The 144,179-nt window shown below is 40.1% G+C and overlaps 1 protein-coding gene across 2 annotated transcripts; it reads left to right on the top strand.

Moving 5' to 3' along the window:
• Positions 1–51,676: 51,676 nt before the first annotated feature.
• On the top strand, positions 51,677–117,673 carry UBE2W (ubiquitin conjugating enzyme E2 W). 2 transcript variants are annotated; one of them, XM_053715132.1, is made up of 6 exons: positions 51,677–51,730; positions 86,368–86,456; positions 87,924–88,026; positions 92,663–92,818; positions 101,191–101,266; positions 116,517–117,673. In XM_053715132.1, the coding sequence occupies exons 1-6, from the start codon at positions 51,716–51,718 to the stop codon at positions 116,528–116,530; spliced, it is 453 nt and encodes a 150-aa protein (XP_053571107.1). In that variant the 5' UTR covers positions 51,677–51,715; the 3' UTR covers positions 116,531–117,673. The 2 variants fall into 2 exon arrangements, with proteins under 2 accessions (XP_053571107.1, XP_053571106.1); XM_053715131.1 differs by having other exon boundaries at positions 51,684–51,730; positions 86,365–86,456.
• The last annotated feature ends 26,506 nt before the right edge of the window (positions 117,674–144,179 follow it).

Here is a 144,179-nt window from a genome sequence, read left to right as displayed (position 1 = left end):
TCTTCATATTTAGCAGAATCTCATACGAATCGACTTGTATTGTTTCTTCGAGAACATGGTTGGAGGATCAATTTACCAAAAAGTTCATTGATTCCTCAGACAAGGGTAACCTTTTTAGGTTTCCAGATAGATTCAGTGTCCATGACTATGTCTCTGACAGACAAGCGACGTCTAAAATTGGTTTCAGCTTGTCGAAACCTTCAGTCTCAATTATTCCCTTCGGTAGCCTTATGCATGGAAATTCTAGGTCTTATGACTGCTGCATCGGACGCGATCCCCTTTGCTCATTTTCACATGTGACCTCTTCAGCTTTGTATGCTGAACCAGTGGTGCAGGGATTATACAAAGATATCTCAATTAATATCTTTAAAACCGATTGTACGACACTCTCTGACGTGGTGGACAGACCACCATCGTTTAGTTCAGGGGGCTTCTTTTGTTCTTCCAACCTGGACTGTGATTTCAACAGATGCAAGTCTGACAGGTTTGGGAGCTGTTTGGGGGTCTCTGACAGCACAAGGGGTTTGGGAATCTCAGGAGGTGAGATTACCGATCAATATTTTGGAACTCCGTGCAATTTTCAGAGCTCTTCAGTCATGGCCTCTTCTAAAGAGAGAGTCGTTCATTTGCTTTCAGACGGACAATGTCACAACTGTGGCATATGCCAATCGTCAAGGAGGGACTCACAGTCCTCTGGCTATGAAAGAAGTATCTCGAATACTGGTATGGGCGGAATCCAGCTCCTGTCTAATTTCTGCGGTTCATATCCCAGGTATAGACAATTGGGAAGCGGATTATCTCAGTCGCCAAACGTTACATCCGGGCGAATGGTCTCTTCACCCAGAGGTATTTCTTCAGATTGTTCAAATGTGGGGACTTCCAGAAATAGATCTGATGGCTTCTCATCTAAACAAGAAACTTCCCAGGTATCTGTCCAGATACAGGGATCCTCAGGCGGAGGCACTGGATGCATTGTCACTTCCTTGAAAGTATCATCCTGCCTATATCTTTCCGCCTCTAGTTCTTCTTCCAAGAGTAATTTCCAAGATTCTAAAGGAGTGCTCGTTTGTTCTGCTGGTGGCTCCAGCATGGCCTCACAGGTTTTGGTATGCGGATCTTGTCCGGATGGCCACTTGCCAACCGTGGACTCCGTTAAGACCAGACCTTCTATCGCAAGGTCCTTTTTTCCATCAGGATCTCAAATCCTTAAATTGAAGGTATGGAGATTGAACGCTTGATTCTCAGTCATAGAGGTTTCTCTGACTCTGTGATTAATACTATGTTACAGGCTCGTAAATCTGTATCTAGGAAAATATATTATCGAGTCTGGAAGATTTACATTTCTTGGTGTCTTTCTCATCATTTTTCTTGGCATTCTTTTAGAATTCCTAGAATTTTACAGTTTCTTCAGGATGGTTTGGATAAAGGTTTGTCTGCAAGTTCCTTGAAAGGACAAATCTCTGCTCTTTCTGTTCTTTTTCACAGAAAGATTGCTAGTCTTCCTGATATTCATTGTTTTGTACAAGCTTTGGTTCGTATAAAACCTGTTATTAAGTCAATTTCTCCTCCTTGGAGTTTGAATTTGGTTCTGGGGGCTCTTTAAGCTCCTCCATTTGAACCTATGCATTCGCTGGACATTAAATTACTTTCTTGGAAAGTTTTGTTTCTTCTGGCCATCTCTTCTGCTAGAAGAGTTTCTGAATTATCTGCTCTTTCTTGTGAGTCTCCTTTTCTGATTTTTCATTAGGATAAGGCGGTGTTGCGAACTTCTTTTAAATTTTTACCTAAGGTTGTGAATTCTAACAACATTAGTAGAGAAATTGTGGTTCCTTCATTGTGTCCTAATCCTAAGAATTCTAAGGAAAGATCGTTGCATTCTCTGGATGTAGTTAGAGCTTTGAAATATTATGTTGAAGCTACTAAAAATTTCCGAAAGACTTCCAGTCTATTTGTTATCTTTTCCGGTTCTAGGAAAGGTCAGAAGGCCTCTGCCATTTCTTTGGCGTCTTGGTTAAAGTCTTTGATTCATCATGCTTATGTCGAGTTGGGTAAAACTCCGCCTCAAAGGATTACAGCTCATTCTACTAGGTCAGTTTCTACTTCCTGGGCGTTTAGGAATGAAGCTTCGGTTGATCAGATTTGCAAAGCAGCAACTTGGTCTTCTTTGCATACTTTTACTAAATTCTACCATTTTGATGTGTTTTCTTCTTCTGAAGCAGTTTTTGGTAGAAAAGTACTTCAGGCAGCTGTTTCAGTTTGATTCTTCTGCTTATAATTTCAGTTTTTTTCATTATAAGATTTAAACTTTATTTTGGGTGTGGATTATTTTCAGCGGAATTGGCTGTCTTTATTTTATCCCTCCCTCTCTAGTGACTCTTGCGTGGAAGATCCACATCTTGGGTATTCATTATCCCATACGTCACTAGCTCATGGACTCTTGCTAATTACATGAAAGAAAACATAATTTATGTAAGAACTTACCTGATAAATTCATTTCTTTCATATTAGCAAGAGTCCATGAGTCCCACCCTTTTTTTGTGGTGGTTATGATTTTTTTGTATAAAGCACAATTATTCCAATTCCTTATTTTTTAAGCTTTCGCACTTTTGTCTTATCACCCCACTTCTTGGCTATGCGTTAAACTGATTTGTGGGTGTGGTGAGGGGTGTATTTATAGGCATTTTGAGGTTTGGGAAACTTTGCCCCTCCTGGTAGGAATGTATATCCCATACGTCACTAGCTCATGGACTCTTGCTAATATGAAAGAAATGAATTTATCAGGTAAGTTCTTACATAAATTATGTTTTTCAGTCTTTTATGCTGAATTATGGTGCAGGGATTCTAGGATTTCGCATTTTAAATCTTCGAATCCTAATATTTATCTCTCTTGATTTGGTGGTTAAGATCACCATCATTTAGTTCTACAGGTCTCTTCGTTTCTTTCAACCTGGACCATGATCTCTACAGATGCGAGTCTTTTTGGTTGGGAGGCTGTCTGAGGATCTCTGTCAGCACAAGGGGTTTGGAGGCGAGATTACCATTTGATATTTTAGAACTCCGTGCTTTCTCAGAGTTTTTTCAGTTTGTTTCTTTTTGAAGAAGAGACGTTTAATGTTTTTCAAACAATATCACTACTATGGTGTATGTCAATCATCAGAGTAGGACTATCAGTCCTTAGGTTGTGACAGAAGTGTCTCGGATATTAGCTTGGGCTAAATCCAGCTCCTATCTAAATTCTGTGGTTTTTATCCCAGGTATAGATATTTGGGAAGCGGATTATCTCTGTTAATCAAGCTTTTCTTCCGGGAGAATGGTCTCTCTTACCCAGATATGTTTTTCATCTCATCTGAATAGAGAACTTCCCAGGGGCCTATTAAGGTCCGGGAATCTTCAGGCGGAAGTAGTGTATGCATTGACATTTCTTTGGAATTATCTTTTTGCCTATTTCTTTCCGCCTCTAGTTCTTCTTCCAAAATTCTTATGGAGTATTTGTTTGTTATGCTGGTAGCTCCAGCATGGCCTCTCAGGTTTTGGTATACGAATCTCATTCGGATGGCCAGTTGCCAACGTTGGACACCTCCGTTTAAACCAGACCTTTTCTTTCTCAAGGCCATTTTTTCCATCAGGATCTCAAATCATTAAATTTGAAGGGATGGAGATTGAACGCTTGGTTTTTAGTCATAGAGGTTTTTCTGACTCATTTATTAATACTATGTTTCAGGCTCATAAATCTGTCTCTAGAAAGATTTATATTGAGTCTGGAAGACCTACTTTTCTTGGCATTCTTTTAAAATTCATAGAATTTTATTATTTTTTCAGGTTGGTTTGGATAAGGTTTTGTCTTCAGTTCTTTGTTAGGACAAATCTCTACTCTTTCTGTTCTTTTTTTCACAGAAAGATTGCTAATCATCCTGATATTCATTGTGTTGTACAGGCTTTGGTCCATATCAAGCCTGTCATTAATTCAATCTCTCCTCTTTGGAGTCTCAATTTGGTGCTGAGGGCTTTACAGGCTCCTCCGTTTGAAACTATGCATTTTCTGAACATTAAATTACTTTCTTGGAAAAGTATTGTTCCTTTTGGTTATTTCTTCTACTAGAAGAGTTTTTGTGTTATCTGCTCTTTTTTGTGAATATCCTTTTCTGATTTTTCATCAGGATAAGGCAGTGTTACTTCCTGATATTCATCATTTTTTTCAGGTTTTGATTGGTATCAAACCTGTCATTAAGCCAATTTCTCCTCCTTGGAGTCTTAATTGGGTTCTGAAGGTTTTTCAGGCTCTTCTATTTTGAGCATATGCTTGCTCTGGACATTCATTACTTTCATGGAAAGTATTGTTCTTTTTGGACATCTCTTCAGTTAGAACAGTTTTTGAATTATCTGTTCTTTCTTGTGAATCTCCTTGTCCTGTTTTTTTATCAGGATAAGGTGTTTTTTTGCTGTCCTCATTTAAATTTTCACCTAAGTTGTGAATTCTAACAACATTAATGGAGGAATTATTGTCTTTTCCTTGTGTCCTAATCCTAAGAATTATTTGGTAAGATTCTTACATTCTTTAGGATGTGGTAGGAGTTTTGAAATATTATGTTGAAACTACTCAGATTTCAGACAGACTTCTAGTCTATTTGTTATCTTTTCTGGTTTTAGGAAGGTCAGAAGGCTTCTGCCATTTCTTTGGCATCTTGGTTAAGCTTTTGATTCATTATGCTTATTTGGAGTCGGATTATTCCCCATCTCAGAGGATTACGGCTCATTCTACTAGGTCAGTTTCTACTTCCTGGGCTTTTTAAGAATGAAGCTTCTGTTGATCAAATTTGCAAAGCAATGACTTGGTCTTCTTTGCATACTTTTACTAAATTCTACCATTTTGATGTTTTCTCTTCTTTAAAAGCAGTTTTTTGGTAGAATAGTACTTCAGGCAGCTGTTTCAGTTTGATTCTTCTGCTTATAATTATTAAAATTGAAACTTTTTATTTGGGTAGTGGATTATTTTTTCAGCGGAATTGGCTGTCTTTATTTTATCCCTCCCTCTCTAGTGACTCTTGCGTGGAAGTTCCACATCTTGGGTATTTATATCCCATACGTCACTAGCTCATGGACTCTTGCTAATTACATGAAAGAAAACATAATTTATGTAAGAACTTACCTGATAAATTCATTTCTTTCATATTAGCAAGAGTCCATGAGGCCCACCTTTTTTTTTGTGGTGGTTATGATTTTTTTGTATAAAGCACAATTATTCCAATTCCTTATTTTTTTTATGCTTTCGCTCTTTTCTTATCACCCCACTTCTTGGCTATTCATTAAACTGAATTGTGGGTGTGGTGAGGGGTGTATTTATAGGCATTTTAAGGTTTGGGAAACTTTGCCCCTCCTGGTAGGAATGTATATCCCATACGTCACTAGCTCATGGACTCTTACTAATATGAAAGAAATTAATTTATCAGGTAAGTTCTTACATAAATTATGTTTTTCCCTGTTTATTATGCAAAACTATTCTAGTGGACCAAATTAACCAGTTATGTGCTAATTGTGTCCCACATCTCCAATTCGCATGTCATAATCATGACACTTGGCAGACAATTAGTGCCCATGTCTGTTTTTGTGGCCCAGAGGGATTTCACTCACTTTTCTCCAGAGTTTAAATCCAGTCTTCAAAAGACTATGACAGAAATTTTTGTTTCCAGCTATCCTCAAAACAAGTAATCATATGCGAAAATCAGGAGATTTACCTCATACTGTAATACGCAGGGTTCTATTCCTTAGGCTCAGTTACCACCAACCTTACAAAACTCTGACTTGGCTTAATCTCTTTCAGAGGGTTCTAAAGGTGAAGTCTCCTCTGAAGACCTTGATCCTATGCCTTAGCCTGAAACTGATTCCACGTTAGAAAAGTGTACCATATCCGCTTCCTACATCAGGAAGTTTTGAATACCTTGCAACTATCAAAACCAAATCCAGAGGATTTCAAACCTGTAAATAAGTTGAATCAAGTTTTTAAAGCACCTCCTAAAGTGCCTGAGGCTTCTGAAGCACCAGACTTGGTTACAGTCTATATAGCCAAAGAATGGAAGAAACCAGGCATTCCTTTTGCCCCAAACAGGTTAAAAAATAATTATCCACTTCCAGAGAATAATTTAACAGCCAGGGAAGTAGTTCCTAAGCCTTAGCTAGACGCACTACTATTCCTATAGAGTATAGTTCTTCATTTAGGAATTCAATGGATCACAAGTCCTTGCTTAAGAAATTATTCTCCCAATTGACACTTCAGCTTAGACCTGCAGTTGCAATCCCCGGAGTAGCCGCTGCAGTGTCTGTCTGGTGGGATTCTCTTTCTCAGATGGTTTCTGATCAATCTGAGGATATTAACAACATCATTAAAGTCCTTAAAATGGCTAATGATTTCATTTATGGTGCAGCCTTTGACATCATCAAAATTGATGTAAAAAAATATGGCTTAAAACTTGGTCAGTGGACATGGTTTCTAAGAATAGGCTATTCAGAATTGGATTCTATTATCAAAACTGTCTTTGGGGGAAAAGGGTTTTTTTCTTCCTTAGGACAAGAAATCTTAGGAGAAGTACAAACAAACAATTGTTTTTGTTCCTTTCACTCCCCTAGAGATCAAAAGTCCCCCTCCAACCAGAAGTCTTTTGGTATAAAAACAAATAGATCAAAAAGCCCATCTCAAATCAAAAATCTGCATGAACATCAGACCTCCATGGGAACGGTTTTATCTTACTCACGTTCCATAGGATCCTGTAAAGGTGGCTGTCTTTGTTCAATATGTTCAAGACTTAGAGAATATGGGAGGGATTCAACCTGTTCCAATATCTCAACAGGGTCAAGGTTTCTACTCCAGCCTCTTCATTGTCCCAAAGAAGGAAGGCAATTATCGTTGTATTCTGGACTTAAAAATTCTGAACAAATGTGTTTGGATACTATCTTTCAAAATGGAAACGATCCGTACCACTTTGCCTCCAATTCAGGAGGGTCAATTTATGACAACAATAGATTTAAAGGATGCATATTTGCATATTCCAATTCACAAGGACCATTTCCAGTTTCTAAGGTTTGCTTTTCTCAACAAGCATTACCAATTTGTGGTCCTCCACTTCATTCTTGCCACCGCCCCTCGTGTCTTCACAAAGGTTTTAGGGACTTTCTTAGCAGTGATCAGAGCTCAGGGAATCTCTGTTACTCCTTATTTGGACAATATCTTGGCCCAAGCCCCATCTCTTTCTCTGGCTACTGTTCATATCCACAGAATGGTATCTTTCCTTTAGGAACATGGATGAGAAATCAATGTCCCCAAAAGTTGTTATCACCAGCCACAAGGGTGGTCTTTCTGACTTGGTTCAAATGCACTTATTTTTCACAGAACTTCGCAGAACCAACCTTCAAACTGTCTGTCTTTTCGTACAGACACTCATTCTCCATCTGTATCACAATGTATGGAAGTAGTGAGTATTATGGTAGCAGTGTCAGACGCTGTACCTTTTGCTTGTCCATACTTCAACAGAGGTCAAAGGATTGTTTCCATTTGGAACAGCACATAAAGCTCAATTCTTCAGTCAAACAATCTCTCTCATTGTGGAGGGAAAGTCCCTATTTGACACTTGGTGCTTCTTTTCTTCGGCCTATCTGGACCGTAGTTTGGGAGTCTTGAAGGGTGCATGAAGAATGGTCCCCTCTGGAGGCAAGGTTACCTGTCAACATCCTAGAACTTAGTGCTATTCTTTGGGACCTTCAATCTTCGACCCTTCTCAAACAGGAAAAATAAATTTGATTCCAGTCAGACAACATCACTGTTGTGGTGTACATCAATCATCAGGGAGGGACTCAAAGTCCCATAGCTATGCGAGAGGTATCACACATTCTGTCTTGGGCAGAGGAAAACCACTCACATTCACATTCTGGGAGTGAATAATTGTGAAGCAGAATACTTAAGTCGTCAAATCATCCATCCAGGGGAATGGTTTCTTCTAAAGGACGTGTTCGATCAATTAGTCCTGAGGTGGGGATCTTACAAAAATAGATCTCATAGCGTCCATATTGAACCGCTAATTCTGGTTTATTGCTCCAGGTCAAGAGATCCTAGGGCTCACATGATAGATGCTCTAGTCTGCCCTTAGAACTTTTATATTGCTTATCTATTTCCTCTGTTTGTTTTCTAAGTGTCATTTTAGATATCAACAGCAATTGACTTTGTAATTCTCATAGCTCCGGCAATAGGCCCCGCAGAACTTGGGATGTGCACCTAATACAGATGTCATCTCTTTCTCCATGGGCTCTACCCCAACGGAAAGATCTGCTGTCCGAAGGACCCTCATATCATCTGGATCTCAAATTTCTGAATTAGATGTTATGGAGGTAAACGACTAGTTCTCAAAAACAGAGGTTTCTTAGATTCTGTTACCTCTACTTTACTGCCAGCCAGAAAGCCTGTTACGCCGCAAATGTATGATACAATTTGGAAAGATTACTTACATTGGTGTTCTTCTAGAGGTTTCTTTTGGAAATCTTTTAGAATCCCTAAAATTCTTCAGTTCTTTCAAGATGGACTAGATAAGGGACTTCTAACCCTAAGGAACACCTACTTCACAATTTGGATGTAGTCAGAGCCTTAACATTCTATCTTCAGGCTACTAAATACTTTAGTCAGTCTTCTAGTTTGTCAGTTTGTACACTTTTCAGGTCCCAGAAAGGGTTAAAAGACTACAGCAGTGGTTTTGGCATCATGGCTAAAACAGACTATTCATAAGGCTTACTTGGTTGCGGGAAAAACGCCTCCAAAAAGAGTAACTGCTCATTCTACTAGATCTGTATCTATTACTTGGACCTTCAAAAATGTCGCATTTTTGGAACAGATTTGCAAGGCGGCAACTTGGTCTTCTCTTCATACCTTTTCTAAATTTTTTCTTTTTGATATTTATGCTTCTTCTAAAGCTGCTTTTGGCAGGAAAGTCCTTCAGGCTGCAGTTTTTCGGAAAAATAGAAACCGCCATAATTTTCTCCCACCCGTCCTTAACATGGACTCTCAGTTAGGGTATTGTATCCCACATGTTATGGACACCTATGGACTCCCCTCATCTTACGAAAGAAAACAGAATTTATACTTACCAATAAATTTCTTTCAGGATGAGGAGAGTCCATTGGACCCAAATTTTTACTAGATGGTCGATAGTTCTTATTTGCACCTCTTAACCCTGCTTTCTGTCTTTCCTACCTTTTCTATCTCTCTCCTCTGCTCGGCTATATGTAAACTTAGTGGGGAGAGGCGATGGGACGAATTAAAGCTCTTGTGAGGGATCTTGACCTCCTCCTAGTGGCAGGAAATGTATCCCACATGTTATGGACACCTATGGACTCTCCTCAATCAAAAAGAAAGAAATTTATAGGTAAGTATAAATTCTGTTTTAGTATATATTACTTTTCTGTTAGTTAAAATACCTGGATTTGCTCTTTGAAACAACAGCCCATCTAAACAGGATTGGTTTGCTGACAGATCAGATCTCGTTATCTTATGACTCAAATGCTTCCCTTTCTTATCGCTGTCTCTGTACAATACTTAGAAAGAACAATTGAAAATTAACATTTTAGAGCTTTATCTCTTCCACCTCGCACTGTGAGTGTTATTTCTTATGCTGGCTGTGTTTACATAGTTTTTCAATAGCCTATACCTAGGTATAGAAACTTTCAGTATAGGTAGGGATACTACAGGCTAAATCAGCTATTTCAAATGCCAATATAAAGGCTACGGAGCTAATTGTAAAACATGTAATACACTCCAGCAGGTAAAATGGATCATTTAGAACATATTAAAAGAAAGAAAGTTTTTGGGTAAACTGTCCCTTGAAGATAACTGGAGAACCCCCAGGGTTGATATAAAGGCTCTGTTTCCATCAATTCCACATTAAACCGAAATGTTTTCACTGCAATCTAACTTGCTTTTGTCTAAATTTTAGTATATATTACTTTCTTTCCTAAGATATGGTGAGTCCACGGAATCATCAATTACTAGTGGGCATATCACTCCTGGCCAGCAGGAGGAGGCAAAGAGCACTACAGCAAAGCTGCTATATATGTCACTTCCCTTACCCATAACCTCCAGTCATTCTCTTTGCCTGCGGTGCAAGGAGGAGGTAAAGTTTTGGTGTTTGATCTACAATCAAGATTTTTTTTATTTTAAAGCAGAGTAGGTTTGCTCTGATCTTTCTAAAGGGTCTAGCCTTAGCCCATGTCAGTCTCTTCAGTAGGGCAGTGGTGGCTTTTAAGCAATTGGGAACTTGTGGGGTATAATCCTCACTGCGTTTTCCCAAAACATTTTGCTGCCCTATTTAAATAGCCTGAGTAAGTTTACTCAGTCTTTCTGTATTTCCACAGGTCCATGTGAGGGATGGCATCCTCTCAAACCAGGTGAGCTGTCCTGCTGCCGGACAGATGAATATTAGGGTAAGTGCCAATTTTATTTTTCTATGTAGCAGGGAAAAATTTGGCAGTTATTCAGCTGAAACGCTGCAGGGGGACGTTTTTTATTATTCCTGTCTGGGTGCAGTTTTTTTTGGCAGTTTTTGCAGGCTCAGTAAGGATCCGTTTTTAGTAACGTATTATGTACTTTTTGGGGGTTTCTATTGTTTGTTTTTAAGTCTGTTTTCAAGAAAGTTTTTTTTTAAATGGCTTTTTTGTTTGCTGTAGGACCGCCCCTTTTGGGGAGGTTCTGATTCTTTGATGTAAGAGTTTTTTTGGCATTAGATTTTTTTATTTTACCCTTTTGTTCTTCATTAATTGAAAGAACATTAGATTATAAAAATAGATTTATTGATTCTGAGCCATCATTCGCTAAGGCGGATGCTGTTCAGGATCCTCCTGTTTCAAATGTGCCGCAGCTTTCTCCTCAAGCATCCCAATCCTATTCATCTGCACATGCAGTGCCCTGCGTTTCCTCTCATGCTCCATCTGGAGTTACTTTGCAAGATATTGCTGCCCAGGTATCTTCTGCTGTATCTGAGGCGCTGTCTGCTTTTCCCATGCTGCAGGGAAAACGCAAAAGGAATTTTAAAGAAACAGTAAGGTTTCTGATCCTAAGGTGGTTAATCAAAGTCTTTCCTCTCAGAAGTCTGATTTTTGTGCATCTGAGGGTGAAATTTCTGATTCAGGCAGTACAATTCTTTCTACTGATGCTGAAGTTGTGTCCTTCAGATTTAAGCTGGAACACCTCCGCTTGTTACTTAAGGAGGTTTTGTCTACCTTGGATGACTCTGATACTACTATTGTTGTTAACCCTAAGAACTCTAGTAGGCTGAACAAGTATTTTGATCCCTCTGCGGTGGAGGTTTTTCCGGTTCCAGACCGTGCTTCTGAGATTATTGCACGGGAGTGGGAGAGACCTGGTATTCCTTTTTCTCCATCTCCTATTATTAAATAAAATGTATGCTTAACAAAGGTCTTCAATGGCAGCCTGTGGTGTGTATTGCTACTGTTACCAGCGCTGCAGCTTACTGGTTTGATGTTTTGTCTGATTCTATTCAGACAGATACTCCACTTGAAGAGATCCAGGACAGGATTAAGGCTCTTAAGGTTAGCCAATTCCTTTATTTTGGATGCTTCCTTACAAGTCATTAAACTGGGAGCAAAAATGTCTGGTTTTGCGGTTCTAGCTCGCAGAGCCCTTTGGTTAAAATCCTGGTCTGCGGATGTTTCTTCTAAATAAAAAGTTATTAGCTATTCCCTACAAGGGTAAGACCTTGTTTGGGCCTGGTTTGTCTGAATTTTTTTCAGATATCACAGGAGGAAAGGGATCTTTTCTTCCTCAGGATAAGAAGAATAAGCAGGAAGGGTGTCAGAGTTGTTTTCATTCCTTTCATAACTTAAGAGGTAAACCCTTCGCTTCCTCTTCCAAGCAGGAAACTATCCAAGTCTTCCTGGATGTCTAGTCAGTCTTTGAACAAGGGTAAACAGTCTAAGAAGCCTGCGGCTGACTCCAAGTCAGCATTAAGGTTCGGCCCCCGATCCAGGAACGGATCTAGTAGGGGGCAGGCTTTCTCAATTTCAGGCTTGGATACAAGAAGTCCCAGACCTGTGGGCCGTTGAAATTGTATCTCAGGGGTACAAGATAGAATTCAAGACTTTTCCTCCCAGAGGTAGGTTTCTTCTCTCAAGATTATCTGTAAACCAGATAAAGAGAGAGCTGTTCTTAAATTGTATCAAGGAACTTTTTTCCCTGGGAGTTATAGTTCCAGTTCCTCCGCAGGAACAGGGTCTGGGATTTTATTCAAATCTGTTTGTGGTTTCCAAGAAAGAGGGGACTTTCAGACCTATTTTAGACCTAAAGTGTTTAAACAAGTTCATTAGTGTACCGTCCTTCAAGATGGAGACTATACGTTCCATTCATCTTTTGATTCAAGGGGGTCAGTTTATGACAACCATAGACTTAAAGAATGCGTACCTTCATGTTCCCATTCACCGGGATCATCACAAGTTTCTAAGGTTTGCTTTCTTAGACAATCATTTCCAGTTTGTGGCTCTTCCTTTCGGCCTTGCCACAGCTCCCAGAATTTTCACAAAGGTCCTCGGGGCTCTTTTGGCAGTGACCCAGTCTCGGGGCATTGCTGTTGTGCCTTATCTGGACAACATTCTGGTTCAGGCGCCATCTTTTCAACAAGCAAACTCTCATACGGAGATCTTGTTGTCTTTTCTTCGCTCCCACGGTTGGAAGGTAAATGTGGGAAAGAGTTCTCTGATTCCAGCCATAAGAGTAGTGTTTTTAGGGACCATAATAGACTCCCCACTAATGAAGATATTTCTAACAGAGGTCAGAAAAAACAAAGATCTTCGACTCTTGTCTTGTCCTTCAGTCCTCTCCTTGGCCGTCCATGCCTCTATGTATGGAGGTAATTGGTCTGATGGTAGCTTCCATGAACATCATTCCATTTGCTCGGTTCAATCTCAGACCTCTGCAGTTATGCATGTTAAGGCAATGGAACGGAGACTATGCAGATCAGTCACTGCAAATAGTTCTGGATCAGACGACAAGAGACTCTCTTCTGTGGTGGTTGTCTCAGGATCACCTCTCCCAGGGAACTTGCTTTCGCAGACCTTCTTGGGTGATCGTGACCACGGATGCCAGCCTTCTAGGTTGAGGAGCAATTTGGGGGTCATTGAAGACTCAGGGTCTTTGGACTCGGGAGAAATCAGTTCTCTCTATAAACATTCTAGAACTGAGAGCGATTTTCAATGCTCCACTGGCCTGGCCTCAGCTAGCCTTAGCCCGGTTTATCAGGTTCCAGTCGGACAACTTAACTTCTGAGGCGTACATCAACCACCAGGGGGGAACTCTGAGTTCCTTGGCCATGTCAGAGGTGGCCCAGTTAATCCAGTGGGGGGAGTCTTACAACTTGTCTTTCTGTGATCTACATCCCAGGAGTGGACAATTGGGAGGCGGATTTCCTGAGCCGACAGACCTTTCATCCGGGGGTATTTTTCAGTTTAATCCTCAATTGGGGGCAGCCAGAACTGGATCTCATGGCTTCTCAGCATAATGCTAAGCTTCTGAGGTACGGCTCGAGGTCAAGGGATCCACAGGCTTTCTTGATAGATGCTCTGGCGGTTCCTTGGAATTTCAGTCTAGCATACATATTTCCTCCTTTCGCTCTCCTGCCAAGAGTTATTGCTCGGATCAAGCAGGAGACGGCGTTGGTGATTCTCATAGCACCGGCGTGGCCTCGCAGGATCTGGTATGCAGATCTAGTGGAAATGTCATCTCTACCTCCGTGGAGACTCCCTCTGAGGAAGGACCTTCTACTTCAGAGTCTTTTTCTTCATCCAAATCTTGTTTCTCTGAAGCTGACAGCTTGGAGATTAAATGCTTGAAGTGTGGGTTTTCAGAGTCGGTCATTGAGACCATGATTCAGGCTCGTAAGCCTGTGACAAGAAAGATTTACTATAAGATATGGCGTAAATATCTGTATTGGTGTGAATCCAGAGGCTACTCTTGGAGTAGAGTCAGGATTCCTAGGATTTTGTCTTTTCTCCAGGAGGGTCTGGAGAAGGGTTTGTCAGCTAGTACTCTGAAAGGTCAGATTTCTGCATTGTCTATTTTGTTGCATAAGCGTTTGGCTGATGCGCCAGACGTACAATCTTTTTGTCAGGCTTTGGTTAGGATTAGGCCTGTGTTTAAGCCCGTTACTCCTCCCTGGAGTCTTAACCTTGTTCTTAGAGTTTTACAGCGGGCTCTGTTTGAACCTATGCATTCCTTAGATATCAAGATGTTATCTTTGAAGGTTTTGTTTCTTGTTGCTATTTCTTCTGCTCTGAAAGTTTCGGAACTCTCTGCTCTGCAGTTTGATTCTCCTTATCTTATTTGTAATTCTGATAAGGTGGTTTTACATACTAAATTAGGTTTCCTACCTAAGGTTGTTTCAAACAAGAATATTTATCAGGAGATTGTGGTTCCTTCTTTGTGTCCTAATTCTTCTTCTAAGGAGTGTTTATTGCACAACCTAGATGTTGAGCGTGCATTGAAGTTCTATCTTCAGACGACTAAGGACTTTCGTCAGTCTTCTGCTTTGTTTGTTTTTCTGGGAAGCGCAAGGGTCAGAAAGCTACGGCTACTTCTCTTTGGCTAAGGAGTATTATTCATTTGGCCTATGAGACTGCTGGACAGCAACCTCCTGAGAGAATCACTGCTCATTCTACGAGGGCTGTTTCTTCTTCCTGGGCATTTAAAAATTAAGCTTCTGTAGAACAGATTTGCAAGGCTGCAATTTGGTCCTCTTTGCATACTTTTTCAAAGTTTTATAAATTTGATATTTTTGCCTCAGCTGAGGCTTCTTTTGGGAGAAGGGTTCTTCAAGCGGTGGTGCCTTCTGTTTAGGTCTACCTGTCTTGTCCCTCCCTTATAATCTGTGTCCTCCAGCTTGGGTATTGATTCCCACTAGTAATTAATGATTCCGTGGACTCACCATATCTTAGGAAAGAAAACATAATTTATGCTTACCTGATAAATTTATTTATTTCCGGATATGGTGAGTCCACGGCCCACCCTTTATTTAAGACAGTTATTTTTTCTAAAACCTCAGGCACCTCTACACTTTTTGTGTTTTCTTTTTCCATTTTTCCTTCGGCCGAATGACTGGAGGTTATGGGTAAAGGAAGTGAAATATATAGCAACTTTGCTTTAGTGCTCTTTGCCTCCATCTGCTGGCCAGGAGTGATATTCCCACTAGCAATTGATGATTCCGTGGACTCACCATATCTGGAAATAAATACATTTATCAGGTAAGCATAAGTTATGTTTTTGTGTTAGATAAAATAAGTGTAGTGTGAATTTTGAGCAAACCACCAGAATACAGCTGGTGAAACAAATCAGTGAGAACAGCTTGTTTAAAATGCTTACAACATTTCACAAGACTTGTGAGAGGACTTCAGACATACCCTGGGAACTCCCCTGTTCAGTCCAATGAACTGCCCTGCCCCTCCAACTTTCTAAAAGTGTCAGTTTTAGTTTGAAATGCAGCAAATTAAAGGTGCAATATAATACAAAGTATTATTCTAAGTTATTAAAGTAACAAACTTTTAAAGCATAATCAGAATGTGTAAAATCACTGCTAGATCAAAATTTAAATGTATTCAAATATAAATAAGAAAGTGCAAAGCTTTAATGCAATAATATTGAAAGGACCCGATCTGAAATGTATAGTAATATAAAATACAATACACCAAGTGTAATGTAACAAAATTCTCATATCATGCAGTGCTTTACTGCACTGGGCTTGTCTCTCTCCTTCACATACATAAATGAGAAATCTCGCAGTGCTGGAGAGTTCCACCCTTTATCTTTAAACAGTTGCTTTTCCCTGTGGTATCCCCACCAATACTGAAAATATTAATACATAACTGCTTAATACCGTTAGGATGTTTCATGCCATCCTAACAGCGCTGGGTTTTAACGCCATTAGGAAGGCATGAAACGTCCTACCTTTTTTGGCATCCTGCAGCCTCCTACTTTTATTAAATGGAAAATCGGACTAAAGGGGGGGGCGTGCCTAGCATCAAAGGCAGTCCCTCATGATCCGATCCCAAGAACAACCCAGGTTGAAAAGAATCTCAAAGCAGTGGTCAATCTTTTGTTAGTAGAGGGTATATGGTCACTGTATTCAACGCGTTTCACTCTCTGCAAGAGCTTTATCAAGATTCTTGATAAAGCTCTTGCAGAGAACGTGTTGAATACAGTGACCATATACCCTCTACTAACAAAGGATTGACCACTGCTGTGAGATTCTTTTCAACCCGGGTTGTTCTATTTACTACTGAATTTGCAATTTCCTCTGTATTTGCAACAACATACAGCCTGCGTGCATAGCACTAAGGGCAGGCGAATATCACACAGTATTATCTTGAAAGTTTCCGTCACAACAAGGAGTGGAGGAGCGGATCCCTTTCCCCTACGAAAATCTGACAATCAGATTTGGTTGGTTGGGCTAGGACGAGCCCCCGTAGTGTCATCCGTGACATCAGACGCCGAAGTCATGAGGGGTGAACTCACGGGTAACCAGACTACAACACACACGGGATATCTCCCCTCCAAGATCATGGAAGATTAAGGTACTAATTTTATACTGTTCAACCGGATTAATACTCTATATGAGAGTTATGTGAAAGCAGTCAGTGACTGAAACTTTAACCTAACATTGCCTTATGAAAAGCTTTGTACTCCTTTATGAACTATAACCTCATATGAAGTTCAAAACAAGTTTTAAAAAAAAACTTTCCTACATCGTTCTTAATATTTGCTATTTATTACATTTGTTTTTAGGTAAATTGAAAAACCGGTACCATTATAACTATAACAACAATTATTGTGTTTAATGCTGTGCAGACAATTTTCTGTGTTATTATAACAATTTTCTGTGTTATTATCACTTTGTGGAATTTATCTATACATCTTTATACTTTTAGATTTTAACTTTAATGAGTTTATAAAATAATACATTGAGAGAGACATCCCTAATTTTAGTATAATTTCTTTCTTAGGCAATAAATATTTTAATACATATAACTCACATTTGTACTTTTTAGTAACAGTTTTTTATAAATTTTATATACATGTGGATATCCCATTTATATAACCTTTAGAGATATCTTAAGCTTTGAGTGCCCTTACTACCAACCCCCCTTTTTTTCAAAACTTTTGAATACAACGAATGATCTATTCTATTGTAAGGAGTCTGATATCTCATTACCAAGCGCACTATTAGACTCCTTTATCTCCTATAACCTTTCTTTTGCTGAACATATGCATGTCCACTTCAGTAAACTCAAAGGATTTCCCTTTTTATAAAAATTAAATTAAGTACCATGAAAAGTATTTGTCAAAGAAGGACCAAGGCTGCACTCAGGATAAAACTGTGCTTTATTACACAAAAAGTGTGCTTGTTAAGAGCAAGAGGGAGTTCAACCCCCACCAAACGAACATACTAATGACTATAAAACATAAAGAATACCAACATCAAACTGTGTGGATACGCTTAGGTCTCAATACACAATAAGGCCAACACTTAGGAAATACAGTATATGATCTCAATATAATGCAGCCGGCCGGCTGGTAAAGGTATAAGTCCTATTGCAATCTTAAGTAGATGAGTAGGTAATGGAGGGGCCCCAGAAGCAATGATGATTGCAGAGAGTCCGTAATCAATCAAAGACCAGGCACTCAAGTGTCATACGACACGCACTGGTATACGGTCACAGTTCTCCCTAAATTCCAATCAAAGCAAGAATGTTTCGTGATAGTATTAAATCACTTGTACAAATCTCTGAGGTACCGCAAGACTTCCCATATCATCAGATGGTAAGCGGAGACAGTTGACTATGTTGTTAAACATCCAGACAGGGGTGCAAGACTTATTCTAACCGTACCTGACCTTCAAAGCACTTCATCCGCCAACTAAGATGGAACCTCCAGTACCTCTTCCTTAGTGCGGTCACTTTGCATAGTTAGGTCTGTGTCTTCGCTTGCAAATTCAAAAACCCTGCTTCTTGGATTAGCGTAAGAACACACAGCTTGTGTGACCGCACAACAGTGGCCTGAAAGTCTTGCAGTTAACCCAGTCCAGCAAAGCAAATAGATTGCATCTGATCAATAAAAGTTACTGAAGCCTGTTTTATATGTTCAGCAAACTCTGGTGAATATATAAAACAGGCTTCAGTAACCTGGAAAAAAATACAAAGTCCCCCCAACAGTAAAACCCACCACCCAACCAACCCCCCCAAAATAAAAAACCTCTCTGAAAAAAGCCTAAGCTACCCATTGCCCCTAAAGGGGCATATCTATGGGCATTGCAATTGAAAAGGGCATTCAGCTCTTTTACTGCCCTTAAAAGGGCATTCAGCTCTTTAACAATTGCCCAAAGCCCTAATCTAAAAAAAAAACACCCCAAAAAATTACAAAATAATCTACTCACGGTTCCCGAAGTCTGGACATCCATCTTCATCCATGCGACGAGAAGTCTTCATGCAGGCGGCGACACCTTTATCCATCTCGGGGACGTCTTCTATCTTCATCCCGGCGGAGCGGAGCTATCCTGGAAGCCGATGCCATCCTGTCCGGAGTGTCCTCTTCATACAGTCACCGCCGTACACTAAAGCTTAAATGCAAGGTAGCCATTTCAAAATGGCGTACCTTGCATTACTATTGGCTGATTTGTTTCTTCAAATTCAAATCAGCCAATAGGATGAGAGCTTCTGAAATCCTATTGGCTGGTTAAAACAGCCAATAGGATGAGAGCTACTGAAATCCTATTGGCTGTTTAAATCAGCCAATATAATTTTTTTACAGGTAAAAGAGCTGTTTAACTTGGGCAATGCCCTACAAAAGGCTCTTTTAAGGGCTATTGGTAGTTTATTGTAGGCTAGGGGGTGTTTTTTTTTTTAGGACTATTAGATTAGGTGTAATTGTTTTTAATTTTGATAATTTCGCTTATTATTTTTTGTAATTTTACTGTTTTTTTTTGTTTTTTTAATATACACAACAAAACAATTAAGCTGTGCACAGGCACACGTACAAGTAATAGATATTGACCAAATTAAAACTTTATCTTGTCAGTTGTACTGATTAAATTTAAAGTTTTGGTGAGGGAGTTTAGGGGAGAGGGGTTATCTTCTTTTTCCCTTTTTTTTTTTATCTATGTTTATAGCGGTAGCTATTTAAGAAAAGTCAAATGTATAATACAGAATAAGACATTGCACTGATCAAGTTATGTTCAGAAGTTATTTATTTTTATTTCGGAGCTGCGTCTCCATGACAATGATAGAACGAACTGGAGCTGCGTCTCCACAATATATATCTATTTCACTATCTATTTATTTATTTTTTGGGTATTTTCTTGGTGCATTTTTCTTTTTTGTAAGTATCGATTGAAAATGTGAAAAATAATTATATTTAAAAAAAAAAGAATATCAACAATTTCACTAATATTCGGCTAGATTACGAGTTGTGCGTTAGGCTGAAAAAGCAGGGTTAAGAGGTCCTAACGCTGCTTTTTTATGCCCGCTGGTATTACGAGTCTTGAAGGTTTAGGGTCACCTCACACTTCTTTGGCCTTACCGCAAAACGAGTTACGTAAACTTTCAAGACTCGTCTTTTTTCTATGGGAATTACGAGTCTGTCCTGGGAGGCCAAAAAGTGAGCAGTACACCCTACCCCGTCAAGATTCCTAACGCATTTTAAAGTCCGTAGTTAAGAGTTTTATGGTACAACGCCGTCACATAAAACTCATAACTAAAGTGCTAAAAAGTACACTAACACCAATAAACTACCTATTAACCCCTACACAGAGGTCCTCCCGCATCGCAAAAACACTAAAATAAAATTCGCTCCGGACACCACCGCCACCTACATTATATTTATGAACCCCTAATCTGCTGCCCCCAACATTGCCGACACCTACATTATATTTATTAACCCCTAATCTGCCGCCCCCAATGTCGCTGCCACCTACCTACACTTATTAACCCCTAATCTGCCGCCTCAACGTCGCCGCCACTATATTAAATGTATTAACCCCTAAACCTAAGTCTAACCCTAACACCCCCTAATTTAAATATAATTACAATAAATCTAAAGAAAACTTACTATTAATAACTAAATAATTCCTATTTAAAACTAAATACTTACCTATAAAATAAACCCTAAACTAGCTACAATATAACTAATAGTTACATTGTAGCTAGCTTAGGGTTTATTTTTATTTTACAGGCAAGTTTGTATTTATTTTAACTAGGTAGAATAGTTACTAAATAGTTATTAACTATTTAATAACTACCTAGCTAAAATAAATACAAATTGACCTGTAAAATAAAACCTAACCTAAGTTACACTAACACCTAACACTACACTATAATTAAATAAATTAACTAAATTAACAGCAATTAAATAAATTAAATTAAATTAGCTAAAGTACAAAAAACAAATAAACACTAAATTACAGAAAATAATAAACAAATTACAAGATTTTTAAACTAATTACACCTAATCTAATAGCCCTATCAAAATAAAAAAGCCCACCCAAAAAAAAAACCTAGCCTAAACTAAACTATCAATAGCCCTTAAAAGGGCCTTTTGCGGGGCATTGCCCCAAAGAAATCAGCTCTTTTACCTGTAAAAAAAAATACAAACAACACCCCCAACAGTAAAGCCCACCACCCACACAACCAACCCCCCAAATAAAATACTAACTAAAAAAACCAAAGCTCCCCATTGCCCTGAAAAGGGCATTTGGATGGGCATTGCCCTTAAAAGGGCAGTTAGCTCTATTGCGGCCCAAACCCCTAATCTAAAAATAAAACCCACCCAATTAATTTAGTTAATTTATTTAATTGTATTTAATGTAGGGAATTAATTTAATTATAGTGTAGTGTAAGGTGTTATTGTAACTTAGGTTAGGTTTTATTTTACAGGGCAATTTGTATTTATTTTAGCTAGGTAGTTATTTAATAGTTAATAACTATTTAGTAACTATTCTACCTAGTTAAAATAAGTACTAACTTGCCTGTAAAATAAAAATAAACCCTAAGCTAGATACAATGTAACTATTAGTTATATTGTAGCTAGCTTATGGTTTATTTTATAGGTAAGTATTTAGTTTTAAATAGGAATTAATAGTTTGATTTAGTTTTTTGCGATGTGGGGGGCCAGACGTTTAGGGGTTAATGGGTTTATTTAGTGGTGGTGATGTGGGAGGCCAGATGTTTAGGGTTTAATAGGTTTTTTTAGTGGCGGCGACGGAGCGGTGGTTTAGGGGTTAATATATTTAAATAGTGCTGGCAATGTGGGTGGGCGGCAAATTAGAGGTTAATAAGTTTTAAATAGTGTTTGCGATGCGTGAGGATGGCGGTTTAGGGGTTAATAGGTAGTTTATGGGTGTTAGTGTACTTTGTAACAGTTTAGTTATGAGTTTTTGTGAAACATTTTTGTTTCGTAAAATCCTTTACTACTGGTCTCAGATGGCGGTATGGATCGGTATAGGCTGTAAGGCAACCATTTTACCCGGACCGCACAACCTGTTATACCGGCGCTATGAAAATCCTACACTCAAACGTCATTTTTTTGAGTGCAGAATGGACATTGCGTTACAGACTAAAATGCTTGTGTTATAGCTTTCATTCTCCTAAACTGACTGCTGCAAACACTGATCAGCACATCCTTCCATTCACTTAACCCTTTAGAATACATACCCTCTCTCCCTACAAATAGCTATATATCCCACATCTATAGAGTATATATATATATATATATATATATTTATTTTTTATATTGTACTATTTTTGTTTTATTTTCATCTACACACCGCAAAGCACTAACATGAATCCAAATATGACCATACTGATATTCGTGACAACCCTTTTCTCACGCCAGTTAACATTCCTATAGTTGACAGTCAGCTACCATTCTCTGGCTGTGTGTTTAATATTAGTTTTTTTACTTGGAAAGGTAATGGCTATTTACTACACCCTGTACTGAATGTTTACAAACATACGGCTAGATTTAGAGTTCTGCGTTAGCCGTCAAAAGCAGCGTTAAGGGGTCCTAACGCTGGTTTTGGCCGGCCGCTGGTATTTAGAGTCAGGCAGGAAAGGGTCTAACGCTCACTTTCAAGCCGCAACTTTTCTATACCGCAGATCCCCTTACGCCAATTGCGTATCCTATCTTTTCAATGGGATCTGCCTAATGCTGGTATTTAGAGTCTTGGCTGAAGTGAGCGGTAGACCCTCTACCGACAAGACTCCAGCCGCAGAAAAAAGTCAGTAGTTAAGAGCTTTATGGGATAACGCCGGTTTATAAAGCTCTTAACTACTGTGCTCTAAAGTACACTAACACCCATAAACTACCTATGTACCCCTAAACCGAGGCCCCCCCACATCGCCGCCACTATAATAAATATTTTTAACCCCTAATCTGCCGACCGCACACCGCCGCCACCTACATTATCCCTATGAACCCCTAATTTGCTGCCCCTAACATCGCCGACACCTACATAATATTTATTAACCCCTAATCTGCCGACCGGACCTCGCTGCTACTCTAATAAAGTTATTAACCCCTAAAGCTAAGTCTAACCCCCCCCAAGTTAAATATAATTTTAATCTAACAAAATAAATTAAATATTATTAACTAAAGTATTCCTATTTAAAACTAAATACTTACCTGTAAAATAAACCCTAATATAGCTACAATATAACAAATAATTATATTGTAGCTATTTTAGGATTTATATTTATTTTACAGGCAACTTTGTAATTATTTTAACTAGGTACAATAGCTATTAAATAGTTATTAACTATTTAATAGCTACCTAGTTAAAATAAGTACAATTTTACCTGTAAAATAAATCCTAACCTAAGTTACAATTAAACCTAACACTACACTATCAATAAATGAATTAAATAAATTAACTACAAGTACCTACAATTAAATACAATTAAATAAACTAAACTAAATTACAAAAAAAAAAAAAAAACACTAAATTACAAAAAATAAAAAAAATTACAAGAATATTAGGCTAATTAAACCTACTCTAAGCCCCCTAATAAAATAAAAGCCCCCCAAAATAATAAAAGGTCCCTACCCTATTCTAAATTAAAAAGTAACCAGCTCTTTTACCAGCCCTTAACCCCTTAAGGACCAGCGACGTACCCTGTATGTCACTGGTCTTTTTTTGCGACTTGATTGTTTTATAGCACGGTCTTGCCACCAGCATTGAGACTGCTCTATTCCACAAATCCTGCTGGAGGGAGGGCATTAATAGTGTGTTCTTGCTAGACTTGTGCTATTATGTCCTGAAAAAAACATTAACGACCAGTGACATACAGAGTACATTGTGGTCATTAAGGGGTTAAAAGGGCTTTTTGCGGGGCATGCCCCAAAGTAATCAGCTCTTTTGCCTGAAAAAAAACACAATATCACCCCCCAACATTATAACCCACCACCCACATACCCCTACTCTAACCCAAACCCCCCTTAAATAAACCTAACACTACCCCCCTGAAGATCTCCCTACCTTGAGTCGTGTTCACCCAGCCGGGCACCGATGGACCAAAAGAGGACATCCGGAGCTGCAGAAGTCATCATCCTATCCGGGCAGAAGAGGACATCCGGACCGGCAGACATTTTCATCCGGAGCCATCTTCTTCCAGCCGACGCGGATCCATCCTCTTCAACTGACGCCTACTTGCCGAATGAAGGTTCCTTTAAATGACGTCATCCAAGATGGCGTCCCTCGAATTCCGATTGGCTGATTGGCTGATTGGCTGATAGAATCCTATCGGAATTAAGGTAGGAAAAATCTGATTGGCTGATTTAATCAGCCAATCAAATTTTTCCTACCTTAATTCCGATTGGCTGATAGAATCCTATCAGCCAATCGGAATTCGAGGGACGCTATCTTGGATGACATCATTTAAAGGAACCTTCATTCGGCGAGTAGGCGTCGGTTGAAGAGGATGGATCCGCGTCGGCTGGAAGAAGATGGCTCCGCTCAGCTCTGCTCCGCTCCGCTCCGGATGGATGAAGATAGAAGATGCCGCTTGGATGAAGATGTCTGCCGGTCCGGATGTCCTCTTCTGCCCGGATAGGATGATGACTTCTGCCGCTCCGGATGTCCTCTTTTGGTACATCGGTGCCCGGCTGGGTGAACACGACTCAAGGTAGGGAGATCTTCAGGGGGGTAGTGTTAGGTTTATTTAAGGGGGGTTTGGGTTAGAGTAGGGGTATGTGGGTGGTGGGTTTTAATGTTGGGGGGGGTTGTATTTTTTTTTACAGGCAAAAGAGCTGATTACTTAGGGGCATGCCCTGCAAAAAGCCCTTTTAAGGGCTGGTAAAAGAGCTAGTTACTTTTTAATTTAGAATAGGGTAGGGACCTTTATTATTTTGGGGGGCTTTTTTATTTTATTAGGGGGCTTAGAGTAGGTGTAATTAGCCTAATATTCTTGTAATCATTTTTTATTTTTTGTAATTTAGTGTTTGTTTGTTTTTGCAATTTAGTTTAGTTGATTTAATTGTATTTAATTGTAGGTACTTGTAGTTAATTTATTTAATTAATTTATTGATAGTGTAGTGTTAGGTTTAATTGTAACTTAGGTTAGGATTTATTTTACAGGTAATTTTGTACTTACTTAAACTAGGTAGCTATTAAATAGTTAATAACTATTTAATAGCTATTGTACCTAGTTAAAATAATTACAAAGTTGCCTGTAAAATATATATAAATCCTAAAATAGCTACAATATAATTATTCGTTATATTTTAGCTATATTAGGGTTTATTTTTCAGGTAAGTGTTTATTTTTAAATAGGAATACTTTAGTTAATAATATTTAATTTATTTCGTTAGATTAAAATTATATTTAATTAGGGGGGTGTTAGGGTTAGACTTAGCTTTAGGGGTTAATAACTTTATTTAGCGGTGAGGTCCAGTCGGCAGATTAGGGGTTAATACTTGAAGTTAGGTGGCAGCGATGTTAGGGAGGGCAGATTAGGGGTTAATACTATTTATTATAGAGTTTGCGAGGCGGGAGTGCGGCAGATTAGGGGTTAATACTTGAAGTTAGGTGGTGGCGATGTTAGGGAGGGCAGATTAGGGGTTAATACTATTTATTATAGGGTTTACGAGGCGGGAGTGCAGCGGTTTAGGGGTTAATAACTTTATTAGTGTAGCGGCGAGGTCTGGTCGGCAGATATGGGGTTAATAAGTGTAGGTAAGGTAGCGGCGATGTTGGGGGGGCAGATTAGGAGTTAATAAATATAATATAGGGTCGGCGATGTTAGGGGCAGCAGATTAGGGGTACATAGGTATAATGTACGGAGCGGCAGATTAGGGGTTAATAATATAATGCAGGTGTCAGCGATGTCGGGGGCAGAAGATTAGGGGTTAATAAGTGTAAGGTTAGGGGTGTTTATACTCGGGGTTCATGTTAGGGTGTTAGGTGTAGACTTAGAAAGTGTTTCCCCATAGGAAGCAATGGGGCTGCGTTGGGATCTTAACGCTGCTTTTCTGCAGATGTTAGGTTTTTTTTCATCCCAAACTGCCCCATTGTTTCCTATGGGGGAATCGTGCACGAGCATGTTTTGCCAGCTTACCGCTACCTTAAGCAACGCTGGTATTGAGGGTTGAAGTGGCGGTACATTAGGCTCAACGCACCCTTTTTGGAGCCTAACGCAGCCCTTCAGACAACTTTAAATACCAGCGTTGTTTAAAGGGTGTTTGGGGAAAAAAGCGGCGTTAGTTACGCGGGTCTTTACCGACAAAACTCTAAATCTAGCCGATACATTCTTTATACCACATGACCTACCTATTTCTTCATACCAATTACCCTCCACTACCATTCTACAATTAATGCTAGGGCAGAGAGAATTATTCAATACATTACAACAACATGCAAAAGCTATTTCTCATGGGGAGATACAACAACATTTTGTTAAGGACAAGTTGTTATCTGTTTCTTCAAAAATACAAAATGATCTTACACATCATTGGTATGATTCGCTGACTGGTCGGTCTACAACGGGTAAACAAATATTTCAAATGTCATTTTACCCACTCATCGTCATTGCATTGATATTAATACTGTTAACACTATGGAATCTTTACCTCACGTGTACTCTTCGCAGAAAAATTAAGGCCACTATTAAGAGGCATACTGAACATGAATATGAAAATATGTTACGAGGCATACCTTCTCCATATGAAACATATGAAATCCCCAATGCAACATATGAAAATCCAAACACAAACAACACTCAAGTATAAAGCTTAATGTATCATGTTGTGATCACGTTGTGATCAAAGAGGGGAATGTAGGGCTGTATATTCTTTAGGCCCTATACTGTGCCTTATGTCTATGCTATATTACTGTATGCTGTTATATGGTTCATATTTCTGCAAACTCCATATTGTCTTATTTTCACTATAACTGTAATTTTCCAGTATCATAACCTTTGTGCTGCTTTTCATGTTTATTGCTTAAATAAGCTGTTCTGCTGACAACCACAAATTACTGGCAATATGTCAGGTGCTGATGAAAATGTATTACTGATGAGAAGAATATTATTTACTGCTGACAAGGATATTATATGTTTACTGACAAACTCACATGATATATCCAGATTTGATACAACCATATATGGCAGAATCATAAGTAACTTCTGCTATTTTGTAGAAACTATAAAACCATTGCATTGTTATAAATAAATCAGAATTGCCAAGAATCCATTTTGTGTCTGTGTCAGTTTCTTGGGATTTCTCCAGAGCTCTGTGAAAGAAGGTGTCGGCCACTCTCGGTCAGGGATTCTCTCCGGCCGGAGACCCCTGAAAGACCCCTACAGTTCCTATCATTACCGCCATAAGCACACACCTCAAACTGGAAAACAAATTATCAAACACCATGGCCTGCTCTGTTGCTTTAACTTATCTGCTGAGTGCTGGTGGAGAGTTGTAAAAAAATAACCCTCCTACCCCCACCTCACAAAATTATAAAGTATCCCATTAACTATATCGCCAAACAAAAACTATGTCCAAATTCCTACTCCTTATGTTACTTGACCTTGCAAATGATGTAGAGTCTAACCCTGGTCCCCCAGCAAATTCCATTCCTAGCCTTCCAGCTAAAAAAAGCCTCTCCTTTGTGCACTGTAATATCCGCAGCTTACTACCAAAAATCAATGCACTGCAAGCTTGGTGTTTACAATACAAGCCCAAAATCATTGTGATCTCTGAATCGTGGCTAACTGCAAAAATACCTGACTCTGCCATTGCAATACATGGGTATTCATGCCATAGAATTGACAGAGCAAAGAGAGGAGGCGGCATTGTAGTTTATGTTGACAATTCCACAAAGTTCAGCCCCTTACAAAAATCTAGCTCTCCTGCCACCTTTGATTTCCTTTCTGGCACAATTGAGATCCCGTGCAGTAAATCAATCATTGTTGCAGGAATCTACCGCCCACCTAGCTCCCCTGTGCATTCCATTTCTGACATAGCACATCTCCTTAGTGAATCCATAGCTCAAAACCCCAAAAGTGAAATTTAGTTTTTTGTAGATTTTAATACTGATATAATACTGCCATAATCATACCCTGCTCGACTGGATTCTCTCCACCTTTCCCGACCGAATCCAGGAGGCAGGTGTTCTCCCTAACAATTTCAGTGACCACTGCTTAGTGTACTGTGGGCGCAAAATAAAGGCAGCTAAATCCTCTACCAAGGTTAAAATCACTAGGTCCTTCAAAATATTTAACCTTCAATCATTTCTAAATGACATCAAGAACCTACCCTAGCACAGATTAAACTTAATCCCTGATCTAGACTCTGCAGTTGAATTCTTTCAGTCTGAACTCCTACAAGTTTGGAATTTACATGCCCCGCTGTGTAAGGTGAGAGTAAAAGAAGCACACTTGAATTGGATCACAGTTGACCTCATTCAATTGTACCAGTTTCGGGATTCATTGTGGTCAAGGTTCAAGCATACTGGCTCTATGAACGATCACTGTGTATATAGACAATGGCGAAATATATGCACTAAACAAACAAAATTGGCCAAGGCCCAATATTTCTGTGAAAATCTGAACAATAACATATCTAACCCTAGAAAGTTTTGGAAACTCATAAATAACTTACAAAATCCACCAATCCACTCCCAACCCTCCACTGTCAATGTGGATAACCAAACCCTGCAACTCCCCTTAGAAGTAGCAAATGCCTGTAACAATTATTTTGTCGGATGCTCCACCACCCTGATTGACAAACTAATAAATGGCACGCATCCTGAAACTACAAATGTGGATCAGGCCTTACTAAAACAGCAAAGACCTAATATAGAGAAGTTCAATTTTAGACCTGTACCCATCAATGTCATTAAGAACTTAGCACCATAATAATTTAAAAATGAAATACCAGTCTGTACCTGATCAAATCCCAGCAATGCTGTTGAAGCTCGCTGCACCAGCAATTGCTAAGCCTGTCACAACTCTAATTAATGAATTATTGATATCTGGATACATACCCAAACTCTGGAAAACTGCAAGAGTAGTGCCTATTCATAAAAGTGGGGCGTTAACCTTGGTTTCTAACTATCGCCCTATGTAATTGCTCCCAGTATTGTCGAAAATCTTCGTCCATATGCAATTATGCGAGTATTACCAACTTTCTAACTATCTGACCCCTGATCAATCAAATTTTCGCCCAAATCACTCCACAACAACTGCCCTCCTAAAAACTAAAAAACTCTGGTATTGCTGATTAACCTGGTTTCGATCATATGTATTGGATCGATCACAATATGTCTTCATTTCTGACAGTGACTTCTTCCCTCTCCCAGTCACGTGTGGTGTTCTCCAAGGTTCCATTCTCGGCCCCCTACTATTCACATTATTTATAAATGATCTGCCTAATGTCTACAAATCCTCAACTGTACACATGTATGCAGATGACACGGTAATCTATGCAAACAATTCCGATCTGCCGCAGCTTGAAGCAGTGCTCCAAGACCAGTTCACAGAGGTAGAAAAGTGGATCTCAAAAAACAAACTCTTCCTAAACACTGACAAAACTGTCACAATGATCTTTGGAACGGGACCTAAATTACACAAATAACAAAATTCCCATCTACGCATCAAAACAAAATCCAATTGTACACTGATCGCAGTCCACTCTTTCAAATACTTGGGTATGTTGTTAGACCCTAATCTATCTTTTGGCCTCTACATAGAAAAACTTGCATCTAAACTTTATCTAAAACTAGGTGCCCTGTACAGAAACAAATCTTGCCTCAGCCCTACAGTAAAGGAAAAGATTGTACAGCAAATGCTGATGCCTATCATGGATTATGGGGACGTAGTATACGCACCTGCACCACAAACTCACCTTAATAAACTTAATACATTGTATAACTTGTTCTGCCGCTTTGTGCTACAATGTAACTACAGGACCCACCATTGTAACATGCTAAAAGAACTAAACTGGCTGACGCTGGAATCCAGACGCACCCTCCATCTTTCCTGCCTTGTGTTTAAGAGCCTTTCTGGGAAGCTCCCACGCTACCTGAGCAAAATGCTCTCCCCGGCTATTCCCACCTCCTATAACCTCCGATCCAGTACCAGCACATTATTTAGCTTGCCTCAATACAAAAAGAAAGCAGCTCGATCCTCCTTTTCCTACAGAGCACCACAGTTATGGAATGACCTCCCACACATTTCCCCAAGCCTAATATCCTTTAAGAGATCCCTCTCTACATATCTCAAAACAGAATGCACCTGTCATGGTTGATTATATATTTTCTACCTGTTCTATGTTACATTTTTGCATATATTGTGTATTATTATTGTTTTTGAATTTTATTGTACCCTATTGTATCAATGCAATGTTTTGTGGACCCAGGACATACTTAAAAACGAGAGAAATCTCAATGTATCCTTCCTGGTAAAATATTTTATAAATAATAGCTATACTGACACGACTCGTAATATGCGTTCCTGGCCATTCCAGCGTAATGGACAATTTTTCAGCGTTAGAAGCCGTAACACAAAACTCGTAATCTAGGTGAATGATAACTAATGAGAATAAACTATTAATCACATTTATTAAAATGATATGATTAAAGATATTCAAACAATGTTTAAAGGGACACTGAACCCAAAAAAAATTATTTTGTGATTCAGGTAGAGTATGCAATTTTAAGCGACTTTCTAATTTACTCCTATTATCAAATTTTCCTCATTCTCTTGGTATCTTTATTTAAAAAGCAAGAATGTAAGTTTAGATGCCGGCCCATTTTTTGGTGAACAAACTGGGTTGTTCTTGCTGATTGGTGGATAATTTCACCCACCAATAAACAAGTGCTATCCAGGGTCTGAACCAAAAGATAGCTTAGATGCCTTCTTTTTCAAATAAAGATAGCAAAAGAATGAAGAAAATTGATAATAGGAGTAAATTAGAAAGTTGCTTAAAATTGCATGCACTATCTGAATCACAAAAGAAAACATTTGGGTTCAGAGTCCCTTTAAGGCATATTGTGCTTCCACAGTTAACATGCAATTCGGCCTTTATTGCAATTTTTGGCGCAGCAGAATTCACTGTTTTTTTAATAAATACTTGCACAGTGGTGCACTTTTATGGCACCGGTTTGCCCCGAATTGAGTTGACCCCTTTTTTGGTGTAAATATACACACCATGATAAATTTTCTACCATGTTTTTTTTTTTACACATCATGAAAAAAGTTGTAAAAGATATGTGAATTAATCATTCTGAAGCACAAATGCAGTCATATTTAAAATGAAAGTTCGACCGATATGAAGGGTGTAACTACAATATAATTGACAGTATTGTATTTCTAATCACAGTGAACACATTAGCACATTCATCATGATGTGGTCCTATGAACGCTCACTCTCAGTAGTCTCTCATTGTCCTCTGGATGGTCCTAGGTGGATCTTACTGTGCATGTGCAAGGGATCACACACTCATATTCTTATATGAGTGTGTGACTGACTGGATAGAGGTCCCCACGTGGTTTTGGGGTCAGGGAAAAAAAGAAAAACTTTTAAAAGCAAAAGACTTTCAGCAGATAAAGTGTTTATTTATCATCTAACAACAAATTATGAAACTAGCTTCATGTATTTAATGGTCCTTTAAAAATAAAAAGTGTGACGTGGTGTCATCGCTTTATTGCGGTTTTGAGCATTTTAATACACAGCTCACTATAGTACTGGATTTTGCAAGACAGTCACAGGTTGCGCGCTATGTCCCACTGTCCCTCCCACCATTTCGTACTTTATTTAGAATAGCTCCTACCCAAACACCCAACAACCACACCCTTGGACCCCTAGACACTGCTCCAGGGACCACCCAATCCCACCTTGTAAACATCCAACACTACCCCTCTACAACCTACACACCACTCCTATATTGCCAAGTTGCAGGCTTGAGCCAACCTGAGCCTCTTGGACCTAAGATTAGAGGCACTTATTGTTGGGGTATGCTAACACCTTTGTTTTTAGTGTTCCTGCTATTACCTTTGGTACACCTCTTTGTTTCCAATCCGTCTCTTCTAAAGAAGGGCTATTGGGTTCTCTGACAACATTTTCCCATTTCTCTCCTAGTGAAGTGACCCGGTCATCAGCCTTGTCTTTAACACTTCACTCTTTCTCCCATCTCTCTTTTTATAAGCTAAACATATTGTCCATATGCTTTTCTGCTTCTAAAATGTCCATCTCTCTCTAAGCAGTACCTTTGTACTATTACTTTATAACTCTAAAATCTCAATTTCCTTCCCAAGGCAAGAAGAGTCCATGACTTCATTCCTAACTGTTGGGAATATCAACACCTGGCCACCAGGAGGAGGCAAAGACTCCCCAGCCAAAGGCTATAAATATCCCTCCCACTTCCCCAATCCCCCCAGTCTTTTTTTTCTTTTCTTCACTAGAGAAGGATGGCAGAGAAAGTATTAGAAGAAAGAAAATAGTCCTTTAATGGGTATTTTCCCTTCAAGAGAAGACTGAGGTATTGGAGTAACCATTTAAATTTCTCAGTGAGAGTAGTGGTGATTGTTGGATCCAGATGTGTCAGGGAACGTTCTCTGTAAAGACATCTGGATTTTTGTGCTTACCCCTTTATCCAGCCAGGTCCCTGTCAGAGGAAGGAGAGGTCTGTCACACCTTGAGATGCTGTGTGTGTGCTCTACAGTGGGGATCCAGAGGGGTAAGTCCCTTTATTTGTCATCATAGGGGATGTGCTAACACTCCTAGGGGGACATGTATATAGAGTCACAGTGTGATGACCCTTCATCCTCTAAGGGATCTGAGGACAAGACCTCCGTAGTTGGGGTCAATAGTTAGAGCATTTGGGGACATGTGCTGTTTAGCTCCTTAACGAAGCACTTGTGAAGGGTTTTTTATATTGGGTTCAGGGATCCCTCATGGCAGATGGAAGCAGAACGGTTCTTTTTATTATCGCTATGCAGTTAATCTTTTTCACGCACTGGGACCGGTAGTGGAGGCGGGCATAACTTGTGCCCCATGTGACCGGCTTAATTTCATTCTTACTAGTGATCGCGGAGCCATTCGCTTGCCTCTGTCGTGGTCTCAGATTGGAAGAATACACTCTACTTCTGCTTCCACTAGACTGAGCTACTGGGAGGTGGTGAGTAACCCAGCCTAGGGCGGGTAGAGGTGCCTTTATTTTTTTGTGGACCTAATTTTGTTCCATAACTGTGTGGAGAACGTTACTTGCTATATAGGACTTTGATGTTTACCCTTCTGAGGGTTCTTATTTCAAATAATTGTCTTTATTGCGAGGAGACCATGGTTTTCCCTCCTGCCCAATTTAGTTTCATCTGCCTAGGGGTCGTTTTAACAGCTAAAAAGGGGGATAGAAATGTTATGCCTCCTGTTAAGTTAACCGCATCTGAGCCTTCCAGCTCTCAGGACTCTGTTGTCCAGGAGATGCCTTTCCTCACTCCAAAACCTAGATTTAACCCTAAATCACAAGCAGTTCCCGGTGGCTCGCCCTTGCCTCCTCCTGGAGGGTTTTTTTCCCCAGCAGATTTTTCCTCACAATTCCTTTATCTGTGACACTAATATGCAGATTGTTCTCTTGAATGCCAAAGTTTCAGGGTTTGCGGTCCTAGCACGCAGGGCCCTCTGGTTGAAGTCTTGGTCAGCTGATATTGTCTTTAAATCCAGGCTTCTTTCCTTACCTTTTAAGGGGAAGGTTTTATTATTGGTCCCTGGACTGGATTCCATCATTTCCACCACTACAGGGGGGAAGGGTTCTTTCCTCCCCCAGGATAAGATGGCGAGACTCAAGGGTCATCAGTCAGCTAATTTTCGTTCCTTTTGGTCTGACCTGGTCGATATCTTGGTTCAGGCTCCATCTTTTCCTTTGCCAAGAGATAATTCAGACTCACTACTGAGTCTCATTCGGACTCATGGATGGAAGATAAATCTCGAATGAGTTCTCTGGTTCCCTCTACCAGGGTGGTTTTTCTCAGTTTTATCATCGACTCCGTTTCCATGAGGATCTTTCTGACAGATCAGAGACATTCCAAGCTAGCTATCGCTTGCCTTTCCCTCGATTCCACCTCACTCATTCCATTCTCACCTTTGGTGGCTCAGTGTATGGAAGTGATCAGTCTAATGGTGTCTTCTATGGACATTATTCCATTTGCTCACTTCCATCTCAGACCTCTACAACTATGCATGCTGAGACAATGGAATGGAGATCACTTGAACATGTCTCAACAGATTGTCCTAGACAGCCAGACAAGAGGCTCTCTCTCTTGGTGGCTCTGTCAGGATCACCTGTCTCTAGGCACGTGCTTCTTGTTTTGGCAGATTGTGACTACGGATGCCAGCCTTTCAGGCTGTCTGGGGTCCCAGGATGGTTCAGGGGACATAGTCCAGAGAAGAATCTTCTTTTCCGATCAATATTCTAGAGCTCCAGGGTGATTCTCAATGCTCTAAGGGAATGGCCCCAGCTCAGTTCTGCCCGGTATATCAGATTTCAGTCGGACAATATAACTTTGGATGCTTACATCAACCATCAGCTAGGAACAAGAAGTTCCTTAGCCATGAGAAAAGTGTCCCAAATCCTTCAATGGGCAGAAGTCCACGACTGCTGTCTCTCAGCAATCCACATTCCAGGGGTGGAGAACTGGGAAGCGACTTCCTCAGCAGACAATCCTTTTACCTGGGAGAGTGGTTTCTCAATCCCGAGATGTTTTCAGAAATAATCCTCAGATGGGGCTTCCGGAGATAGATCTCATGGCCTCTCGTCTCAATGCCAAGCTACCCAGGTACGGGTGGAGATCGAGGGATCCTCAGGCAGAGTTAGTAGACACGTTAGTGGTTCCATGGAGGTTCAGACTTGTATATCTTTTTCCTCCATTGGCTCTTCTATCTCATGTAGTGGCTCACATCAAACAGGAGCGGGCCAGAGTGAATCTAATAGCTACTTCATGGCCTCAAAGGACCTGGTTTGTAGATCTAGTGAGGATGTCCTCCTTTCCTCCCTGGAGGTTATCTTATCTAATGCAGGGCCCATTCCTACATCAGAATCTAGATTCTCTACGTTTGACTGCGTTTAACTTAAACGCTTAGTCTTAGCCAAGAGAGGCTTCTCTGATAGAGTCATAGATACTTTAATCCAGGCTCGGAAGCCAGTTACTAGGTGCATTTACTATAAGGTTTGGCAGACTTATCTCCATTGGTGTGAGGAATGGGGTGTTGCATGGCACAAGGTGAAGGTTTCTGTTCTTTTGTCTTTTCTCCAGGATGGTCTGGAGAAGGGCTTATCCGCCAGTTCTCTGAAGGGTCAGATCTCGGCCCTATCGGTTTTGTTACATAGGAGATTAGCAGATCTCCCGAATGTTCAGTCTTTTGTTAAGGCCCTGGTCAGAATCAGACCAGTGTTCAGACCTGTTCCTCCTCCTTGGAGCCTCAACCTTGTTCTCTGTTTGAGCCCATGTATAATGTTGATCTCAAACTTTTGTCCTGGAAGGTTAGGTTTTTGTTGACTATCGCTTTAGCTCGCAGAGTCTCTGAGATTTCTGCATTACAATGTGATCCCTCTTACCTTGTGTTGCATGCTGATAAGGCTGTTTTACGTACTAAGTTAGGTTTTCTAGCCAAGGTGGTCTCAGATTGCAACATCAATCAAAAGATTGTGGTTCCTTCCTTTTGTCCTAAACCTTCCTCATCTAAGGAACGTTTACTCCACAATTTGGATTTGGTTTGTGCTTTAAAATTCTACCTTCAAGCTACTAAGGATTTCAGACAATCCTCATCCTTGTTCATTCTCTATGCTGGCAAGCGCAAGGGCCAGAAGGCCAGCGCAACTTCATTGTTTTTGTGGTTGAGGAGTATCATCCACTTAGCTTATGAGACAGCTGGGCTGCAGCCTCCTGAGAGAATTACGGCTAATTCCACTAGAGCAGTTGCTTCCTCCTGGGCTTTTAAGGACGAAGCCTCTATGGATCAGATTTGTAAGGCGGCTGCCTGGTCATCCTTGCATACTTTTTCTAAATTCTATAAATTTTAATGTTTTTGCTTCTGCTGATGTATCTTTTTATACATCAGTGTCCTCTGGAGCTTGGATATTGGTTCTGAACAGTTATGAATGAAGTTGTGGACTCTCCCTGCCTTGGGAAGGAAAACAAAATTTATGCTTACCTGATAAATTCCTTTCCTTCCTGGCAGGGAGAGTCCGCACGTCTTATATTTTAGGCGACTTCCTTATTATTTTTTCTTCTGGCACCTCTATACTCTAATGTTTCTCCTGCTTTTCCTCGTTCCCTCGGCCGAATGACTGGGGGGATGGGGAAGTGGGAGGGATAGTTAAAGCCTTTGGCTGGGGTGTCTTTGCCTCTTCCTTGTGGCCAGGTGTTGATATTCCCAACAGTTATGAATGAAGTCATGGACTCTCCCTGCCAGGAAGGAAAGGAATGTATCTGGTAAGCATAAATTCAGTTTTTTCTCAGCAGAAGGCTCTATACTTTCTCTACATTTTGATTTTGGAATTCTCCTCTTTTCTGAGGTGTTACATAGCTCCTATACACTACATTTCCTTGCAATATATCCAAATTACACATGGCAGAGCAGTGCAACTCAGATGGGGAGTTGGTGGGAGTTTAAAGGGATATGAAACCCCAAAAGAATATTTTGTGATTCAGACAGACCATACCATTTTTTTAAAAAATGGGCTGGCTCCTCAACATACATCCCTGCTTTTTAACAAAAGATACCAAGAGAAGAAAGAAAAATTGATAATAAAAGTAAATTAGAAAGCTGTTTAAAATTGCATGCTCTATCTGAATCACTAAAGAAAAAAATGTTGGGTTTCATATCCCTTTAAGTAAAATTATAATTTCTTAAAAATAGTACTATTCCTATTTTACATCATCTAACATAAATGTGTTTATGATTTTTCCCCAATGTTTTCCATCTCCCTAAAAAAGTGACCCTTGTCAACCAATTGTAACACTGTCCATCTAGATATATTATGATCAAGCAGTGCAACTCACACACATGCAATAGGAGATAAATAGAAGCCTTTACATTGCAAAGCATGGTATGTCCCTCTTACCTTAAGGAGAATAAGCACTTATTTTCTGCTTATTACAATGTCTTTGCTCTACATGACGTGTATCAGGTAAAAGGGTCCATAAAAACTGTTTCTCAACTCCAGTCCTTAACTTCTTTTTAACAAATACCTAACATTAGCATGTTAGGGGTATATAAGGACTGAAGTTGAGAACCACTAAATTAAAGTATGGGAAATTACTAGTTTCAAATCCTTTTTATGACATGCATTATATAAATGTAAAAGTTCTATTAGGTGTATTAGAATTATATTTGTAATTTGGAACTGGGTGGCATTTATTCCTACGCTTCTGTACACTTCCATTTAAACACTGCAACTGCTTAGAGAGTTGGTGGTCATTTTTATGATTCAAAATGAGTCATTGACTTTAAATATGACACCATTGGTGTAGAGACGGGAAGTCCAATTAAACTTGAATCCATACATATTGCTCCCATACTACTAGTATTAACTCCACTTTATATTAGCATTCCATGTGTGGTTTCTATATAATGGGTGTGACTTAGTCTGTGATCTTGCAGTCTCTTAGTGACCGACTGTTTGTTCATGCACTGGGGAGGGGTTGTGTCAGAGTTCGGGCTGGTGATGTTCGTTGCCTAGGAGACAGGATAAAATATGGCGAACTGACAGCTGTCTGTGGTCGATAGGATATCGCTTAAAGGGACCCTAAACACCATCTTTTTTTCTGTGATTAACTTTTTTTTTAAACGTTTTTCTATTGTTTTAAACGTTGTTGCTTACTTTGTTTTTTTACCTAGCCTCTGCTCAATTATTTTTAGTCTCAATATTACCCCTAAACCACCGCCTACTGAATGCGGTGCTAGCCACCATGTTGTAACGCGCGTTGTCTATATAGACTGGATGCGCACTCCCTTGCAAATCCTTTTTGTTTTCAAAAACCGGAAGTCTGCTTATTGCTGTGAGCGTGCACACATATAGACATTGCGCTCACAGCATAACTAAAAAACTACTGCTGCCATAAAGTTTGCAGCTATTACCTTCACTGCTAAAGCATATCTTTTCAACCGGCCTCAGGGATCCCCCAACACGCTGCTACTACTTTAAAATAAAGAGAAATAGTTCTTAATTATATTGCACAAATGCGTTTCGGCCGTTACACCGGCTAGTGAGTAATGAAGGTTTATTACGAGTATGACACAATAACTGTAATTTTTTTCTTTCCTATGTCTTTCAGAGTTTGTTTAGATCGGACCCTATTTTCAAAGGTCTGATCTAAACAAACTCTGAAAGACATAGGAAAGAAAAAAATTACAGTTATTGTGTCATACTCGTAATAAACCTTCATTACTCACTAGCCGATCAATGTTATACATAATATACGTAACCCCTTAGAAGCAGTATGGATTCAAAACTGCAAATAATAACAAAAAGTCAGTATGAAGGCATGTTTTACCGAGTAAGTTTGATTGGCTACAAAGGACCATTACGTGGTCCAATCACTCAATACTCATGTTGAATTAAACGTCAGTGGAGAATAATAGCTATCACCGGCTGATTTAGTGGCGTGCACAGAAAATGACACTTCAGTGGGTCAATATCGGCAAAGATGAGTTTAAAAGGAGGCGAGTCTCTGGCATTCGGCTTGTCAAAAAAAACTTTTCAGTCACATTGAGAAAGGCAGAGGTGTAACAGCCGTAACGCATTTGTGCAATATAATTAAGAACTATTTCTCTTTATTTTAAAGTAGTAGCAGCGTGTTGGGGGATCCCTGAGGCCGGTTGAAAAGATATGCTTTAGCAGTGAAGGTAATAGCTGCAAACTTTATGGCAGCAGTAGTTTTTTAGTTATGCTGTGAGCGCAATGTCTATATGTGTGCACGCTCACAGCAATAAGCAGACTTCCGGTTTTGGCAACATCACTTTCACCCATATCTGCACAGAGCGGTCAGAAAGTCACATAAATGTAAAAAAAAAAAAAAAAATAGAGCACCTATAATAAAAAAAAAAAGGGATTTGCATTTTAAAAACTGAAAAAAACATTATGAATAAAAAAAACACAAAACCCTAATGACAAGTGTTTAAGGTCCCTTTAAGTCGAAGTGAGCAATCCCGCAGCTCAGTATGTGAGAGGGACTCACCATCATATTGCAGTGATAATTTGTGAGGGAGATGCATTATAACGAGAGTGAAGAAAGTAAAAGGAAATAAACGAGGAGGAAGACTATAATACTGCACCATATAAACGGAAGTAAGCAAGAAGGCAGAGCTTAAGTCAGAGCATTAGAGGGCAGGGATGGAGCTGCATTAGTAGAACTGGGAGGTTCCAGCACAGAAGGGGGAGCTGCCAGCAGCGAGGAGGTGTTAGTTCAGTTCATAAAATAGAGGTGTATATGTGTGCTACAAAGCTAAGGGATTGAAAATGCTCTTATCAAAATGGTGTATTACCTAGAACTATTATCTAGAACTATTAACTAGAACCCATTGGTCGTTGTAATAATTCTAAAAATTGGATATGATTAAATACAAAAATGTAGTTTTTTATTGCTATGCAAAAATAGTTAAAAAATAGTTTAAAAATACACTAAAAGATACCCTAATATGTTAGCGCGATAAGTAAACATGCGTTATATCCAACATATGACCAGCCATATATCTAAGTACATTTGTATTAAAACATTTTATATTAAAACATTTACCACCTTAAACAATTGGCCACCTTGTACATCACAAATTATATATTTGATTGTACTTATAAAGTCCTTTTAATAAAAGGCGTGTGTATAGTTCCTGATCCGTTTACACTCAATAGTTCTTCTTATGAATAAGAATGTCGTGAAAAAAACATAGGTGTGTTAAAGTCTATTATAGAATTATGCTGATTTGTTAGTTGAGGACTTTCAGAGCTCTGTCCGATTTGTCGTTTTTTAGATTCAGACGTTCCAACAAAGTACCACACTTTAAAAGGCTACTACACCTCTACGTGCCTACCTTACTCCAGTATTAAACACTTGCCGTTTGTTCCGCCGGGCACAGGTGTCTGGCTAGCTCCGTTTAGTTGGTTATTCCGGGTTGGTGATGTCACTGTCTCTGTGTACTATTATGGAAAGTAGTTCCGTGGCGGTGCTTATAGCCCTACTCTGCGCAGAGTTAATGGGTTTCTTTTTGGAGAAAAAAGTCCCTTTGTAAATCCTTGAAATTGATTGTGTGACTTCAATATCAGCAATCTATATTAGTACCGTCAACACGTTTCGCCGTTAGACACAGCTTTTTCAAGATCAGTTCATAGTTGTGTAGCTGAGAAGCAGGGACAGAAACAGACTGGGATAAGGGACCCTGGAGAAGCTAGGAGGAGTGCAGCTGTGCAGACGCTGCTCTCTGGTCATCACTGTGACTGTGTAGGTCAGCTGCAGCCCCATAACATGCCAGGATGAACAGTAAGTGCAATGGGTATTCCCGCCATCGGCCAGTTACATATGCATGGACTTTCTAAAATCAAAAGAAACAGCTTTAACATTTTAAATAGTGCTCTTTCATCATGAGCATGATATTAGTGCAAAGTCCCTTTAAATGTTTCCTTACTGATTCTGTTACACAATTCAGTTTGCACTCACACACACATTTTAAAACCTTATCTGTTCAGTCAAAATACATTTGTAATATCTTTATACTTTAATCCATTTACTTTATAAATGTATAAAACACTGGTTGCAATGTATATAAGTTAGCTAGTTTGCTTAGCATTTACAGAGTTGTGTGAGTGATATAGTTACACATAGATTAGATTTATCATTTATCCAATGCTTCTTACAGCATAAATACTTGATGTGTCACCTCACATTTAAAACAAAAATCACTCTTTCCAGCCTGGAATATGGAAAACTTTCTTCTTACAACTACTGTCTTTAATAGGGCAAATAAGTAAGAGGAACTGCTTGGCCAGGGATCTTACCTAATCATACGCCCACCTACCTCTATGCACCATCACCCTCTAATCCATTTAATACAATTACTGATAATAAAGGCAGAGAAAACAGTTGTGGGGGACTAATTAAGGACAATAGTACAAACAGTGATTAAATTATGACATTTGAAATAAATAACAGCTGTGTGAAGTTGTAAGAAGAAAGTTTTCCATGTTAGAATTAGAATCTCAAATTGAGTCTATTACAAAATAACTCTTCAGATATGATCATTTAATATTGTGTAGTGTGTGCTAATATGCATGTCATGTCCAACTAGTCCACATAAAGTTATGGTGGGTATCTTGGAGAAGACTCTGAATAATGTGTCACACTGTCCGAGCATTAAATGTGCATTTTTTTTTTTTTATGATTATGTTTGGTCATATTTAGTTCAAATGTACATGCTGCCTTGTATTTAAAACACAATTTAAATAAAGTTATTTGAAATCTTTTCACAATGAGATTTGTTTTGTATGGTCTCTCTTTGTGGCTCCACCCTTTTATAACTCCGCCCTTTTGTGACCCCATCCTTTTGTGGCTCCGCCCTCACCCATGGCTGGTATTTTTTTTGAGGAAAAAGTGGCAACCCTAGACGGATTATGATGAATTTCTCTACATGAAAAAAAGCAAGTTCTCCTGACATCATTTCAAACCTATGTTTTATAGGTTGCATTTTTTTGCCCTCTTCAAGTAAACTATTAGATTTGCGTTTTATATGGGGCAAATTTGCACATTATTTTTGGTGCCTTACCACAATACATTTTTACTTTAACTTTGTTATAATAATGACCCTATATAACCGTAACACATTCAAATTATTAATACAAATAATGATCTTTGTGGGGCAATTTTACATTCTATGTTTGGCATATGTATGTAGCCAAAGATAGACCTGCTAGAATCAGAAATGACTCCATCAGAAATAGATGTGAACATGACACAAGCTCAAAAACATAATGATTTCAAATGCTGTTCTCCACGGTACTTATGGAGAACTATAATGCTCATATTTGTAGGAGAACTTTGCGTTCTCCAAAGGTGCAAAAAAAAAAAAGATAACGCAACTGAAACTAGAAAATGTAAACCTTTGGTGAACATGAACGAAGTGAGAGGAATGTATAGTCGGACTTTGCATTAATAAATCATAAGTTTCATGGGCGCAATTTTAGGAGAATTGCTTTGATAAATCCTGCTCAAGAAGTGAACTGTTTTCAAACAAATCAGTTCAGTCTGGTGAGCTGATTCATATAGTTCTTTGAAAAGAACCAGTTCAAAAGAACGATTTGTTCACAAACTGGACTCCAGTTCTCAGGACACTTAACAGGTCAGATATTTATTATATCTTAACTAGAGCACAGGTGAAATAATCAGCTGATGGGTGAGCGCAGGTTAGTAACCATGGTTACTGATGAGCTGATTATTTCACCTGTGCTCTAGTTAAGATAAAATGAATTTCCATCTAAAGGGGAGGAGAGTCCACGGCTTCATTCATTACATAGTAACATAGTAACATAGTAGATAAGGTTGAAAAAAGACTGAAGTCCATCGAGTTCAACCTATACAAATCTAAAATACTTTCAAAAAGCTCCAGTTAAGCTTAAATAACCTCATTAAAATGTGACCCATTTAATACTAGCAATCATATCCATTAATTTTGTTTATATACAGAAATTTATCCAGACTATTTTTAGATGTATTTATGGTATTGGCATTCACTACCTCCTTTGGTAATGAGTTCCACAATTTTATTGCTCTTACAGTGAAAAAACGTTTCCGTTGCAGGAGATTAAATCTCCTTTCCTCCAACCTTAAATTATGACCTCTTGTCAGAAACAATTTTCTTGGAATAAACAGAGCTTCTGCCATCTCTGTATATGGGCCTTGAATATATTTATATAAAGTAGTACCGTCAACACTTAAAGGCTTAAATACCTCCCCCACTTCCCTCATCCGCCAGTCATTCTTTGCCTTTCGCCACAGGAGGACGGCAGAGAAGTGCCGAAGATTGGAGTAGTCTCTTATGGAGGGTAGTACTCTTCGCATTGGGACTGGAGTTTTAAGTAGTCCTGTCAGCCTCTCAGTGAGAGCCTGGGCGAAAGTTAGAGGATGGAGATCCAGGGAGAGTCTTTCTGCAAAACCATCCCGACAAGCAATTAGCATTGACGAGTTTCGCTGTCTGCTTTTTCACTCAAGTCCATGTCAGGAGCTAGGCTACTAACCTGCCACACTTGAAGGGCTGTGTTCCTGTTCCACGGCGTAGATTCTGGTAAGATTGTTTCGTTTTTTATTACATAAATGATAACATGGAAGACAGGGTCACAGTGTGACGCCTTTGTCTTAAAGAATCAAGGGTTAATATTCCTGGAAAGGGGATTATTGAACAGGGGGTGGTTTATACATGATATTGTTTATTGTGTCATTGCTGCGTTATGTGTGAGATGAGGCTCTGGCAATGTGTGGAAATTTCAGGTGACTTATGGGAGTATTGCGCAGCCATTTTTTGGTACGTTTTCTCCTTAGGCAGGGGCGGTCCTGTCAGGCATTCCATGTGACCGGGTGTGGCTATCTCTCTTTCTCTGTTGATCAGCGGCGCAGGAGACGGAAAGGTTTCTGTAGCCCGGGTCATAGGAGGTGGTGAGTGCCCCGGCCATTGGAGGTATAAAGGTGCCTAATTATTAAGTTAAATCTAGTCCGTAATAACAGCGCAAGCTATGGAGGACTCTGATGCGTTGGAGGGTTCTCCCTCTTTAACAAAGTCTCATTCCTGTGTTTATTGTGAGGTGGTTCTGGTAGATCAGCCTACTCAACTGATCCACATGCCTTAATAAAGTTACGACATCTAAAAGCAAATGGATGTCTAGTACTACTGAGCCGTCCACCTCTGAGGGTTCCCCGTCCCGTGAGGTGCGTTCCCTGCATCCATCTCCAATTGCACATGCAGCGCCCCAGGGTCCAACCATTACTCCTGTGGGAGAGATTCCTTGGATGTCAGATTTTGCGGATCAACTGCAAACGGCAGTATCGAAAGTGATCCATGCCTTACCACGTTCTGCTAATCGCAAGCGTAGGGCGTATCATGGCGGCCCGGCCCAGGGGTTTTCTATGCCTGAGGAAATATCAGAGACGTTATACGATGACAAGGCCCACTCTGACTCTTTAAAGAAGGCCCCTTCTGGGTTGGAGTCCATGTCATCTAAACCACCGGCTGCGGAGGAGCCTGACTTTAGGTTTAGGATGGAAAATTTGAGCTTTTTGCTGAAACAAGTGCTTGCTACTCTGGAAGTTCCGGAACCAAAACTTCCAGAAGAACCTGTGATTCCTAAGCGTGATAAGGTATATGAGGACAGGGTGGTGCCTCAGGCCTTCCCGGTTTCTGTTAAGATGGCGAATATTATTAAGAATGAATGGGAGCGATAAGGTTCTTCCTTTTCCCCTTCTTCTTCCTTTAAGAAACTGTTCCCCGTTCCGGACTCTCAGCTTGAGCTACTGTCCCTAAGGTGGATGGTGCTATCTCCACGCTCGTGAAGCGGACAACTATTCCCCTCGAGGATAGTTCGTCGTTTAAAGAGCCCATGGATAAAAAGTTGGAAAACATGTTAAGGAAAATGTTTCAACACACAGGGTTTGTTTTTCAGCCGGCAGCAGCCGTAGTCACGGTCGCCGGAGCTGCAGCATATTGGTGTGAATCCCTGTGTAAAATGGTCAAGGGGGAGACTTTCATCGACGAGATACAGGATACGATTAAGGTGCTGAAGATCGCCAATTCTTTCATATGTGATGCCAATATACAAATTATTCGCCTGAATACTGAGGTGTCAGGTTTTTCCGTTTTAGCTCGCAGGGCTCTGTGGCTAATGTCTTGGTCTGCGGACATGACCTCTAAGTCGAGTCTGTTGTCCCTGCTTTTTCAAGGAAAGATTCTGTTCGGTCCAGGATTGGATTCAATCATATCCATGGTTATGGGAGGCAAGGCAGCTTTCCTACTGCAGGATAAGAAGGCTAAGTCTAAAGGATCTACTTTTCGTTCCTTTTCGTGCGGACAAGGCCCAGCACCAGCAGCCTGCCGGGAAAGCGAACAAGTCCAAGGGAACTTGGAAACCGGCTCATTCTTGGAACAAGTCTAAGCAGAGCAAGAAGCCCGCCGAGACAAAATTGACATGAAGGGGTGGCCCCCGACCGGTCTCCGGACCAAGTAGGGGGCAGATTATTTCTCTTCTCAGAAGCCTGGTTGCAGGACGTTCAGGATCCTTGGGTTCTGGACGTTGTCGCCCAGGGTTACAGGATAGGGTTCAGATCCGATCCACCCAGAGGCAGATTCCTCCTATCAAACCTGTCTTCAAGACCGGAAAAGAGAGAAGCCTTTCTAGAATGTGAGAGGGATCTCTGCTCTCTAGGTGTTATTGTACCAGTACCCCAAGCAGAAAAGGGTCTAGGGTACTTTTCAAATCTTTTTGTGGTTCCAAAGAAGGAGGGGACGTTCCGCCTGATTCTGGACCTAAAGTGTTTAAACAAGTTTCTGAGTGTTCCATCGTTCAAAATGGAAACGATCAGATCTATTCTGCCCCTAGTTCAAGAGGGACAGTTCATGATAGGGTTGCACCGATACCAAGTACTTGCATGAGTACTTGTACTCGTGCAAATGCACCGATACTTAAACCGATACCTCCACTTACTACCCATATGCTATCTTGTGGTGTTTTTTTCAAACTGCATGTTCCCATTTCATTGAAAGCTGGAGTGGAGAATAAACTAAAAATTGTTTACTACTGTTCTGCCAATACAAATTGCTCGTATTTGTATTATTGTAGGAGAGATCACTCAGACAAACCCCTGAAGTACTGGGCATTTAATAAACTGAGATTTCCAGCTCTGGCTAAAATGGCCCAAAAATATCTTTCTGCCCCATGCAGTAGTGTGGAAAGTTGAACCTCCTTACTGATAGCAAAAACAGACTTATAGCTGAACATGCAGAGATGCTTCTGTTCTGTTCCTTAAAAAGAACTTGCCACTAACTTTTGAAAAATTATTCTAATTGCTAGATTGCCTTTTATACTGCTAGTTCTCATCTTGCACAATTATGTTCAAAACATACTGTACTCTGAGGAACATCTTAGCTTATATAATTGCAGGAATAGTACTCATAGGAAAAATTAAGTTAATCCCAATGAACACTCATCCTGCAAAAATACTACTAGATTTAGATTACATTTGATTGGTAAGCTTTACCAATGCTCTGTTCACATTTCCAACTCCATAGCCTTTAATGGAGTAGGACGTGTAATGAGAGCATTGGTAAAGCTTACCAGTCAAATGTAATCTAGCCCATAGTGTTGTTCACCATGATTAAACAGTATTCTGTTCTATTTTTTACTGTATGGCACTTTTGTTTGGTTGCAATTTTATATTTGTTATTTATTGTTGTTGTTAATATATTTTATTGTAATATTTTTATTTCTAAACATGTTCTGTGAACTTTGTGACAAATAAAACTGTTTTATTATTTCATAATGTCTTTTGAGCTACAGTCCTTCATAATTATAAAGAAGGAATCTTAAATAATTAGTCTGTATTGTGCTTGGTAAACTGTCACATGACATAAAAAAGTATCGGTAATTGGTATCGGCGAGTATTTGAAAACAAGTATCTGTACTTGGTACTCGGTCTTAAAAAAATGGTATCGGTGCAACCCTAGTTCATGACAACAATAGACTTGAAGGACGCTTACCTTCATGTGCCAATTCACAGGGACCACTTCCAGTTCCTAAGATTTGCGTTTCTGGACCAACACTTCCAGTTTGTGGCCCTTGCCTTTGGTCTGGCAACGGCCCCGAGAGTGTTCACGAAGGTTCTAGGGGCACTACTTGCAGTGGCCAGATCCAGAGGCATTGCTGTGGCGCCCTATCTGGACGACATCTTGGTCCAGACGCTGTCGCTCAGTCTCGCATAGGATCAACTCAGGAAAGAGTTCCCTGGTTCCCAGCAACAGGGTGGAGTTCCTGGGCATGATAATAGACTCTATGTCCATGAAGATATTTCTCACAGTCCATCGACGCCGGAAGATTGCGTCCTCTTGTCTTGCCCTTCAGTCCTCCTCAAGCCCCTTGGTGGCTCAGTGTATGGAGGTGATCGGACTCATGGTCTCCAGCATAGACGTCATTCCATTTGCCAGATTCCATCTCAGGCTTCTTCAATTGTGCATGTTGAGACAGTGGAATGGTGATCATTCAGATCTATCACAGCAGATATCCATGGATGCTCTGACTCAGATTTCCCTCTTTTGGTAGATCCGTCCAGAGCAACTGTCCATGGGGACATACTTCTTGAGACCGTCCTGGGAGATTGTCACCACGGACGCGAGTCTGGCAGGATGTGGAGCTGTTTGGGGTCCCGGGAGGAGTCTCTCCTCCCGATAAATATTCTGGAACTCCAAGCAATCTACAATGCTCTGAAGGCATGACCTCCTCTGGGGGCGTTCAGCTTCATCCAGACTGACAACATAACCTCAGTGGCTTACATCAGGGAGGTATGAGGAGCTCCCTAGCCATGAGGGAGGTGTCTCGGATATTGGAGTGGGTGGAGTCCCACAGTTGCTCACTCTCAGTGATTCACATTCCAGGTGTGGACAACTGGGAAGCAGACTTTCTCAGCAGGCAATCCTTCCATCCGGGGGAATGGTCTCTTCACCCCGAAGTGTTTGCGGAGATTTGTGTCTCAGGTGGGGAACGCCAAAGAAAGATCTCATGGCGTCTAGACTCAATTGCAAGCTACTAGTGGCGTCACTAGGCTTGGTGTCACCCCCCCCCAAGAAATGTATATATATATATATATATATATATATATTTATATATATATATATATGTATATATATATATATATATATATATATATATATTTATATATATATATATATATATATATATATATATATATATAAATAAGGGCAGAGAGTACACTGCTCGATAGATGAATGAGTTTTAAAATATTTGCAGCTAATTTTTGTGAACATTTACTAGCTTGTAGATAAAATAGCATAATAAACATTTATTTAGGATATAGGAGGCAGGAAATCTACTATATCTTGAAATTATCAATGTCTGCATATGCAATAACCATATAAAAGTCTTCATCTGCCTATGATCATTTAGGAGCCCGTGAAATTACGTGGGGTGACAGAATTTCAAATCAGATGTAGAGTAGCTCATACACATAATCAAATCACCATACATATGCACCAATGCATTTATGAGATTACCCAAATCCACATATATACCTCCACAGTCACATAAGCAATACCACAGGCAGATACCCACATATAAGATAACCAAATATTAACAAACATGGGCCAGCAAATAAACACACGTGCATCCATGCAGTCATACTCATACATAAATATCAAACACAAATAGCAAGACCATTCTAGGGTTAACTATCACATACACAAAAAAATAATAATTATTATAATCACTCTTGCACTTATAGAAAACTAAACCCACACAATGGGCAATGTACATGCTTACAAACTGAAACGTACATAGATCTAGTTACCCACAGTACTCACACAAAGATATATAAACACAAACACAGAAAAATACATAAATAACAAAGCATGCACACATGCTCATACAGAACACACAGGATAACACTAAGACCCACATTAGTAAGCCCTCAGCAACATGTGCCAGAGACATCAAAACTCATGCATAAATATCCATGTACAGCCACCTATAAACACAAGATACCCAAGGACTTATATGTACAATGCATGAGGCTTTCACATAGGCATCCGAGAATATTTCAAGACATTTAAAAACAAACAAGGATACTACAAATGCAGACACAGGAATCAAGGCAGTGAGTCACTCGCATCCACACACTGCTACCAGAATAGTCACTCACAAAGTACAGAGCCCACTGCGCACACACTTGCACACAAACCCACAGACATGCAAAAACATATTACATAGAGCTTACTTTAAGTATCCATATCAGTAAAACATATATTACATATTTGATATTTATTTTCTGCCTGTTGCTCCTAACGGTTGAGTATCAAACACAGCACACTGCTAGCCGCATAGGAAGGAAGCTGGCTCTTTCTCCGAGTTTAGGAAGTTAGCTCCTCCCCATCCACGCTTCCCTTAGAAAATGGGCTAAGTCTCTAGAATCAAACAACTTGTGAGTTGTGACTGTCTGTGAGTGAGTGCACAGAGACTGTGACAGTCAGTGAGACAGTAGTTTTTTTAACTGTAATTAGTTCTTACTGTTGTTGATCTGGATTCCGGTCCCCACGTCGACGATCTATGTCACTCTCCACTCGACCAGTCTGTCACCTGACCAGCCGACTGTCATCCCGCTCTTTCCTAATCCTCAGAACAGTTGTGCAGCCGCAGTATTCCTTCTTGCTCCTCCCCCTTAGCCTGTGATCATCTCCGGTCACGTTCCTCACATGGTGGTGTGCTGTGCCAGCAGTCTCAGGCTGCAATAGAGCCTGTGAGGAACGTGTCCGGTCTACTAGAGGGGAGGGACAGACTGGTCTGGGAGGCATGCACTGGTGATCGATGGCTTATGTCATGGCTGGGAATAGGATATCATCTCAGATCTCACTCTGATGGTGGGTGGTGCCAGACCATTGGTGGGGGGCCATGTCTGAGAGAGACCATGCGTGAGCCAGCCAGCAGCTGCCAATCATCTGCCATGTGTGAGTGGGGGCGGTGCTGTGCTGCGCACAATTATTAAATATTTTAATAATAGCTTAGTTTAGAAATGGCTGGGAATAGATGTTTACCGGAACGATTACAAATAAAAGTATATAATATTACTATATAGTAAAATACAACTTGATGGTGTGTGGTGTCACCCCCCAGAGTGGTGTCACCCGGGTGCGGGCCGCACCCCCTGTACCCCCCTAGTGACGCCACTGCAAGCTACCCTGTTACGGGTCGAGGTCCAGGGATCCCCAGGCAGAGCTGATAGATGCCTTAGCAGTGCCTTGGGGATTCAGCCTAGCTTACATATTTCAACCGTTACCCCTTCTACCTCGTGTAGTGGCACGCATCAAACAGGAGCGGGCTTCGGCCATTCTCATTGCTCCATCGTGGCCGCGGAGGACGTGGTTTGTGGATTTGGTGGGAATGTCATCCTCTCCACCGTAGAGGTTAGCCTGTCGCAGGGATCTGTTGGAACAGGGCCCTTTTCAACATCAAAATCTCGATTCTCTGAGGCTGACTGCGTGGAGATTGAACGCCTAGTCTTGGCCAAGAGAGGCTTTTCTGAAAGTGTGATTGATACTCTAATTCAGGCAAGGAAACCAGTCACTCGTGGCATCTACCATAAGGTGTGGAGGACTTACTTGCCCTGGTGTGAGAAGCATGGATATCCTTGGCAAAAGGTGAAGGTATCCAGGATTCTGTCCTTTCTCTAAGACAGTTTGGAGAAGGGTCTTGCCACAAGTTCCTTAAAGGGACAGATTTCGGCATTATCAGTCTTGTTGCATAGAGGGCTCGCTGAGCTCCCTGACATCCAATCTTTTGTTCAGGCTCTGTCTAGAATCAGGCCTGTCTTTAGACAGTCTGCTCCCCCATGCAGTTTAAACTTGGTCCTTAAGGTATTGCAGAAGGTTCCGTTTGAGCCTATGCATTCTATTGACATTAAGATTCTGTCCTGGAAGGTTCTCTTCCCGTTGGCCATTGCATCGGCACGCAGAGTATCTGAACTGGCTGCCTTGCAATGTGAGCCTCCTTATTTGGTTTTTCATGCTTATAAGGCTGTGCTTCGCACTGGTTTGGGGTTTCTTCCCAAGGTGGTGTCTAACCGTAACATCAATAAGGAAATAGTGGTTCCTTCTTTGTGTCCTAACCCTTCTTCTTCTAAGGAGAGGTTGCTTCATAATCTGGATGTGGTTCGTGCCCTGAAGTTTTATCATCGGGCTACGAAGGATTTCAGACAGTCTACATCTCTTTTTGTGGTGTATTCAGGGAAGCGCAAGGGGCAAAAAGCCTCTTCTACTTCTTTGTCCTTTTGGTAAAGGAGCTTGATTCGCTTGGCCTATGAGATAGCGGGACATAAGCCTCCTCAGAGGATCACGGGTCATTAAACTAGAGCTGTGGCTTCGTCTTGGGCCTCCAAGAATGAGGCCTCTATGGAGCAAATTTGTAAGGCAGCTTACCTGGTCCTCCTTACACACTTTTACAAAGTTTTACAAATTTGACGTTTTTGGGAGAAAGGTTTCATTCAGTGTCCTCTCTAGAGCTTGGGTATAAGTTCCCAACAGTAATGAATGAAGCCGTGGACTCTCCTCCCCTTTAGATGGAAAACATAAATTATGCTTGCCTGATAATTTAATTTCCAACGAGGGGAGGAGAGTCCACGGCTCCCGCCCGTATCTCTGATGGGCGGACCTAAACTTAATTCTTCTGGTACCATTTATACCGATATTTCTACTACTGTTCCTTGGTCCCTCGGGAGAATGACTGGGGGATGAGGGTAGTGGGGGAGGTATTTAAGCCTTTGGCTGGGCTGTCTTTGCCTCCTCCTGGTGGCCAGGTTCATAATTCCCAACAGTATTGAATGAAGTCGTGGACTCTCCTCCCCTCGTTGGAAATTATCAGGTAAGCATAATTTATGTTATCTGGCCTGTTAAGGGTCCTGAGGACTGGAGTTGAGATACACTGAGATAAATGAATGCTGGTGCAGTTAGTAGATTATATGAGAGAAATGGGAGATGTGGCAATGATCAGATCCCATAGAGCCTGCAGGCTGCAGCTCCTAACCTCCATATGTGATTTCAGATTGGACTCGGATTGCTTTCAGTGCATTCATTTATGCACAAAACAGATCAATTGCCCTGTAAACCCTATCACAATATGCCTACATGATGGTGAGGTAAAATTTCGGATCAAATCCCATTGCCCTCAAAACTTGTCAGTACTAACATTAGATCCCAGACCCACTGAGTTTAGTGTGTAATTTTATCTTCAAAAACAAGAAAAGCTTTGTTTCTGGCACTGCGCATGCGTTCAATAAAGTACCAGCATGAGCATGCTCTAAACTCGCTGAGGATTCGAGCATGCGTTTTGAGATTGCTGGGCGTATGGGTCACGTGAGGCGTTACGTTAGCGCAGGAGGGAGGGGGCGGGATCCCATCATGGCGTCAATGCAGGTGAGTGCTGCGCGAATATATAGGCAGATGACCCGGATTTATATGTCTGACACATGAAGGGTAGCAGGGGATTGTTATGAGTGGGAGTTGATGCAAAGTTTAGTATTGGCATTAAGTGATACTATCTATCCTGACATCGGTTATCAGAGACCTATACATACTTGTGTTCATCACTCACACCCCTAACAACTCGCCCTGCCCTGATACTGACTGATTGTTTTCATTTCCAGTGCTGCTTATTCTCAGTTGACATCTAACTCTGGTACCTCACGTATACTGGCACGGAAAGCCGCTTACCTTCCGTGACACTATATAGTTCGCAACCACCTCTCAGATGTCTCCCGTGACTTGTGTAGTAACGCTGCTTATTCCGATCATGACAACCTTTTTGTCCCGACACGGACCATCCCTTGTAGTACTAGCACTCCATGTATGCCTACCTCTATTCTCCTGGCAGTATACTTCCGTAGCAGCCAGCTCTTCCTGTTACTGTCCCTACTTTCCCCCTGCTGCTGCCTCCCCGTGACTCTGTTTGCCCCTGTCTGACATTATTTAACCACAACCATAATCCTCATCTTATAGGACTCTGACACAGTTTGCATCTTTCTCACTCAGACACTTTTCACATCCTGTACTATCTTCACCCTTAAACTGCACCTCATTTGCAGCATCATGACCTTAAAAAGCTCAGCTGCGTCCTCACCCAAATGTCTCTTCCCATGGAGCATCTTCGCATAACTTATGCTCACTTAATGCACCATACTCACCCTGGCATTATACAGTACACTGCTCGCCACATAAAACTTTCAGAGGCTGATACTGTTCAGCCATTGCTTCCTTTATCCCCTGACACTTTTCATACCTTTTCAAACCTGCCTGACTCTGCTCAACCCTCTAAAAACCTTCCATAACCTGAGACTATTGACTTCTAGCAACCTCTTTACATTAATGCTATTCTCCCCTATCTGCTGCTTCCTCATACTGACATAAATTACCCTTGCTCTTTCAGGGCATCCGTTTCACCCTTAATCAGCTCACCCCCTACAGCAACCTAACTCTAACACTGCTCAACCTCTGCAGCCACCTGAAAATGTCACTGCTCATTCACTGTGTCCCTCACACCTTGACTCTTCGGCTCCCTCACCTTGCCTCTGCTCGCCCCCTGGGGCTCCCTCACCTTGCCTCTGCTCGACCCCTGGGGCCTCCCTCACCTTGCCTCTGCTCGACCCCTGGGGCCTCCCTCACCTTGCCTCTGCTCGCCCCCTGGGGCTCCCTCACCTTGCCTCTGCTCGCCCCCTGGGGCTCCCTCACCTTGCCTCTGCTCGCCCCCTGGGGCTCCCTCACCTTGCCTCTGCTCGCCCCCTGGGGCTCCCTCACCTTGCCTCTGCTCGCCCCCTGGGGCTCCCTCACCTTGCCTCTGCTCGCCCCCTGGGGCCCCCTCACCTTGCCTCTGCTCGCCCCCTGGGGCTCCCTCACCTTGCCTCTGCTCGCCCCCTGGGGCTCCCTCACCTTGCCTCTGCTCGCCCCCTGGGGCTCCCTCACCTTGCCTCTGCTCGCCCCCTGGGGCTCCCTCACCTTGCCTCTGCTCGCCCCCTGGGGCTCCCTCACCTTGCCTCTGCTCGCCCCCTGGGGCTCCCTCACCTTGCCTCTGCTCGCCCCCTGGGGCTCCCTCACCTTGCCTCTGCTCGCCCCCTGGGGCTCCCTCACCTTGCCTCTGCTCGCCCCCTGGGGCTCCCTCACCTTGCCTCTGCTCGCCCCCTGGGGCTCCCTCACCTTGCCTCTGCTCGCCCCCTGGGGCTCCCTCACCTTGCCTCTGCTCGCCCCCTGGGGCTCCCTCACCTTGCCTCTGCTCGCCCCCTGGGGCTCCCTCACCTTGCCTCTGCTCGCCCCCTGGGGCTCCCTCACCTTGCCTCTGCTCGCCCCCTGGGGCTCCCTCACCTTGCCTCTGCTCGCCCCCTGGGGCTCCCTCACCTTGCCTCTGCTCGCCCCCTGGGGCTCCCTCACCTTGCCTCTGCTCGCCCCCTGGGGCTCCCTCACCTTGCCTCTGCTCGCCCCCTGGGGCTCCCTCACCTTGCCTCTGCTCGCCCCCTGGGGCTCCCTCACCTTGCCTCTGCTCGCCCCCTGGGGCTCCCTCGACTTGCCTCTGCTCGCCCCCTGCGGCTCCCTCGACTTGCCTCTGCTCGCCCCCTGCGGCTCCCTCGACTTGCCTCTGCTCGCCCCCTGCGGCCCCCTCGACTTGCCTCTGCTCGCCCCCTGGGGCCCCCTCGACTTGCCTCTGCTCGCCCCCTGCGGCCCCCTCACCTTGCCTCTGCTCGCCCCCTGCGGCCCCCTCACCTTGCCTCTGCTCGCCCCCTGCGGCCCCCTCACCTTGCCTCTGCTGACTTTTCTCGCCTTAAGACTGCCTTCCTCCTGGAGCCTTTCTCGTTTTTACTCTGCTCGCTCCATGTGGGCACCTCCTTAGTTTAATATAACTCTGCTATGGTTCTTCTCACATTCTCACTGTCTTGGTATTGCCTAGTCTGTGCAAATACTTTTTCTGGGCCTTGATGATCATTCACTCAATGTAAGCCCCTGCCTTGTTTGTGTTATCGCTGCACGACCACTTTTCCTTCCTTCTATGTGTTGTACCCTGTGCAGGCACCAGATGCTTTACTTTAGCCAGTGGCCACTCTGGTGCGGCTCACTTTGGACAGTGACTTCTCATTGTTCTGACAATGTTCATTTCTGGCATCCACTTCCTGACTGGACAGGATCTTACTCTATGCTGCCATTTTTCTACTCTTAACACCTCTCCAAAAATCAAGGCGCTAGATTTTTTTATAATTATATTTATAAAATGCATGCAAATACAAATGGTCAATCAAGGGGTTAAAATACAGCTGTGAGATATGAAGCACTGATTTAACAACTTCATTGCCTGCTGAACCTATGTGCCCTATGTAGCAACTTCCTCTTTACAATATTTATTTGCTGCCCATAACTACTGTTGCTCTCATCCTCACATCAGTCACTTTTTGCTCTTTAAGACCATCTATTTTTTCCCTGGCATTGGTCACTAACCATCTAGTGTTGCAAGCACACCTTCCTGTTGCTTCACTAAATTTCTGTCTCTGTCCAACCTCCTTTCTGCGCGGACACTGGTTACTGCCTAGACCTGTGCGACTATCCTTACTTGTATAGACATGACTTATAAGCCACCTTGTACTACTCTTGTCTTCTATTATTATGTGTTGGTTATGTGTCCCTGATTTAACACTACTGAACTTGCCTGCTTTTTTGTTTCCTTATACTCCCTTTCTGATATTACCTTTCCTATGCAGTTAGTAAGTCAAACGTTAGAATGGGTTACCTCTTGTCTACAGTATCTTTATACTTTATATTGTTCTTAGATTGTCCCATACTACCACTGGGAAATAATAGTATGTTTTCATCAGTAACAGGTTGCATCTCCCCTTTTCTGTCTCTGGTTGTGACATTCAGTAAATTGAGCTGTTTTTTGAGAGATTCCCCTAGTTTTTTTCTTTCAGTTCCTTGTTTATTTAAATTACTGTTATGATAACAAATACCATATTTTATAAAATAATTCCTCTTTACCCAGCATGTCACAAGTCTGCAAAGGCTTAAGAATCCTTAGGGTTGTTAAGAGATAACGATTGACTTAAATTTAAAAAAAACTAAATCCCTGATAAGCACATGCCTTGCAGTTCATACAAAAGGCTTGCTATACATTTCAGTTATGTGGTTTCACTTCCTTCAGATGAACACAAAGCTGTCATGCTGTGTTTTGTTAAAAAAAAGATGCCATGGAAAAATCTTCAACAAATTAGTGTTGATGAATGCACTAATCTATAATTCATAGCCAGCCTTACTATTTTGGGTAATCATTCACATAGGTATGTACTCTAGTATGTTAGTGTTCAGTTATGCCTAGTGTCTTAATTTTCTTGGTTACTTCTTGATAAGTGTCCCTTTGCAAACTTATTTCTTTTTGTCTTTATTTTTTTTAAAGATAAATGTTATAATTCCACAACTTCAACTTTTTTTGTACAAAGCATTTTTTTTACATTTATATTGTGGGAGAAAAGTGGGTCCTTATTTTCTTAACAGAAACCCTCCGTTCGTTTTCATATGCTTGTTTTTTTTGTTTCTTTTTTTCAATTTCCTTTTTTTCTTTTTAATTATCTCTTCTATATGTTCAACTTTTCATGGCTTTTAAAAAAAAATTGTATGTCAGCGTCTGGGGGACTCCAGTAATTCAAGCAAATTTGCCTAGTACTGGCCTAATTGTTGATTTTCTTTCAGACTCTGCATAATCTCTACATTTCACAATAAATATTTAGAAAAATAATTTGACTATTGCAATAACTCGCCTAGGAATAATACTTTTATTTAGAAGGAAGCTTTTTTTTTTTTCTTTTTTTTTTTTTTTACCCATATGCTACAAGTCAAAAATTGTAGTGCAGCAATTATTTGTCTTCCTTTCAAACTTTCATGAGTTTTTAAAATATCACAAGGGGTATTTTAATATCGGTTATAAGGTCAGGGATTGATTATACCCACAGTATTCTTGCTAATTGCATTACTGTAATCAAACTCAAAATTATGCGGTAATTCATGTGAGTCTTTGCATTACAGAGCTTAAAAACATTAGACACTAGGTAACTATGGTGACAAAGTTTTGATCCTACCATAGTGACGTTGTTGAAAGTTTAATTGACACGTGCACTTGTACAGCTTCTTCTGCTTCCTGGGACCACTTTGTTTCTCTAGAGCCATGTGCACGTGGCAGCCTATCTCTGGACTCTTATCTTCCGTATTCCATGGAACAACCTTCAGCCTCTTCTCCTGCTTTTCCCTTAAAGTCTTTTCTTTTTTGTTGTTGTTGTATAGACTGTTCTGTCCACATTCCCTTGCCTGACCTTGTAAGCATGGTTGCATTGACTACAGTGCTAGTGGTTGAGCCGTATTTAACACCTGTTTTTACCTTTTTATTTTATTATAGTTTTGAGGTTTAAGAGCTTTCAGTAATTAATAGAGGAGGATTGCATCCTCCAGCCCCACCCCAGAATTGGTGCTGGTTATACATATGTATGTATTTCTACCTTTCCGAAGCGTTGCATGTGCTGGGTATAACTACAGTAGCATGGTTACTACACACCATGCTCATTGGTAAACCTCTGCTTCTTTATACTGGATGCCACCAAATGGAAATGCACGTATTGTTGCATCCTTTGTCAGAAGCGGTGCACTTTCACAAATTAGTGATGTTACTGTCTTTCTGACAGCTGTACCTTGTACAGGTAGCCCTCAGTTTACGCCGGGGTTAGGTTTCAGAAGGAATAGTTGTAAATTAAACCATTGTAAATTGAAACCGAGTTTATAATGTAAGTCAATGGGAAGTGAGGGAGATAGGTTCCAGGCCCCTCTCAAAATTGTCATAAGTAACACCTAATACATTATTTTTAAAGCTTTGAAATGAAGACTTTTTAAATGCTAAACAGCATTATAAACCTAATAAAATAATCACACAAAACAGACTTCTTTTGCATTTTTCTGCAAACAGTTCTTTCTATGCATTCCAATCTGGACTGATTTATAGACAGGAAGATCTTGTTCCTTTGAAATCTGCTCGATAGCTCAGGTCTGGTTAAACTGATTAATTTCAGCTTGCTTGGCTTTGCTGTAACACCAGCGGACAGCTCCACCTACTTAATAAATGTACTGCTTCTCAATAGCAGTCACATGACTGGGAAAAAAAGGTTGTTATTCTGAAACGGTGTAAATTGAACCGTTGTAAAACGAGGTCCATCATTTTGGGTTAGTTTGCACAGTAGAAAGTGGAAGTTTTTCATTTTTGCATTTGTTGTTAGTTTGTTTAACACAATTTAAGTTACATAAATCTAAATATGCCTCAGGAGTAAAAAAGCACAATTTAGCCTCTGCAAAAAGAAACACATACAGCACCCTGTATTGTGCACAATATGCCTTGCCAAGAAGACTACAGTATCACTGATCTGTGAATGTTCACCACTTATGGCAAAGAGTGTGAGCATACTTAAAGGGATATTAAACCCATATTTTTTTTTCTTCATGATTCAGATAGAACACTCAATTTTCAGCAACTTTCTTATTTACTCCCATTATAATTTTTTCTTTGTTCTCTTGCTATCTTTATTTGAAAAAGCATAAATGTAAGCTTAGGAGCCAGCTCATTTTTCGTTCATTACCCTTGGTAGCGCTTGCTGATTGGTGGCTACAATTAATTTCGTCATGCAATGCAGCATCACAAGTGGCAATTGCAGGGGGACAGGTTTCTCCTGCATTTAAAATAAAGGTTGCCCTTTTTATGTTACTTACATAGATGGTGTTGGAAGTCAGTTTTGTTAATGGGAACTAAAGAGTTAATTTCTTGTTAATGTTTTGCTGGGATCCAGTGGACAATGGCTCATAATTGTCAAATCCACCCCTATATTGCTTTGTTTTTTTGTAGTTAGGTATTTAACATATTTCTGCTTCAGGACTTGTAGGCAGTATCTACAATAGTGACTTGCAGTTCTATTTCTGGCAGCAGCATAAATATTATCCTTTGTTCATTGTCCCTTTGTTTTTTATTTTGATGATGACTATAAACTGTATATATAATAAAAAAAGAATAATAAAAAAAAAGCTTGTCCTCATCCCATTGTGTAAGTTCTCACCAAAACATTTAAAGCAGGAAATATGCATCTCTTTACCTCTCTCTTAACCCCTTAATGACCACAATGTACCCTGTATGTCACTGGTCGTTAAGGGTTTTTTCAGGACATAATAGCACAAGTCTAGCAAGAAGACGCTATTAATACCCTCCCTCCAGCAGGCTTTTTGGAATAGAGCAGTCTCAACGCTGGTGGCAAGATCGCGTTATAAAACAATCAAGTCCCAAAAAAAGGCCAGTGACATACAGGGTACGTCGCTGGTCCTTAAGGGGTTAAGGAAATTTGAAAGTAAAGTGACTTTTTATGTAAATACTTGTTTACATTCTATTATGTTTCCTTAGGAACAACAAGTCAGAGTTTGTATATTATAATAAACAGTGGCATCTGTTGTAAATAAGGGCAGTTAGTAAGTAAATTGCCTAAAACGTGACCATGTATTTGAATGCACAAAAGTATTTTCATGCTCTAGTACTGTTCATTATGTAGTTGTTCATATAAAGCTATTTTCAGCCTTGTGAGTATCTCACTTCTGCTTCTTTGACTTTTATTGCATATGGTTCCTCTGCCTCTTCATTGCAAAACATTTTAATACATAAAGGAACCAAGCTCCCAGGGCACCTATTAAACATTAAGTTGAAATCCCCATGACCTTTCCTCTATTCCTTGCAACCATGGAAGAGAGAGCCTGCTTGAGTTCAGGGGATGTGATGAAATGATTGCATTTTGTTTCTTGAGAGTGTGTGTATGTGTGTATATATATATATGTGTGTGTGTGTGTGTGTGTGTATATATATATATATATATATATATATATATATATATATATATATATATATATATATATATATATATATATATATATATGTATGTGTGTATATATATATATATATATATATATATATATATATATATATATATATACATACATACACACACACACACACATGTATATTTATATATTTTGGACGTTTCCCTACTAATTAATCTGTTGCTTCCCTCTTAAAATGCATTACAAATAGTCTCATATTAATTCCTGTTCTTGGATATTCCTACTTTGCAGAACTTTTATGCTCCCTGTTCTCCTTTTAATAAAAAATAAAATGCAATTATTAGAAAATCATGTTCCATCCCCTTGATGGCTTTAGACATTATGAAAAACAAATTTGAGGTTATTTCCTTTTTACTCTCCCCCAGTGCCTATTTTGAAGCTGGGTGGATTTGATTTAGATCTTGATTTAAATTACTTTTTTAAGATTATTTTTCCAGTTATGAGACCATTACTGATTTGGTTATATATCATTAGATATGCATAGATACAACAATAAAATGAATTCAATTATTGGGAGGTGAACTATCTACAGTTTAATAGGTTAATCATTCATTCATATTTGATCAACTTTTTATCTGTACTTTATTGTCTACAATAGAATTTTTATTGTTTTAAAAGATAATCCCTTTATTACCCATTCCCCATATTTGCATAACCAACAGTTATATTAATACACTTTTAACCTCTCTGATTACCTTGTATTTAAGCATCTTTTGACCGCCCTCTGATCACATTACATTTAATTTATTATCTATTGACTTCCAGTTAGTATTGTATTGTGCTAAATCTTAAATAACTCCTCAGGCGTAAACACAATGTTATCTATATGGCCCACATGAACTCGCAGTCTCCTGTTGTGAAAAGCAAATAAAAAAGCATGTGATAAGAGGCTGTCTATAGTGGCTTAGAAACAGGCAGAAATTTAGAGGTTTAAATATGATAAATTATATTAATATAACTATGTTGGTTGTGCAAAGCTGGGGAATGGATAGTAAAGACATTATCTATCTTTTTAAACAATAACAATTTTAGTGTAGATTGTCCCTTCAAGTGAAAATAAGCAGGTGTTTATTCTGTCTTCTGTGTCATAAGCTGTGGCACAAAATTGTAACCTTCTCTCAGCTGGTGTAGTTTTGGGGCCTTACGGAACTACGCATACGCAAAGGGATGCCGTGATTACCAATGTCCCCTCTTGTGAGCGGCCGAGCAGTAAAATAGTTAATAAGGGAACCACACCTTGTATTGTTTAGTCTTTGCTAATTGCTTTAACTATTTCACTGCTGGGTTGCTCACTAAACTAGCCTTAGAAGGAACACTGGTGACTACTACCGTCAACTAGCACATGCGGTCACATAGTTTTTAGCGCTTGCATACCAAGTTGCTAGTGGAGTGTTATGTTCATTATAATATCTACAATGATTGGCAAGGAATCCTAAAGAAGGTGTTAGGCATGCTGAATTATTTTCTTCCTTCTGTCCTTCTCTTGGGGCCGAGCATTATGGCGTTGGACACATTAGGAATTATAAGGGAAAGTTTAAAAAATAAATATTTGTTACCGAACAATTTCATGTTATTAGGTTAAAGTGAAGGTAAAGTTTTTACTTACAGAACAGAGCCCTTCATTTGTTAATATTAATATAACACAATCACTAAGTTTATTTTTCTATTACATCTTTATTTTTAAAAATATATATCTTTATAAATCCCTGCCGTTTTGCTTGTTACTCCTCCCAACCCCTAATTCCTGGTTTTCAGTTTAGTGACGTATAGAGAGCGGTCCCACCCGCTCTCTACGTCTCTCAAAAGCGCGCTCCTGGTGCAGCTTCTAACTGCGCATGCGCTATCTACCTAATTCGCTTTAATCTGCGCATGCGATAATCGGTGATGTTTTTTTCAGTATTGGAATTCCTTACTGTTGCCATTACGCATGCGTGAAACGGGAGAGCGCATGGATTTCGATCAGAATAATAATTTAGCCGCGCATGCGCAAATGAATCAAGGGGCGGGTGACGTGGATTGACGGCCGCCTAACGGCCAGAATTTGAATTGTTTTTTAGGATAACATGATCGACACGAAAAAACTCCCCCCAAAAAACGGGCTGAATTGGGGGATCAATTATGAATTGCTTTATAACGGTAATTATTTCATATATACGCAATGATATGAAAAATGATGAATGAAAGTCATATTGATTTGACAAACAGAATGCTATAATACATGGACAATAAGGTAACTTTACCTTCACTTTAAATTTGTAAAATAGGTATGTTTCTTTTATATGAGGTTACAATTATTTGTCCAATGAAAAGAACGGAGCACCAGCTAGAGTATAAAATCTTCAAAATTTATTAGTGATATCTTTAAAAGTATATACACAACATGGCTAAAAAATGGAAAGCACAGCTGACGCATTTCGGCTCGTAGTCGTAAGCTGATTGTCCTTATACAATTATTTGCACACTGGCTCTTTAATAGATCTCTGGCTCCTAGATCATCTTTTGTGTGTGTGTGAGATGTGGAAGAGGAGAAACCTCACTTAGTTTGATAATAGTTTTTGATCTTGTTATAATCAGAATAATACATTTTTTACATTATTTGTCAGAATCAATTTAATTGACTTCCTCTCATTCAGCTGCACAATATTGCACAAATGTTTCAGCTGAGGAGTCACATGTTCATCCAGCAGACAGATGATTTCTTTTACACTAATATCCTAAATGTTTTTTTTAAAGCCAGTGAGGGGTTGGTATGTATAATGAAGTATTGCTGTTGAAGACACTCCTAGTGTCAAAAGTTAATCCTACTAAACTGACTAATACATTGTTTTTTTTTGTTTGTTTGTTTTTGTTGCCATGAATATTCTTTTTTGTCAGAAATAACTTGCACTCAGCAATACCACGCCATGTTTTTATGTTTATTTTATGGCAAGACAGGAGGCTTCATATTTTGCATCAAATCTTTACTAATTATAAACAGCAGCAAAGAGAATTATTACCTATGGGTTTTTTTTTCATAATGTTACATTGTTCATAGACACAAAACGTCACATAATATCGTAGTACTTCATGGAAGTACTATTTTATACAGTTTTATTTCCCCAAAAAATCAGATTCCTGCTCTTTCCTCTCTTTTTTTCTTTCTCTTTTTTTCTTTCTCTTTTTTTCTTTCTCTTTTTTTTTTTCTTTCTCTTTTTTTTTTTTTTCTTTTTTTTTTTTTTTTTTTTCTTTCTCTTTTTTTTTTTCTTTCTCTTTTTTTTTTTTTCTTTCTCTTTTTTTTTTTTTTTTCTTTCTCTTTTTTTTTTTTCTTTCTCTTTTTTTTTTTCTTTCTCTTTCGTTGTAACTAAGATCCACGCTGGTACACATGAGACATCTTCAGTATGGAGACCGGTTTCATGCTACAACCAGCATTAAGGTATGTGCAGCCTTTTATTTCTGAAGAGACTTGATATATCAGAACTTGCTGGCATTTATTTCCCTATATGGGAATGGGGTAAGCAGAAGACCTGTTTCATAGAAGGGTGTTACTGGAGTCCCTTGTTATTTTTTATTTCTGACATAAGGGCATGATATGACACTCTGGGAGAGGCATAAGGACTTTTAATCAATAAGCTGTTAAACAATTAAGTTATTTCTTATATGTCCAGCATGACTTGCTGGGATGTGTTTGGGGTGTGTTTTGTGTTCCACTTAGCTGTATGATAAACCGCTTCCCATGCGGTTGTGTTTGGGCCTACTCCAACTTCGGCCATAAGGGGCGGGGCTTGTCTTCACACGCTCAGATGCGCACTTCCTTCTGACAGAGAAGCAGCAAGCAGTAACTCCGGTTGCTCCTGGACAGTAGTCTCTGGCTTGGAGTGTTGGCTATTCATTCCGAAGTACCCTGGGGGCAGCTAGACGCCACAGCAGTGCTGTGGCGAGGTGTGGAGGGTGTTTTTGTGTAAACTGATATAATTTTCACTTTAGAGCCTTATTTTTCACCTTTCTCATAGGGTGCAATATTTTTTGGATATACCAATTAGTTTTAGTGAATTTTGGTAACAAATTAACGTTATTTAAGCAGTTTTGGAAAAATTGTTCACTTTTTCTTTCTTAAAGGCGCAGTACACGTTTTTCAAAGTTTTATTTAAAACAATAAATAAAGTGTTTAAACGACTTTTGTGGCTATTATTAGTCTGTTCAACATGTTTGACATTGAGGATTCTCATTGTTCGATGTGTTTAGAAGCTATTGTGGAACCCCCTCTTACATTGTGTACCTCTTGTACTGAAAGGGCCTTACATTGTAAAGACCATATTTTAGGTCAAGATAGTGTGCCTAAGGATGACTCTCAATCTGAAGAGAATCAGGTTATGCCATCCAATTCTCCCCAAGTGTCACAACCTTTAACGCCCACACAAGCGACGCCAAGTACCTCTAGTGCGTCTAATTCCTTTACTCTGCAGGAGATGGCTGCAGTTATGTCAACTACCCTTACAGAGGTATTATCTAAATTACCAGTGTTGCAGGGTAAACACAGTAGGTCAGGTATTAATGTAAATACTGAATCCTCTGATACTTTATTAGCTATTTCCGATGTACCCTCACAGTGTTCTGAGTTGGGGGTCAGGGAATTGCTGTCTGAGGGAGAAATTTCAGACTCAGGGAATGTGTTACCTCAGGCAGATTTGGACGTTATGTCCTTGAAATTTAAGCTTGAACACCTCCGTCTGTTGCTTCGGGAGGTCTTAGCGACTCTGGATGATTGTGATCCTATTATGATACCACCAGAGAAATTGTGTAAGATGGACAAATATTTAGAAGTGCCTACTTTATACTGATGTTTTTCCGGTTCCTAAAAGAATTTTGGAAATTATTAAGAAGGAATGGGATAGACAAGGTATACCATTTTCTCCCCCTCCTCCTTTTAAGAAAATGTTTCCCATATCGGACACCATTCGGGACTTGTGGCAAACGGTCCCTAAGGTGGAGGGAGCTATATCTACCCTGGCTAAGCGTACAACTATACCCATTGAGGACAGTTGTGCTTTCAAAGACCCTATGGATAAAAAATTAGAGGGTCTCCTAAAGAAATTGTTTATTAATCAGGGTTTTCTTTTAAACCAACTGCTTGCATTGTTCCAGTAACTACTGCAGCAGCTTTTTGGTTTGAAGCTCTGGAAGAGTCCCTGAAGGTTGAGACTCCATTAGATGACATTTTGGATAGAATTAAGGCTCTCAAGTTGGCTAATTCTTTTATTACTGATGCCGCTTTTCAAATTGCTAAATTAGCGGCGAAAAATGCAGGATTTGCTATTTTAGCGCGTAGAGCGTTGTGGCTCAAATCTTGGTCTGCTGATGTGTCATCAAAACATAAGCTTTTAGCTATTCCCTTTTAAAGGTAAGACCCTTTTTGGGCCAGAATTGAAGGAAATAATTTCTGACATTACAGGAGGTAAAGGCCATGCCCTACCTCAGGATAAGTCTGTTAAGATGAGGGGTAAACAGAATAATTTTCGTTCCTTTCGGAATTTTAAGGGAAGACCTTCTACTTCCTCTTCCTCCACAAAGCAGGAAGGGAATTTTACCCAATCTAAGTCAGTCTGGAGATCCAACCAAAATTGGAATAAAGGAAAACAATCTAAGAAGCCCGCTGCTGCTACTAAGATAACATGAAGGGGTGGCCCCCGATCCGGGACCAGATCTAGTAGGGGGCAGATTTTCTTTCTTTGCCCAGGCTTGGGCAAGAGATGTTCAGGACCCCTGGGCACTAGAAATAGTGACCCACGGTTATCAGTTGGATTTCAAGGATTTTCTCCCAAGAGGGAGGTTTCAACTTTCAAGATTATCTGCAGACCAGATAAAAAGAGAGGCGTTCTTACGCTGTATAAAAGACCTTGTTACCATGGGAGTAATTTGTCCAGTTCCAAAATCAGAACAAGGACAGGGGTTTTACTCAAATCTATTTGTGGTTCCCAAAAAAGAGGGAACTTTCAGACCCATCTTAGACCTCAAGTGTCTAAACAAATTTCTCAGAGTCCCATCGTTCAAGATGGAGACTATACGATCAATTTTACCAATGATCCAGGAGGGTCAATATATGACTACTGTGGACCACAAGAATCGTCATCAGTTTCTAAGGTTTGCCTTCATGGACAAACATTATCAGTTTGTGGCTCTTCCCTTCGGGTTGGCCACAGCACCCAGAATCTTCACAAAGGTTCTACGGTCTCTTTTGGCAGTTCTCAGACTGCGAGGCATAGCAGTGGCGCCTTATCTGGACGATATTCTAATTCAGGCGTCAACTTATCAACTGACAAAATCTCACACGGACATAGTGTTGTCTTTCCTGAGATCTCACGGTTGGAAGGTGAACATAGAGAAGAGTTCACTAGTTCCACAGACAAGGGTTCCTTTCTTGGGAACTCTGATAGACTCGGTAGCCATGAAAATATTTCTAACAGAGGTTAGAAAATCAAAGAGTCTAAATACTTGCCGAGCACTTCAGTCCATTCCTCTGCCATCAGTGGCTCAGTGTATGGAGGTAATTCGATTAATGGTAGCGGCAATGGACATCGTTCCATTTGCTCGCTTTCATCTCAGACTACTGCAACTGTGCATGCTCGGACAGTGGAATGGGGATTATGCGGATTTATCTCCTCAGATAAATCTGGATCAAGAGACCAGAAACTCTCTTCTTTGGTGGTTGTCGCCGGATCATCTGTCCCAGGGGACTTGTTTCCGCAGACCCTCGTGGGTGATAGTGACAATGGATGCCAGCCTTCTGGGCTGAGGTGCAGTTTGGAACTCCCTGAAGGCTCAGGGTGTTTGGACTCAGTTGGCTTCGGCCAAATTCATCAGATTCCAGTCGGACAACATCACGACTGTGGCATATATCGATCATCAGGGGGGAACAAGTAGTTCTTTAACAATGATAGAAGTATCCAAGATAATCCGTTGGGCGGAGGTCCACTCTTGTCATCTGTCAGCGATCTACATCCCAGGAGTAGAGAACTGGGATTTTCTAAGTCGACAGACTTTTCATCCGGGGGAGTGGGAACTTCACCCGGAGGTATTTGCCTCGTTGATTCTCAGATGGGGCAGACCGGAATTGGATCTGATGGCATCTCGACAGAATGCCAAGCTTCCAAGATACGGATCCCGGTCAAGGGATCCTCAGGCCGAACTGCTAGATGTCTTGGCTGTTCAGCCTAGCTTATGTGTTTCCACCGTTTCCTCTCCTCCCACGCGTGATTGCTCGAATCAAACAGGAGAGAGCTTCGGTGATCCTGATAGCGCCTGCGTGGCCACGCAGGACTTGGTTTACGGATCTAGTGGACATGTCCTCTCTGCCACCGTGGAAACTTCCATTGTGACAGGACCTTCTCATTCAAGGTCCTTTCCAACATCCAAATCTAATTTCTCTGCAGCTGACTGCGTGGAGATTGAACGCTTGATTTTATCGAAGCGAGGATTCTCTGATTCGGTCATCAATATTTTGATACAGGCTAGAAAGCCTGTCACTAGAAAAATCATAAGATATGGCGTAAATATCTTTATTGGTGTGAATCCAAGGGTTACTCATGGAGTAAAGTTAGTATTCTGTCTTTACTCCAAGAAGGATTGGAGAAAGGGTTATCAGCAAGTTCCTTAAAGGGACACATTTCAGCTTTGTCAATTCTGTTTCACAAACGTTTGGCAAATGTGCCAGATGTTCAGCCTTTTTGTCAGGCTCTATCTAGAATTAAGCCTGTATTTAGACCCATTACTCCTCCCTCGAGTTTGAATTTAGTTTTTCGAGTTCTTCAAGGGGTTCCGTTTGAATCCATGCATTCCATGGATATCAAATTGTTATCTTGGAAAGTTCTGTTTTTAGTTGCTATTTCTTCTGCTCGAAGAGTTTCTGAGCTTTCAGCACTACAGTGTAATTCTCCTTATCTCATTTTTCATTCTGATAAGGTGGTGTTACGTACCAAACCTGGATTCCTTCCTAAGGTTGTTTCAAATAAGAATATTAATCAGGAAATTGTTGTTACTTCCTTGTGTCCTAACCCTTCTTCTAAGAAGGAGCGTATGTTGCATAATTTGGATGTGGTCCGTGCCTTAGTTTTACTTACAAGCAACTAAGGATTTCCGTCAATCATCTTCATTATTCATTGTTTATTCTGGAAAGCGTAGGGGTCAGAAAGCTACGGCTACCTCTTTCTTTTTGGTTGAGAAGTATCATCCGCCTGGCATATGAGACTGCTGGACAGCAGCCTCCTGAAAGAATTACGGCTCACTAGGGCTGTGGCTTCCACATGGGCCTTTAAACAGATTTGTAAGGCTGCGACTTGGTCGTCCCTTCACACTTTTTCCAACTTTGATACTTTTGCTTCTTCTGAGGCTATTTTTGGGAGACAGGTTCTTCAAGCAGTGGTGCCTTCTGTTTAGGTTCCTGTCTTGTCCCTCCCTTTCATCCGTGTCCTTTTGCTTTGGTATTGGTTTCCCACAAGTAAGGATGAAATCCGTGGACTCGTCATATCTTTGTAAAAGAAAAGTAAATTTATGCTTACCTGATAAATTAATTTCTTTTACGATATGACGAGTCCCCGGCCCACCCTGTTCTTTTTAAGACAGTTTTTCTTTATATTTTTTGTAAACTTCAGTCACCTCTGCACCTTTTAGCCTTTCCTTTTCTCTTCCTATACCTTCGGCTGAATGACTGAGGGTGGAGGGGAAGGGAGGGGCTATATATACAGCTCTGCTGTGGTGCTCTTTGCCACTTCCTGTTAGCAGGAGGTTAATACCCCACAAGTAAGGATGAAATCCGTAGACTCGTCATATCGTAAACGAAATTAATTTATCAGGTAAGCATAAATTTACTTTTTGCATTTGTGAGTTAGGCTTAAGGTGAAGGTTCATTTTGATGAATTAGTGCCCGGTTTTTAATAAACCTATTAAAAACAAGGGCTCTTTAATTCATCCAAATTGACATTTCACTGTTTTCTTAAAAAATTTACCTTTAATCCTGAATGCCGCTCCAGCAATTCCCCCGGGCGTCGGATCCCTCTGCAGACGTCAGAAATGACTAATCAGGCTTCCTCCAATCACAGCTTCCCCCCGGGGGAATCTTGGCCTGATGCAACACTGTGATTGGAGGAAGCCGGATTCATCATTTTGGACCCACGAAGACGGCTTGCGACGGGCGGAGGAAGTGCTGGAACGGCAGCCCAAAGGTAAGTTTTTGAAGAAAACGGTAAAATGTCATTTTTAATGAATTAAAGTGCCCTTGTTTTTAATAGGTTTATTAAAAACAGGGCACTAATTCATCAAAATGGACCTTCACTTTGATAATATTAGTTTAAAAATGTTATATCTCCTCATTAGGCAGATAGATAAGTAGATTTTCAGATTCTTCCATCAGACATTTTGTTGTTTTTTTGTGAATTGCAGGGGACCTTTTTATTGTTTGTGTACATGAAAACACTTGTATCACACATCAATGTACATGCAGCATGTATTTTACTGTCCCCCTCCAGAAGGAAGGATAGGTAACAATTGCTGTTTTTTGTGTGAGGAAGCTTAAATTTTTTTTTTTAAATCTATTAAATTGTGCAGATTTTTCTCTCATTAGAGTGAAAGCCATTTTCAATAAAATATGTGGGTTTTACTAATAAAGGTGATAAACTAGAAAGAGGACTCAGTGGAGATTATTGGGCATTATTGTTTGTGTGTCTAGCCCAGTGAACTTTAATAGCCTACATTACACTCAATGGACCCTTGTACTGCAGTCTATTACCTCCTTTTTTTCAGTAACACATACACGTATAAATAGTGTGTGTGCGCTTATGTTTTTTATTTTAGATTATTTTGAAAGCTTTTCATCTTCTCTGTAACAGGAGAAATGATCAGCATAGAAGTGCCTGCATTAAAGGTACACTAAACAGGGTGTTACCAGCACTAATATGCATAAGCAGGGCAGATTTAAATACGAACAGGTTTGTTAATATAGTATAGCCTAGGTTACAACATTGTGGCTCCCATTACTGTATAGAACCTAAAACTTTATTTTATTCTCAGGCCAATCTTACTTTGATATTATATCTAGCATATTTTAACTTCAGAACCATAAATGTTAATTTAAAATGCTTGTAAATTTAAAAGTTTAAACATTAAAGAGACACTCAAAAGAAACTTTTTTGATTCAGACAGAGCGTGCAGTTTTAAGACATTTTTCTAATTTACATCTATTAACAAATCTTGCAGTCATTTTTATATGCAGAATTTTTGAAGAACAAGATCCTGCTGAGCATGTGCACAAGCTCACAGGGTATACGTATACTAGTCTGTGATTGGCTGATGTCTGTCACATGATACAAGGCGCCGGAAATTGGGAGGAAAAAATAAATTTGTAAGAAAATATCTACTGCTTTTTTGAAATTCAGAGTAGGTGTTAATCAATTGTCTTTGTATTATGCACTTGTTAATTATGCAATTCTACTGCATTGAGTGACCTTTTAATAAATCAAAGGGAAATTCTAATGTAAATTTCTCTTGTTAAGTGTGTTCAGTCCACGGGTCATCCATTACTTATGGATATATTCTCCTTCCCAACAGGAAGTTGCAAGAGGATCACCCAAGCAGAGCTGCTATATAGCTCCTCCCCTCACATGTCATATCCAGTCATTCTCTTGCAACCCTCAACAAAGAAGGAGGTCGCGAGAGGAGCTGGAGTTTTTACTTAACTATTCTTCAATCAAAAGCTTGTTATTTTAAATGGCACCGGAGTGTGCTGTTTTTCTATCTCAGGCAGTAGTTGGAAGAAGAAACTGCCTGCGTTTTTTTCTATGATCTTAGCAGGCGTAACTAAGATCCACTGGTTGTTCTCGACATTCTGAGGAGTGGGGTAACTTCAGAAAATGGGAATAGCATGCGGGGTCCTCCGCAAATGAGGTATGTGCAGTACTTTATTTTCTGGGAATGGAATTGACTAAGAAAATACTGCTGTTACCGTATGATGTAAGTACAGCCTTAAATGCAGTAGTAGCAACTGGTATCAGGCTGATAAATGTATGCACAGTCGAGTTATATTCTAGGTGCTAGAATTTGACTGAGAAAATACTGTTAACACTGAAATAATACTTAAGCCTTCTCTGCAGTGGTAGCGACTGGTAGCAGGCTTTGCATGACATTGAAAAATGTTGTTTTTAATAAAACGTTTACTGGCATGTTATTCGTTTTTGTGAGGTACTTTGGTGATAAATCGCTTTGGGCATGATTTTTTTTCCACATGGCTAACATATTTTTCTGCATGGAAACCGTTATATCAGGGCTCCCACTGTTGTGATTGGAGTGGGAGGGCCCTTGTTTTAGCGCCTTGTTGCGCAGTTAAAATTATTGCACAGTCTTTCTGCTTCTTCCTCCTTGATCCAGGACGTCTCTAGAGAGCTCAGGGGTCTGCAAATTTCATTTGTGAGGGAGGTAATCAGTCACAGCAGATCTGTGACAGTGTGCTGACTGTGATTAAAAGCGTTAAATCTTAATTGATATCTGTTTTATCCGTTTTGGGTATCGAGGGGTTAATCATTCTTTTGCTAATGGGTGCAATCCTCTGCTAATAATACACTTCTTGTTAAGAATTGTTTAATTATATCTGTATATTTGAAGCGCTGCAGCGTTTTTTTATATTGCTTGTAAACTTATTGAAAGTGATTTCCAAGCTTGATAGTTTCATTGCTAAGTCTGTTTTAAACATGTCTGATTCAGAGGAAACTGTTTGTTCATCATGTTCAAAAGCCAATGTGGAGCCCAATAGAACGATGTGTACCAATTGTATTGATATTGCTTTGAATAAAAGTCAATCTGTACCGATAGAGAAACTATCACCAGACAACGAGGGGGAAGTTATGCCGCCTAACTCTCCTCACGTGTCAGTACCTGCGTCTCCCGCTCGGGAGATGCGTAGGATTGAGACACCTAGTACATCTAGGCCCTTACAAATCACTTTACATGATATGGCTAATGTTATGAAAGAAGTATTATATAATATGCCCGAATTAAGGGGCAAACGCGATAGCTCTGGGTTAAGGACAGAGCGCGCTGATGACACGAGAGCCATGTCTGATACTGCGTCACAATTTGCAGAACATGAGGACGGTGAGCTTCATTCTGTCGGTGACGGTTCTGATCCGGGGAGACCGGATTCAGAAATTTCAAATTTTAAATTTAAGCTTGAGAACCTCCGTGTGTTACTAGGGGAGGTATTAGCGGCTCTGAATGATTGCGACACGGTGGCAATTCCAGAGAAATTGTGTAGGTTGGATAGATACTATGCGGTACCGGTGTGTACTGACGTTTTTCCTATACCAAAAAGACTTACAGAAATTATAAGTAAGGAGTGGGATAGGCCCGGTGTGCCTTTTTCCCCTCCCCCGATATTTAGAAAAATGTTCCCTATAGACGCCACCACACAAGACTTATGGCAGACGGTCCCTAAGGTGGAGGGAGCAGTTTCTACGTTAGCCAAGCGTACCACTATCCCGGTAGAGGATAGCTGTGCTTTCTCAGATCCAATGGATAAAACATTAGAGGGTTATCTTAAGAAAATGTTTGTTCAACAGGGTTTTATATTGCAGCCTCTTGCATGCATTGCGCCTGTCACGGCTGCAGCGGCATTCTGGTTTGAGTCTCTGGAAGAGGCGATTCGCACAGAGCCGTTGGATGAGGCCTTGAGCAAAGTTAGAACCCTTAAGCAAGCTAATGCGTTTGTTTCAGATGCCGTAGTACATCTAACCAAACTTACGGCTAAAAATTCCGGATTCGCCATACAGGCACGCAGAGCGATCTGGCTTAAATCCTGGTCAGCGGATCTAACTTCCAAGTCTAAGCTACTTAACATTCCTTTCAAAGGGCAGACCTTATTCGGGCCCGGCTTGAAGGAAATTATTGCTGACATTACAGGAGGTAAGGGCCACGCCCTTCCTCAGGACAGGGCCAAACCAAAGGCCAAACAGTCTAATTTTCGTGCCTTTCGTAACTTCAAGGCAGGAGCAGCATCGACTTCCTCCGCTCCAAAACAGGAAGGAACTACTGCTCGTTACAGACAAGGTTGGAAAGGCAACCAGTCATGGAACAAGGGCAAGCAGGCCAGAACGCCTACTCCCGCCCCTAAGACAGCATGAAGTCAGGGCCCCCTATCCGGAGACGGATTTAGTGGGGGGCAGACTTTCTCTCTTTGCCCAGGCTTGGGCAAGGGATGTGCAGGATCCCTGGACGTTAAAGATTATATCTCAGGGATACCTTCTGGATTTCAAAACCTCTCCTCCACAAGCGAGGTTCCATCTTTCGAGGTTATCGACAAACCTAGTAAAGAGAGAGGCATTTCTACATTGTGTACAAGACCTCTTAATCATGGGAGTGATCCACTCAGTTCCGCGATCGGAACAGGGACAAGGATTTTACTCAAACCTATTTGTGGTTCCCAAGAAAGAGGGAACCTTCAGACCAATCTTGGACTTAAAGATCTTAAACAAATTCCTAAGGGTACCATCGTTCAAGATGGAAACCATTCGAACCATCCTACCCATGATCCAAGAGGGTCAATATATGACCACGGTGGACTTAAAGGATGCTTACCTTCATATACCGATTCACAAAGATCATTATCGGTACCTGAGGTTTGCCTTTCTAGACAGGCATTACCAGTTTGTGGCTCTTCCCTTCGGGTTAGCCACGGCCCCGAGAATTTTTACGAAGGTTCTGGGTTCACTTCTGGCGGTACTAAGACCACGAGGCATAGCGGTGGCTCCGTACCTAGACGACATTCTGATACAAGCGTCAAGTTTTCAGAATGCAAAGTCTCATACAGAGATAGTTCTGGCATTTCTGAGGTCGCATGGGTGGAAAGTGAACGTGGAAAAGAGTTCTCTGTTCCCACTCACAAGGGTTCCTTTTCTAGGGACTCTTATAGATTCTGTAGAGATGAAGATTTACCTGACGGAGTCCAGGTTATCAAAGATTCTCAATGCTTGCCGTGTCCTTCATTCCGTTCCAAGCCCATCAGTAGCTCAGTGCATGGAGGTAATCGGCTTAATGGTCGCGGCAATGGACATAGTGCCATTTGCGCGCCTGCATCTCAGACCGCTGCAACTATGCATGCTCAGTCAATGGAACGGGGATTACTCAGATCTGTCCCCTTTGCTAAATCTGGACCAGGAGACCAGAGATTCGCTTCTCTGGTGGTTGTCACCGGTTCATCTGTCCAAAGGAATGACCTTTCGCAGGCCAGATTGGACGATTGTAACAACGGATGCCAGCCTTCTAGGCTGGGGAGCAGTCTGGAATTCCCTGAAGGCTCAGGGATCGTGGACTCAGGAGGAGAAACTCCTCCCAATAAACATTCTAGAATTGAGAGCAATATTCAATGCTCTTCTAGCTTGGCCTCAGTTAGCAAAGCTGAGGTTCATCAGATTTCAGTCAGACAATATCACGACTGTGGCTTACATCAATCATCAAGGGGGAACCAGGAGTTCCCTAGCGATGTTGGAAGTCTCGAAGATAATTCGCTGGGCAGAGTCTCACTCTTGCCACCTGTCAGTGATTCACATCCCAGGCGTAGAGAACTGGGAGGCGGATTTCCTAAGTTGCCAGACTTTTCATCCGGGAGAGTGGGAACTTCACCCGGAGGTATTTGTTCAACTGATTCGTCGTTGGGGCAAACCGGATCTGGATCTCATGGCATCTCGCCAGAATGCGAAGCTTCCTTGTTACGGATCCAGGTCCAGGGACCCGGGAGCGGTGCTGGTAGATGCATTAGCAGCCCCTTGGGTTTTCAACATAGCTTATGTGTTTCCACCATTTCCGTTGCTACCTCGACTGATTGCCAGGATCAAACAGGAGAGGGCATCGGTAATTCTGATAGCGCCTGCGTGGCCACGCAGGACCTGGTATGCAGACCTAGTGGACATGTCGTCCTGTCCACCATGGTCTCTTCCTCTGAGGCAGGACCTTCTAATTCAGGGTCCTTTCAACCATCCAAACCTAATTTTTCTGAGGCTGACTGCTTGGAAATTGAACGCTTGATTCTATCAAAGCGTGGGTTTTCGGATTCGGTTATTGATACATTAATACAGGCTCGGAAACCTGTGACCAGAAAAATTTACCATAAGATATGGCGTAAATATTTATATTGGTGCGAATCCAAGAGTTACTCATGGAGTAAGGTTAGGATTCCTAGGATATTAGCTTTTCTACAAGAGGGTTTAGAAAAGGGTTTATCCGCTAGTTCGCTAAAGGGACAGATTTCAGCTCTGTCTATTCTTTTACACAAACGTCTGGCAGAGCATCCAGACGTCCAGGCCTTTTGTCAGGCTTTGGCTAGAATTAAGCCTGTGTTTAAAGCTGTTGCTCCTCCGTGGAGCTTAAACTTGTTTCTTAAAGTTCTTCAGGGTGTTCCGTTTGAACCTCTTCATTCCATTGATATTAAGCTTTTATCTTGGAAAGATTTGTTTTTGATGGCTATTTCCTCGGCTCGAAGAGTCTCTGAGTTATCTGCCTTACATTGTGATTCTCCTTATCTGATCTTTCATTCAGACAAGGTAGTTCTGCGTACTAAACCTGGGTTTTTACCTAAGGTTGTTTCTAACAGGAATATCAATCAAGAGATTGTTGTTCCATCATTATGTCCTAATCCTTCTTCAAAGAAGGAACGTCTTTTGCATAATCTAGACGTGGTCCGTGCTCTGAAGTTCTACTTACAAGCAACTAAAGATTTTAGACAAATTTCTTCTCTGTTTGTCGTTTACTCTGGACAGAGGAGAGTTTAAAAGGCTTCTGCTACCTCTCTCTCTTTTTGGCTTCGTAGCATAATACGTTTAGCCTATGAGACTGCTGGACAGCAGCCTCCTGAAAGAATTACAGCTCATTCCACCAGAGCTGTGGCTTCCACCTGGGCCTTTAAGAATGAGGCCTCTGAACAGATTTGCAAGGCTGCAACTTGGTCTTCACTTCATACTTTTTCCAAATTTTACAAATTTGACACTTTCGCTTCTTCGGAGGCTGGTTTTGGGAGACAGGTTCTACAGGCAGTGGTTCCTTCTGTTTAATGTTCCTGCCTTGTCCCTCCCATCATCCGTGTACTTAGCTTTGGTATTGGTATCCCATAAGTAATGGATGACCCGTGGACTGAACACACTTAACAAGAGAAAACATAATTTATGCTTACCTGATAAATTTATTTCTCTTGTAGTGTGTTCAGTCCACGGCCCGCCCTGTCTTTTTCAGGCAGGTTCTAAATTTTAGAATTATAACTCCAGTCACCACTGCACCTTATAGTTTCTCCTTTCTCGTCTTGTTTCGGTCGAATGACTGGATATGACATGTGAGGGGAGGAGCTATATAGCAGCTCTGCTTGGGTGATCCTCTTGCAACTTCCTGTTGGGAAGGAGAATATATCCCATAAGTAATGGATGACCCGTGGACTGAACACACTACAAGAGAAATAAATTTATCAGGTAAGCATAAATTATGTTTTTCCATTTCTAAATAGTTTCTTTCCTTTCACTAACATTTAAATGTGTAATCATAGTTGCACACCTTGAATACCACCAGGTGAGTATACAGCTATTGACTAGCATACATAGGTATGCTTGCTTCTCATTTGCTCACCAGCTGTTGTATCATGTGGAATGCAGGGCTGAAACACATAGTGAAAGAAATGTGTCTAAAAATAGATCATTTTATTTTTACACCATAAAACATCCCTTTTAAGTAGGCCATATGTCATATCATTCACAGTAGTTGGCATTGTTCTATATTGCAGGGCGCACACCTAGTGGTATGGGGAAGCACATGCTTTCCTTTATTTTACATTAACATTGTGCAGCCAAGTAATGATTTACCAGCAATTCCTAGACCTTTTTTTATCATGCACTAAATAATATTCATTCTCATTTATTATTACTATTAGCAGGTGTGTGGACTTGTCTAAGGGACAATAACAGTAGCCTAATCTACTTGTCCTGGCACACAACCTAAAGTCAACAGAACAGTACAAAGTGTGACATTTTCTATATTCCAAATGTCTGCTGCATAACCTACTATGTCCCAGAGATTATGAACATTATTATCCATCAGAGGCTTTTGATTGGGGAAAAAAATGTCAGGGAATGAAATAAGATGGATAGAAACACTGTACAAAGTGACACAAAGGAATAATGAAGCGGAATATACAGTAATGAACTGAGAAACTACAAGCAACAGCAATGAGCAGAAAAATAAGAATAGAGAAGCAACAAAGGGAGTGTAAGAAACATACAAATATCAGACGGATAGAAGCGTGGGAGCTAGAGAAATGGGGGGAAAAGAAATTGTGGGGAGAAGACAGGTAAACATTTTTTTTTTTTTTTTTTTTTAAATAGCGAAATTAAAGAACACGGTAGAGATACATGCACATGTCGTGGGGGAGTACATGTTGCAAATATGTCTTCACTGTAGCAGTAATAGGCAAATGTATTATCTAGATGGCAATAAACATATACATATATAGAGGATAGGGTAGAAGAGCAGACAAGGAAAAAATAACTAAGCTTTGCAAGTTTGTATTGATATTTGTACAATGCAAATGCCCCCTTTATGTGCTGAATGGGCAGGAATTGAATAGATTAGGGCTTGACAAACCCAGGCGCCAGGTTTAGAGTCTGCAAGGCACTCCTGAGTTTTCCCCGCTAGCTGTCTTTGTGGCCTCCATTTGAAAAAGGCTCACGTTGTAGCCGAATCGTTATGGCTTAGGGCTGTCTGTACACGTTTTGTATTGTACATTTAAAGACTTCATGTTCAGATTCCTGTGGTTTGCCTGCTTCTTGTATTCCCCCAAACATTTGCCGAATAGGGGTCTACATTCTACTACTGGATAAAAGCATTAGCAGTGCACAAGGAGGTTGTAATAATTGGTGTGTGTCGTTTCTCAGGTGGTGAGTATATATATATATATATTAGGGGTGCAACCAACAGTCACCTTTCCTGCTAATTTGGCCAGGGCTGCAGACATTGCAAGTTGAGATAAGGAAAGTTATCAGGCTGTTTCTGAATGCTGAGATTGAAAGGGGAGGTAAAGGTAAAAGAGGGATCTCGGAGACTTCTTAAAGGACCACAGTAAATGCAATAAATGCATTATAAAGAGACAATGCAGAAGCACTTACTGAATTTCAAATGAGTAGTCAATGTTTTTCTGTCATGTCCGTTAACGACATTTTCCTTCCTAATACATAATGTGATAGCCATCGACCATTCACAAAATGCATATGTGTTTATTTAGTGAATCTTGCACATGGTCAGTAGGAGCTAGTGCCTCAGAAATTGTGCATATAAAAAGAAGGTGCACATTTTAGATAATGGAAGTGAATTGGAAAGTTGTTTAAAATGTTATGCTGTATCAAAGTCATGACTTGGATACAGCATAGTCTGCCAGTACTTAAGATGGTGGTGACAACTGTGAGGTGTGGGAGGGAAGAGACCTGTTTGAGAGGGGTCAGGGAGGGATCAGGGGGTGGGATGTGTCAGGTGGGAGGCTGATCTCTACACTAAAGCTAAAATTAACCCTACAAGCTACCTAATTAACCCCTCTAATGCTGGGCATAATACAAGTGTGGTGCGCAGCAGCCTTCTAATTACCAAAAAGCAACGCCAAAGCCATATATGTCTGCTATTTCTGAACATAAGGGATCCCAGAGAAGCATTTACAACCATCTGTGCCATAATTGCACAAGCTGTTTGTAAATAATTTCAGTGAGAAACATAAAGTTAGTGAAAAAGTGAACAATTTTTTTAATTTGATCACATTTGGCGGTGAAATGGTGCCATAAAATATACCAAAATGGGCCTAGATCAATACTTTTGGTTGTCTACTAAAAATGTATACATGTGAAGGGTTTTTCAGGGATTCCTGACAGATATCGGTGTTACAATGTAACTATTCCTAATTTTGAAAACAAAAATGGTTTAGAAATGGGAAAGTGCTACTTGTACTTATTGCCCTATAACTTGCAAAACAAGCAAAGAACATGTAAACATTGGGCATTTCTAAATTCAGGACAAAATTTAGAAACTATTTATCATGGGTGTTTTTTGGTGGTTGTAGATGTGTAACAGATTTTGGGGGTCAAAGTTAGAAAAAGTGTTTGTTTTTTTTTCCAATTTTTTAATCATATTTTATAAAAATGTTTTAGAGTAAATTATAAGATGTGATGAAAATAATGGTATCTTTAGAAAGTCAATTTAATGGTGAGAAAAACGGTATATAATATGTGTGGGTACAGTAAATGAGTAAGAGGAAAACTACAGCTAAACTCAAACACAGCAAAAAATGTAAAAAATAGCCCTGGTCCTTAAAAGGTACAAAACCCCCTTTTTTTTTTTTTTTCTTTTTTTTTTTGATTCAGATAGAAAATACAATTTTAAACAACTTTCCAATTTACTTCTGTTATCAAATTTTCTTTGTTTTCTTATTATCATTTGTTGAAAAGCAGTTAAGTAAGCTTTTGTGTGTGCACGTGTCTACAGCACTATATGGCAGCAGTTTTGCAACAATGTTATACATTACCAGGAGCAGTAGATGGCAGCCCTATTTCCTGTCATGTAGTGCTTCAGGCATGTGCACGCTACCTACCTAGGTATCCCTTCTATAAAGCATAACACTAGAACAAAGCAAATTTGATAATATAAGTAAATTGGAAACTTTAAAAATTGTATTCTCTATCTGAATAATGAAAGAAAATTTTAGGGTTTAATGTCCCTTTAACAGTAAGAAAATTGAAAAATGGTCTGGTCACTAAGGGGTTAAAATTGGGTGCTCCTATATGAATCATGTTTAATTTTGACTTTAGTGTTCCTTTAATCCATCTTCTGCTAACTGAAACCTCTTTCTTTTTCTTTCATACTATTTCTTTAAATATTTTTTGTCATCTACTTGAGAAGCAAAAAATCCTGCCCACCCCTTGGATATGCATGCCTTAGACATCGGCAATACAAATTTCACACCCCTGTTTGGCCAAAACAATCTGAACTTCTGGATTTTATTGCCAGCCACCTGAAAATGTTAAACAAATGATTAGTCTTAAAGGGACAGTCTAGGCTAAAATAAACTGTCATGATTCAGATAGGGCATGTAATTTTAAACAATTTTCCAATTTACTTTTATCACCAATTTTGCTTTGTTCTCTTAGTATTCTTAGTTGAAAGCTTAACCTAGGAGGTTCATATGCTAATTTCTTAGACCTTGAAGGCCACCTCCTTTTCAGAATGCATTTTAACAGTTTTTCACCACTAGAGGGTGTTAGTTCACGTATTTCATATAGATAACACTGTGCACGTGAAGTTATCTGGGAGCAGGCACTGATTGGCTAAACTGCAAGTCTGTCAAAAGAACTTAAATAAAGGGGCAGTTTGCAGAGGCTTAGATACAAGATAATCACAGAGGTTAAAAGTATATTAATATAACTGCGTTGGTTATGCAAAACTGGGGAATGGGTAATAAAGGGATTATCTATCTTTTAAAACAATAAAAAAATCTGGTGTAGACTGTCCCTTTAAAGGGACATGAAACACAAAAGTTTTTTATGATTCAGATAGATAATACAATGTTAAACAACTTTCCAATTAATTTATAATTGTAATTTGCTTAGTTCTGTTGGTATCATTTGTTGAAAAGTATACTTAGGTAAGCCTAGAAGTTGGGTGCTACATGCTGATTTGTGGTTGCACATATATGCCTCTTGTAATTGATTTACCAATGTAGTACATTGCTGATCCTTCAATAAATGATACCAAGAGAATTAAGCAAAATTGATAATAGAAGTAAATTGGAAAATCGTATGCACTTTTTGCATTGTGAAAGAAAAAATGTGGTTTTCATGTCCCTAATTGACATGAAGGCATCCAAATTTACATAACATAACCAAGGGGTTAAAATTAAACTCATTTCTCATGCAGGGAAAATGTTGTCTCTTTCAAGCTAAATCTCTTGATTATCAAAATAAATAATCTTAAAAACAGATTTTAGGCATTTTAAAAACAAAATTTATGCTTACCTGATAAATATCTTTCTTTCCGGATATGGAGAGTCCACTACGTCATTCAATTACTAGTGCACTCGTAGTAACACCAGCACCAGTGTCTTGGATATAAATACTTTTATTAGAGGTTACATTAAAAGCAGCAACGTTTCGTGGTGAACCCACTTAGTTCACCACAAAACGTTGCTGCTTTTAATGTAACCTCTAATAAAAGTATTTATATCCAAGACACTGGTGCTGGTGTTACTACGAGTGCATATCTATTACAGAGGCTATTGCAGCTACCTCTTGCACCGTGCACCACTTCAACACAAAGTGCTGTATTCATCTACTATTGCAAATTCAATTACTAGTGGGAATATCTCTCCTGGCCAGCAGGAGGAGACAAAGAGCACCACAGCAAGCTGTTGTCACTCCCCTACCCATAATCCCCAGTCATTCGTCCAAAGGGAAATGGAAAAGGAATAAGATAAAGGTGTAGAGGTGCCTGAGGTTTAGTTGAAAATAACTGTCTTAATAGATGGTGGGGTCGTGGGTTCTCCATATCCGAAAAGAAAGAAATTTACATAAATTTTGTTTTCTTTCCTAAGATATAGAGAGTCCACAACATCATTCAATTACTAGTGGGAACCAATACCAAAGCTAGAGGACACAGAATAAACAGAGAGGAAGAACAAGACAGGCAGACCTAAACTGAAGGCACCACCGCTTGATGAAATCTTCTCCCAAAAGAGGCCTCAGCCCAGGCAAAAGTATCAAATTTGGAAAAAAGTATGCAGAGAGGACCAAGTTGCAGCCTTGCAAATCTGGTCCCCAGAAGCTTTATTTTTGAAAGCTCCAAGAAGAGGAGACAGTCCTAGTGGAATAAGGTGTAATTCTCTCAGAAGGCTGCTGTCCAGCAGTCTCATAAACAAAACAAATTATACTTCTCAACCAGAGGGAAAGAGAAGTAGCAGTAGCCTTTTGACCCTTGCGCTTTCCTGAGAAACAAACAGGGCAGAAGACTGGCGAAAATCCTTAATTGCCTGTAGGTAGAATTTTAGAGCATGTGCAACATCCAAGTTGTGCAACAGACATTCTTTATGAGAATGATTGGGACAAAGAGAAGGAACAACAATTTCCTGATTAATATTTCTATCCAAAACCACTTAAGGAAGTAACCCGAATTAGTACGAAGAACTACCCTATCCGTATGAAAGATAAGGTGAGGCGAATCACACTGCAAAGCCGAGAGTTCCAAAACTCTCAGAGCAAAATAGATAGCAATAAGAAACAAAACCTTCCAAGATAGCAACTTAATATCTATAGAATGCATTGGCTCAAACGGAGCCTGCTGCAAAACTTTAAGAACAAAATTAAGGCTCCAAGGAAGAGCAACAGGTTTAAACACAGGCCTGATTCTGACCAGGGCCTGACAAAAAGATTGAACATTTGGCACATCCGCCAGACGCTTGTGTAACAAATTAGATAATGCAGAAATCTTACCTTTCAGAAAACTGACTGACAACCCTTTTTCCAGACCTTTCTGGAGAAAAGACAAAATTCTAGGAATCCTGTCCCTACTCCAAGAGTAGCCCTTAGATTAACACCAATAAAGGTATTTACGCCATACCTTATGGTTAATTTTTTTGAGTTACAGGCTTGCGAGCCTGGATCATGGTCTCAATGACCGACTCAGAAAATCCACGCTTAGACAGAATTAAACGTTCAATCTCCAAGTAGACGGCTTCAGAGAAACTAGATTTGGATGGAGGAATGGACCCCGAGTCAGAAGGTCCTTCCTCCAAGGTGGCCGAGATGACATCTGCACTAGGTCTGCATACCAGATCCTGGGAGGCCATGCAGGAGCTATTAAAATTACCGATGCTCTCTCCTGTTTGATACAAGAAATTACTTGTGGAAGGTGCGCAAATGGAGGAAACAGGTATGCTAAACTGAAATCCCAAAGAACTGCCAGAGCATCTAACAGTGTGGGCTAAGGATCTCTTGACCTTAAACTGTACCTTGGAAGCTTGGCGTTCTGCTGAGACACCATCAGATCCAACTCGGGCACCCTCCATTTGAGGGTTAACCTGGAGAGCTCACTCCCCGGGATGAAATGTCTGTCTTCTCAGAAAATCTGCTTCCCAGTTGTCCACTCCAGGAATGTGGATGGCAGACAATAATTGTGAGCTTCCGCCCACTGAATAATCCGTGCCACCTCCTTCATCGCTAAGGAACTCCGGGTTTCTCCCTGGTGGTTGATGTAAGCCACTGAAATGTATGTTGTCTGAATTAAACCTGATAAACCGGACTAAGAACAATTGAGGCCAAGCCATCAGAGCATTGTAAATCGCTCTCAATTCCAAGATGTTTATGGGGAGAGCAGACTCCTCCCGAGTCCATAGTCCCTGCGCCTTTTATGAGTCCCAGGCTGCTCCCCTAGCAGGCTGACATCCGTGGTAACAATCACCCAGGAAGGTCTCCGGAAGCTTTCCTGAGAAAGCCACCACGGGAGAGAGTCTCCTGTTGACTGGTCTAGATCTATCCTCTGAGACGGATCCGAATGGTCTCCGTTCCATTGTCTGAGCATGCATAATTGCAGTGCTCTCAAATGGAATGGAGCAAAGGGAATGATGTCCATGGACGCGACCATCAGACCAATTACCTTCATATATTGAGCCACTGATGGCAGTAGACTGTAGAGAGAGGCAAGAGGAGAGAATTCTGGATTTTCTAATCTCCGTTAGAAAAAGTTTCATAGATAGGGAATCTATTATGGTCTAAGAAAACCCACCCTTGTAGCTGGAACAAGGGAACTCTTTTCAAGATATACTTTCCAACTGTGGGAACGTAGAAAAGAGAACACTATCTCTGTATGAGAGTTTGCTTGTTGAAAAGATTGTGTCTGAACCAATATGTCGTCCAGGAATGGCGCCACTGCAATTTCTGGGAGCTGTGGCAAGCCAAACGGAAGAGCCACAAACTGAAAGTGTTTGTCTAGAAATGCGAATCTCAGGAATTTGTGATGATCCCTGTGGATGGGAACATGAAGATACACGTCCTTCAGGTCTATGGTCGTCATGAACTGACCCTCTTGGACCAAAGGAAGAATGGAATAAATGGTTTCCATTTTGAAGGACGGTACCCTGAGAAACTTGTTGAGGCACTTTATGTCTAAAATGGGTCAAAAAGTTTCCTCTTTTTTTTTTTTGGGCACCACAAACAGATTTGAATAGAATCCTAGACCTTGTTCCCTTACTGGAACAATCACTCCTAGGGAGGAAAGGTCCTGATCGCAGTTCAAGATTGCCTCTCTATTTACCTGGTCTGCAGATAATCTTGAGAGGTGGAATCTGCCCCTGGGAGGGAAAGTTTTGATTTCTATTTTGTAACCCTTAGATACTATGTCCACAGCCCAAGGATCTGAGATATCTTGTCTCCACGCTTGACAAAACAGGGAAAGTCTGCCCCCCACTTTATCCGATCCTAGACTGGGGCCGACCCTTCATGCTGACTTAGACTCAGCAGAGGGTTTCTTTGATTGCTTCCCCTTATTCCAAGACTGATTGAGCTTCCAAGAAGTCTTGGACTGCTCCTGCTTTAAGAGGGAGAGGAAGAGTTTTGATTTTTGAAGTTACGAAAGGAACGAAAATTACTTTGACGTCCTTTGACTCTGTTCTTCTTGTCTTGCGGTAGAAAATACCCTTTTCCAACTGTAATATCGGAAATTATTTCTGCCAGACCAGGTCCGAACAAGGTCTTACCCTTGTAAGGAAGCTCCAGAAGCTTGGACTTAGAGGTAACATCAGCTGACTAAGATTTTAGACACCATGCCCTGTGGGCTAGGACAGTGAAGCCAGACATCTTGGCTCCCAGTCTAATAACTTGCATGTTAGCATCAGAAATAAAGGAATTGGCTAGTCTAAGAGCTTTTAATCCTATCTTGTATCTCCTCCAACGCAGTCTCTACTAAAATTGATTCAGACAAGGCATTGCACCAATAAGATACCACACTTGCTACTGTGGCAATACAAACTGCAGGTTGCCATTGAATACCTTGATGAAAATACAGATTTTTTCCAATAAGCTTCCATCTTTTTTCCATGGGATCCTTAAAGGAGCAGCTGTCCTCTATAGGGATCGTAGTTCTCTTAGCCAGAGTAAAAATAGCCCCTTCTACTTTAGGAACCGTGCGCCAAGAATCTTTAATGGAGACCGCTACAGGAAACATCTTTTTAAATACGGGAGACGGGGGGAAAGGAATCCCTGGCTAATCCCATTCCTGTGAAATAATCTCCGTCACACGGTCTGGGACAGGAAAAACTTCCACAGAGGAAGGAACATCGTAGTATTTAGTTTACTAGACTTCTTAGGGTTGACGACGACAGAAGTATCAGAGTCCTCTAAAGTAGCTAATACCTCCTTTAACAGTACACAAAAGGGGTGCAAGCTTAAATCTGAAGTTTACTTCTTCAGTATCAGATGAAGGAATAATACTGTTCAAATCTGAGATTTCACCCTCAGAGGCTACTGACGTATCCTCCTCAACCTTATGAGGGAGGTCAACCTGCGTAGCTGTAGGTGGAACAGAAACCTTACTATCTGTCTAATTTTCCTCTTGCATTTTCCCAGCATAGGAAAAGCAGACTGCAGGCAAATTAACTTCTCCAGGAGGCTGAGATGAACTGCAGGGCACTGTATGTGACGCCATAAAGGCTTGGGACGTTTGAGGAGAAAGCTGTGGCATTTGCCTGAACAGCATCATTCTGAGAGACATTGGACTCAGCGGGCAACAATTTATCTTTAAATTGAAGTGTTCTAGCTAAGCATGCAGCACAGAATTGCATAGGAAAAACAATTTGTGCCTCTAGGCATAACAAGCATTTGTCAAAAGACAGTCTTCCATGTCCATAATACTAAATAAAAAATTCCCCAAATTGTAGATTTTTCGATTTTAAAAATACATTGTCACTTTAAGAATTTTTAATACCACAGCTGCTTAGAGTTATGCAAAAATTCTTTAAAATGATAAACCAATCAGGCCCCCTACACCTCAGACAGGCTGAGGTGCCTTACCGTAACACTTATACACAATTTGGCTGCCAGAAGTCTCTAAAACGATTGTATAGTAGATAGACGCAGAAGAGACTGAAATTCAATGACTCTGCTCCGTGAATATCCGACAGCAGAGAGAATTCACATGACAGGCAGAGGAAACTACGCAGCAAGTAAAAGGTGCGTGTTTCCCTCGGCCTACAACACCGGAGCTAAATTTACACAAACGCTCAAGCAGTTTGTTAGTTAGCCTGTTCTAGCTAAGCAAGCAAAGAGAACCAACTGCCAAATTTTAAATTTATACATAAATCCCTGTATAAAACATTAGCCCAAGGAGGAACAATTTCCCAATAAATGGAAGATTAACCCCTAGTCTCAACATACATAATGTGCCTGCCCACAGCCAAAGAGAATCCTGTGTAAAGGATTTTAAAAATGTCCCTATCTACTGCATATGAAATATTTTTCTGAAGTGCAAGTCTCCAAGACCTAGAAGACAAAAGCACTTACCTGCAGTCTAGCTGTCCGGCAGGAAGACAGCTCACAAGGCGTGAAAGGACACATACTTCTTACAGAGACCTGTAGAAAAAGAAAGAACAGAGTAACCAACTCTGGCTTTCTGTACCATGGGCAGCAATGTGTTAGGAAGTTGTGAGGCAGTCATTGCTTTGTTTCCTAACTGCTTAAAAGTCACCACTACTCTACTGAAGAGATTGACGTGGACTCAGCTAAACCCAAATCTTTGCTTGCAGGGAAAAGTACCCGAAAAAGGAATTAATTTCTTCAGACACCAAACTTCACCTCCTCCATTGACAGAGGCAAAGAGAATGACTGGGGATTATGTGTAGGGGAGTGACTCTTAACAGCTTTGCTGTGGTGCTCTTTGCCGCCTCCTGCTGGTCAGGAGGGATATTCCCACTAGTAATTGAATGACATTGTGGACTCTCCATATCTTAAGAAAGAAATACATATTTCAACTCATTTTCTCAAATAGTTCATGATTTGCTTTAGAATTTTGCCCATGATTTACATCTTAATTTTTTTCAGAAGCGCCTCCAGAAAGAACTTATGGCTTTACAAAATGAACCTCCACCGGGGATGACTTTAAATGAAAAGAGTGTTCAGAATTCAATTACACAGTAAGTAAAATGAAATGGTTTTGCTATAGTTCTTTTTCCTGTTAAGTGCACGTCTGACAGTTTAAACTATTCACTAAACTGTATTGAATTTTTTTTTTCTTTTTATGAGTTGGTAGTTACCCCCAAGGCAGAACATGCTGTGATCCGAGATGTCATCGCAGAAAATGCAGCTTGTCTGCAGAAAGAACTGGACACAAGCACAACAGTCAAATATGAAGCAGGACTGGATTTTTACAACCCCCCCTAACCTTTCCTGGTCTGTGACTCCTGAATGTAAGACTTTCTTTTGAGCAATGCACCTTTTTTATTACTACATTATCTGATATTAGGCCAAGAGCAAAGGAAACTTTTATTTAAGAGAAATTTAAAAAAAATAAAGCATTCTCTGCAGCTAATTTGCGATGAGATTTTTAACTGCTTCAATATATTCTAAAACTTTAAAAATTGCTTTATTCCCTAGTTAATCAACACATTGCAATTGAGATGGTGCTTTAGTGTAACTGCCTAATATAAATTTTATTTAATTTCAAAATGACCTGCAGACGATCATCCGCTAAAAAAATATTGCAGAAATTGTAAAAAGTTCTGCCTCTGGGGGCCGTGATAAACGCCACTGCATAGCCATGATAAATGCCAGTGTTTTTTTTGTGAAACATTTTCTGCAAATCATTTTTAAATGAAATTCAATATTATATTAGGTAGTTACAGTAAAGCACCAGCTCAATTGCAGTGTGTTTATTAACTGGAGAATAAAGCCATTTATAAAATTTTATAATATATTGAAGCAGTTGAAAATTGCATTGTAAGTTTGCTGCAGAGGGAAAAAAAGACGTTTAGTTTCCTTTGCTCTCTCATCACATTATTATAAGGTTAAAATGTAGTAATACAAATGGTGCATTGCTTTAAAAAAACATCTTACATTATGGAGTGACAGCTTTACACATTGGGGAAAGGCTAGGGGGCGGGGTAGAAAAAATCCATAAGAGCCAGTCATCAATTTAACGCACTACCTCTTTGCAGCACGGCTCCATATTTGTCTCTTCTCTTCAAAGAGTGCTTCACTCTTGCTGCACTATGTTAAGGAAAATTTACACAGTGCAACCTGAACACAAAGCTGTTTGAAGATTACAGCCTGACCGTTCCTGCATGTGTCCCTTTCTTTCTGCAGACAAGCTGCATTTTCTGCAATGACATCTCATCACAGCATGTTCTGCCTTGGGGGTCACCTCTGCCACAAGTCAGTTCATTATATTTCTGCCCTACTAGATCTGTCTAAACTGCTTCTGGAAGCAGTATCAGCACAAGATCTATGAAATGGGTTTCCATTGCCAAATAGCTGTACACAACAAGCACATATAGGTGTACTGGTTATTTGGCCATATAGTGTATATACCAGATATTTCTTCCCACTTGCACTTAGTGTACAATATCACTAAATAGCTTTTTCTGTCACCCTTATTTTATTAGGTGGATTGTAGATATGGAAGGCGCGCCTGGAACATTATACGAAGGAGAAAAGTTTCAACTCTTATTTAAGTTTAGTAGTCGTTATCCTTTTGATTCTCCTCAGGTAATGTTTATCACAGCTATAGAGTCTGAATAAAATGTAAGTTTTATACCCTTCATAAACAATTTTTTTTTTTTTTGTGTGGGATATAATTTCTTCTATCTGATGTTTACTGTTTGACTAGGTTTACTTGTAATGTTTAAATGGAAACTATCATTTATCAGGAACTTTCAAATATAGTAACCAAAATGTACAGTCTAGGACACTCCATTTTCTAGAAGCAAATCACCTATACCGGGGCTCGTCAAACCTGGGCACCACTGGTGCCTTTTAGTTAGGCTCTGGCGCCCTAAAATACCCATAGGTTCCCCCAAAATTGTCCCCACTGACAGATGCCAGCCACTCTTAAAGTTCAACCCGTTGTGGCTGGATGTTTTCTAAGCCGTAAAAGTCCCAGAGTGCAGCACGACCAATGATAGTGCATTCCGGTCTGGAAGGATGTTGAAGATATGCAGGAGCAAGCTCAGCACACAGTCCAAGCTGGGAGTTGGATAGACAGCTCTCTACCCGGCACAAGCGGAGTGTGTACAGAGTCTGCATGATCAAAGTGCGGGCAGGAGCTTACTAAGGCACAGCAAGCTCTATACTTGCGATATATGCCAAGAGCGGAGTGGAACTGACCAGCATGGAGGCACTTGGGGATCTGATTGCTCCTATGTTGCAGGTGTTTTCTGTACAGCTGTTGGCTGGGGCTCCTATCTTGTGTGGCCTCTTATAGCGTGCACAAGATAGGAGCCCCAGCCAACAGTGGTACAGCAAGCAGCTCCCCAAGTGCCTACATGCTGATCAGATCCACTCTGCTTCTGGCATATATTGCAAGTGAAGAGTCTGCTGTGCCTCAGTCTAAGGACCCTGCAGTACTTCAGCACAATATAGGTGAGCAAGTAAATACAGTCAATCATAACCCCCACATATCCTGTACTTTTGCTCACCATTCCATTAATGTGCTAGTGTAGCCCTGAAACTCAAACTGTTACATATACTGAAGTTTCACACCGCTGTAACAAACAAAAATAGCTCAGTTATAGCTCAATATAGGAAAAAAAGGCAAGTGAAGATTGTACTTAAATTACTACTATTAAATTTTTTTTTCTACCTGGTATTTTAAATTGGTTGTTAAAAAATATATGGCCATGAAGCTTACTTTTTCTCTGACATTAGGATTATTCTCTAGTGGAGTATTTAAAAAAAAAAATAAAAAAAAAATACTATTTAACGTGGAGGAAATATTTTGTATTCAAATAACAAAGGTGAATAAAACTATTTTTGAGCGAGGTAAAAAGAATAAAAATGTTTTCTTACAAGTCTGCCACATTTCAGGCATGATTTCTGTGGAAGATAACCTATTGTCTTGCAAGTTTGCACTGTCTTTCTATATAAAAATGATTGCTAGAACTGTCTTACACACACAAATCTTTCTTCCTAATTATAGTTAACTAACTTCGTACATCAACTTTTTCAACTGTCTTGTTTACTAGTTGTTGCAAACTCTTTCTTCAGCACATAATCTAATATCGGTAAATTTACAGTCATGTGAAAAAGTACACCCTCTTTGAATTCTATGGTTTTACGCATCAGGACATAATAAAAATCATATGGTGCTTAAGCGGGTCTTAAAATTAGGTAAATACAACCTCAGATGAACAACAGCAAATGACATATTACACAGTGTCATAATTTAACAAAAATTAAGCCAAAATGGAGAAGCCATGTGTGAAAAACTAAGTACACCTTATGATTCAATAGCTTGTAGAACCACCTTTAGCAGCAATAACTTGAACTTTATCAGTCTCTCACATCGTTGTGGAGGAATTTTGGCCCACTTCTTTAAGTTACTTTGTTACTTCAGTTCATTGAAGTTTGCGGGCATTCATTTATGCACAGCTCTCTTAAAGGAACAGTTTACTCAAAAAATGTTTCTCCTTTAATTTGTTCCCAGTGATTCACTTTACCTGCTGGAGTGTATTAAATTGTTTACAAGTATTTCCCTTACTCTTATATTGGCATTTGAAATAGCTGATTTAGCCTGTGGTATCCCCACCTATCCTGAAAGTTTTTGACCTTGGCCAAGCTGTGTAAACACAGCCAGTAGAAGAAATTACACTCCCAGTGGGGTATAGAAGAGATAAGGTAATACAATGTTAATTTTCCATTGTTCCCTCCAAGTATTGGTGATTGGTTTAAGGACAGATATAAGTTAAAGAAGCCAGGTATATTTACACAATGTGATAAAGTAATGAGATCTGATTATACCTAAAAGGTCAACCCCTTTAATAGGTTGTGGCTTCAAAACACAAAATCAGCTAATTCATATAAACAAATAAACCTTTTACTCTGCAGCTGGAAAAAAAAAGTAATTGAAAACACAATAAGGGAAAACTATTTTATAGTATACTGTCCCTTTAAGGACTCACCACAGCATTTCAATCGGGATGAGGTCTGGACTTTGACTGGGCCATTGCAACCTTGATTCTCTTCTTTTTCAGCCATTCTGTTGTAGATTTGCTGGTGTGCTTGGGATCATTGTCCTGTTGCATGACCCAATTTCGGCCAAACTTTAGCTGTCAGACAGATTACCTCACATTTGACTCTAAAATACTTTGATACATAGCAGAGTTCATGGTCGACTCAATGACTGCAAGGTGCCCAGGTCCTGTGGCTGCAAAATGAGCCCAAATCATCACCCCTCCACCACCGTGCTTGATAGTTGTTATAAGGTGTTTGTGGTGTGTTTGATTTTCGCCAAACGTGGCTCTTCGCATTATGGCCAAACATATCCACTTTGGCCTCATCTGTCCAAAGGACTTTGTTTCAGAAGTCTTGTGGTTTGTTCAGATGCAACTTGCAAACCCAAGCCGTGCTGCCATGTTCTTTTTAGAGAGAAGAAGCTTTCTCCTGGCAACCCTTCCATACAACTGGGCTAAAAGAGGCTGCTCATATGTGGTTACTCTCCATAGAACAAGCTATTGAGCTGTTGTTCGTGCCTGGTAGAGTGCTTCTCTCTTTGTATGCATTTGAACCCTTCCATACAAATCATGCTTGTTCAGTATTTTTCTACTTGTACGGTCATGAACTGAGGCCTGTAGAGTCTGAGCTGTAACTACTGTTGTTGTTTTTTTGTTTTTTTTGCAATTTCTCTAAGCATTTCATTGTCTGACCTTGGGGTGAGTTTGCTGGGACGTCCACTCCTGGGAAGATTGGCAACTGCATTTAAATGTTTTCCACTTGTGAATAATCGTTCTCACTGTAAAATGGTGGACTTTAAATTGTTTGGAAATGGCCTTATAAACCTTCCAAGATTGATGGGCAACAACAGTTGCTTCTCTAAGATCATTGCAAATGTCTTTCCATCTTGGCATTGTGTTAACACACACCTCAAAGCTCCAGACCAGCAAACTGCTATAACTTCGGGTTTTAGAGGTGGTCAAACTTGCTGATGCTCAATTAATCAAGGGTTGTTGATTAGCAGCACCTGACTACTTAGCCTCTTAATTCCTATGGAAGCAATAATGGTGTACTTGGTTTTTCACACATGGCTTTTCCATTTTGGCTTTGTTTGTTTGTTAATGTCATGTGTTGTTCATCTGAGGTTGTACCTAATTTTAAGACCTGCTAAGTACCAGATGATTATGTCCCGATATGTAAAACCATAGAATTCAAAGAAGGTGTACTTTCTTTTTCTCATTACTGTATGTTATGTTAAATCTTTATTAGTCCATACAAATTGTACCATCTGTCATATGACTACAAATGTCACTCCTAATTTTATAACAAAATTCAGTGCTTCATTTAATAAGCTCTAGTATAGTGCCTTTTCTAAAAATAAATCAGTTACTGTGAGTTTCAGTTGTGCAGTTAGTTTATAAAATAACTTAAAATTATAGGGACATAATACTCGTATGCCAAAACATTTGAAAGTGATGCAGCACAATTGTAAAAAGCTGACATGAAAATATCACCAGAGTATCTCTAAAGTTCTGTGAACAGTTATACTTCAACCGCTGTCCAGCTGCAAGTTGGTGGAGAATAAAAAGCCAATCAGCATTGCAGAGGTCATGCTTTTGGTTTGTTGTGATCTCTTGAGTAGTAAACTGAATAGGAAAATAATATGCCTGTGCCCATGCCACATGCACACTTCCTTCCAAGTTCTGGTACTAGAATCCTTCCTGATTGGCTGCTTAAAGTCTCTTTACAGTGGGGTGTGAATACTTAGGACATTTTGAGGTAAAATATCTTACTTTTTAACAGAGATATTCAGGTGATTTATTTGGGTATCATGTCCCTTTAAGAAAATCAAACATGTTTTATTAATAACTCTTATGTATACATATTCATTTGAATTCCTTGAAACAAATTAGAACTTGCTCAACAAGAACACAGTCTTAACAATAATTTGCTAAAAAGGGACCTGGTTCCAGAATAATTTAAAAATTATTAGTAATTAGGATGTTTATTATACCTGCACTAACTCCTTTGTGTGTGTGTGTTTGTGTATATATATATATATGTGTGTGTGTGTGTGTGTGTGTGTGTATGTATATGTATGTATATATATATATATATATATATATATATATATTTATTGAGATATATAAATATTCATCACTTTCTAATTTTAAAATGTCTTCTCACTTTTTAGGTTATGTTTACTGGTGACAATATTCCTGTTCATCCTCATGTTTATAGCAATGGGCATATCTGTTTATCTATTTTAACTGAAGATTGGTCTCCCGCGCTCTCTGTGCAATCAGTTTGTCTCAGCATAATCAGTATGCTTTCCAGCTGCAAAGAAAAGGTAGATTTTCAAATGTTGTGAACCAGTAGCTAAATGGGGTTTTATTTTTATGGGGAAGAATGTTAAGATGAGTCAAGTTGGCAACAAATGAAATGTAAGTCCAGCCAAGAGGAATTTGAAGGCTTTTGGCTAAGTTAATGGGACGTTATACACTAGATTTTTCTTTGCATAAATGTTTTGTAGATGATCCATTTATATAGCCCATACAGTTTTTTATTTTGTTTTTTTTAGATGTATAGTTTAGCTTATTTTTAAATAACATTGCTCTGATTTTCAGACTCCTAACCAAGCCCCAAAGTTTTAGGGGAATACTGACGTATACCTACTCCAGCTTGCTTCTGTTTATGTAAAGGGTCTTTTCATATGCAAAGGAAGGGGGGAGTGTCTGATATTTCTCACTTGCAGTGGGTGTTCTGTACTCTTTTAAACAGAGCTAAACTGGAAGCTTCTAAGTAAGTTTTTAAATGGTTTTATACTGGATTTTATATCAGTATCTGTGCATATTATTCTTTATAGTAGTGTCCATTACATGCAGTTATGACAATTGGTGTATACTGTCCCTTTAAGTAAAAGCATAAACTTTTCCTGAGTACCACCTACACTCAGTTTTTTATCATGTTCCTTTGGTATTTACTAAAAGGTTTATTTACTTGGTAACAATTTAATACAATTTAAAGTTGCTGGGGTGATTATATAAATACATATATGTCCACTAGTTACATTTTATACTAAGAATACTGATTTACTTACGTTATCCCTCAGTTTGATTGTACTTTTTATTTCTCCAACATTGGTGTGTCCGGTCCACGGCTTCATCCTTACTTGTGGGATATTCTCTTCCCCTACAGGAAATGGCAAAGAGAGCACCCAGCAAGAGCTGTCCATATAGCTCCCCCTCTGGCTCCGCCCCCCAGTCATTCTCTTTGCCGCTCTGAACAAGTAGCATCTCCATGGGGATGGTAAAGAGTATGTGGTGTTAGTTGTAGTTTTTTATTCTTCTATCAAGAGTTTATTTTAAAATAGTGCCGGTTTGTACTATTTACTCTAAAACAGAAAAGGATGAAGAGTTCTGTTTAAAGAGGAGTATGATTTTAGCAGCAGTAACTAAAATCAATTGCTGTTCCCACGCAGGACTGTTGAGCCCAGAGAACTTCAGTTGGGGGGAACAGTTTGCAGACTTTTCTGCTCAAGGTATGATCAGTCATATTTCTAACAAGACATGTTAATGGTAGAAGACTGTCAGTTTTCCCTTAAGGGGTAAGTAAGCCATTTTCTTCGACTCATAACAGATTAAGGCTTACAAATGGGCTCTTCACTGGTTGACACTATTGTGGGCTAAATCGATTGTTTTATTTCATATTTTAATGACATCTAGTGTGTTTTGTGCACTTAAAAGCACTTTTGGGAACGTTTTTATCGCCTGGCATTGAGTTAGACGGCTATTTCAGTCAGGAAGGCCCCTTCACTCTGGTATGCAGAGGAAGGAGGCCCCGTTTTCGCGCCTCAATTGTGCAGTTTACTTCCATGGCAGTGCATGCAGCTTCATGTGAGGGGTCCTGTGGCATACTAAAACGGACTCTGGAAGGTTTATTTCATTGCTGAATAACTCTCAGGGAAGGTAAAAAGCCGCAGCAAGGCTGTGGCTGTGATTGTAGTGTATTAAAATTGTCTAATTGAACAAATAGCTCCGGTTTGCTCATTTTAAGGGTTAAAGTTTTGAAACTTGGTGTGCAATACTTTCAAGGCATTACGACTCTGGGGTGAAAATTTTGTAAAAATCGGACATTGCCTTCATTGTTTTTCAATATATCAGAAATAAAGTGTGCCTGTTTATTATTTAAAGGGACAGTAACGCTTTTCTTTAAAAACGCTTTTATTGCATTATTAGCCTGCCAAATTCTGTCTAACATGTCTATACCTTCAGATGGCTTATGTTCTGTGTGTATGAAAGCCAAGGTGGTTCCCCCAATTAATGTTTGTGCAAATTGTGTCATAGCGTCCAAGCAAAGTATGGACAGTACTGCCACATTGAATAAGATTGCCCAAGATGATTCTTCTAATGAAGGTAGTGGGGATAGTTCCTCATCCTCTCCTTCTGTGTCAACACCAGTTTTGCCCGCGCAGGCGATACCTAGTACATCTAGCGCGCCAATGCTTGTTACTATGCAACAGTTAACAGCAGTAATGGATAATTCTATAGCAAATCTGTTATCCAAACTGCCATCCTACCCTAGAAAGCATGACAGCTCAGTTTTAAATACAGAAGATGAGCAGGTTGGCGCTGAGGACAATTTATCAGTTATACCCTCACATCAATCTGAATTGGCAGTGAGGGAGGGCCTGTCTGAGGGGGAAATTTCTGATTCAGGAAAAGTTTCTCAGCAGGCAGACACTGATGTCGTAACATTTAAATTTAAGTTAGAACATCTCCGCGCCCTGCTTAAGGAGGTCCTAACTACTCTTGATGACTGTGATTCTTTGGTAATTCCAGAGAAATTGTGCAAGATGGACAAATTATTAGAGGTCCCAGTACACGCTGATGCCTTTCCGATATCCAAGCGGGTGGCGGATATAGTGACTAAGGAGTGGGAAAAGCCAGGTATACCTTTTTGTTCCACCTCCTATATTCAAGAAAATGTTCCCCATTGTTGACCCCAGAAGGGACGCATGGCAAACGGTTCCTAAGGTTGAGGGGGCAGTGTCAACGTTAGCTAAGCGCACAACTATTCCTATTGAGGACAGTTGCGCTTTTAAAGATCCTATGGATAAAAAATTGGAAGGATTGCTAAAAAAGATATTTGTTCAGCAAGGTTTCCTGCTTCAACCAATCTCGTGCATTATTCCTGTCACCACGGCAGCGTATTTTTGGTTCAAGGAACTAGAAAATTCGCTCCAAAAAGAGATTCCATATGATGAAGTCATGGACAGAATTCACGCACTAAAGTTGGCTAATTCCTTTATTTTGGATGCCGCTTTCCAATTGGCTAAGTTAGCGGCGAAAAATTCAGGGTTTGCAATAGTGGCGCGCAGAGCGCTTTGGCTAAAATCCTGGTCGGCGGATGTGTCGTCCAAGAATAAATTGCTTAATTTTCCTTTCAAGGGTAAGACCCTTTTTGGGCCAGAATTGAAAGAGATTATTTCAGACATTACTGGTGAAAAGGGACATGCCCTCCCACAGGATAGGCCTTTCAAGGCTAAGAACAAATCTAATTTTCGTTCCTTTCGCAATTTCAGGAACGGACCAAATCCTAACTCTGCGGCCTCCAGACAAGAAGGCAACTCTTCCCAGCCTAAGCCAGCATGGAAACCATTGCAAGGCTGGAACAAGGGTAAACAGGCCAAGAAGCCTGCTGCTGCTACCAAGACAGCATGAAGGGGTAGCCCCCGATCCGGGACCGGATCTTGTAGGGGGCAGACTTTCTCTCTTCGCTCAGGCTTGGCAAGAGACGTTCAGGATCCCTGGGCACTAGAAATAGTCTCTCAGGGGTATCTTCTAGAGTTCAAGGAACTTCCTCCAAGGGGAAGGTTCCACATGTCTCGCTTATCTTCAGACCAGATAAAGCGACAGGCATTCTTACATTGCGTAGGAGACCTATTAAAAATGGGAGTGATAAACCCAGTTCCAACAGCGGAACAAGGTCTGGGTTTTTACTCAAACCTGTTTGTAGTTCCCAAAAAAGAGGTAACTTTCTGGCCAATTCTGGATCTAAAAATTCTAAACAAATTCCTCAGAGTTCCATCATTCAAAATGGAAAACAATCCAGGAGGGTCAATATATGACTACCGTGGACTTAAAGGATGCGTACCTGCATATTCCTATCCACAAAGATCATCATCAGTTCCTGAGGTTCGCCTTCATGGACAAACATTACAAGTTCGTGGCTCTTCCGTTCGGTTTAGCCACTGCTCCCAGAATCTTCACAAAGGTGCTAGGGTCCCTTCTAGCGGTTCTACGACCGAGGGGCATTGCTGTAGCACCTTACCTAGACGACATTCTAATCCAAGCGTCGTCTCTTTCCAAAGCAAAGGCTCATACAGACATTGTTCTAGCCTTTCTCAGATCTCACGGGTGGAAGGTGAACGTAGAAAAGAGTTCCCTGTCTCCGTCCACAAGAGTTCCCTTTTTGGGAACAATAATAGATTCTTTAGAAATGAAGATCTTCCTGACAGAGGTCAGAAAGTCAAAGCTTCTAAACGCTTGTCAAGTTCTTCACTCTATTCTTCAGCCTTCCATAGCTCAGTGCATGGAAGTAGTAGAATTGATGGTTGCAGCAATGGACATAGTTCCTTTTGCTCGAATTCATCTAAGACCATTACAACTGTGCATGCTCAATCAGTGGAATGGGGACTATGCAGACTTGTCTCCCCAGATTCAAGTAGACCAGGTAACCAGGGATTCTCTCCGCTGGTGGTTGTCTCACGATCACCTGTCAAAAAGAATGAGTTTCCGCAGACCAGAATGGGTCATTGTCCCGACCGACGCCAGTCTCTTAGGCTGTGGTGCGGTCTGGGACTCTCTGAAAGCTCAAGGTCTATGGTCTCGAGAAGAGTCTCTTCTTCCGATAAACATTTTAGAACTGAGAGCGATATTCAATGCGCTCCTGGCGTGGCCTCACCTAGCAAAGGCCAAATTCATAAGGTTCCAGTCGGACAACATGACGACTGTAGCGTACATCAATCATCAGGGGGGAACAAAGAGTTCCTTAGCGATGAGAGAGGTATCCAAGATCATCAAATGGGCGGAGGATCACTCCTGCCACCTATCTGCAATTCACATCCCAGGAGTGGACAACTGGGAGGCGGATTATTTGAGTCGTCAGACTTTTCATCCGGGGGAGTGGGAACTCCACCCGGAGGTTTTTGCCCAGTTAACTCAACTATGGGGCATTCCAGATATGGATCTGATTGCGTCTCGCCAGAACGCAAAGGTTCTTCGATACGGGTCCAGATCCAGGGATCCCAAGGCGACACTGGTGGATGCATTAGTGGCGCCTTGGTCGTTCAACCTAGCTTATGTATTTCCACCGTTCCCTCTCCTTCCCAGGCTTGTAGCCAGGATCAAACAGGAGCAGGCCTCGGTGATTCTAATAGCCCCTGCGTGGCCACGCAGGACTTGGTATGCAGACCTGGTGAATATGTCATCGGCTCCACCATGGAAGCTACCTTTAAGGCAGGATCTTCTAGTACAAGGTCCGTTCGAACATCCAAATCTAGTCTCTCTCCAACTGACTGCTTGGAAATTGAACGCTTGATTCTGTCTAAGCGTGGGTTTTCAGATACAGTCATAGATACTCTGGTTCAAGCCAGAAAACCTGTAACTAGGAAGATTTACCATAAGATATGGCAAAAATATATCCGTTGGTGTGAATCCAAGGGATTCCCTTGGAGTAAAATTAAAATTCCTAGGATACTTTCCTTTCTCCAAGAAGGTCTGGATAAAGGTTTGTCATTAAAATGACAGATATCTGCTCTGTCTGTTTTGTTACACAAGCGTCTGGCAGCAGTGCCAGATGTACAGGCGTTTGTACAGGCGTTAGTTAGAATCAAGCCTGTTTACAGACCCATGACTCCTCCTTGGAGTCTAAATTTAGTTCTTTCAGTTCTTCAGGGGGTTCCGTTTGAACCAATGCATTCCATAGATATTAAAGGGACACTGAACCCAAATTTTTTCTATTGTGATTCAGATAAAGCATGCAATTTTAAGCAACTTTCTAAGTTACTCCTATTATCAATTTCTTTTAAATCTCTTGGTATCTTTATTTGAAATGCAAGAATGTAAGTTTAGATGCCAGCCCATTTTTGGTGAACAAACTGTGTTCTTGCTGATTGGTGGGTAAATTCACCTACCAATAAACAAGTGCTTTCCATGGTTCTGAACCAAAAAATAGCTTAGATGCCTTCTTTTTCAAATAAAGAAAGCAAGAGAACGAAGAAAAATTGATAATAGGAGTAAATTAGAAAGATGTTTAAAATTGCATGCTCTATCTGAATCACGAAAGAAAAAATTTGGGTTCAGTGTCCCTTTAAGTTACTATCTTGGAAAGTTCTGTTTTTGGTTGCTATTTCTTCTGCTAGAAGAGTTTCTGAATTATCTGCTTTGCAGTGTACTTCTCCCTATCTGGTATTCCATGCAGATAAGGTAGTTTTACGTACCAAGCCTGGTTTTCTTCCAAAGGTCGTTTCCAACAGGAATATTAACCAGGAAATTGTTGTTCCTTCTCTGTGTCCGAATCCAGTTTCAAGGAAGGAACGCTTGTTACACAATGTAGATGTGGTCCGTGCTTTAAAGTTCTATTTAGAAGCAACAAAGGATTTCAGACAGACATCATCCTTGTTTGTTGTATATTCTGGTAAGAGGAGAGGGCAGAAAGCTACTGCTACCTCTTTCTTTTTGGCTGAAAAGCATCATCCGATTGGCTTATGAGACTGCCGGACGGCAGCCTCCTGAACGAATTACAGCTCATTCTACTAGAGCTGTGGCTTCCACATGGGCTTTCAAGAACGAGGCTTCTGTTGATCAGATCTGTAAGGCAGCGACTTGGTCTTCGCTGCATACTTTTGCCAAATTTTACAAATTTGATACTTATGCTTCTTCGGAGGCTATTTTTGGGAGAAAGGTTTTGCAAGCCGTGGTGACTTCCGTTTAGGTAACCTGGTTTGCTCCCTCCCTTCATCTGTGTCCTAAAGCTTTGGTATTGGTTCCCACAAGTAAGGATGAAGCCGTGGACCGGACACACCAATGTTGGAGAAAACAGAATTTATGTTTACCTGATAAATTTCTTTCTCCAACGGTGTGTCCGGTCCACGGCCCGCCCTGGTTTTTAATCAGGTTTGAAAAATGTCTTTCTTTATACACTACAGTCACCACGGCACCCTATAGTTTCTCTTTTTTCTCCTAACCGTCGGTCGAATGACTGGGGGGCGGAGCCAGAGGGGGAGCTATATGGACAGCTCTTGCTGGGTGCTCTCTTTGCCATTTCCTGTAGGGGAAGAGAATATCCCACAAGTAAGGATGAAGCCGTGGACCGGACACACCGTTGGAGAAAGAAATTTATCAGGTAAACATAAATTCTGTTTTTTTTGTCCCCACTTTATCTGAATATAGGGGTTAAAGTAGAGCGCCATAAGGCATTGATACCTTACTATTCCTTACTATTATATTAGCAGCCGATCTCTGTATTGTAAAGGGACATGAAACCCCACATTTTTCTTTCATGATTCAAATAGAGCAAGCCGTTTTAAACTACTTTCTAATTTTACCTTTTGATATAAAAAATGTCTTCATTCTCTTGTTGAAAAACAGGGACATAAGCTTGTCACACATTGTAATGGGGATAAATGTTGTGCTTTTTTCCTGTGCTGTAGATTTGCATATTGTTATATTGAAGAGTGATTTGATTAGGTCCTGAGCTCACCAGTTGTTGTTGTTGTTGTTTTTTAATTTATTTAAAGGTTTTTTTTATCTATGCTTTTTTTAATCTATTTGTTTTCAATAGAAGTTATATTTTAATGATCCATATGAAATATGTGGGGTATGAGATGGTCTATTCTATTTTTTGAGTGCTTAGGGGATACACTTTTTTTCTTTCTTTTTGCTTAAAGGGACATAATACTCATGCTAAATCACTTGAAACTGATGCAGTATAACTGTAAAAAGCTGACAGGAAAATATCACCTGAGCATCTCTATGTAAAAAAGGAAGATATTTTACTTCACAATCTCCTCAGCTCAGCAGAGTAAGTTCTGTGTAAAAAGTTATACTCAACTGCTCCCAGCTGCAGGTAAAAAAATTTAAAAAAAATTAAGAAATGAACAGCAGCCAATCAGCATCAGCAGTGCTGAGGTCATGAACTTTTACTGTGATCTCATGAGATTTGACTTAACTCTCATGAGATTTCATTGTAAACTTCCTTTACCTGATTGGTGAAATAAGATGAGAGTGCACTATGCTCATCCCTTCAGATGTCCCAGGACAAACACACTAAAATGCTGCTTAGAAATCCTTTACAATGGGAGGTGGCTTCTGAGGAACTTTTGAGGTAAAATATCTTTCTTTTTTACATAGAGATGTTCAGGAGATATTTTCTAGTCAGCTTTTTACAGCAATGCTGCATCACTTTCAAGTGTTTATTTGTTATTTGGGTATTATGGCCCTTTAATTTAACCAATTAGCATCCAGCACCACTCCAGTGGGTATACTCTGTACACTGGGGAGCATTATTGATATTTTCCCACTTATACTACATTTTCTGCGTATTTGAATACAAATATGACTTTATTTTGATCCTACCGACTTTTTGCTTGTGACAAAAGTAGTTTATTTTCTATTTGTTTTATGGTTTTACTTTTTTTTTTTTTCTCCCTTTTTATAGAGGCGTCCTCCAGATAATTCCTTTTATGTTCGAACGTGCAACAAAAATCCAAAGAAAACAAAATGGTGGTACCATGGTGAGTGTTTTGTGCATTCTAGGTTTGTGTTACTTTTCTGAGCGAGTGCTCACACATCAAGTTTAAAATGAGAAGATAACTGACAACAATTGTAATATTATATTGCAAAGTATTACACTGCCCCAACCCAGTAACTTGATATTGCCACCTGGCTGGCAACATTTACTGTTTCAATGATCTTATGCTCAACTGATGTATGGCTTAGAAGACTGTGTATCTTCTAACCATAATATTATCATGTATTAAAATTCCTATTGTTGATAGAATAAATATATATATATTACTAGTCAGGTAGGAGTTTAAAAATACATTTAAAAACAACAATACTGATTAAATAGGCCACCCCATTTAAATATAACAGCCTTTCACAAAGCTCAAAGTTCCGTGGTAAGAGCTGTAAATCAAAACCAGCCTCTTCTGAGTAAGCACCAAGCAGCCCCTCCCATATAACCTTATATTCACATCATGCATAGAACAATATAGCTTGTGGAGAAAATGTAACCCTGTGGCTACATTACATTGCATGGCAATACACTGCAGTCTTCTCTTGTAGCCATTGGGTTAAATTATGCTTGGCATGTTATGATGTTCTAGGCAACAGCAGACACTCCTGCCACTACTGCTACAATGGATTCAGTAGAAATAGAGAAAAATGTAATGGCTATGCAGTAAGTGCACTTGGCAAAAATGGTAGAGGTGCAGTTGTAATCTTTGCACCTCTCTCCTTCCAATTCACAGGGCTCACTGACTTTCAGTACTCTTCTCCAGTTGAAAAGATGTCTGTATTGATTAATTTAAGTCCTCTAGTTTGATCCCTTTCAACAACTTAAATACGAATGACACTGATTACATAAAGTTGTCATTGTCATACAACCCACTACAACTGTCTTTCTTCACCTTCCTCTCTAATTGCATTAGAACTTGTATTCAAGTACCCTGGTGGGTGAACAAAAATGAATTGGATGACAGTATTGCTTGTCTACAACATAAAGAATAGAGCTATAAAGGTTCTGTTTTAACAATAATTTCTTAATTACTGTTAAGATTTAGAGAAGGAGGGACATGAATATTTAATTTAGGAAGTTCAGCAAGTTCTTCAGTGGAAAGAAACTTAATTCCAGTAGCCAGGCAGTCTCAAATATCATTAGTCATGTTTCCAGAAAAATTGAGTCTTAAGACACGTTCCACTAATTACTAGTCTCTTGCTGGATCAGATGGCATCTTAATCAAGTTATCAACAGAAAAAAGATTTTTGCTTGAAGCTGCTTAAAACAATCTTTTGGAATTAGTGCTTAGGGGAGCATGTGGGATTTTCATAGTGCATTTGTTTTCTCGATGTCACATGATAGCCACAATACATAGAAAAACCATACTGGTTTATATAGAGATCATTGCAATAATCAGTGTCAACAGCCTTGGTTTTCTTTGTTTCACAGCCCATTTATAAACTTAAAGGGACAGTCTATTTTTTTTTTTTATTGTTTAAAAAGATAGATAACTTATTTACTACCCATTCTCCAGCTTTACACAACCAACACTATATTTATATACTTTCTAACCACTAATTCTCTGCCTGTTTCTAGCCTCTACAGGCCACCTTTTATTTCAATGTATTTTCTTTCATGTAATTAACAAGAGTCCATGAGCTAGTGACGTATGGGATATACATTCCTACCAGGAGGGGCAAAGTTTCCCAAACCTTAAAATGCCTATAAATACACCCCTCACCACACCCACAAATCAGTTTTACAAACTTTGCCTCCAAGGGAGGTGGTGAAGTAAGTTTGTGCTAGATTCTACGTTGATATGCGCTCCGCAGCAAGTTGGAGCCCGGTTTTCCTCTCAGCGTGCAGTGAATGTCAGAGGGATGTGAGGAGAGTATTGCCTATTGAATGCAGTGATCTCCTTCTACGGGGTCTATTTCATAAGGTTCTCTGTTATCGGTCGTAGAGATTCATCTCTTACCTCCCTTTTCAGATCGACGATATACTCTTATATTTACCATTTCCTCTACTGATTCTCGTTTCAGTACTGGTTTGGCTTTCTACAAACATGTAGATGAGTGTCCTGGGGTAAGTAAGTCTTATTTTCTGTGACACTCTAAGCTATGGTTGGGCACTTTATTTATAAAGTTCTAAATATATGTATTCAAACATTTATTTGCCTTGACTCAGAATGTTCAACTTTCCTTATTTCCAGACAGTCAGTTTCATATTTGGGATTATGCTTTAAATTATCATATTTTTTCTTACCTCAAAAATTTGACTTTTTTCCCTGTGGGCTGTTAGGCTCGCGGGGGCTGAAAATGCTTCATTTTATTGTGTCATTCTTGGCGCGGACTTTTTTGGCGCAAAAATTCTTTTCCGTTTCCGGCGTCATACGTGTCGCCGGAAGTTGCGTCATTTTTGACGTTATTTTGCGCCAAAAATGTCGGCGTTCCGGATGTGGCGTCATTTTTGGCGCCAAAAGCATTTAGGCGCCAAATAATGTGGGCGTCTTATTTGGCGCCAAAAAATATGGGCGTCGCTTTTGTCTCCACATTTTTTCAGTCTCATTTTTCATTTGCTTCTGGTTGCTAGAAGCTTGATGTTTGGCATTTTTTTCCCATTCCTGAAACTGTCTTATAAGGAATTTGATCTATTTTGCTTTATATGTTGTTTTTTCTCTTACATATTGCAAGATGTCTCACGTTGCATCTGAGCCAGAAGATACTACAGGAAAACCACTGCCTGCTGGATCTACCAAAGCTAAGTGTATCTGCTGTAAACTTTTGGTAGCTATTCCTCCAGCTGTTGTTTGTAATAATTGTCATGACAAACTTGTTAAAGCAGATAATATTTCCTTTAGTGATGTACCATTGCCTGTTGCAGTTCCCTCAACATCTAAGGTGCAGAATGTTCCTGATAACATAAGAGATTTTGTTTCTGAATCCATAAAGAAGGCTTTGTCTGTTATTTCTCCTTCTAGTAAACGTAAAAAGTCTTTTAAATCTTCTCTCTCTACAGATGAATTTTTAAATGAACACCATCATTCTGATTCTTTGGACTCTTCTGGTTCAGAGGATTCTGTCTCAGAGATTGATGCTGATAAATCTTCATATTTATTTAAGATGGAATTTATTCGCTTTTTACTTAAAGAAGTACTAATTGCTTTAGAAATAGAGGATTCTAGTCCTCTTGATACTAATTCTATACGTTTGGATAAGGTTTTTAAAGCTCCTGCGGTTATTCCAGAAGTCTTTCCTGTTCCTAATGCTATTTCTGCAGTAATTGCTAAGGAATGGGATAAATTGGGTAATTCATTTACTCCTTCTAAACGTTTTAAGCAATTATATCCTGTTCCGCCTGACAGGTTAGAATTTTGGGACAAAATCCCTAAAGTTGATGGGGCTATTTCTACCCTTGCTAAACGTACTACCATTCCTACGTCAGATGGTACCTCGTTTAAAGATCCTTTAGATAGAAAAATTGAATCTTTTCTAAGAAAAGCTTATCTATGTTCAGGTAATCTTCTTAGACCTGCTATATCATTGGCTGATGTTGCTGCAGCTTCAACTTTTTGGTTGGAAACTCTAGCGCAACAAGTAACAAATCGTGATTCTCATGATATTATTATTCTTCTCCAGCATGCTAATAATTTCATCTGTGATGCCATTTTTGATATTATTAGAGTTGATGTTAGATTTATGTCTCTGGCTATCTTAGCCAGAAGAGCTTTATGGCTTAAGACTTGGAATGCTGATATGGCTTCTAAATCAACTCTACTTTCCATTTCTTTCCAGGGAAACAAATTATTTGGTTCTCAGTTGGATTCTATTATTTCAACTGTTACTGGTGGGAAAGGAACTTTTTTACCACAGGATAAAAAGTCTAAAGGTAAAAACAGGGCTAACAATCGTTTTCGTTCCTTTCGTTTCAACAAAGAACAAAAGCCTGATCCTTCGTCCTCAGGAGCAGTTTCAGTTTGGAAACCATCTCCAGTCTGGAATAAATCCAAGCCTGCTAGAAAGGCAAAGCCTGCTTCTAAGTTCACATGAAGGTACGGCCCTCATTCCAGTTCAGCTGGTAGGGGGCAGGTTACGTTTTTTCAAAGAAATTTGGATCAATTCTGTTCACAATCTTTGGATTCAGAACATTGTTTCAGAAGGGTACAGAATTGGTTTCAAGATGAGACCTCCTGCAAAGAGATTTTTTCTTTCCCATGTCCCAGTAAATTCAGTGAAAGCTCAAGCATTTCTGAATTGTGTTTCAGATCTAGAGTTGGCTGGAGTAATTATGCCAGTTCCAGTTCCGGAACAGGGGATGGGGTTTTATTCAAATCTCTTCATTGTACCAAAGAAGGAGAATTCCTTCAGACCAGTTCTGGATCTAAAATTATTGAATCGTTATGTAAGGATACCAACGTTCAAGATGGTAACTGTAAGGACTATATTGCCTTTTGTTCAGCAAGGGAATTATATGTCCACAATAGATTTACAGGATGCATATCTGCATATTCCAATTCATCCAGATCATTATCAGTTCCTGAGATTCTCTTTTCTAGACAAGCATTACCAATTTGTGGCTCTACCGTTTGGCCTTGCTACAGCTCCAAGAATTTTCACAAAGATTCTCGGTGCCCTTCTGTCTGTAATCAGAGAACAGGGTATTGTGGTATTTCCTTATTTGGACGATATCTTGGTACTTGCTCCGTCTTTACATTTAGCAGAGTCTCATACGAATCGACTTGTGTTGTTTCTTCAAGATCATGGTTGGAGGATCAATTTACCAAAAAGTTCTTTGATTCCTCAAACAAGGGTAACCTTTCTGGGTTTCCAGATAGATTCAGTGTCCATGACTTTGTCTTTAACAGACAAGAGACGTCTAAAATTGATTACAGCCTGTCGAAACCTTCAGTCTCAATCATTCCCTTCGGTAGCCTTATGCATGGAAATTCTAGGTCTTATGACTGCTGCATCGGACGCGATCCCCTTTGCTCGTTTTCACATGCGACCTCTTCAGCTCTGTATGCTGAACCAATGGTGCAGGGATTACACGAAGATATATCAATTAATATCTTTAAAACCGATTGTTCGGCACTCTCTAACGTGGTGGACAGATCACCATCGTTTAATTCAGGGGGCTTCTTTTGTTCTTCCGACCTGGACTGTAATTTCAACAGATGCAAGTCTCACAGGTTGGGGAGCTGTGTGGGGATCTCTGACGGCACAAGGAGTTTGGGAATCTCAGGAGGTGAGATTACCGATCAATATCTTGGAACTCCGTGCAGTTTTCAGAGCTCTTCAGTTTTGGCCTCTTCTGAAGAGAGAATCGTTCATTTGTTTTCAGACAGACAATGTCACAACTGTGGCATACATCAATCATCAAGGAGGGACTCACAGTCCTCTGGCTATGAAAGAAGTATCTCGAATTTTGGTTTGGGCGGAATCCAGCTCCTGTCTAATCTCTGCGGTTCATATCCCAGGTGTAGACAATTGGGAAGCGGATTATCTCAGTCGCCAAACGTTGCATCCGGGCGAATGGTCTCTTCACCCAGAGGTATTTCTTCAGATTGTTCAATTGTGGGGGCTTCCAGAGATAGATCTGATGGCCTCTCATCTAAACAAGAAACTTCCCAGGTATCTGTCCAGATCCCGGGATCCTCAGGCGGAGGCAGTGGATGCATTATCACTTCCTTGGAAGTATCATCCTGCCTATATCTTTCCGCCTCTAGTTCTTCTTCCAAGAGTAATCTCCAAGATTCTGAGGGAATGCTCGTTTGTTCTGCTAATAGCTCCGGCATGGCCTCACAGGTTTTGGTATGCGGATCTTGTCCGGATGGCATCTTGCCAGCCATGGACTCTTCCGTTAAGACCAGACCTTCTGTCACAAGGTCCTTTTTTCCATCCGGATCTGAAATCCTTAAATTTAAAGGTATGGAGATTGAACGCTTGATTCTTGGTCATAGAGGTTTCTCTGACTCCGTGATTAATACTATGTTACAGGCTCGTAAATCTGTATCTCGAGAGATATATTATAGAGTCTGGAAGACTTATATTTCTTGGTGTCTTTCTCATCATTTTTCTTGGCATTCTTTTAGAATACCGAGAATTTTACAGTTTCTTCAGGATGGTTTAGATAAGGGTTTGTCCGCAAGTTCTTTGAAAGGACAAATCTCCGCTCTTTCTGTTCTTTTTCACAGAAAGATTGCTATTCTTCCTGATATTCATTGTTTTGTACAAGCTTTGGTTCGTATAAAACCTGTCATTAAGTCAATTTCTCCTCCTTGGAGTTTGAATTTGGTTCTGGGAGCTCTTCAAGCTCCTCCGTTTGAACCTATGCATTCATTGGACATTAAATTACTTTCTTGGAAAGTTTTGTTCCTTTTGGCCATCTCTTCTGCTAGAAGAGTTTCTGAATTATCTGCTCTTTCGTGTGAGTCTCCTTTTCTGATTTTTCATCAGGATAAGGCGGTGTTGCGAACTTCTTTTGAATTTTTACCTAAAGTTGTGAATTCCAACAACATTAGTAGAGAAATTGTGGTTCCTTCATTATGTCCTAATCCTAAGAATTCTAAGGAGAAATCATTGCATTCTTTGGATGTTGTTAGAGCTTTGAAATATTATGTTGAAGCTACGAAATCTTTCCGTAAGACTTCTAGTCTATTTGTTATCTTTTCCGGTTCTAGGAAAGGCCAGAAAGCTTCTGCCATTTCTTTGGCATCTTGGTTGAAATCTTTAATTCATCTTGCCTATGTTGAGTCGGGTAAAATTCCGCCTCAAAGAATTACAGCTCATTCTACTAGGTCAGTATCTACTTCCTGGGCGTTTAGGAATGAAGCTTCGGTTGACCAGATCTGCAAAGCAGCAACTTGGTCCTCTTTGCATACTTTTACTAAATTCTACCATTTTTATGTATTTTCTTCTTCTGAAGCAGTTTTTGGTAGAAAAGTTCTTCAGGCAGCGGTTTCAGTTTGAATCTTCTGCTTATGTTTTTTGTTAAACTTTATTTTGGGTGTGGATTATTTTCAGCAGGAATTGGCTGTCTTTATTTTATCCCTCCCTCTCTAGTGACTCTTGTGTGGAAAGATCCACATCTTGGGTAGTCATTATCCCATACGTCACTAGCTCATGGACTCTTGTTAATTACATGAAAGAAAACATAATTTATGTAAGAACTTACCTGATAAATTCATTTCTTTCATATTAACAAGAGTCCATGAGGCCCACCCTTTTTTGTGGTGGTTATGATTTTTTTGTATAAAGCACAATTATTCCAATTCCTTATTTTATATGCTTCGCACTTTTTTTCTTATCACCCCACTTCTTGGCTATTCGTTAAACTGATTTGTGGGTGTGGTGAGGGGTGTATTTATAGGCATTTTAAGGTTTGGGAAACTTTGCCCCTCCTGGTAGGAATGTATATCCCATACGTCACTAGCTCATGGACTCTTGTTAATATGAAAGAAATGAATTTATCAGGTAAGTTCTTACATAAATTATGTTTTATTAGCTTTTCACATCCAGACAATGCTAGTTCAAGTTTGCCATATAGATAACATTGTGCTCACTCCTCTGGAGTTGTGCAGGAACCAGCACTAATTGGCTAAAATTCAATTTTGTAAAAAGCACTGAGATAAGGGGACAGTCTGCAGATGCTTAGATTCAAGGTAAACACAGAGGTAAAAAGTATATTAAAGTAGCAATCTAGTCTAAATTACACTTTTAAGACTCCGATAGGGCATACAATTTTCAAATTAACTTTTATCATCAAATTTGCTTTGTTCTCTTGGTATTCTTTGTTGAAAGACAAACCTAGCTAAATTCTAATCCCTTGAAGGCGGAACCCTTATCTCAGTGCATTTTGACAGTTTTTCAAAGCTAGACAGCTCTAGTTCATGTGTACCTTATAGTAACATTATTCTCAGAGGCTTAGAAACAAGGTTATCACAGAGGTAAAAAGGTTATTAATATAGCAGAGTTGGTTATTAACTGCGGAATTGTTAATAAAGGGATTATTTATCTTTATAAACAATAAATTTCAAGTAGACTGCCCAATTTAAGAAACAGAGTACTAAAGACACGTGCACACTACTAAACTCTTATGAGCCTACCTTAATTTACACTGACAAAAGATACCAAGAGAACAAAGCACTTTTGTTAGATGTAAATTGGAAAGTTGTTTAAGATTGCATGATCTGTCTAAATCATGAAAGTTTAAATTTGATTTTATTTTTTTCTTTAAGATTATGGCATAGTGAAGCGTTCTATAGTTGAATATATCATTAGAAAGCCAGTATCCTACTGCACATACAGTATGCTTTGTTTTGTGTGCATATTCTCTAGAATAGGGTGTTCTCAATCATTACAGAGTAGGAACATATTTGAGATGTATTTATATATTAGTCCATAAATATAGGTTGTGGCACTGTTGGGGGAATCCTAAATGTTCTATGACCTATCATACACACACTGTACTCTATTAAACATACTAAATATAGTAACAATGTTTTGCAGCTCAAACTGCAAATTAGTGAACTTAAAGTATATTTCTTTCCTATGGCATGGAGAGTCCACGACTTCATTCCAATTACTAGTGGGATATTCAACTCCTGGCCAGCAGGTGGAGGCAAATAGCACCTCAGCATAGCTGTTAAGTGTCAGTTCCCTTACCCATAATCCCCAGTCATTCTTTTTGCCTCTGTTAAGGGAGGATGTGCGAAGCTGGTTTCTGAAGATATTTAATCCTTTTATGGGTACTTTTCCTTACAAGCAAAGATTGGGGCTATGCTGTGTCCATGCCAATCTCTTTAGTAAGGGTAACTGTGGCTATTAGCAGTTAGAAAGCGGCGAAGTAGTCTTTGCTTTATTTCCCTGATAGAGAGTGGTGTATCTGTCACAACTAGGAAGTTGTTCCTGCCCTGCAGCTGGATCCACAGGTAAGTGCCTTTGCCTTCTAGGTACTGAAGGATAGCACTTTGAGGGTTAATTCCTCTAGTTGATCAACATTTGCGACAAGTGTTGGCCTTATAGATGGGGTTAACAGTTGGGCAATTTGGCAGGCACTGGTGTATGTGAAGCATTAAGAGGTTAATAATTTATACCCTTAAAATAGACTGACTGAAGGGTTAATTAGGGACTAGAAAAGATTATACATTCTTTATTTTCTCTGCAAGGATATGGTTAAATAAAGAGTGAGACTTAAGTGTTCAGTATTCAGTGTTGGACAGAAACACACGCTTTTACAGTGGCACAGTTTCTTTTCTTGGTCCGATCACGTGACTCTCCGATATTCCGTTTTAATTCATTTGTAGAGCGGAGAGTTAGACAGTTAGTGTTTGTACTAGCGATTGCGTCGCATATCTGAGTCTGCTTCTAGCTTGATCGAACCGGATCTGCTTGAACACACAGCTTTCCAAGTCTGACAGCAGATCTGAAGCAAGCAGAGTCTCCTTGCAGTTACTAGTGGCGACTCTGGTCCCGGTGGGATAAGACTCCTCAGCTAGGTATAGAGGTGTGAGGAAAAAAATTTAAATTTTTTTTTCTTTTTGCTGCAAAAGTGATTGTGGCTGCTCTATATACCGTAATATTGACAAATGTTTGCTTTGTCTGGAGGCTCAGGTTGTACCCCCTGTGCAATTTTGAGCCGCATGCTTATCTAAGACTTTGAAATTTAAAGATAAATTACTCCCTTCTGAGCCATATGTCTCTCAGGACAATGCTGTCCATGATATGCCTCGGGTTTTCACCTCAGACGTCCCAAGCCCTGATAGTTTCACATACAGTGCCTTGCGGTTCCTGTCAACCTCCTGGGGGTGTTTATTTGCCAGGAGATTTTGCTGCACAGATAACTTTTGCGGTGTCTGCAGCTTGATCTGCTTTCCCTGCTTCGGGTAAGCGTAAGAGGAAATCTAGACATATTTCTGCTAGTAATGTTTCCGACCCCACTAAATCTGCGCTGGTCAACCTTTTCCAATTGTCTGATGAGGAGGTAACTTCAGTAGATTCTGAAGGTGAGATCTTAGACTCTGACATAATGGGGGAAAATTCTACAGAATCTGAAGAAGTTAATTTCAGATTTAAACTTGAACACCTCCGGTTTCTTCTGGAGGTTCTAGCTACTTTGGATGACTACAAACCTTCTGTTGTCAACCCTAAAAGATCAACTAAACTTAATAGAGTTTATGATGCTCCCTCATCCGTGGAAGTTTTTCCTGTTCCAGACCGTATGTTGGAAATTATAGCTCAGGAATGGGATAAGCCAGGGATTCCTTTTTCCCCTTCCCCTGTTGTTTTTTTTTTTTTGTTTGTTTCTTTTTCCTTTTGCTGACTCCATTCATGACTTGTGGCGCACTGTGCCTAAGGTAGAAGGAGCCATCTCTTCTCTAGCCAAAAGAACTACTATTCCTAAAGAGGATAATTATTCCTTCAAGGATCAAATGGATAAGATGCTAGAGGCTTAATTAAAGATGTACATCCATCAAGGATTACAGTGGCAACCTGCTGCAAGTATTGCTACGGTTGCGGGAGCAGCACCTTATTGGTGCAATGCCTTGTCTAAGTTGATATAAGAAGAGGCTACTATAGAAGAGATCCAAGGATCCAAGATAGGATCAAGCCTCTTAAACTGATCAATACTTTTATCTTCGATGCCAACATGCAGGTGATTAGAATGGGAGCCAAGATGTCTAGCTTCACTGTTCTAGCTCGCAGAGCTCTGTGGTTAAAAATCTTGGTCTGCTGATGTAATTTTCAAGTCCAAGCTTCTGTCTTTACCTTAGAAGGGTAAGACTTTATTTGGTCCTGGTCTGGTGGAGATCATTTCTGAAATTACGGGTTGAAAGGGAACTTTCCTACCTCAGGACAAGAATAGACCTAAGGGTTGACAGAATTCTAATTTTCGTTCCTTTCTTAACTTGAAAGGACAGAAATCTTTCTCCTCTTCTTCCAAGCCAGAGTAATCCAGAACCTCATGAAGGTCCAGTCAGCCTTGGAATAAGGGGAAGCAAACCAAGAAGCCTTCCACTGATTCAAAATCAGCATGAAGGGTCCGCCCCCGATTCAATTTTGGATCAAGTGGGAGCAGGCTTACTCTTTTTCTGCAGGCTTGGATAGGCGATGTCCCAGATCCTTGGACTGTGGACATAGTATCCCAGGGTTACAGAATACGATTCAAGTCTTGTCCTCCAATGTGCAGATTTCTCCTGTCAAGATTATCTACAAACCAGGTAAAGAGGGAGGCCTTCTTAACCCCTTGATTGCCAACGACGGCTCAGAGCTGTCGCTAGCACTCACCTACCTTAAAAGCAATCTGGGGGCTCCCATCGACTCTGGCGATCGGGCCTGTATAGTGACAGGCATCGCCGGGGCTTCCCATTACGTGCTGTGACGTCACGCGCAATAACGTGATGACGTCACCACGCAACTTTATTTAAAAATTACAATAGTCAAGATTGGGAAAGGGGACATGCTGCTTAAAAGCCTCTTTCTCAGGCATCTAAGCAACTACAGACCCCCAAGACCCACTGTTGGAAAGGTAATCCCATAACCTTTACAACTGTATAAGTCTTGGGTATCTGGTGGGTAATAAAAGTTAAAAAAAACATTTTTAAAAATAGTAAAAAAAACAAAAAAAAATTAAATCCAGCTTAGCACTCAAAGGGTTTAACTGCGTAGAGGACCTATCCTCCCTGGGAGTAATTGTTCCAGTTCCTGTAGAGGAACAGGGTCAATGATTCTATTCAAATCTCTTGTGGTTCCCAAAAAGGAGGGAACTTTGTCTCATCCTAGACCTAAAGTGCCTCAACAAATTCCTCAGGGTTCTGTCCTTCAAGATGGAAACTATTGGAAACTATTCGTTCCATACTTCCATTGGCTCAGGAAACGAAGAATTGCCCAAGCACCAAAGGTGTTGTTTGTAGGTGTGCCAACTATTGGACCTGCACCAAGGTCCCAAGAAGTCAGTCCAAAAATAATGATATAGCTGCACCACCAACTGTATTAAAACATCATGATTTTATTGTGCCACTTAAAACAGACAATGTTTCGGACCCATGTCATGTGACATGAATAAGGACATGGGTCCGAAACATTGTCTGTTTTAAGTGGCACAATAAAATCATGATGTTTTTATACAGTTGGTGGTGCAGCTATATCATTATTTTTGGATTGGCTCAGGAAGGTCAGTTTATGACAACCATAGATCTGAAGGACGCGTATCTTCATGTTCCCATTCACAGGGATCATCACCAGTTTCTGAGGTTTGCTTTCCAGGACAAGCACTTCCAGTTTATTGCCCTTCCTTTTGGTCTTGCTACGGCTCCCAGAATATTCACAAAGGTACTGGGGGCTCTTGGCTGTGGTCAGATCTCAGGGAATAGCAGTGGTGCCTTACCTGGACAACATCTTAGTTCAGGCGTCATCTTTTCAACTAGCAAGATATCATACAGACATGTTGTCTATTCTACGTTCCCACGGATGGAAAGTGAATCTGGAAAAGAGTTCCCTAGTACCAGGCATAAGTGTGTTTCTTGGGAACAATTCTAGATTCTCTATCCATGAAAATTTTCTGATGGATGTCAGAAAATCCAATCTTCTTGCTTCCTGCTTTTCTCTCCAGTCTTCTTTTCACCCATCAGTGGCTCAATGCATGGAGGTGATTGGCCTCATAGTAGCTTCCATGGGTATCATTCCTTTTTTGCTCGGTTCCATCTGAGACCTCTGCAGTTATGCATGCTCAGTCAATGGAACGGAGACCACTCAGATCTGTCGCAGAGGATAGATCTGGATTCCCTAACAAGAGACTCTCTCTTGTTTTGAATTTCACAGGACCATCTGTCTCGGCACATACTTGCTGAGACCTTCCTGGGTGATTGTGAGCACTGACACCAGTCTGTTAGGCTGGGGAGCAGTTTGGGGCTCATTAAAGCTCAGGGCTGTGGACTCAGGAGGAGTCTTCTCTTCCCATAAACATCTTCGAGTTGAGAGCAATCTTTAATGCTTTAAAAGCTTGGCCTCAATTATCTTTAGTCCGGTTTATCAGATTCCATTCAGACATCACGTCAGTGGCTTACATCACCCACCAGGGAGGAACTCGGAGTTCCTTAGCTATGAAGGAGGTGACTCACATTCTGCAGTGGGCGGAAGCTCACGATGGTCTATCTGCCATCCACATTCCAGGGGTGGAGAACTGGGAGGTGGATTTTCTGAGCAGACAGACCTTTCATCCCAGGGAGTGGGCTCTCCATCCAGAGGTGTTCTCAAATATAACCCTCAGGTGGGGGGTTCCGGAGGTGGTTCTGATAGCGTCTCGTCAAAATGCCAAGCTTCCAAAGTACGGTTCAAGATCAAAAGATCCTCAGGCCGCTCTGAAACACGCTCTGGCGGTTCCTTGGAACTTCTCTCTGGAATACCTTTTTTGCTCCATTTGCTCTCCTTCCACGAGTCATTGCTCGTATCAAACAGGAGAGAGCATCTGCAAATCTAATAGCTCCTGCATGGCCTTGCAGGATCTGGTTCGCGGATCTGGTGAAGATGTCATCTCTTCCACCTTAGAGGTTACCTCTGAGGACAGACCTTCTACTTCAGGGTCCCTTCTTCCATTTTAGATTCTCTGAAGCTGACTGCTTGGAGATTGAAGGCCTATTTTGGCTAGACGTGGTTTTTCTGAGTTGGTCATTGATACCATGCTTCAGGCTTGTAAACCTGTTACTCGAAGATTTATCATAAACTATGGCGTAAATACCTTTATTGGTGCAAATCTAAGGGTTTCTCCTGGAGTCGGGTGAGGATTCCCTGCATTTTATCTTTTCTTCAGGATGGCCTGGAGAAAGGTTTGTCAGTCAGCACTCTGAAAGGTCAGATTTCTACACTGTCTATTCTTTTGCACAAACGTCTGGCAGATTTGCCAGGTGTCCAAGCTTTTGCTCAGGCATTGGTTTAAACCTGTTGCTCCTCCTTGGAGCCTTTACCTTGTTTTTAAAGTTTTGCAACAGGCTCTGTGTGAGCCGATGCATTCTGTTGAAATTAAATTATCTTGGAAGGTTTTATTTCTTCTTGCTATTTCTTCTGCTCGCAGAGTTTCTGAGCTTTGTGATTCCCCTTACCTTATTTTTCATGCAGAAAAGGTGGTCCTTCATACTTAGCTGGGTTTTCTCCCTAAGGTAGTGTCGGATCGCAATATTAATCATGAAATTGTTGTTCCTTCTTTATGTCCCAATCCTTCTTCCCATAAGGAACATCTTTTTTGCATAACATGGATGTTGTGCATGCTCTAACATTTTTACCTTCAAACAACTGAAAATTTTTGGCAATCTTCTGCCCTGTTTGTGGTGTTCTCTGATAAGTGTAAGGGTCAGAAGGCCACTTCTACTACCCTTTCCCTCTGGTTGAGAAATGTTATCCGGTTAGCTTATGAGACAGCTGAACAACAACCTCCTGAGAGAATTACGGCTGTCTCCTCTTCCTGGGCTTTCAGAAATGAAGCTTCTGTGGAGCAAATGTGCAAGGTGGCAACGTGGTCCTCTTTGCATACCTTTTCCAAATTCTACAAATTTGATACTTTTTTGCCTCGGCTGAGGCTTCTTTTGGGAGAAAAGTTCTTCAAGTGGTGATGCCTTCTGTTTAGGTCTCCCTGTCTTGTTCTCCCTCCCTTTTCATTCTGTGTACTCTAGCTTGGGTATTGGTTCCCACTAGTAATTGTCATGAAGTTCTGGACTCTCCATGCCATAGGAAAGAAATCCAAATCTATGCTTACCTGATAAAAAAAATTCCGGGCATGGAGAGTCCACGACCCCGCCCTTATTTAAATTTAATTTGGCAGTTTTTTGTGTACACCTCAGGCACCTTTATACTCTTGTGTTATCTTCATTTTCCTTTGTCCGAATGACTGGGGATTATGAGTAAGGGAAGTGACACTTAACAGCTCGGCTGGGATGCTCTTTGCTTCCTCCTGCTGGCCAGGAGTTGAATATCCCACTAGTAATTGGAATGAAGTCGTGGACTCTCTATGCCCGGAAAGAAAGAAATTTATCAAGTAAGCATAAATTTTGTTTTTCCAGAATTAGTTGTTGAGCATAGGTAAATATTATTATTTTTTTAAATTAAATTAGCTTTATTAGAGTAAACAAAGTAAAGTACAAGAATTGGTACATGCATACAGTGTTATCTATAGAGTGTACAAAAATGTATATTCACGTTACTAGAATTGTCCATAGGATCGGGATAGAAAGTAGAGTCATATCTTTTTTAATATAACATTATTTTTTCTTTAAGATGATACATGTTGATGCCACTGGCAAGATGCCTCTAGAAGAAGATAGTCCTACTGAATACCTAAGCACTTTGATCCTTCGAGTCTTTGAACTTTTAACCTTTGACTAGAGGTGACTTAATATGAAGACTACTTCCTTTTTACTGCAATTTTACTAGTGTGCATTGTGGGCGCATGTTGATAGCTGCTTCAGCCCATGCAGCTGGGTGACATGCTTTGTTAGTCATACTGGATTAATGCAGGCGTCAGGATGAAATTCCATTTTACTTTTTTCTTATGCTTTCCACAGTTTCCCAGGTCCTCATGTATTGTGCAATAAAAAATGATAAATGCATGATAGGGCCTACTTGGATATGTTAACCAAATGCATTGGGGCTAAGGAGAAACCCTTTCATCAGTACAATGCCATCCATGATATCGGAATTCTATGCACTGTGATCATGGAAGTGGCAGCAAGGCTCAACATGACTGAAGGAGCGCAGAAGAAGATATTTGTGTATTTATTACATTGTTTCCTTTATGCCATATTGTTTGCTAAATGTTTCTGATGACAATTTGACAGGTACAATATCTTATCCAAATATGGGAATATAAAAAAGAAACTGTATATAATTATAGATTTAGAATATGAAGTATGAGAATTGTAGAGTATAGTTAACTCAATCAGGGCTATATAACAGAAAGGGGGGTGATCCTAGTTTTCTGCAGTCTTCACAAAGGCTTGAATTTTACATTTATAGTTTTTCCTTAAACAAGAAAACACGCAGTTAATTCTGCTAGTCATCAGCACGAGCCCTATTCAGTTTAATTTATTTATGTTTAAAAAAAAATACACTTTTTTTTGTCACATTTTTGTTTGTTGTTCTGTTGTAAAGTCAAGTTATAATACAAAACCATATTTAGATGATCGTTTGTCAAACATTTTTGTTGATATTTATCTTAATGCCTACAAGCCATTGTAACCACACACAAATACTGCACACTTTTAGGGTTTATTCATTTATTTGTATATTTTCTAAACTCATTCTACTCTTAGCTCCACTTTTTTTTGTGTTGGTCAAATACAATAGTATCAATTGGCTTCATTTATTTTCTACACTGAAACACATTGTCTAAAACAGTTAAATTACAAATAAATATTTTCTTTATTTTTATGTTATTTATTATCATATTGCAGTTCATTTTTAACGTGTTAAGACTTTGTCATTGTTGTTTGTTGGTTTTAAAACCTTTGACTACAAAAGACTATTAAACTGCAGTGCCTTTGTTTTACAACAGGTAGGTGTAAAAGTTTGCATTAACGTTATTATGTTGCCGTTGAAAATAACACAGTACTTAAAATTTGGTCCTGATTATAATCCTTGAACAGGTGTGTATCAATCAGTATGGGAACATGTTTGTTTTTCTTTTGTTAATAATTCTATTGTGCTGAATTATTATTCCTAAAAGATTTGCAAATAATTGAACTACTTTCTGTGCACAGTGCCAAATCAATTATAAATGCACAAACATATAATTTTATTATCACCGAAAACTCCCAATGGATCTCACAAGTGTAAATAATATAAACTAGGGCATTTTGGAAGATGTTCAGTAAAATTGTTCCAGAAAAGTTTCAATAAATGCAGTATTTGTTAAATATCTGCCCTTACTAAGATTCCATTAATAAAAGATATTTAGATTGTTAGTTGAGAGTAAGATGGCACGTCACTCTATTTTTAAATCAATGAAGCAGAGTGAAATATGTACGGTCATGAATCCATTAAAAACATAGGATATCCTAGTTGCCTTTTATGCCTTATTTTATCATTGTGTCTAAATTTTAATAACATAATTGTAGTTTGGTAACAAATGTTCAGAGATCTCTTCATTTGGTGGTGTTTTCATGTGGTGGTTGTTTTTTTACCCTGACATAACTACATTCACTCTTATAAACAAAACTAGAAATGAGAGAGGTAAGTTACCTGCTACCTCTCATAATGTAGAAGTTCTTCAAGCAGGATCATCATAGTGTCAGCATAGGTGGGTGGAAAATGAATAAAAATGTGTATTTATTTAATATGTAATGACAAACTCTTGTAATTTTAAATGAATGCACATTTGCTATCTGGTAAGACATATTTTACATTTTAGATGAGGTTGTAAGAAGACACACTTCCCAGATACTTTTTGATCCCATTTCATTAAAGGGACAGTATACACCAATTTTCATATAACTGCATTTAAAAGACACTACTATAAAGAATAAGATGCACATATACTGATATAAAAATCCAGTATAAAACTGTTTAAAAACTTAGAAGCTCTCAGTTTAGCTCTGTTGAAAAGGTAGCTGGAAAGCCCACTGCAAGTGGGAAATGAGATACTCCCCCCTCCCCCTTCTTTTGCATATGAAAAGACCCTTTACACAAACAGGAGCAAGCTGGAGTAGGTATCTGTCGGTATTCTCTTAAAACTTTGGGGCTTGGTTAGGAGTCTGAAATCAGAGCAATGTTATTTAAAAATAAGCAAAAGTATACATTTAAATAAATAAAAAATAGTGTATAATGTCCCTTTAAAACAAAAAAAAACTTTCCCCAGTTAAAGGGACAGTCGACACCAGAATTTTTATTGTATAAAAATATACATAATCCCTTTATTACCCATTCCCTAGTTTTGCATAACCAAAACAGTTATATAAATACACTTTTTACCTCTATGATTACCTTGTATCTAAGCCTCTGCAAACTGCCCCCTTATTTCAGTTCTTTTGACAGACATCCATTTTAGCCAATCAGAGCTGGCTCACTGAAACTCCACGTGCGTGAGCACAGTGTTATCTATATGACACACATGAACTAACACCCTCTAGTGGTGAAAAACTGTCAAAATGCCCTGAGAGGAGAGGTGGCCTTCAAGGGTTTAGAAATTTGCATATGAACCTCCTAGGTTTAGCTTTCAACTAAGAATACCAATAGAACAAAGCAAAATTGGTGATAAAAGTAAATTGGAAAATTGTTTAAAATTACATTCTCTATCTGAATCATGAAAGTTTATTTTGGACTAGACTGTCCCTTTAACTGACAAAAATACATTTCTCTTTGTAGCTAAAAATATATCTCTGCCCTTTTCAAAGTCTACCATATTGATTCTCACAAACTCCACAGGTAGACTTCCATAGATAAATCTTGTCACAGATACCGGGCTGCAAGGGTTAAACCCCTACAACCTCACCCCTGTTGTTTCTCAGTGGTTTTGGTCTCCTCAGAGCAACCACCATCACTGGAAGCTGTTTGTTTGCTTTGTGTTGGCTTGTTTTTGTGTTCAGAGAAGAGTTGGTTTATGAACCATAACCCTTGGGTTCTCTTTGTAGCTAAAAATATATCTGTGCCCTTTTCAAAGTCTACCATATTGATTCTCACTAACTCCACAGGTAGACTTCCATAGATAAATCTTATGGTGAAAAAGACAGGCAATCACCTTAATTTTGATGAGTTATAATAACATACAGTCCAATGCAGTCTGACCGCAACAAGCATTCACATATCATTATGGCATAGTCAAATAAATTATGTCTCCAATCCAGCAATGGTAAATAGCAGTATGGTAGAAGACACCCTTTCTTCTACAAGATACGAGTCCACGGATTTCATCCTCACTTGTGGGATATTAACCTCCTGCTAACAGGAAGTGGCAAAGAGCACCACAGCAGAGCTGTATATATAGCTCCTCCCTTCCCTCCACCCCCAGTCATTCTCTTTGCCTGTGCTAGTAATAGGAAGAGGTAAAGTGAGGTGTTAGTTTTAGATTCTTCAATCAAGAAGTTTTTTTATTTTAAATGGTACCTTTGTGTACTATTTTCCTCAGGGAGATATGGAATGAAGAAGATTTCCGTCCTGAGGTTGATGATCTTAGCAGATGTAACTAAGATCCATTTTGGTTCCCACAGAGCTTCTGAAGGTAGTGCAAGAGAAATCCTCAGTGTGGAGACCAGTGTCATGCTACAAGCAGCATTGAGGTATGTTCAGTCTTTATTTCTGAGGAGACATGTTATTTTAGAACTGGCTGACATTTTTCCCTGTAAGGAAAGGGTTAAGCAGTAGACCTGGATGGCATAGGGTGTTACTGACATTACTAGTTAACCATATTGATTACAATGAGTGTGTATTCAAGAGGTGCTTGACACTGGGGAAGGCATCTGTAACACTTTCTATGTTTATGTATGGCATACTGTGTGCGATAACATCAGGGGACCACATGGCTTATCAGTACCGCTTACCATGCGGTTAAGGAGACATTTTATTATGGCATAAATTTATTTGGGGTTAAAACATTAGGAAGACCTCATGGCTTATTTAAACTGCTTCCCATGCGGTTATGGAGAGAGATCATGCGACGCCCAGGCGCGCAATTTCTCCTCACTAGAAGACAGCAGGCACTAGCTCCGGTGGGGCCTAACAGTTGAGATTCAGTCACCAGATCGTTGTTGAATCAATTTTGTGTACCCAGGGGGCAGGTAGGCGCCGCAGCAGAGCTGTGGCGAGGTGCAGGGGCTGTTATCGTTGTTTAAAGTTAATTTTCTAGATTAAAAAATACTTTTTACCGGATGCTTTAGTTTTTTGCTCAACTAGTGCAATAATTTTTGGCAAAAAAAATAGAAAATAGAAAATACTTGTTCTATGTGTTTAGAGGCCAGTGTGGAACCCCCCTTACTTTGTGTACCTCCTTGTATGAAAGAGCCTTACAATGTAAAAATCATATTTTATGTAAAGAAAGTGTGCCTAAGGATGATTCTCAGTCTGAAGAGAATCAGGATGTGCCATCTAATTCTCCACAAGTGTCGCAACCTTTAACGCCCACACAAGCGACGCCAAGTACCTCAAGTGCATCTAATTCTTTTACTCTGCAGGATATGGCTGCAGTTATGTCAACTACCCTTACAGAGGTATTATCTAAGTTACCAGTGTTACAGGGTAAATATAGTAGGACAGGAATTAATGTGAATGCTTAGTCCTCTGATGCTTTGTTGGCTATTTCCGATGTACCCTCACAGGGCTCTGAGTTGGGGGTCAGGGAATTGTTGTCTGAGGGAGAACTTTCAGACCCAGGAAGTATGTTACCTCAGACAGATTCGGACGTCATGTCCTTTAAGTTTAAGCTTGAACACCGCCGTCTGTTACTTCGGGAGGATTTAGCGACTCTGGATGATTGTGACCCTATTGTAATACCACCCGAGAAATTGTGTAAAATGGACAAATATCTAGAGGTGTCTACTTACACTGATGGTTTTTCCAGTTCCTAAAAGAATTTCGGAGATTATTAAGAAGGAATGGGACAGACCGGGTATACCGTTCTCTCCTCCCCCTAATTTTAAGAAAATGTATCCCATATCAGACACCATTCGGGACTCTTGGCAGACTGTCCCTAAGGTGGAGGGAGCTATATCTACCCTGGCTAAGCGTACAACTATTCCTATTGAGGACAGTTGTGCTTTCAAAGACCCTATGGATAAGAAGTTAGAGGGTCTTCTAAAGAAATTATTTATTCATCAGGGTTTCCTTTTACAACCAACAGCTTGCATTGTCCCGGTTACTACTGCAGCAGCTTTTTGGTTTGATGCTCTAGAAGAGTCTCTGAAGGTTGAGACCCCTTTAGAGGACATTTTGGATAGAATTAAGGCTCTCAAGCTAGCTAATTCTTTTATTACAGATGCCGCCTTTCAAATTGGTAAATTGGCGGCGAAAAATGCAGGATTTGCCATTTTAGTGCGTAGAGTGTTATGGTTAAAATCATGGTCTGCTGATATGTCATCTAAATCTAAACTCTTAGCTATTCCTTTCAAGGGTAAGACCCTATTCGGGCCTGAGTTGAAGGAAATAATTTCTGACATTACTGGAGGTAAAGGTCACGCCCTACCTCAGGATAAGTCTGTTAAGATGAGGGGTAAATAAAATAATTTTCGTTCCTTTCGAAATTTTAAAGGAGTACCCTCTGCTTCCTCTTCCTCCACAAAGCAGGAAGGGAATTTTGCTCAGTCCAAGTCCGTCTGGAGACCCAACCAGGCTTGGAACAAGGGTAAACAACCCAAGAAGCCTGCTGCTGCTACAAAGACAGCATGAAGGGGCGGCCTCCGATCCGGGACCAGATCTAGTAGGGTGCAGACTTTCTTTCTTTGGCTTGGGCAAGAGATATTCAGGACCCCTGGGCACTGGAAATCGTCACACACAGGTATCAACTGGAATTCAAGGATTTTCTCCCAAGAGGAAGATTTCTTCTTTCACGATTGTCTGTAGACCAGATTAAAAGAGAGGCGTTCTTACGTTGTGTAAAAGACCTCTCCACTATGGGAGTAATTTGTCCCGTTCCAAGACTAGAACAGAGACGGGGATTTTACTCAAATCTTTTCGTGGTTCCCAAAAAAGAGGGAACGTTCTGACCTATTTTAGATCTCACGTGTCTAAACAAGGTTCTCAGGGTTCCATCCTTCAAGATGGAGACTATCCGAACAATTTTACCAATGATCCAGGAAGGTCAATATATGACTACCGTGGATCTGAAGGATGCATACCTTCATATTCCTATTCACAAGGATCATCATCAGTACCTAAGGTTTGCCTTCCTGGACAAACATTTTCAGTTTGTGGCTCTTCCCTTCGGGTTTGCCACAGCACCCAGGATCTTCACAAAGGTTCTAGGGTCCCTTCTGGCGGTTCTCAGACCTCGGGGCATAGCAGTGGTGCCTTATCTGGACGATATTTTGATTCAGGCCTCGACTTATCATCTGACGAAATCTCATACAGACACAGTGTTGTCCTTTATGAGAACTCACAGATGGAAGGTGAACCTAGAAAAGAGTTCACTAGTTCGACGGACAAGGGTTCCCTCCTTGGGAACTATGATAGACTCCGTAGACATGAAAATATTTCCGACGGAAATCAGAAAATCAAAAATTCTTAATACTTGCCAAGCTCTTCAGTCCAATCCTTGGCCATCAGTGGCTCAGTGTATGGAGGTAATTGGATTAATGGTAGTGGCAATGGACATCATTCCGTTTGCTCGCTTTCCTCTGAGACCACTGCAGCTGTGCATGCTTGGACAGTGGAATGGGGACTATGCGAATTTATCTCCTCAGATAAATCTGGATCAAGAGACCAGAGACTCTCTTCTTTGGTGGTTGTCGCCGGATCATCTGTCCCAGGGGATGTGTTTCCGCAGACCCTTGTGGGTGATAGTGACAACGGACGCCAGCCTACTGGGCTGGGGTGCAGTCTGGAATTCCCTGAAGGCTCAGAGTGTATGGACTCAGGTGGAGTCTCTACTTCCAATCAATATCTGGAATTGAGAGCAATATTCAATGCGCTTCAGGCATGGCCTCAGTTGGCTTCGGTCAAATTCATCAGATTCCAGTCGGACAATATCACGACTGTGGCTTATATCAATCATCAGGGGGGAACGAGGAGTTCCTTGGTGATGATAGAAGTATCCAAGATAATTTGATGGGCGGAGGCCCACTCTTGTTATCTTCGGCAATCTACATCCCAGGAGTAGAGAACTGGGAAGCGGATTTTCCAAGTCGACAGACTTTTCATCCGGGGGAAGTGGGAACTCCACCCGGAGGTGTTTGCCTCACTGATTCTCCGATGGGGCAGACCGGAATTGGATCTGATGGCATCTCGACAGAATGCCAAGCTTCCAAAATACGGATCTAGGTTGAGGGATCCTTAGGCCGAACTGATAGATGCCTTGGCAGTGCCTTGGTCGTTCAGCCTAGCTTATGTGTTTCCACCGTTTCCTCTCCTTCCACGCGTGATTGCTCGGATCAAACAGGAGAGAGCTTCAGTAATCCTGATCGCGCCTGCGTGGCCACGCAGGACTTGGTATGCGGATCTAGTGGACATGTCCTCTCTGCCACCGTGGAAACTTCCATTGAGACAGGACCTTCTCATTCAAGGACCTTTCCAACACCCAAATCTAAATTCTCTGCAGCTGACTGCTTGGTGATTGAACGCTTGATTTTATCGAAGCGGGAATTCTCAGATTCGGTCATTGATACTTTGATACAGGCACGTAAGCCTGTCACTAGAAAGATCTATCATAAGATATGGCGTAAACATCTTTTTTGGTGTGAATCCAAGGGCTACTCGTGGAGTAAAGTTAGGATTCCCAGGATTCTGTCTTTTCTCCAAGAAGGATTGGAGATAGGGTTATCAGCGAATTCCTTAAAGGGACAGACTTCTGCTTTGTCAATTTTGCTACACAAACGTTTGGAAGATGTTCAGTCTTTTTGTCAGGCTCTAACCAGAATTAAGTGGTAAAGAATAAGGGTTGGCGCTAACTGTAATCCTAAAAGCCTAGTTATGAAAACTACTCCTCCTTAGTAGTTTGATTAAAGTTAAATAAAGAAAACTGGAAATGGATAACTGGCGCTAAATGAATAGCTAGGATTACACTACCTACGGTAAAAATAGATTCAATACCTATATATTAGATATCAGTGGTAAATAAAAACTCGTATGGCAAAAATCACATATATGTGAATTACCTATAAATGACAAGTGCACTTGCTACTTGGTGTCAAACCTTAAAAAGCAGATAATGAAACTCTGTGGTCTAATCCGTGCTATAGTGTGTACTAGAATCTAACAATAGCCTTAACTAGTATTAAAATGCAGGAAAAGGATACAGTGTGTAAAGGATACAGTGTGTAAGAATATATATCAAAATACAATGTGTAAAAAAATGTATCAAAATACATCAAAATACAAATGCGGTGTATAGCGGTCTGCTAAGTGAAACAAAAATCTGTTGCAGTATATAGGTTCCGGTATATGCAAATAAATCTCTCTGACTATAGTTTAAAAATCATAAATATATTTAATATTAGACATTAAACATTCGTATAAAAAAGTGGCTGACTGATATATATAAAACTCACACTAGGGACGTCTCCCTTGAGTGTAATAGGCAAGAAACAAATATTGGCTCCAAATAGAATGAATATATCAACAGATGTCTGATACAACAAAGTTCCTGTATGATGGGAAAGTCACAGTTTTATAACTAGTAAGGTACCTTACTGAACTCGGAGTTACGGGAGCTGACAGCTCGACCATATATTGATTCCTAGTGCTTACTTCGGCGTCTGTGTCTTACGGGGTATTTCGCGGCTAAACAACAAACCGCCCGCTTTCGTGATGATTGGCGGTTTGGGCCACACACCCTTTCTTTGATAGGCCAGATGGATCCTCTTACTGAGTATGTGTGACGGTATCTCTGATGATAGGTGTAACCGTCCGGTCACTGTTACAACGTCCCAAGGTGCCTGTGACCCTTAGATTTGGTGGAAGTGTTCCTTAAAAACTGCACTTCATGCAGTATGAGCAGCAAAATAGGACCACTAATATTGGCGCTGATCAGATCCCTGGTCCTCAAGTGGCAGTTAGCTTTGTTCGTCCACAAGAGGGGGCTGGATCGCAGCTATTAGTGTTGTATAAGTCTCTTAGTGTCCAATAGTAAAAACAAAACACTGGAGTAAATTTCTACGCGTTTCACCCCAGGAGGGCTTTATCAAGATACTCCAGGTATATTACACACACCTTTTAAAGGTGTTCCTTAGATCTCATTGGCCAGTAAATAACCAATCTTATTGGAGCCAATACACACCACCTCTTTTTTCTTTAAGGTGGAAATTCCTAAATCTGTACACTCACATATGTTGATGTATATAAAAAGGAAAAGAACACTAATATATTTGACTAATTGTCAGCGTTTTTTAAAAACTTGATAAGAATGAAAAGTAAACCTAATCTATTATTAATAAAGAACATATAAGAGAAAATATAGGAGTAAGTTGTCATCAATACCTTATTAGTTATTCGTATATTAACTTAGTGTGATAATGCCAACTTTAATATCAAATATACTGCTGACTCTGATACTTGCTTAATTGAATATGGACCTTATGAGTAATAAGTAGAACCTAAATCTAAATCTAGACACTTACATATGCTGTTTTGTATAAAAAGAGAAATAACACTAATAGATTTCACTAATTGTCAACGTTTTTTAAAACATGGTAAAAATAAAGTGTAGATCTAAGTATAGGAAATATGAGATTGTAGTGCCACCTATACCTTAAGTGCTTATCGTATATTAACTTGGTGCGATGATACCAGATACTTTCTTATTAAATAAAAACCCTAGCAGTTATAAGTAGAACCAAACTAAAGTAGTGAATAAGATGTGATATAATGATGTGAAACATAAATATTTGAAACCTACTGAACAACCATGTCTAAATTCGAATAGGACATCTCTATAATAATACATGTTTACTGATGTTTATTATGTATATTTGAATGATGTAGTGCCTGCTAAATCTCTCAGGCTAGTTATATATTGACATTAATAATATCTACTTCATTATAACTCTAATTCTTTATACTAGACAAATATATCTATATGGACTAAGTAATGAAGTATGTGAAGTCTAATAATATGGCGGGTTGTTTAGTTCCATACAGTGCACCCCAAAGTGGAAATGATAGAAGGTTACAGAAAAATGGATATTTCTAATTCTGAATTAAGTCCCTGGGGTTGTAAGGTTTGTAAAGTGTATATAGTTTCAGATTCGACTCTAAGTAGTTCTGTTTCCAAATTACCCCCTCTCCAATTCCTAGTTACTTTTTTGATACCCCAAAATCTAAAATCTGCCAAATTATTATTGTGTTTATCTTTGAAGTGTTGATATAAAAATGTATCTTTTTTCCCTTTTTCTATTATCCAAAGGTGCTCACGGATCCTTTCTCTAAGGCTTCTCGTTGTCTCACCAATATATTGTTTGTTGCATGTACATTGAATCATGTATATTACTCCCTTGTCTTGGCACCTAATTGTACTATCTATTTTGTAAACTTTTCCTGTTTGTGTCGATTTGTATTCCTTAATTTTGTGACTGTGTTGGCATGACTTACAGTTGATACAGGGGAAGAAGCCATTTAAATTTTCTCCTGACAGACTAGTTTGTTTTTCCTTATTTTGTTCATTTTTAAACTCACTTGGAGCTAGGATAGTTTTAAGGTTCCTGGCCTTTTTGTAGATGATATTAGGGTATGGAGGGACCCTGTTACCAATAATCGGATCATTCTGCACCAAGTGCCAATGTTTATTCATAATTTTTTTCAGAGTCTTATAATCCTCATTATAATTTGTGATTAATGGTGTATTGATGAAATTGCTCTCTGAAACAACTGTCTTAGATTTATCCTTATATTTAAGAAATTCTTTCCTATCAATGGATTCGATATCTTTTTTGGCTTTAGTAATTAAATCTTTTTTATATCCCTTCTCAAGGAATTTTCTTTCCAGAAAATCTGCTTGTTCCAGGTAATCTGCATTATTTGAACAATTTCTACGTAAGCGGATGCATTGACTTTTTGGGACATTTTCCTTCCATCTTTTCAGATGGCAACTATCTGAATGTATCAGGTTGTTAGCATCTACTTTTTTGAAATGTGTCTTCGTATTTAATGAATTCTCCACTATCTCAATCTCTAAATCAAGGAACACAATTTTTTCTTTACTTGTAATGTTAGTAAATTTTAAACCTAAATTGTTACAGTTCATATCCGCCAAAAAATTTTCTAGACATACGACATCTCCACTCCAAATCATTAAGATATCGTCTATATATCTTTTATAGAGCACGAGGTTTGCGCCAAATTCATGGTCTCGGATAAAATTTTGTTCCCAATTACCCATGAATAAGTTTGCATAACTTGGCGCAAACCTCGTGCCCATCGCTGTACCTGTGATCTGTAAATAGAATTTCCCATTAAAGGAAAAATAGTTTTGATTTAGGATAAAATTGATGCCATCTAATATGAATTTGGCCTGCTCTTTTTGTAGTATTTTGTCAGTATTTAGATAGCTCTCCACCGCCCTTATACCTTCATCATGTTTGATGCTTGTATAAAGTGATGATACATCACTTGTTATAAGATAGTAATTGTTTTTCCATTCTAATTTTTCTAATATTTGAAGTATTTCGGTTGTGTCTTTCAAATAGGAAGGGAGAGTTCTAACATATTTTTGCAGGAATTTATCTATATACTCAGAAAGATTACAAGTAAGTGATCCAATGCCAGAGATAATTGGCCTCCCTGGTGGGTTATTGAGATCTTTGTGTATTTTTGGCAAATAATAAAAAATGGGTATTTTCGGAAATTTTGGTGATAAATATTTGAATTCTCTGGCATTTATAATGCCTTTATCCTTTGCTCCATCTAGTAGTGAATTTAATCTATTAGAATATAAAATTGTAGGATCTGATTTAAGTATAGTGTAAGTGGTTTTATCATTAAGTAATCTGCTTGTTTCAGTCAGATAATCATCTTTGTTTAAAATGACAACTCCTCCCCCTTTGTCTGCCTGTTTAATAACTATGTTTTTGTTCTTTTGTAAACTTTGTATAGCTTGTTTTTCTCTAACAGACAGATTGTATTTAATATGTGTGGTGGGTGTTAAGCTTTGTATATCTTTTTGTACTAGTTGCTCAAAAAGTTCCAAATTACTTCCCCGTTCATGTTTTGGATAAAATTTTGATTTTTGTTTTAAGTCTGTGTGTATATATTGAGAGGTTTGACCTAGGCTAATATTCTGATGTACGGGGTTTGAAAAGTTTCTTTCAATCGGATTCTTTAAAAAATACTTTTTTAGGGTTAATTTTCTAACAAACTGGCTAATATTGATATGTGTCTGGAATTTATTCAATCTAGTAGATGGTGCAAAGGATAGACCTCTGTTCAGAACATTGATTTCTTCTTTGTTTAGTGTGGTACTACTGAGATTAAAAATTCCCTTTGTCACTACTTCGTTCTCTTGTAGTCCCTTGTTCTCCCTTCTTCCTCTTCCTCTACACCCTCTCTTGACCTTTTTCTTGGACTTCTTTGTGTTTTTGGTGCATCTCTTTCTAGCCTCTGTTCTAATCTTGGAGTTTCGGGGGCTTTTGGGCCTTGGTATAAAAAATGATGATTTGGTGATTCAATGTCTCTTCGGGTTTCAATATTTTGGAATCTATTATAGGTGGGTATTTGCCAGGCGGAATTGTCGTATGTATGATTGTGATTGTTACTCCTGGAATAGCTCCAAGAGTTATCGTTTCTCCAAGAATTATCATTTCTCTCATTCCTCCTATTATATCTATTACGTTCTTCCTGGGGGGCTTGGTATTGGTTAGAATGATTATAGTTATTTCTTCTATAATATTGATTCCTATATGTATCCCCAATGTTATAATGTGTTTGATAGTAGCCATTGTATGTATTGTCCATGTTAGACCTATTTTCTTTATTATGATATGTCCTATTCCAATCTCGTCTGTCAAATCTTGGCTCCATATCATGCCTTCTATCTCTATTATAAAAGGGTTTGTTCCAATCTCTTCTATTATAATTATCATTCATATGATTAAAATATTGTTGTTTATTAATATAATCACCCCTATTTATTCTATTTGCTTGATGTTGAGGTGTAAAGGGACTCTTAGGATTGTGGAACTGGTTTTTATATTTATTATCATGATTCCTATACTTAGATCTACACTTTATTTTTACCATGTTTTAAAAAACCTACACCGTTACTCTCACACTGCGCTAACTGACCACTGCTGCAGAGCCTAATAGTACCTATAGTGTATTTGGCTGTACTCTACACACTTGACTGATATATATAATTGTAATACAAAATAACGTATACGTTAAAATTGGTCTAAGCAAGCTGAACAATAAGCACTCTTAGTTACCTAAATGTACTCTCTGTGCCGTTCCTTATATTAATATCAGTACTGTCTAATGATCTTTACACATACATTTCTGGCAAAAAGCTCTATTGTTTTGAACAGAGATTAACAATAAATAGTGTCAATAATACCTATAGATAACACTGAAAAATAACAATCATAAACACACTATTGTACAACAATTACCAGTGATACCTGAGAATCTAAAAACAAACACAAGGACTTATAACATTAAAAATGTTATCAGTCTCACCTCGATGTCCTTTTATAAAAATGATAATACCCCTTTAAGACAACAAAAGTATCTCTTTAAGAACTGTCAGCCATGTGCATCGTAGATAGAAGTCTTAGGATCGGTAAATGCTAGCGGGATATTATGACTAGTTTGAGTTTTTGAGTTTTAGGTTTGTGTGTTTCTATATATATAACTGTTTAATTATAATCGTTCATTTTGTACAAGATTCAAGAGTTATATATATTCGATATAATGGTTGTTAAGAATGAGAATGCAAATTAGACTGGAGACCCGCGGGTCCGGTCTGACTCACCGCTTTTGTGTGATTTGAATCGAAAGTAGGTGTGTCGGATCGGCGCTCGCGATTGGTCTACAGTCCATCCAATAGGAACACAGTAGGAGTTTTTTAAGAAGAGGATCCCCGCGAACAAGGACATCAAACCCTGTGTCTTGAGAAAGTCCCGATCAATGAGGACGAAACGCGTAGACCACATTAAGGGACATTGTTGAAAGACATTATAGCCGATTGTTTTTACAAGTACTTTTTAATCGTCTACCATCGAAGCATTGAGCTTTATACCTACGGACTTCCCGGAGACGCCATATCCTTTTCCAGCGTGGAAGGTGTATGTAGAGGAGAGTGGTCCAGTGGATTATTATACCCAAAGGCTCAATTATTACTAACTTCTTGTAAGTGCAATGTGTTTTTAGCGCTCAAATAAGTAATAAAACTTTTACCGTGAGTCGCGGTTGCGCTCTGTTCTTTTCTTATGTTTTAAAAAACGTTGACAATTAGTGAAATCTATTAGTGTTATTTCTCTTTTTATACAAAACAGCATATGTAAGTGTCTAGATTTAGATTTAGGTTCTACTTATTACTCATAAGGTCCATATTCAATTAAGCAAGTATCAGAGTCAGCAGTATATTTGATATTAAAGTTGGCATTATCACACTAAGTTAATATACGAATAACTAATAAGGTATTGATGACAACTTACTCCTATATTTTCTCTTATATGTTCTTTATTAATAATAGATTAGGTTTACTTTTCATTCTTATCAAGTTTTTAAAAAACGCTGACAATTAGTCAAATATATTAGTGTTCTTTTCCTTTTTATATACATCAACATATGTGAGTGTACAGATTTAGGAATTTCCACCTTAAAGAAAAAAGAGGTGGTGTGTATTGGCTCCAATAAGATTGGTTATTTACTGGCCAATGAGATCTAAGGAACACCTTTAAAAGGTGTGTGTAATATACCTGGAGTATCTTGATAAAGCCCTCCTGGGGTGAAACGCGTAGAAATTTACTCCAGTGTTTTGTTTTTACTATTGGACACTAAGAGACTTATACAACACTAATAGCTGCGATCCAGCCCCCTCTTGTGGACGAACAAAGCTAACTGCCACTTGAGGACCAGGGATCTGATCAGCGCCAATATTAGTGGTCCTATTTTGCTGCTCATACTGCATGAAGTGCAGTTTTTAAGGAACACTTCCACCAAATCTAAGGGTCACAGGCACCTTGGGACGTTGTAACAGTGACCGGACGGTTACACCTATCATCAGAGATACCGTCACACATACTCAGTAAGAGGATCCATCCGGCCTATCAAAGAAAGGGTGTGTGGCCCAAACCGCCAATCATCACGAAAGCGGGCGGTTTGTTGTTTAGCCGCGAAATACCCCGTAAGACACAGACGCCGAAGTAAGCACTAGGAATCAATATATGGTCGAGCTGTCAGCTCCCGTAACTCCGAGTTCAGTAAGGTACCTTACTAGTTATAAAACTGTGACTTTCCCATCATACAGGAACTTTGTTGTATCAGACATCTGTTGATATATTCATTCTATTTGGAGCCAATATTTGTTTCTTGCCTATTACACTCAAGGGAGACGTCCCTAGTGTGAGTTTTATATATCAGTCAGCCACTTTTTTATACGAATGTTTAATGTCTAATATTAAATATATTTATGATTTTTAAACTATAGTCAGAGAGATTTATTTGCATATACCGGAACCTATATACTGCAACAGATTTTTGTTTCACTTAGCAGACCGCTATACACCGCATTTGTATTTTGATGTATTTTGATACATTTTTTTACACATTGTATTTTGATATATATTCTTACACACTGTATCCTTTACACACTGTATCCTTTTCCTGCATTTTAATACTAGTTAAGGCTATTGTTAGATTCTAGTACACACTATAGCACGGATTAGACCACAGAGTTTCATTATCTGCTTTTTAAGGTTTGACACCAAGTAGCAAGTGCACTTGTCATTTATAGGTAATTCACATATATGTGATTTTTGCCATACGAGTTTTTATTTACCACTGATATCTAATATATAGGTATTGAATCTATTTTTACCGTAGGTAGTGTAATCCTAGCTATTCATTTAGCGCCAGTTATCCATTTCCAGTTTTCTTTATCTAACCAGAATTAAGCCTGTATTTAGACCAATTGCTCCCCCGTTGAGTTTGAATTTAGTTCTTAATGTTCTTCAAGGGGTTCCGTTTGAACCTATGCATTCCATAGATATTAAGCTGTTATCTTGGAAAGTTTTGTTTTTGGTTGCTATTTCTTCTGCTCGTAGAGTTTCTGAGCTTTCAGCATTACATTGTGATTCACCTTATCTTATCTTCCATTCTGATAAGGTGGTTTTGCGTACCAAACCTGGTTTCCTCCCTAAGGTTGTTTCTAATAAGAATATTAATCAGGAAATTGGTGTTCCTTCATTATGTCCTAATCCTCCTTCTAAGAAGGAAGTGTATGTTGCATAACTTGGACGTGGTCTGTGCCTTGAAGTTTTACTTGCAGGCGACTAAGGATTTCCGTCAATCATCTTCATTATTCATTATTTATTCTGGAAAGCGTAGGGGTCAGAAAGCTACGGCTACCTCTCTTTCTTTTTGGCTGAAGTGTATCATCCGTCTGGTGTATGAGACTGCTGGACAGCAGCATCCTGAAAGGATTACGGCTCATTCTACTAGGGCTGTGGCTTCCACATGGGCTTTTAAAAACGATGCTTCTGTTGAATAGATTTGCAAGGCTGCGACTTGGTCATCTCTTCATACTTTTTTCCAAATTTAATACTTTTGCTTCTTCTGAGGCTGTTTTTGAGGGAGAGGTTCTTCAAGCAGTGGTGCCTTCCATTTAGGTCTCTGTCTTGTCGTCCCTGTTTCATCCGTGTCCTGTTGCTTTGGTATTGTATCCCACAAGTAAGGATGAAATCCGTGGACTCGTTGTATCTTGTAGAAGAAAAGTAAATTTATGCTTACCTGATAAATTAATTCAGACAGATTATATTATATTTTATTTCTCTTGTAAGATGTATCGAGTCCACGGATTCATCCTTACTTGTGGGATATTCTTCCCTACAGGAAGTGGCAGAGAGAGCACCCACAGCAGAGCTGTCTATATAGCTCCCCCCTTAGCTCCACCCCCTAGTCATTCTCTCTGCCTGCTTAACTGCTAGGAAGGGCAAAGAGCTATGTGGTGACTAAAATGTTAGTTTTTTACTTCTCAAGCAAAAGTTTATTATTTTAAATGGTACCGGTGTGTACTATTTACTCTCTGGCAGAAAAGGGATGAAGATTTCTGCAAGAAGGATGATGATCTTAGCACTTTGTAACTAAGATCCACTGCTGTTCTCACAAGGCCTGAAGAGTATTGAAAAACTTCAGTTGGGAGAACAGTTTGCAGGCTAAGCTGCATATGAGGTATGTTCAGTCTATATTTTTCTAGACAGACTGTGTTAAATCTAGAAAAGGCTGGCATTATCCCCATGAGGGAAGGGTAAGCTGTATTCAGATACTTTAATAGGAATTTCAGCTTGCTTGAAGGGCTCATTAGTTACTGGTGACACTGTTAGGAAAAAACGTTTTGTTTTTTGATGCATTTATAACGTTTTTTTGAAGGGACTAAAGGGGTCATTGTGGCTTGGTTTTGAGTTTTGTAACTCACATGGTTAATTAAGAGACACTCTGGTGTTTCTCTGATAGGCCTCAAAACATCGAGTGAGGTGGGAGGGGCCTATTTTCGCGCTTCAGTTGCGCAGTTTCCTTTCCTCTGAGACATATCACTGCTTCTCCTGTCGTTTCTGCTGCGTTTGAGGGTTGTTAAAATAAGTTTCCCCCCCACAAATCGTTCTGAAGGGCAGGTAGGAGCCACAGCAGAGCTGTGGCATGGTGCTGAAAGTCTTTTTTACTGGGTTTAATGTTTTTTCAATCCGTTTTTGCCATTAAAAGGTTAATTGTTTATTTGCATAGCTGTGCAAAGTTACAATGCCTTTATAATACTACTGTAAAAATTTTGTTACGTTTACTGCTTTTTTACACTGTTTTGCAGAACTGGTGCAGCTTTTTTTCTCTTAAAGGCACAGTACCGTTTTATTTCTAAGTGTTTTTTTTTTATTTTGATTACAGTGTTTTCCAAGCTTGCTTGTTACATTACTAGCCTGTTTAACATGTCTTAAACCAAGGAAAATCCTTGTTTAATATGTTTGGAAGCCATTGTGGAACCCCCTCTTAGAATGTGTCCCAATTGTACTGATATGTCTATAAAGAACATATATTAGCACTTAAAAATAGAGCAATAGATGATTCTCAGTCAGAAGTAAATGAGGGTTCGCCATCTAGCTCTCCCCAAGTGTCACAACCAGTAACGCCCACACAAGTGACACCAAGTACCTCTAGTGCGTCAAATTCTTTTACTTTACACGACATGGCCACAGTTATGAATACAACCCTCACAGAGGTTTTATCTAAACTGCCTGGTTTACAAGGAAAGCGGGACAGCTCTGGGTTTAGGAAAAATGCTGAGCCATCTGACTCTTTAGTAGCCGTATCTGATATGCCCTCACAATGCTCTGAAGTAGGGGTGAGGGATTTGTTATCTGAGGGAGAAATTTCTGATTCAGGAAAGACGCTTCCTCAGACAGATTCTGATATGACGGCCTTTAAATTTAAGCTTGAACACCTCCGCTTATTGCTCAGGGAGGTATTAGCGACTCTAGATGATTGTGACCCTATAGTGGTTCCAGAGAAATTGTGTAAAATGGATAAATACTTAGAGGTTCCTGTTTACACTGATGTTTTTCCAGTTCCTAAGAGGATTGTGAATATTATTACTAAGGAGTGGGATAGACCAGGTATTCCGTTCTCTCCACCTCCTGTTTTTAAGAAAATGTTTCCCATATCTGACACCATGCGGGACTCGTGGCAGACAGTCCCTAAGGTGGAGGGAGCTATTTCTACTCTGTCTAAGCGTACAACTATACCTATCGAAGACAGTTGTGCTTTCAACGATCCTATGGATAAAAAATTAGAGGGTCTCCTGAAGAAAATTTTTGTTCATCAGTGTTTTTCTCTTCAACCTATTGCGTGCATTGTTCCTGTAACTACTGCAGCTGCTTTCTGGTTTGAGGCTCTAGAAGAGGCTCTTCAGATGGAGACTCCATTAGAGGAGATTATGGACAGAATCAAGGCCCTTAAGTTGGCTAATTCTTTTATTACAGATGCTGATTTTCAACTGGCTAAATTAGCGGCAAAGAATTCAGGTTTTGCCATTTTAGCACGCAGGGCGTTATGGCTTAAGTCCTGGTCTGCTGATGTGTCATCCAACTCTAAACTTTTGAACATCCCTTTCTAAGGAAAGACCCTATTCGGGCCTGAACTGAAAGATTATTTCAGACATCACTGGAGGGAAAGGTCATGCCCTTCCTCAGGATAGATCAAATAAGATTAAGATCAAACAAAATAATTTTTGTTCCTTTCGGAACTTCAAGAGTGGTTCCATTTCGGCTTCCTCTGCTGCAAAGCAAGAGGGGAATTTTGCCCAATCCAAGTCAGTCTGGAGACCTAACCAGGCTTGGAACAATTGTAAACAGGCCAAGAAGCCTGAAGCTGCCTCTAAGACAGAATGAAGGGGTAGCCCCCGATATGGGACCGGATCTAGTAGGGAGCAGACTCTCTCTCTTCGCTCAGGCTTGGGCAAGAGATGTTCACGATCCCTGGGCTTTAGAAATTGTGTCCCAGGGATATCTTCTGGAATTCAAAGACTCCCTTCCACGGGGGAGATTTCATATTTCTCGATTGTCTGTAAACCAGACAAAGAGAGAGGCGTTCTTACGCTGTGTAGAAGATCTGCTTTCCATGGGGGTGATCTGCCCAGTCCCAGAAGAGGAACAGGGACTAGGGTTCTATTCAAACCTGTTTGTGGTTCCCAAAAAAGAGGGAACTTTCAGACCAATCTTGGATATCAAAATTCTAAACCAGTTCCTCAGGGTTCCCTCATTCAAGATGGAGACCATTCGCACTATTCTGCCTCTGGTCCAGGAAGGTCAATATATGACTACCGTGGACTTAAAGGATGCATATCTACACATCCCTATTCACAGAAATCATCATCAGTTTCTCAGATTTGCCTTTCTAAACAGGCATTACCAGTTTGTGGCTCTTCCCTTCGGGTTAGCCATGGCTCCAAGAATTTTCACAAAGGTGCTAGGGTCCCTTCTGGCGGTTCTACGACCTCGGGGCATAGCAGTGGCGCCTTATCTAGACGACATCTTAATTCAGGCGTCGACTTTTCAGCTAGCCAAGTCTCACACGGACATTGTGTTGGCTTTTCTGAGATCTCACGGGTGGAAGGTTAACATTAAAAAAAGAGTTCTCTCTTCCCTCTCACAAGAGTTTCCTTTCTGGGGACTCTGATAGATTTCTGACAGAAGTCAGAAAATCAAAACTCTTAACCACTTGCCGAACTCTTCATTCCATTCCTCGGCCAACTGTGGCTCAGTGTATGGAGGTAATCAGACTCATGGTAGCGGCAATGGACATAGTTCCTTTTGCCCGCCTACACCTCAGACCACTGCAACTATGCATGCTCAAACAGTGGAATGGGGATTATGCAGATTTATCTCCTCAACTGCATCTGGACCAGGAGACCAGAGATTCTCTTCTCTGGTGGTTGTCTCAGGACCACCTGTCTCAGGGAATGTACTTCCACAGGCCAGAGTGGCTCATTGTAATGACAGATTCCAGCCTGCTAGGCTGGGGTGCAGTCTGGAACTCCCTGAAAGCACAGGGCTTATGGTCTCGGGAGGAATCTCTTCTTCCGATAAACATCCTAGAACTGAGAGCGATATTCAAGGCGCTTCAGGCGTGGCCTCAGCTTGCTGCAGCCAAATTCATCAGGTTTCAGTCGGACAACATCACGACTGTAGCTTATATCAATCCTCAAGGAGGAACAAGGAGTTCTCTAGCGATGATGGAGGTAACCAAAATAATCCGATGGGCAAAGGATCACTCTTGCCATCTCTCAGCAATCCACGTTCCAGGAGTAGAGAACTGGGAGGCGGATTTTCTAAGTCGTCAGACTTTTCATCCGGGGGAGTGGGAACTCCATACGGAGGTATTTGCTCAGCTGATTCAGCTATGGGGCACACCAGAATTGGATCTGATGGCGTCGCGTCAGAATGCCAAACTTCCTCGTTACGGGTCCAGGTCCCGGGATCCCAAGGCGGTACTGATAGATGCTCTAGCAGTACCTTGGTCCTTCAATCTGGCCTACGTTTTTCCACCGCTTCCTCTCCTTCCACGTCTGGTTGCCAGAATCAAGCAGGAGAGAGCTTCAGTGATTCTGATAGCACCTGCGTGGCCACGCAGGACTTGGTATGCAGACCTAGTGGGCATGTCCTCGGTTCCACCGTGGACCCTGCCAATGAGGCGGGACCTTCTAATCCAAGGTCCATTCTCGCATCCAAATCTAGTTTCTCTGCGTCTGACTGCTTGGATATTGAACGCCTAGTTCTATCAAAGCGTGGGTTTTCTGAGTCGGTCATTGATACCCTGATTCAGGCTAGAAAGCCTGTCACCAGGAAGATCTATCATAAGATTTGGCGCAAATATCTTTATTGGTGTGAATCCAAAGGTTACTCGTGGAGTAAGATTAGGATTCCTAGAATATTGTCTTTTCTCCAAGAGGGTTTGGAGAAGGGATTATCAGCTAGTTCTCTAAAAGGACAAATATCTGCTTTGTCTATTCTACTACACAAACGTCTAGCAGATGTCCCAGACGTTCAAACTTTTAGTCAGGCTTTGGTCAGAATTAAGCCTGTATTTAAGCCTGCTGCTCCGCCTTGGAGCCTAAACTTAGTCCTTAGAGTTCTTCAAGGGGTTCCGTTTGAACCTATGCATTCCATAGATCTTAAATTTCTATCTTGGAAAGTTTTGTTCTTAGTTGCTATCTCTTCGGCTCGAAGACTTTCTGAGCTATCTGCTTTACAGTGTGATTCCCCTTATCTTATTTTCCATTCAGATAAGGTGGTTTTGCGTACCAAACCTGGTTTTCTTCCTAAGGTTGTTTCTAATAAGAATATCAATCAAGAGATTGTTGTTCCTTCTCTGTGTCCTAATCCTTCATCAAAGAAGGAACGTTTGTTGCCCAATCTTGATGTGGTTCGTGCTTTAAAGTTCTACTTACAAGCAACCAAAGATTTCCGTCAAACATCTTCATTGTTTGTTGTTTATTCTGGTAAGCGGAGAGGCCAAAAGGCTACGGCTACCTCTCTTTCCTTTTGGCTGAAAAGCATCATCCGTTTGGCCTATGAGACTGCTGGACAGCAGCCTCCTAAAAGATTTACTGCTCATTCTACTAGAGCTGTGGCTTCCACATGGGCTTTTAAAAATGAGGCTTCTGTTGAACAGATTTGTAAGGTGGCGACTTGGTCTTCGCTTCATACTTTTTCCAAATCTTACAAATTTGATATTTTTGCTTCTTCGGATGGCTATTTTTGGGAGAAAGGTTCTACAAGCAGTGGTGCCTTCCGTTTAAGGTCCCTGTCTTGTCCCTCCCTTCATCCGTGTCCTAAAGCTTTGGTATTGGTATCCCACAAGTAAGGATGAATCTGTGGTTTTGATACATCTTACAAGAGAAAACATAATTTATGCTTACCTGATAAATTTATTTCTCTTGTGATGTATCGAGTACACGGCCCGCCCTGTTTATTACGACAGGCATATATATATATTTTTTTTAAACTTTGTCACCACTGCACCCTATGATTTCTACTTTTTCTTCCTAGCCTTCGGTCGAATGACTGGGGGGTGGAGCTAAGGAGGGAGCTATATAGACAGCGCTGCTGTGGGTGCTCTCTCTGCCACTTCCTGTAGGGAAGGAGAATATCCCACAAGTAAGGATGAATCCGTGGACTCGATACATCACAAGAGAAATAAATTTATCAGGTAAGCATAAATTATGTTTTTTTATAACTTAAGTCACCTCTGCACCTTTAGCTTTTCCTTTCTCTTCCTAAACCTTCGGTCGAATGACTGGGGGTGGAGGGAAGGGAGGAGCTATATATAGAGCTCTGCTGTGGTGCTCTTTGCCACTTCCTGTTAGCAGGAGGTTAATATCCCACAAAGTAAGGATGAAATCCGTGGACTCGTCGTATCGTAGAAGAAATCAATTTATCAGGTAAGCATAAATTTACTTTTTATATCAATATATGAGCAGGCGGCTCTTGTAATTAATATTGTTTTTTAAATTGACAGTTCAGTTGTGACAAATTATTTGTTAAAAGCAATGAGTCAGCTATTATACAAAAATTAAACCAGATCTTTTTCTCCTAGAGAGGATTTTTTTTCCCTCTATTCTGTTCACATTGCTCTCATTAGATTCTTTGATTTTCTGTTAAATCCCTGATTCTATATTCTGTTGTTTTGTCTCCAAATACGTTACTTTGATCTCTTTTTGAGAGAGAAAAAAATTGTTTGGGCCTAGTCTCAGTGCCATCATTTTTACTGTGATTTAAGGTAAAGGAGCTTTTCTTTCCTAAGATATGGAGAGTCCATGACTTCATTCAATTACTAGTGGGAATATCACTCCTGGCCAGCAGGAGGAGGCAAAAAGCACCACAGCAAAGGTGTTAAGTATCACTCCCTACCCATAATCCCCAGTCATTCTCTTTCCCTCTGTCAATGGAGGATGTGAAGTTTGGTGTCTGAAGAAATTAGTTTTCTTTTCCCTGCAACCAAGGGTTTGTGGTTTTAGCTGAGTCCATGTCAATCTCTGCAGTAGAGTAGTGGTGGCTTTTAAGCAGTTAGGAAGTTGTGAGGTTGTGCTTACTTTGTTTCCTATATATAACATATTGCTGCCCTAGGTATTGAAAGCCAGAGTTAGGTTACTCTGTTCTTTCTTTTTTTTCTCCAGGTCTCTGTAAGGACTATGTGTCTTTTTAAGCATTGTCAGCTTTCTGCAAGACAGCTAGATTGCAGGTAAGTGGGGTTTTTTTGGGGTTTTTTTTTTGGTCTTCTAGGTATGAAGACTTGCACTTTTCAAAATACTACTGCTTTATTTTAAGGGGACTCATTAATCTTTTTTCTTTCTAATGACACGGTGAGTCCACAGATCATCATCGGTTACTGTTGGGAATATCACTCCTCGCCAGCAGGAGGAGGCAAAGAGCACCACAGCAGAGCTGTTAAGTATCACTTCCTTTCCCAAAAACCTCAGTCATTCTCTTTGCTTCTAGTGCAAGGAGGAGATGAAGTAGTTAGAAGAAATCCTTAACAGACACCTATCAAGATTTTTTGTTTTGAAGTCAGGGCAGGATTGCTCTGCCTTCCATCACTTTTGGGTGTAGCTGTACTCCACATTAGTCTCTTCAGTGGGGCTGTGGTGGCTTTAAAGCAGTTAGGAAAACGCAGTAAGGTCCACCCTACAAGTTCCTGACATAATTGCTGCCCAGTGTATAGAAGGCCTGAGTAAGTTTACTCTTTCCTTTCTTTAATTTCAGGCACCTGTGAGGAGTGTCATCCTCTCATGCTGGATTGACTGTCCTCCTGCCGGACGGCTAGATGCAGGTAAGTGCCTTTTGCTCTTCTAATAGGGAGATGGGCACTTAAGAAGTCTGCATTATTATGGGACATATATATTCTGTATCAGGATATTTCAAGGCAGGGAGTGGGCATTTCTAATGTGACTGAAGACAAGGGTTATTACCTCTAGGAATGGAGGTATATACTGTACATTTTCTTAGTATGGGCAGATAACAAGTTTGGTTTGAGTTACGGCTTGTTTGTGGTATTATATGCTATGAAATAATATAGCCGTTATGGGGGAACTTCCGGGTGGCAGCCATGATAGGCTGCATATTTCCGTTCTGCTCCTGCACTCTATCTATTTTTGCATGTAACAACTTTCCAAACAGCTCAAATATTGGCTATACAAAAAGATCTTTAACTCACTTGAGAACCTGCATCTGATGAGCCTAAAATTGAAGAGGTACACGCAGTTTTGAGCGCCCGGAGCACAACAGAAGGTTGAGGCCTTCTTCTATACCCCCCGACGAGGCACATTAGGGCCTTGTCGTTAAGTGGCACAAAGTGCTAAATAGCCCACTAAGCTGAATCTATAGAACCAAAAAGGTGCTAGTGCAATTTATATATATATATATATATATATATATATATATTTATTTTTTCTTCTTCTGCTTGGTGTGCTGGCCAGCTGACCATCATAGAAGACCGCTATGGATACGATGGGTGTTATCGCCATATTGCAGGCACTGCAGAATCTCCTCTCGGGTCATCATGTGGCCTTGGAAGAACAGCTGACTATGGCATTTCACCATGAAAGCTCCACGGTATCCCGACAAGACATCTCAGTCGGTCCTTTATTGGTGTCACGCACGGAAGAAAGCGCTCTGGGGCCCCAGCGTGTTAGACCTACCTCGAGTAATATGGACAAGGTGCGCACTACTGCGGGGCCTGATTTACAAGACGAGACCCATGTGGACGCGAATACTGGTCGGAGCTTTGCCAATTATGCAGTGGATGCAGGGCACGACAAGGGAAATACAAAAATGATTCCCGCAGCTTCTATGCCCCCTGAAGAATATACAGTCACAAGAACCTTTCTGGAACATTTGCTCAGAGACCACGAAGGTACGTGTGTATCAGTACAAAGACCCTTACTGACTTTTCAAGTTTGGTGAAACCTTTGCTACACAGGGGCAGGATTGCCCACCTGAGTCACAACTCAGGATAAGAGACAATATTTCCCTACTGTGCCTTGGTTAAACAGAGGACTTTGTGCGATTTGACAATGTGTGCCATAGTTAGAATTTTTTATTTTTTTTAGGGGCTCTTTCTCATTGTGGCTGCCTTATTTCTAGATGCATATAATGTGTACCCTCTTCCCAAAATAGCATTTTACAGTATATACTTTCTGGCACTACGACATCTTCGCGGAACCGATTGTAATCCTAGACCTAATGTACGCTGCTGTGCAGTCTGCGGCCGGGGCTGTACGTCTTGCGTATATCTACATAGCCAGTCTGTACACTTAGAAGAGGATATAGTATATTACTTAGTTTAAGCCTAGACTCCACATGTAAGTAAGTAGCCTTTGTAACACTGCTCTTGATATACCAGAACCCCAAGTCACATGACTAAGTACAGTTTTTCTCTGCCCTTGCCAGATTGCCATATAAAATGTCCAAAGCTTACCCCTTTTTATTAACTGGTCACCACAGAAATTTTTCAACACAGCATATGGTAATACCACCATTTCATCTAGCTAGCACCTGAAATCCTTAATATACCTTATCTGTTTCAATATTTAATCTTTTTTTTTTTTTAGACCCTTAGCAGTAGTTCCTTTGCAGCTGTATAATGAGCATGGTTCTTACCATTTGTTATCAAAAGGACGTATCTATTTTTTCTTTACCAGCATAGTTAAATAACAAAAAACCTGAGGCTTCACTAATGAGATCCATAAGTGGTCTCTTATAAACCAAGTAGCTCTCTGAAAATATCAGTACTCCATATCATGAGGGGACCAAGAGAGACCTCCTGCATGAAATTGAGGGCTTAGCTTCTATCATTGGCTGGTATTATCTCAATCTGTTTTATACTTTACAACAAATTATGCAATCTAGTGAGAAGTTATTGCTCACCTTCTATGCTCCTATTGTATGCACCCTGGGCTTTCCATTTTCACGATATCATATAGTACTTATTATATGTGTTTTATTTTCTGCTCTTCTATGAAGCTGTGACACTATGATATGCCTTGTTATAAGTATTCTTGGTGAGCCATTGTATTAAATTGTAAAGTTTATAGTGTATGCCAAACATTTTGCCTCAATAAAAATATTTAAATATATATATATATATATATATATATATATATAGCCGTTATGCTCAGTATAAGTTTAACAGCAGCAGTCTTCAGTCTCCTTACTGTGGATGCGCTATTGGTTTTGCTAATGTTTTAATCTTACAATGCTTTGTAATGCATTTTTAATTGTCGGCACTATCCCCCGCCATTTCACATTTCTGTGTCGGGAAGGTCTTTGCAGTATTACACTTGGGGTGCTACGGTCCTCCGCTATCAGTGTTTCGGTGGCAGTATACAGAATCAGTTTAATTATGTTTTTTACCGTTGGACACAAATGTTTTGTGAAAATCCTATAGTGCGCTTTGGTCCTCCGCCATTATACATTTCTGTTTAATTTATTCTGTTTGACACACGTTTTGTGAAAGGCATTTAGAGCGCTACGGTCCTCCGCCATTATACGTTTCTGTGGTGGGAAGGACTCTGCAGTATGCAGAATCAGTTTAATTTATGTATT

The sequence above is a fragment of the Bombina bombina genome, chromosome 5, assembly GCF_027579735.1.
Source record: "Bombina bombina isolate aBomBom1 chromosome 5, aBomBom1.pri, whole genome shotgun sequence".
Taxonomy (NCBI): Eukaryota; Metazoa; Chordata; class Amphibia; order Anura; family Bombinatoridae; genus Bombina; species Bombina bombina.
This window is presented reverse-complemented; position numbering and strand designations above follow the sequence as displayed.

Bases quoted from the DNA above. Each gene is read 5' to 3' on its own strand.
- UBE2W (XM_053715131.1), top strand. The intron at 88,027-92,662 runs GTAATGTTTATC...CTCACTTTTTAG, and splicing joins ATCCTTTTGATTCTCCTCAG to GTTATGTTTACTGGTGACAA. The intron at 92,819-101,190 runs GTAGATTTTCAA...CCCTTTTTATAG, and splicing joins TTTCCAGCTGCAAAGAAAAG to AGGCGTCCTCCAGATAATTC.